This window comes from Trichomycterus rosablanca, chromosome 6 (assembly GCF_030014385.1).
Source record: "Trichomycterus rosablanca isolate fTriRos1 chromosome 6, fTriRos1.hap1, whole genome shotgun sequence".
NCBI classification, from domain to species: domain Eukaryota; kingdom Metazoa; phylum Chordata; class Actinopteri; order Siluriformes; family Trichomycteridae; genus Trichomycterus; species Trichomycterus rosablanca.
In genome coordinates, this window is record NC_085993.1 from 41487145 (window position 1) to 41631323 (window position 144179).

Genomic DNA, 144179 nt, shown 5'->3' on the forward strand with positions numbered 1-144179 from the left:
CATAGTATGTGTGAATAATGAAACATAGAGTCCAGGGTAGGGGGAGATCTTGAGTTATTGTAGGGGGGAGCTGGCTCATCAGTGTGAGGACAGCCTGTGTATTCTGCTATTGTTATGCAGTCTGATGGCAGTTGGCACAAAAGAACGTCTGAAGTGCTCCGTCTTGCTCTTTGGTGGAATTAGTCTACAGTATAACTGAATGAACTACCCAGCCGCCATAGTTCCTCATTGAGGGTGAGAAGGATTGTCCAGGATGGCCCTGATTTTGTCCTTTGTTCTCCTCTCACATACTACCTCCAGGCTGTCCAGCTGTAGACCCACAACAGAACTGGCTTTCCTGACCAGCTTATTTAGTTTATTGGCATCTCCAGCCTTGATGCCACCACCCCAGCACACCACAGCAAAATAGAGAGCGCTGGCAACCACAGACCGCAGTCTGTTGCACACATTGAAAGACCTCAGCCTCCTCAGAAAAAAACAGTCTACTCTGTCCCTTCCTATAGATGGCATCAGTGTTATGTGTCCAGTCCAGTTTGTTGTTTAAATGTACCCCAAGGTACTTGTAGGAGTCCACCCTCTCCACTTGTGCCCAGTGTTTCCCGTGGATCCAGACTTACCCTGAACAGGATAAAGTGGGTAATGAAAATCAAAAAGTAAATCAATGATTCGATTTTAACCAATTATGAAATACTGAAATTGCTTTAATAAAACCCCCCACATATTTTTAATAACTGCTTCATCCTAGCCAGGTTTACCACCTGAAAACACTGGATGAACTGGGTGCCAGTTCCTCGCAGAGTACCACACAGTTACACGTTCACCTAGGGCCAATTTAGAGTGACCAATCCACCTATTCCAATTTAAACTAAACCTGTGTTGCTGTGTGGCACCTACTACACCAGTGTGACACCATGCTGCCCCAGAAGTAAAATAATTAAAACTGTATTAAGCTAAATTATTAAGAACTTAATAAGAACTATAAAAGTTTATCTAAATTACAATTTAATTGTAAAATGGGGCCGCTCAGGTGGTGCAGCGGTAAAAACACACGCTGGAACCAGAGCTGGGATCTCCAATGCATCGTATCGAATCTCAGCTCTGCCTGCAGGCTAAGGCTGAGCGGCCACATGAACAACGATTGGCCTGTTGTTCAGATGGGCGGGAATAAGCCGGATGGGGTCTCTCTCTCATGACTGGTGCTGAGCTGCACTGCACTCATCAAAGTGTAGGTGATAAGATGCATACGGCATGCTGCCCACGTGTCGTAGGGGGCATGGGTTAGCTTCGGTCTCCTCAATCAAAGCAGGGATTGGCATTGGTGGAGAGGAAGCATGACGCAATCGGGTAATTGGACGCACTAAAAAGGGGAGAAAGTGCATAAAGAAAAAAAAAAAAAAAAAATTTAATGTAAAAATGATATAAAAAACTATTAACTCAGGTTTATTTAAAGAACAATATTACTGAACATTAAACACTAAATAAGAAATCCTAAAAATTAAAACTAATATAAATGAATGAAGCTATAACACTGACATTGCCTTATTTAGAGTATTCATACATAATAAAAAATTATATATATATATATATATATATATAATTTTATTTTTTTTACAATACTACAAACTAACATTCTAAAAGTTTAAACTAATAAAAAGTAAAATTAAAAAAACATTTAGAACTAAGCTCCACTATAAAGTTTAACACCCCTATCAAACTGAAACATGGTATAACCAGGAAGTCATGACGCGTGAGTATCAGCTGGGTCGGTAGATGGTGCTTTATAAATACACTAGTTCTTCCTTCACAAGTGCACTACACAGGTCTTAAAAATAACCCTTTATTCACACTAGCTAGTGCACTAAATACTTAAAAACACTAAATTGGGACTCGAGCTTATTTGTGTGTTTTTTATGGTCTAAATCACCAGGAGCGTAAACATAAGAGCGTTTCGAAGCTCGCTGCGTGTAAGCTGAATCGTGTTCATCAGTATATTAGAGGAACTATAAAGAATTAATACTGTAATAACATTATAGTAGTTTAATATCCCGTGTTTGCTTTCAAACATTAGCGACAGCGACATGTCGGACTTTGTTATTGTACCGCTGATCCTGGTGTTGGTGATCTGTCTGATCCTGACTGTGGTTGGATTTGTGTTTTATACTGGATTACTCTCGGATGTGGTGGTTAGGACCGGATCTCCTCCTGTAAAAAAGATCACAGTGGCTTATAAATTGAAGAAAGGATCTTATAAAGAAAGTGGAGCTGCATTCACTGAGAGCTGCAGTATTTCTCCTCCACTCTCCTCTATCGGACTTTATTATGATGATCCCAATCAGGCAAGTTCAGTTTCATATTCATATTCATGCACCTATAAGCTTTGCTTTCAGTTCATGATGACTCATGTTGGAAAACAGTTCATTTTTATTTGGCTCTAGTTGAGGAAAAACATCCAATTCAACCAAATGATTTTTAAATAAACATCCAGTGCATATTGCTACTTTATAGTTATTATTTTTAATCTTAACAAAAAGATATTTGAATAAAATATTGTCTTCAAATACATTGGGCCAAAGTCTGAGACCACTAGTGAAAAATGGTACGTTTTTTATTATACTTCAAATTCAGTGAATACTTTAACCTGTACAAAATCTACATACATTTTATAATTTCTTAGTATTAGGGCTTTTTTTGCATCAATGACAGTATGTACTCGAGCTGGCATTAACTTAACAAGTCCATCTGATGGTCCATGTTGTCCAAGAGCATCTGATGGTCCAATATTCCAAAGAGCATATAATGATATTACAAAATGCTTGGATTTCTCTCTCTTTTTTTTCTATTTTATGCATTTTCTCCCAATTTTCTACCAATCTGCTGTAGACCTCTACTTCTGACCCCCCCTCCAACACTTGTGCAGTACTTACCCACTCCCCCAACACACCTCTGTCTCATTGTTCGGGTGCCATCGAGCAGACAGCAGAGGCCACAATTGCAGCAGTTAAGAGGATTCCCTGTCCAGCCATTGTCCTGCCCTTTACAGACAAACAGCCAATCGTGTGTCTGTGTAGGCACCCGTCTGGCTGATAGCAGCGCACTGGTGGGCTAGCATATTTTACAACTGCCCCGCCCAAGTGTGGTGTTATTTACTTTGCCCCCATAAACTGATGTAAACTTGTTCTACAGCTTGGTGTGTTTTGAATCATATTCCTACTGTAGTACAGGTCCTTCTCAAAAAATTTGCATATTGTGATAAAGTTCATTATTTTCCATAATGTAATGATAAAAATTAAACTTTCATATATTTTAGATTCATTGCACACCAACTGAAATATTTCAGGTCTTTTATTGTTTTAATACTGATGATTTTGGCATACAGCTCATGAAAACCCAAAATTCCTATCTTAAAAAATTAGCATATCATGAAAAGGTTCTCTAAACGAGCTATTAACCTAATCATCTGAATCAACGAATTAACTCTAAACACCTGCAAAAGATTCCTGAGGCTTTTAAAAACTCCCAGCCTGGTTCATTACTCAAAACTGCAATCATGGGTAAGACTGCCGACCTGACTGCTGTCCAGAAGGCCATCATTGACACCCTCAAGAGGGTAAGACACAGAAAGAAATTTCTGAACGAATAGGCTGTTCCCAGAGTGCTGTATCAAGGCACCTCAGTGGGAAGTCTGTGAAGAGGAAAAAGTGTGGCAGAAAACGCTGCACAACGAGAAGAGGTGACCGGACCCTGAGGAAGATTGTGGAGAAGGGCCGATTCCAGACCTTGGGGGACCTGCGGAAGCAGTGGACTGAGTCTGGAGTAGAAACATCCAGAGCCACCGTGCACAGGCGTGTGCAGGAAATGGGCTACCGCATTCCCCAGGTCAAGCCACTTTTGAACCAGAAACAGCAGCACTGGACTGTTGCTCAGTGGTCCAAAGTACTGTTTTCGGATGAAAGCAAATTTTGCATGTCATTCGGAAATCAAGGTGCCAGAGTCTGGAGGAAGACTGGGGAGAAGGAAATGCCAAAATGCCTGAAGTCCAGTGTCAAGTACCCACAGTCAGTGATGGTCTGGGGTGCCATGTCAGCTGCTGGTGTTGGTCCACTGTGTTTTATCAAGGGCAGGGTCAATGCAGCTAGCTATCAGGAGATTTTGGAGCACTTCATGCTTCCATCTGCTGAAAAGCTTTATGGAGATGAAGATTTCATTTTTCAGCACGACCTGGCACCTGCTCACAGTGCCAAAACCACTGGTGAATGGTTTACTGACCATGGTATTACTGTGCTCAATTGGCCTGCCAACTCTCCTGACCTGAACCCCATAGAGAATCTGTGGGATATTGTGAAGAGAAAGTTGAGAGACACAAGACCCAACACTCTGGATGAGCTTAAGGCCGCTATCGAAGCATCCTGGGCCTCCATAACACCTCAGCAGTGCCACAGGCTGATTGCCTCCATGCCACGCCGCATTGAAGCAGTCATTTCTGCAAAAGGATTCCCGACCAAGTATTGAGTGCATAACTGAACACAATTATTTGAAGGTTGACTTTTTTTGTATTAAAAACACTTTTCTTTTATTGGTCGGATGAAATATGCTAATTTTTTGAGATAGGAATTTTGGGTTTTCATGAGCTGTATGCCAAAATCATCAGTATTAAAACAATAAAAGACCTGAAATATTTCAGTTGGTGTGCAATGAATCTAAAATATATGAAAGTTTAATTTTTATCATTACATTATGGAAAATAATGAACTTTATCACAATATGCTAATTTTTTTAGAAGGACCTGTATATATTCATCTCCACAAACATCCAAACCAGAGGGCATAACAGAACTTCTACAGGTGCCCAACTCAAGAGTAGACACAACATCACAATATTCACATCACCATTCTTCACTGTTGTATTTATACACGGAAGTATCAACGTCTTTCCTGTTCTTCTCCTTAAATAAACCTACTCTTCCTGCAATGAATCTCAGACTCAACTTTTCTATCAGTTTATCATTTACTGCGAAATGTTTCTCTGTCTTAGCCCATGCCGAGTGTTTTGCCTTGTTTACCTAACTAAGAATTGGTTTTGAGACTGTTATTTAAAGACCTCTACTTTGTGTCTCCATTAACTCTTGAGATTTATCTATTGAATTTGCTTGCTCATTATTATATACACTAAAAAAGGCACCTCTGACACATTCACCTAATTCTGATGCCAAATGTCACACTGCTACTTGAACTGTGAAGCATGGCCATATTATAGTAATATAACTGATCTGATATGCTGAAAGTTGGAAGTTGGTGGAGCCACAGTGTTTTTACATCGCAAAGTCTGGTTAATAGTGAGACAGGTAAGAAAGATAAACAGCTGTTACTCAGTTTGCTGTATCTAAAAGCAGCAACAGTCATAATCCCAATGATCCCCATTCCCACAACCCAGATAAAACCCAGAGCTGTGCAACTACCATTTGCAAACAAGCATTAAGAACAGAACAAAAAAAATCTCTGACAACATTAACATGTCATGTTTTCAGAAATAGCGTTGTGCATTTGATGTCCACATTAAAGCTGTTTTTGCTTATTCTTTTAATGCTTAGTTAAAAGTTATTTCATAAACTGTTCAATGCTAAATCCAGAATGTTAAATCCTTAATTTCTGCAATAATACTGGCTACATACAGGGGTTGGACAAAATAACTGAAACACCTGTCATTTTAGTGTGGGAGGTTTCATGGCTAAATTGGACCAGTCTGGTGGCCAATCTTCATTAATTGCACATTGCACCAGTAAGAGCAGAGTGTGAAGGTTCAATTAGCAGGGTAAGAGCACAGTTTTGCTCAAAATATTGCAATGCACACAACATTATGGGTGACATACCAGAGTTCAAAAGAGGACAAATTGTTGGTGCACGTCTTGCTGGCGCATCTGTGACCAAGACAGCAAGTCTTTGTGATGTATCAAGAGCCACGGTATCCAGGGTAATGTCAGCATACCACCAAGAAGGACAAACCACATCCAACAGGATTAACTGTGGACGCAAGAGGAAGCTGTCTGAAAGGGATGTTCCAAAAAACATAAAACCACGGCTGCCCAAATCACGGCAGAATTAAATGTGCACCTCAACTCTCCTGTTTCCACCAGAACTGTCCGTCGGGAGCTCCACAGGGTCAATATACACGGCCGGGATGCTATAGCCAAACCTTTGGTCACTCGTGCCAATGCCAAATGTCGGTTTTTAATGGTGCAAGGAGCGCAAATCTTGGGCTGTGGACAATGTGAAACATGTATTGTTCTCTGATGAGTCCACCTTTACTGTTTTCCCCACATCCGGGAGAGTTACGGTGTGGAGAAGCCCCAAAGAAGCGTACCACCCAGACTGTTGCATGCCCAGAGTGAAGCATGGGGTGGATCAGTGATGGTTTGGGCTGCCATATCATGGCATTCCCTTGGCCCAATACTTGTGATAGATGGGCGCGTCACTGCCAAGGACTACCGAACCATTCTTGAGGACCATGTGCATCCAATGGCGGCGCCGTGTATCAGGATGACGATGCACCAATACACACAGCAAGACTGGTGAAAGATTGGTTTGATGAACATGAAAGTGAAGTTGAACATCTCCCATGGCCTGCACAGTCACCAGATCTAAATATTATTGAGCCACTTTGGGGTGTTTTGGAGAAGCGAGTCAGGAAACGTTTTCCTCCACCAGCATCACGTAGTGACCTGGCCACTATCCTGCAAGAACAATGGCTTAAAATCCCTCTGACCACTGTGCAGGACTTGTATATGTCATTTCCAAGACGAATTGACGCTGTATTGGCCGCAAAAGGAGGCCCTACACCATACTAATAAATTATTGTGGTCTAAAACCAGGTGTTTCAGTTATTTTGTCCAACCCCTGTATGTGTCAAATTTTTTACCTCATTACAAGTTCAAATAGACATTGACTTTCCAACTGTTGCTGCTGCAATTGTGACATTTGCTGGCTAGTTGAGGCATCTACATAAGGGTTGGTTGATTTAAGGCTAGCAGTGTGTGACTTTCCATACAAGATACTGCTCTCTGTAAGACCCTGTTCCTGGCAAGTAAAAAGAAGCGGTTGGTGTGTGCGTGTTGGATGGGGAGTGTTGGAGTTGCAGCTCTCCCAGTTCAGGGTGGGGATCTGCAGCGGTGGACACAAGAAAACTGTTAAGGAAAAGGTATAAAACTAATAATTGAATGAAAATGTACTCTTACAAGCGTCCTAAAAGTATCTTCATGGCTTTGAGCTGGTTTTGAATTGAGTTTTCTAAATTTTAGGGTTTTAATCTTGTTGACATAAGAGAAATATGAGTTTTGATGATGAAATGGATCAAATAGAATTATAACATTTAAATATACATTTCAAACTGTTGCTGTTGAAGCAGGAAAATGTTTGCCCAAGTCTTATCACACATTTGTGAATCATTATTCATGACTTCAGACAAGAGAGAAGTTCAGTGCTGGTATGCTTTCCACCATTTGGACACATCAGATACTTCACGTTACACATGGTACGACTGCTCACTAGTGAAAACCTTATTGATGAAAAACAGCTCTTGTATGGACATTGCTTTGGTCGGCAAGTGCTTCCCAGATGCTTTTACATCAATAACAGCACTTAATGTTGATCATTGAAGTAAAGGAGGCAGTCTATGTCTTTGCAACATTCAAAAGCTCTTCAGTAAGAGCAGTTTTTCTGTTTATGTTTGTGTATTGAGCCATTTAACACCACAACATACTGGTGTCCTTAGTGTCTCAGTTTATTGTCAGAAAAAGGAAATTCCATTGTGTGTGTGTGTGTGTGTGTGTGTGTGAGAGAAAGAACCTCTTGCTATAAAGGGAGTGAGATACAAAGTTCCTCATACTTGCAAGTGACACAATAGAATAAAGTTTCTGTATTTAGCAAACAAGCCAAGCCCACATTACAGCCGAGTCTAGCAGGTAATCGGCTGTATCTATGGATACGTTATCTGACTGGGTTTTTGTTTGTTTGGAAAGGTTTAAATAATCCTGGTCAAATTTATTGTTTTGCTATTTTCCAATAGACCTCTATTTCCAGAAAAAGTTTGGACATGTAAAATGCCGAAAAACAAGAATCTGTGATTTGTTGATTCTTCTGAACTTTTAACTGAAAAACACTCACTCACTCACTCACTCACTCACTCACTCACTCACTCACTCACTTAACTGCTTATTCAATCATGGTCACGAGGGGTGCTGGAGCCTATCCCAGCTTTTCAATGGGCGCAAGGCACACAGTTACACCCTGGACAGGGCACCAGTCCATCACAGGGCAGACACACATACACACACACACGCACCCATTCACCTGTAGGGCAGTTCAGTGTCTCTAATTAACCTTACTGCATGTTTTTGGACTGTGGGAGGAAACCGGGGCTCCCAGAGAAGACCCACGCGGACACGGGGAGAACATGCAAACTCCACACAGAAAGGACCCGGTCCGCCCCGCCTGGGGATCGAACCCAGGACCTCTGACAAACATACAAAGAATTGAATTTTAAAGTGATGGCTGACCAGTTTAATTCTAATTTATAAATATAAGCAAATTTAGAACTCGATGCCTGTGTCACACTCAAAAAAGTTGGGACAGGAGGAAGGTAATAGCGATATAGGAAATAACAATGCAACTATTGGGTCAGATGTCGTAACCAGCATTGTTAAAATATTAACAATCATGGGCCGTAACTCTGACAGCATTGTTTTTGGTTTAGGTAAATGGTATCTAGAATGTTGTTTATTATGGTATGCTTATGTAAGCGTATATTATTTTATATGTTATGAACATTTATGAGTTTATATAATTGGTCATACATCTATACTGTTCTTATTCCTAGAATTATTGTGAAATCTTACTGGGTATATTGTTTAATTGTGGTTAGGCCATTGGACTAGTACCCTGACTAGTTTAAGCCCCACCATCACCACCACTACTGTTGGGTCCCTAAGCAGGACAGTGCAACTAGTTTGGTTATAACAACAAATTCATAGCCGAACTGCCTGTCAGTTAATTGTCTAGCATGAAACACTGTGTCTGCACAAAAACCCTCATGGTTTTGTGTTTACTAATCCTGTGGGTTCCATATTTAAGTGTCAGCTGTGTCATATTTTTTAAATGGTAGCATAGTTTCCATTGTTTTTTTTTCTAGTGACCTGTTGGAGGTCTCCTATGTACCAGTTCTTTATAAATGCTAGTTGTTTTCTTCTGCTTTCCTCTCTGATTTACCCACTGGCAGCATATTTAGCTGATACAGGACTTGTTTTAACTACAGCTTTTGCATCAGGGTTGAGATAATGTGTCAGGTCAGGTTAAAGATTAAAGTAAGTGTGATGTACTTTGTGCTGCAGTTAGGCAAAACAAACTAACAAATTAAAATTAAATTTTAATCAAATTCTATAATTTCCCTCATTTTATTTTCTTTTAATTATTTTTTTTTTCCTAAAACACATAAACTAACATGCTTGATGCAACAAAATGTTACTTACTTGTTTATTTTAGTTTCCTCATTTATATCCAGTTTGGACATATTCTTATTCCCAAGGCACTAGGGCTGGGCGGTATGACCAAAAATACGGTCATTTTTTAAGATACTGACGGTTTCACGGTATATCACGGTATGTTTTTAATTTTTTATTTTTTTATTATAATTTTTTTATTATTATTTTTTTATTATTATTTTTTTATTTTTTGTATGACTGGGACTTTTTATATGTCTGTGGCTTATTGTACTGCCATAGGTACATAGAATATAAAAAGTTTTAATTTGACAATGTATAGAATGAAGGTTTTGAGTACTTTAAGCTTTGCTTAGCCCCTCAAAATGACACAATATGTGATGGAATCAGTACGCGTGAAACAAGTGCAATATATATATATATATAAAATTTTTGTTGTTTATTTAATATTAAAGTATTGTACAATTACCCTTAGCTCTCCCTTTAACAAAAAAAACCATGTTTGCAAACTCCACTGTACAACTTGACCACAGGTCTATTGTACTGTAGAAAAGTGGACGACTTTAAATATCTCCGCTTTCAGTTCACTTATAACATTGGTTTAGCAACTGACCTGAAATACCTGGAATGCAGTGTTTTAATTTATTGCTCTGAAAGCTTCTTTCTCAACAGTCTATAGAGTATAGAGGAATCATGTCCTTGCATATGTGGCTTGTTATTGCGTTTGTAATGCTGTTGTTTGCAACATCCGTGGCTCGACAAACAGACTATATAGTGTTTTAGTCTGTTCTAAACTGCCCACACGCCTCATTTCTTTTCTTCCTCTCTTTATCCTCCATTTTTTGCATATAACTGTATGTACAGTACACTATATAAATAGAAGTATTTGTTCCCCCCTTTTCATTTTTAATTAATGTGTTTCAGCCACAGCAATGGTTAACAGGTGTAACAAATCAATTATATAAAGGAAATGTGCTTCCAACCTTGTAGCAACAGTTTTTGGAAAGCCCTTATGACTGTGTCACTGTGCACAAAGCAGGGTCTACAAAGACATGACGGAAAGCTTGGTTTACGGAAACTCCAGTGGCCTGTGCAGAGCCAAGACCTCAGCCCAAGTAAGGGCGGCACAGTGGCTAAGTGGGTAGCACTGTCGCCTCACAGCAAGAAGGTCCTAGGTTCGAACTCCAGGTGGGGCAGTCCGGGTCCCTTCTGTGTGGAGTTTGCATGTTCTCCCCGTGTCTGTGTGGGTTTCCTCCGGGTGCTCCGGTTTCCACCCACAGTCCAAAGACATGCAAGTGAGGTGAATTGGAGATACAAAATTGTCCATGACTGTGTTTGATATAACCTTGTGTACTGATGAACCTTGTGTAATGAGTAACTACCGTTTCCTGTCATGAATGTAACCAAAGTGTAAAACATGGTGTTAAAATCCTAATAAATAAACAAACAAGCAAACAGCCCAAGTAAACAACTTTGGAATGAACTGGAACCTCAATTAAGGCTTTTTTGACCAACATCAGTGCCAAGCCATACAAATGCTCTTTTGACTAAATGGGCTCAAAGTCCCCCAGATATATTTTAGTCTTATGAGGAGCCTTTTCGGAAGAGTTGTTATGGCTGTTGTAATAGCTGAAAAGGTCACTTACAGTAAAGTTCACTCAATTTTAATACTATTTGTTTTGGGTTTTTTTTTACATGGTATGTCCAACAAGCTCATGGTCAGGTGTCCAAATACATTTGGCCATATAGTCTATACTGGAAATGCATGTTTGCCTCTGATTTTCCTTTAAAATGACTTGTTGTCTTGCTCATGACTACAGCCCAGATCTTCTCATAGTTGGAAAATTATGACTTAAGTTTTGCTGGAAAGCCAAATAAAGAGACGTGGCATGGCAAAAATACGTGGGAGTCTGGCAAGGCGCATTTGAGTCATCTGCAGTTCAGCTTAGTTGGCACTGTTCACAAGTAGAACGTGGCAGGCAGTGTGCTGTGACGGTGATTATCCAGATTAGACACAAACTGCTGAATGTTAAACATTAGCTGGCAATGTGATGAAAATTGACTGACTGGAGATTTTCTCACCTTTTAGTGAAAAGAGCAATAAAATGGTGCCAAGTATGGTCGTGTTTTGAGCCATGTTTGGCTAATTTAAATATTAGATTAAAGTTATTTTTCCAGACCATTTATGAACAAAAGAGTGGAGACTGTTGGCAACACTTTCTGTATCATTCAGCAGGACTAGATCCAGTGTGGCATCATAAACCAGCAGGTGTCTGATTTGTCAGTTGGTTGTATTTTTGAGAAGATAAACAGACAGATACTGATGGACTTATTGATTCCACAAATAAGTGCAGTTTTACGTGATTACTGCAGCATAGAATTATAGAAATGTACAGTAAAGATAAGGCATTTGCATAATAATAATAATAATTAATAATAATGCGAGAAGTGTTCAGTTTGTGTTTGGGTTAATATTTATATGTGAGAATTACATAATGCTTTGCCTTGTAGCAAATCCTCGAGAAGTTATTTAGTGCATCGTGCTGTCCAGACAGCGTTGGGACTCGTGGTACAGTCTTACCACCGCTGATGGGAATGACCTGACATGCAGTGCAGGAGTATCAGTCTATTGCTAAATGTTTATTTCAGTAGAGCTGCAGTGTTATGTAGATGACAGGATTCTCCGATGAACATCTTTCCATCACTGTTTTTCAAGTGTCCAGTTCAAGTAACACAGAACTGGACTTTCTAATACAGAACCATAACTGATTCTCCTGCATAGAAATGTGCTCTAGCAGCGATCAACATGTTGAAGTGGTGATGGAATTGATCTGGTTTTGTTTGGTTTGGTTTAAAGCAAAAATACTGTATTTTTAATGCTCTGCTATCACTCAGCCATGTGATTTACATTTCTTGTTCCATTCATGTCTCATAGTGCGAATAAATGTCCTCGAATTCACATCTTGTTGTCCCTAGGTTCACAAGGTTCAGGCTGTCAGTGGGTGGCAGGTCACAGTGTGTTGCTGCCCTCCCTTTTTGGAACTTTTTACTTTCAACTGTTTGCTCATGTACTTCTCTTTCTAGCTTTAAAGCCCAGCTCAAAACCTACTTTCACATACTTATCACAACTCTTGATTAGATTCTATTCATTTTGTACATGAACCGTGGCTTTGTAAAATGCTCGTTACTTGTCTCACATTATCATCATTATTATTATTGTTTATAGTTATGGAACAGGGATTCTCAAACATGACTTACTTTATCTAATGGGCTATGCATTGACAAACTAGAAGTATAAAAATAGTGATGCAAAACAATATAAACACTGAACTTGTTCTTCTGTGTATTGTCTAAAAATGAAATGTAAGCTATTTGTGCTCACACAGCAGCCAAACAAGTACAGGCTTAGTGTGAACATCAGTTTTTTAATTTCTATTCACATATCTCATTCTAAACAACGTCCCCTAAACTAAAAATGTTTGAATCTTGTTGTTTTTTATATTATATTTATGTTATTTTCAGTGTATAAGTGTCAAAAACAACCACATTATTAAGCCTAAAATATATGCAGTTCCATGGGACCATTAGCAGGTTTCCCATACATTCTTACGGGCAAAAATACCTTGAAACTTAATTGGTTCTGGGAGTAGCATTGAGTTTAAAATGTTTTTTTGTTTTTTAATTAAATATTTTTTCCCCTCTTTTCCCCCCAATTTTTATCCCCCCAATTTTTATCCCCCAGTCTAGTCATGTCCAATTACCCTGATTGCGTCCTCTATACTGATTTGACCCTTCACCGCTGACTGAGGACGCCTCTCAACTGACATACATATATATATTGCATTATTCTGGTGGAAACACTAGATGGCACTGAAGACATTGAAGAAGTGTTAGAATCACTTTGGAAGCATAGTATGAGGGTTTTATGTGGGCTTACAATGCTTAAAACATACGTTTTATTAACCATAAATCATTATAAATAAATACAGATTTTAATATTTAAATGATGATAATTAAAAAGGCCCCCACACATTTAGTTTTGTTATTTATGCAAGAGGGCAGCACGGTGGCTCGGTGGGTAGCACTGTCGCCTCACAGCAAGAAGGTCCTGGGTTCGATCCCCAGGTGGGGCGGTCCGGGTCCCTTCTGTGTGGAGTTTTCATGTTCTCCTCGTGTCTGCGTGGGTTTTCTCCAGGAGCTCCGGTTTCCTCCCACAGTCGAGACGTGCAAGTAAGGTGAATTGGAGATACAAAATTGTCCAGGACTGTGTTTGATATAAACTTGTGAACTGATTAACCTTGTGTAATGAGTAACTACCATTTTTGTCATGAATGTAACCAAAGTGTAAAACATGACGTTAAAATCCAAATAAACAAACAAACATTTATTCAAGAGGTGGTAGATGGGGTTTGGGTTAGGATTTTCCAGTCCAAAGTTGGAAGACATTTAATTATACTTTTTTAGCATGACATTTACCAGATATGCGTAGCCAAGTTACTTCACAAAACTTTTCCTTCAGAATAAGAAGCACATTTACATTTGTGGCATTTATCGGACACTTTTATCTAAAGCGACTTACAATTATGACAGAATACAGTTTGACCAATTGTAGGATAAGGGCCTTGCTCTGGGACCTAACAGTAGCATCTTCAGTGGTGGGGCTTCAACCAGCAACTCTATGATCACTAGTCCAGGGCCTTAACTGCTGAGCTACCACGGCCACTGCCACATAATTCTTGTTCTTCACTGGTTCTAAAAACTTAAAGGCAGCATCTTTTTGATTTGTGCCTATTGGCCCATTTCCATTGCATGGTACCACATAATACAGTGCACTTTTAAATCTGTGATCCCACATTCAGTGGTTGTTTCAACTGCCAACTGATCTGCACTGTATCTAAGTTCCAGTGCTAAATTTAGTCAGCCTTCTTGACCAAGGACCAAACCTAACGAAGTGGGCTGTATGGTTGCAGCAAGAATTGGTGCACACCATTGGTTGGTCAGATGGAGTCATCACAGAACAGGCACTGGAGCGAGACAAAACAAGCAGTATATAAAACCCAACAGCAATAGATTTTATTAAAGAGATACTGTGGGGAAAAACATCAAAGACCACAACTGCAAAAGGGCTAATGGAAATGCCTTCTGTTATTGCTAGTGTCCTATTAATTACAGTTACCAGCGCATATGCTCTTAGCGTCTGGTAAAGAATGCCATTACAGCCTTTCCTTCGGCGAACTCCTTCTACACCTTGGACAATAACACATTTTGTACAGGAGGTACAGTTCTGGACTGTTCTGAATTTGGGTGTATATTGTAGGGTACAGTACAATAAAAAAGGCACATATGAGTAAGGTTTTGGTACTCAAGCTTGTTAAAATGTGTGAACCACTGCAGTAGTTTATCCAATATAATGTCGAGGGTAAACATGAACTGCACTTGGGAGTTTGATTGGCATCTTCACCTTTAGCCACTGTTCAGCCCCAACAGCCAATTAGCCAAAAACCACATTCTGATAGGTGCTTAGTGCTTCTCTGGGATCTCTGTCGATTTTAATTGGCTCAAGGCCATGCTCATTACTGTGGCAGACCCCAGGCGGTCAAACCATCCACCTCAGAAGGTCAGCTGCTGGTCTAGCCAGTCATTTAGGTGGACAGGAAAATGAAGCGTATTTACTCAAGGGAGACCAGATTAAACATTAATCACAGAATTTGCAATATGCATAGTTAAAGAGCTCTAAAGTTGAACGTTTCTTATTTAATTACCCTCCAAGATAATACAATCGATGATTCTCACTGCCCTTTAAATGTGAGATGTGAGTCATCGACTTCAGATACGGTGCAATGAAAACATTGTCAGCCCTTAAAATATTTTTGTGTTTTATCAGCTCAGATTGCATTTTTCAGGTGTTTTTACCCCTTGCTGTTATTGTACCAGATCAAAAGAAATACATTTCTTTTCTTTTAAATACATTTACAACAGCTAACATGGATTTGAACTGCAGATTTAAGTCTAACCCTTACACACCCTCAATGTGCACTCACCAGTGTACAGACTCATTCATAGAAAGAGCCGTGCCATTCTAATCCCAACAGAAACGTTTTTCATACATTTATATTATTGAAGGAGAGAAGTATTAAACGTTAAAACCACAAGAGTCTTGACTACATGTTAAACGCTGAACACGTGGCTGTGTAACATTATTTGTATTTATTTCTTTTATTTTTACAGAAATGATGTGTATATTTTGGATCATGTCTCAGTATAAAGTAAAACTCTATTTATCTTATAATAACCACACTAATACTGTCAGAAAGAGCTTTAAGGTATAGATCACATAGATCACATCTTTATTAATAATTATTAATATTAATAAACTGTTCACTAAGTCGGGGAACACATCTAAGAAAAGCATAAATCTAAAAAAGGATTCAAAACCATCTCAGATTGACCGAAGGTAGGCCAGAATTCAGCTTTCCGCTCTACGAGGATGTGAGGTAAAAGTGAATTTTTAGCCAAACTGCTTAGGTCTGGCAGTCCTTTAAACTGAAGTACAACTGTACTGCTAACTGAGCTTCAGAAGTCAGTGAATGCATCTACAAACCCCATTTCCAGAAAAGTCGGGACTCTTTCTAAAAGTGCAATAAAACTAAAACTGTAATTTATTAACTTATAAACATACACAAAAACATTTTCAGTGTTTTCAATATTTAAATATATGTAAAAAATAGAATCTGACACCTCCAACACACAAAAAAGTTGATACAGAGGCAAAATAAGACTAGGGTTATACAAATAGCATTGTTCTGGGAGGTCTTGGCAAGCAAGGATGAGTTGTGTTTCACCACTTTGTGCCAAACTTCATTAGAAAACTGCCAGTCAGTTCAAAGACAATGTTTCTCAGTGCAGGATTGCAAAGAATTTAGATCTTTCACCATCCACAGTTCAGAACATCATGAAAAGTTTCATGGAGTCAGGGAGAAATCTCGGTGCATAAAGGCCAAGGATGGAAAACCATCAAGCCCTCAGGTGGTATTGGTACCATGGTCAAACGGTACTGCTTCAGACTGTACATTTACGAAACTTTATCTTACCTGGACGTTTTTGTGCATTCATATGCCATATACATTACCTTGTGGTGACCCCTTCAAAAAATGCCCCTGAATGTTCATATTTGCATACTTCATTTTCTGGCTCATTAATTCCACTTGGATGTAGACAGTCAGACAGAAAGCGCTCGCTTCTGATTGAAAATGAAACTGATAGTGTGATGATTTACACTATCACTTTCAATCTTATCTGCTGTGTGTAGCTATTCACCACGTTATGAGCCTCCTGTTGAGGAGCCTAAAATTAGACAATTTAAAAGAACATTTCTCTAAATATCTTTATAGTGAGACGAATTAATTGACTCTCAAAACTCTAGAATAGTAAAACAGATTATTAAGCTGGTATTAGTTGGTTCTGTAAAATTTTTAAAGAGCTATAAAGCCAGTGAGTATTATATTATAGATATTCCCATTAGAAAGATTTTGACAAGAGTTTAAAGTGTGAGATTTTTCACTCACTTTATTAGTTTTTTTTTATTTTATGCACTGATGCTGGACAAAACGTTTGCAACCACATTCACAATTTATTTCTAATTTTTCATTCAATCTTAAGTTACTTAAGCACTTTGTAGTTTTACAATTACTGACTGTATTACATCTGTTTCTCTGCATGCTTTTTTAGCCTGCTTTCACCTTGTCCTTCAATGGTCAGGACCACCACAGAGCAGATATTATTTGGTGGTGGGTCATTCTCAGCACTGCAGTTGGTCATCTTCTAGACCTTCATCAGTGGTCATGGGACACTGCCCATGTTGGCTGGATGTTTTTGGTTGGTGAACTATTCTCAGTCAGATCCACTCGTACCAGCACAACACACACTTACACTCCACTAAGAATGATCCACCATCCAAAATAATACATACTCTGTAGTGGCCCTGGGAGAGTCCTGACCATTGAAGAACAGCATGAAAGGGGGCTAACAAAGCATGCAGATAAACTGATGGACTACAGTCAGTAATTGTAGAACTACAAAGTGCTTCTATATGGTAAGTGGAGCTGATAAAATAGACTGTGAGTGTAGAAACAAGGAGGTGGTTTTAACATGTTATGGCTACGGTACATGTTATGTTCATACTTAAAACCCATGTTAAAAGCAAATTTGAACTGTATCTACAATATGGCTACCACAATCCATAAGTGTGAACCAAGTGTTTTGGCTTTGGGCTCCAATAAAAGGATTAAGTGCATTGGATTATTTATGGGGTATTAAATGGCACAGCATTGCTCATTTTAGTTCATTCTGAGTGTGGCTGTTGCTGTTAGAAGAGCACCCACCTGTTTAATTTTCATGCGTTGCTTCAAGTTTAAGCTGAGCTAATTCCTTTTTTATAATTATGCAGATCTGATTACCTTGGGGGCTTCTCAGATTTGTACAGAGCTCTGCTATTTTTTGTACCACTACTAAGAAAAACTTGCACATGGCGATAAGTATGCAAGTGTATTCCAGCACATTCACCATAAATGATGGGATCAGGATCAATATAAGCCATTATTGACATTGCATTGTTCTTCAATGGTCAGGACCCCCACAGGACCACCACAGAGCAGGTATTATTTAGGTGGTGGATCATTCTCAGCACTGCAGTGACACTGACATGGTGGTGGTGTGTTAGTGTGTGTTGTGCTGGTATGAGTGGATCAGACACAGCAGCGCTGCTGGAGTTTTTTTTAATAGTGTCCACTCACTGTCCACTCTATGAGACACTCCTACCTAGTTGGTCCACCTTGTAGATGTAAAGTCAGAGACGATCGCTCATCTATTGCTGCTGTTTAAGTTGGTCATCTTCTAGACCTTCATCAGTGGTCACAGGACGCTGCCCACGGGGTGCTGTTGGCTGGATATTTTTGGTTGGTGGAAAAACGTGTGCATTATTGACATTACAGAAGTATTATTCCATGTGGAAAAGAAGTATGGGAAGGGATGAGAGGTGAAGAGTAAATTGTTATGTGTCTGCTAATATAGATTCACCCCAGCAAAGCCTGGTTTTATTTTGTAGTGGCGGCTTCATCTGTCAAAAGCGGACCTCGACGCTACCATAAATTTCATTTAGAATTGCTTTCAAGATGGAGGAAAGACGGAGAGAGCAGTGGAAGTGACAGTGCGCTTGGAGTCCATGGCCATCTTGCAATCCCAAGGGCTAAGTGTTCATTTGAAGATGTTCCTGCACAATATCAGTATATAATAATAAAAATAAAGAGATAAATCATAAAAATGTGCGGAAACTGTGCAATTTCATTTTCAGAAGAGCTATTTCAGTGAGCAGTGAGCGAGTGCTGCGAGTATGTTTGTGAAGTTGGTGGAATATTTGGTTTTACAACAGCTGATAAGGGCTGATGTGTTTACAACAGCTGATGTGGAGTTTGCATGTTCTCCCCGTGTCTGCGTGGGTTTCCTCCGGGTGCTCCGGTTTCCTCCCACAGTCAAAAGACATGCAGGTGAGGTGAATTGGAGACACTAAATTGTCCATGACTGTGTTTGATATAACCTTGTGAACTGATGAATCTTGTGTAACGAGTAACTACCGTTCCTGTCATGAATGTAACCAAAGTGTAAAACATGATGTTAAAATCCTAATAAACAAACAAACAACAGCTCATACAGCCAAAACATCGACATGTCAGCCAATTATGCTGAAAGAAAGTGGATGCCCTTCACTTTCAAAGCCAGCCAGATTGCTCAGTTTCAGATGTTTTAAATTGGAGATTTAACAAAATATTTCCAGTTTGGTAAAGGTACTGATCTAAAGGAAACATCAGGGAGAAGAATAGAGTTTGTGACGGCCTTTGTGCATGAAAAGCATAGTAATTATGCATAGTAAATTACAGGCTTTTTTTATGATAACTGTATTTATCAATACAAGACGACAAATAGCAGGATCTCTAAATATGATTATTACTACTTGGCTGAAATGATTAGACTGCTGTGCCACCTGACTGCCCATACTAAGATACACCGACAAGACATAACATTAAGGCATAACATCACTGAGAGGTGAAGTGAATAACACTGATTATCTCTTCATCACGGCAACTGTTACTGGGTGGGATATATTAGGCAGCAAGTGAACATTTTATCCTCAAAGTCGATGTGTTAGAAGCAGGAAAAATGGGCGAGTGTAAGGATTTGAGTAAGTTTGACAAGGGCCAAATTGTGATGGCTAGATGACTGGGTCAGAGCATCTCCAAAACTGCACCTCTTGTGGGGTGTTCCCAGTCTGCAGTGGTCAGTATCTATTAAAAGTGGTCCAAGGAAGGAACAGTGGTAAACCGGTGACAGGGTCATGGGCGGCCAAGGCTTATTGATGCACGTGGGGGGCTAAGGCTGGCCCGTGTGGTCCGATTCAACAGACGAGCTACTGTAGCTCAAATTGCTGAAGAAGTTAATGCTGGTTCTAATAGAAAGGTGTCAGAATACACAGAGCATCACAGCTTGTTGCGTATGGGGCTGCAAATGGGGGACCAACACAGTATTAGGAAAATAGTCCTAATGTAATGCCTGATCAGTGTATTGTATGTGTTCATGGTCTGCCATGGTCTGCACAGTGGCTAAGTGAGTAACACTGTCGCCTCACAGCAAGAAGGTCCTGGGTTCGATCCCTAGATGGGGCGGTCCGGGTCCTTTTTGTGTGGAGTTTTCATGTTCTCCTCGTGTCTGCGTTGGTTTCCTCCGGGTGCTCCGGTTTCCTCCCACAGTCTAAAGACATGCAGGTGAGGCGAATTGGAGACACTGAGTTGTCCATGACTGTGTTTGATGTAACCTTGTGAACTGATGAATCTTATGTAATGAGTAACAACCATTCCTGTCATGAATGTAACCAAAGAGTGTAAAACATGACATTAAAATCCTAATAAACAAACAAACAGACGAAGCACTTAAGCAGTTAGCATTTAAACTGAGATTCATTAGTCGGAGTAACATTTTAGAAGGGAGGCACGGTGGCTGTGTGGGTAGCACTGTCACCTGACAGTGAGAATGTTCTGGGTTTGATTCCCAGGTCCTTTCTTTGTATAGTTCGCAAGTTCTTTGTGAGTTTCCTCCGGGAGCTCTGCTTTCACAGTCAAAGGCGTGTAAGTGAGAGGAATTGAAGATACAAAATTACCTATGATGATAAACTTGAACTGATGAATCACGTATAATCTTTAACTACATGTCTTGTAACGAGTATATTGTAAAGTGTTTTATAAGTGTAAAACACAACCCTAAACTCCTAATAAACAAAAACAAGCAAATGTCAGAAAAAAAGCACAATAAACTGACTAACAATTCTATTATGAAGTTTGGCACAAAGTGGTGAAACAACTCATCCTTGCTGCAAAGACTGAGCTTTTGTTAGATGCCCCTTTTATTACCTGTTACCAGTTAAACTGCTAATTGTGGAACCTTCCAGAACAGTGTTACTTGTATAATGTTAATGTATGATGATGTCTAATTTTTTCTTTTATCCCAACTTTATGGGATAAAGTGTGTTGCATTTACAAAAGTACACAAAAGTGATAGTGTTATATTTACAAAATTCAATAGATTTGTCAGTAAAAACATTAAAAACATTTCTTTGTACTTATATCTGTAAAATGTTCAAGCAATTTAACAAATGACAGTTTTTAGTTTGTATTGCATTTTAGAAAGTGTCCCAACTTTTATAGAAATGTGGTCTGTAGGTTTGCCAACTTGGCACAGTTGATATGCACGTCACCTATGTGTGTGGGCGTCACCATCTGTATGGAAAATACACACAGCGTTACAAAAGCAAGGCATGCTCTGAGGATGTCCCTTTTTCTAACACTGGTCATTTACTCTCTATGTAATATTCATCAGAGGAGAAACACTGGCTTCACTGTTGTTGTTTATTCTGTGTACTGTGTAGGCAAAATGAAAATAGTGTTTTACATCTATATCTGGTAGGGATTGAGCATAACAAATCAAAACTCATTTGTAATTTGATTAATACTCATTTGGAAAATTGTAAAGGAACGCTAACCCCACAGAAGCAAAGGTAAAGAAGGTAATGAAAGATGAACATATGTGAAAGTGATTTGGGTTTCAGTAACTATTATTTTTAAAGCAATTAAACTTTTAAAAAATGTGTTTTTACCAAGCTTCCCTATGTGACATATTTGTTATTCGGTTTAACCAGACATATTCAATAACTGAGGCAATCATTAAGGGGGGTAATTACTTTTCAACACCACCAGTGCTTTCGACTATAGCTTTCTTTGGTCTCTAAGCACTGATGATATTTGTTTAGAATAGGCAGGGGTTCTGATCCTTTCTGTGTGGAGTTTGCATGTTCTCCTCGTGTCTACGTGGGTTTCCTCTGGGAGCATTCAAAGACTGTGTTTGACATTAAAAAACTTGTGAAATGATGAATCTTGTGTAATGAGTAACTACCGTTTTTGTCATGAATGTAACCAAAGAGTGTAAAACATGATGTTAAAATCCTAATAAATACATAATAGAATAGGCAGGGTGGTGAAACACCCCCTCATTTATTAAGTCTAACATTCAGTAAAAAATAGTTTGTGACCCTCTCCCTCTGTTTCTCTTTTTGTTTCTTAGACTGAAACGAACAGTTGTCGCTATGCAGTGGGAAGTATTCTGAGCGAGGATGATGAAACTCCTGATGAAGAGTTGCAGCGCCTATATGAGAAGTTTGGATTCAGGGTCACCTCTTTTCCAGAGGTTTCCTGTGCTGTGACCTCTACATTTCCTAACCGATGCTCACTGTCGCCATTCTGCGGAGCATACAGAGTCTTCCCTGAGCTAAATGCCTACATAACGGTAAGCCCTGCATGGCTGGATTGATGATCCTATTGATCCTTTAACCAAGTCACCATATACATTTGTATACAAATTACTTAGTTGGCTGTAATTAATAGATATAAAGTACAGCATTATAGGACCTATGAGCCTACTGACCATATGGGATCTTGAGGAAGGCCCTTTCAGTTCAAGCATGACTTGCCCCTGAGCTTAAATTAAGTCCATAAAAACATGGATGAATGGATGAAAAGTTTGCTGTGAAGACACTTCAGTGCTCTGCTTAGTGCCCGGCCCTCAACTTTGTGATGAATTGGAATTTTGATGGTGAGCCAGGTCTGACAACCTCACAAATGCTTTTTTGTATGAATAGGCAAAAATTCCCACTAAAACACTCTAACATGCTGTTAAAAGTTAAAACGTGGAGACTGTTATAGCCACAAAGGAAGGGCCAACTCCATATTTATGCCCTTGGTTTTGGAATAGCTTGTCCAGCAAGCTTATGGTTAGGTGTTTAGTGACCTTAAATAGGAAAAAGTGGCGGTAAAAGAGGCAGTGAATTTGGCCGCTCAGGTGGCACAGCGGTAAAACATGCTAGCACACCAGAGCTGACATTTTGAACTCGTTGGTTTGAAACTCAGCTCTGCCATCCGTCTGGGCTGGGCGACTACATGAACAACAATTGGCTTGTTGTTCATACAGGGTGGGAAAGCCGGATAGGGACCTCATAACTGATGCAATTACGACCTCTGCTGGCTGATTGATGGCGCCTGCACAGAGTCGAGGAATAATGCGTAGATCAGGGTGTGGCTCTCCGTACACAAAGGCTGATCCGCATATGAACTCGCCTTGTGCAAGTCACAAGATGCAGTCTGCTACTGCACACGTAGCATGTGCCAGTCTCGCTCTCCTCAATCGGTAAAGTGAAGAGGAAGCATAACGCAATTGGGTAAAAAATTGGGCTCGCAAAGAAACAGGAGTAAAAGGGGAGAAAATGCATTTAAAAAAACCCAATGAATTTTAAATGAATGTAAATAAATGTATTAACAGCAGGCTATTTCAAAGGTGTAGCTATATTAAAATAGCCTGCATATTAGGTGAGGCTAGCTTGGCACAGTTGGTATGCCTGTTGTTCTGTGTGTGGGTGCCAACATCTGTCTAAAAACACACAGTTAGAGCCTCAGTAAAGCCAGATATGCACTCTGACCAAATACTGTTTCTTAAACAGGCCGTTTATCGTCTGTGTGTTTATCAGACGAGGGAAACACCGATTTAAATGTCGACGTGCTTTGTCAGCTGAAAAAAATGGTGCTTTTAAATTCTTATTTTTTAATGGATGGAGCCTTGAACATCTATATTTTATGCCTCTGCTCATCAGTGGCCATTTGTAAAGAAACTAACCAGAGAGAAGCAGCAGCAGGCCTCTCTGTCCTGTTGCATAACAGTTCCCCTGACAGCAGCCTGTTCATATGATGTTCGCTGAAAACACAGTTTTACCTTCTAAATCACTTCATGTCCTTCTTCTGATAATTGCATCTACCAATATGCAGGGCTCTAGAGTGCGACCAATTTGGTCGCACATGCGACCTAATTTCTCAATGGTGCGACTAAAAAAAATCTCAGGTCGCACCGGTGCGACCAGGCGTCCGAGGGAAAAAAAAAACAACAGACACACATTAGGCCAATATCATGGTCTAAACCAATCAGAGATAGTGAAGGGCGGGACAATATTGTAGCGGTGATATGTAAGCGACATTCAGCTCAGCCAATCAGAATGCAGCACCAGGTTTATACACGTGCGTTCGGACGTTCTGCCGTAAGTTTAGTTTTGTATATGAGACTTGCCGGATGTTCCAGAATGGAAGTTCGGGTTCTGGAGCTCGGCGGTGGAAAGTGTTGTAACGCTCACTTAAGTCCTGACTAAACAGTTAAAGTGACTCTACCCTGTCGTGTGCCTTTATTCCCACACCTCCACCACCGCACAGCAAAAGACCCGCAGCATCCCCACCGGACAGCGGCTAGGTGAGCCGACCCTCTACAGTAGCAAGGGGCTAATGCTAGCGGTAAAGTGCCGCGATAGTGAAAGTAAAAACACGACAATATTTTCGTTAAGTAAAATATAAAAATAACTAAAAGACCAAAATATATTACAATACATGTAGTCAAAATACGCAGTGAGTGCACCGCAAGCGATTTTGGGAATCTGTGTAAAAGATTCAGTAAAGCCGATAATATAATGCACTGCATTTAAGATTACACTCTAACACACACACAAACATATACATATCATTTTAAATATACACACACATATAAATAGATATACACACATACATACACATTTACTCTATTATTTTTATAATTTTTATAAGTGTGCTATAATTAGTCTGTAATACTATAATTAACTGTAAAGAAGACAGTGGCCGGCAATAGTATATTTGTGACTGGTTCTAATACATTTTGAATTGAAAGGCTGAAAAAGCCCAATGCATCTATAAAACACATTACATGCCTCGATAAATGCACTGCCCAAGTGTCCCCTCTCCCCACTGCCTTTCAGCGGCAGGCAGCAGCAAACAGATCATCAGACGAAACCATGTTGACCAGATTGTTAGTTATTTACAAGTCAATATTGCCTGTATGGACAGTGATTAAAAAAAAAAAAAAAAAAGTGAACCTGTAAAACTGCGGTGTTAAATGCGATGCGGTCGAAAATTTGGGTGCACCTAACTTTTGTGCTGGTGCACCTAAGAAAAAAAGTTAGGTGCACCAGTGCAACCAGTGCAAAACGTTAGTCTAGAGCCCTGATACGTATTATTATTTTAAAACAAATATCTCACATGGGAGTAATTTGTATGCTTACTTGATATTTAGAACTGCTTATTATGGTCAATGCAATAGTCACAGGGCCACAGTAGGAAAAGAAAACATGTAATGAGTGTAGATATGCTGAGGATTTAGTGTGTGTGTGTGTGTGTGTGTGTGTGTGTGGATGTGGTAAGGATTCCCAGTGTTTATGTAATAATGTATTAAGAATTTCTGTGTAAGTGTGTATGTGTGTGTTTGAGTGAGATGAGGGTGTTAAGGATTTTGCCCTATGTTTTTAGGTTTTTTTTCTCACTAATCTAGTCGTATCCAAACACCCTGATTGCATTACTCTTCCCCTCTATGATACAACCCTTCACTGCTGACTGAGGAGCGTCGCAACTGACACGCGCCCCCTCCAACACATGTGCAGTGCCATAGATGTTTTTAGGTGTTGCAGAGTTTGCATGTGTAGACAAGTACAGTGGTACCTTGAAACTCATCGTCAGTTGGTTCTGGGAGTGGTAAAAGGTGTTGAGTTTCAAGGTATTTGTTTCCCTGTAAGGATGTATGGGAAATCTGATAATGCGTTCCATGGTCCCGTGGAACTGTATATATTTTAGGCAAATGTAATATAATGGGGCTGTTTTTGACACATATACACTAAAAATAACACAAATATAATATAAAAACACTGAAATATAAAATTAACAAAAAAAACCAATAAAACCTGCACTTTACCTTTCCCGTTATTTCCTATGGAGTGTGACGGTGTACAAAGCTTAACGTGACTTATTGTACTAAAACAACGCACGAGGAATTACATTAGTAAAGAGAACTTATGATCAGTAATAATTAAGAGAAGTTTAGTGTTCCTATATCGTTCTTAAATACATTAAGTCGACGTTAAGTTAACATTAAGCATTTTAGACCATTTCGGAAAAGCTGATCTCACAATTTCTCAGAACTCCGAGCTATAACACAAGTTTAAAAGTGAAACAGGAGGAAAATCCAGCTAAACACAGATACATGCGGAGCTTTCAGAGTGAGTTTGACAGTTATTCCACACAAATACAGATTCGTCTCATATTCGCACTTTGATGACATATTACCACACCGCTCAAGTCAAGCGCTGAGCATAGCGGCAGTTGCACACACATCAAGTTTAAGGTAAACGACGAGTTTAAGGATACACATTTCTCAATGAAAGGCGTTGAGTTTTAAAGATTTCGAGTTTAGGGGACGTCGCGTTACACTGGTTGTAAATGATGTCCTGTGTGTGTGGTAACAATCAGAATGATTCTTGTCCTCTTAGGCTGTGGAACATGATCTCTATAATTTCCAGAAATAATTGGAAGGGTGGACTTTTTCAGGCTTTCCAATTTGCTCCATAGCATCTTAGATAAACCTGTGCCATTTGTAGATGGGTTGTGTTAAAAATGGGTTTTTATGACTTTGACGGACCCAAGGTTTGAATCTCAGCGGTGTTATTAGCTGGTCGGACGTCTGCACGGTGATTGCATGATTGGCTAATGTCCGAGAGTGGGATGGCTAAAACAGTCTAGCCATTGGGAGGTGCCCTTGGGAGTGTCAGTCCCAAGACTGGATAGAATTAGGAGGGTTGTGTCAGAAAGGGCGACACGTAAATTCGAGAGCAGATGAAAGAAAAAAAATGCACTGTTATGTCTGTTAGGGGCTTGTACAGGAATTTTTAAGTCCTGGCATTTATCTGCTGGCGCAGTTGGCACCAGAAGATGCAGCTTTGATTCAGGGCTGTGGGTTAAATGTTTTATTGCCCTTACATCAAGCGCTCTTGTTCATCTTGCCGCCATTAGAGCATCCATCACTTTTTTCCTCTAATCTCTTGTTGTCTTGTGCATGGCTGTACCCAGGGGCATCACTCTTCATCCTGCTATCTCTGCAACCTTTTCCACTCCAAGAATTTCTGCTACATTTTCTCAATCTACCGAGTGACACATGCAATACAAGAGAGAAAACATAAGCCTGCTAGCATTTGGCAGATGAAAGGTTGGACTGGCTGGTGTAGTCTTATGAGAGCAGACTTTTTTCAATAAGAATAAAGTCTGGAGAATCTGACTGCAGATTTTTGTGCCTAAAGACTTATTAGAAAGGATGGTAGGTGGAACATAAAATTGCACACCTGCACAAATTGCACACCATCCAGCTCCCAAGAAAGGTTTGCCAGGTATTTATTTATTAGGATTTTAACATCATGTTTTACACACTTTGGTTACATTCATGACAGGACACGTAATTACTGGTTACACAAGATTCATCAGTTCAAGTCTTTAATGTCCAACAGTCATGGACTTTTTTTTTTCTATTTTCTATCATTTATGCTTTTTCTTCCAATTAATTTATTTATCTTTTTTTTTCCAATTTATTTATGTATTTTCTCCCAATTTATTTATTTATTCTATTTTATTTATGCATTTTCTCCTATTTTCTCCCAATTTATTTATTTATTTTTCTATTTTATTTATGCATTTTCTCCCAATTTATTTATTTAAAAATTCTTTCTATTTTTCTATTTTATTGTCCTAATTTATTTATTTATTTATCTGTTTTATTTATGCATTTTCTCCCATTTTCTCCCAATTTATTTATTAATTTATTTATTATTCTTTTTCTATTTTATTTTAGCATTTTCTCCTATTTTCTCCCAATTTATTTATTTATTTATTTATTCTATTTTATTTATGCATTTTTCTCCCATTTTCTCCCAATTTATTATTTTTTTTTTCTGTTTTATTTATGCATTTTTCTCCCATTTTCTCCCAAATTAGCGTAGTCAATTTGTCTTCCACTGCTGATTGATCCTCGATTGCAGTCGAGGTGTGTATGTTGCTGCTCACACCTCCTCCGACCTGCGTGCAGCCCTTAGCAGAACCCTTTTTCACCTATGCACTCTGCACAGGCGCCTCTCTATCTGCTAATCGGGGTCCTTACACAGCGTTTGAAGACCCCACCCACATAGTCCGGGCATCCTGCCCTAGCAGAAACATGTCTGCTGCAGGCACTGCCAATTATGCCTGCTAGATGGCACCCAGCCGACCGGTGGCAATGCCGAGTTTCGAACCGAGGAGTTCCACCTGGGAATCAAAACCGGGACCTTCTTGCTGTGAGGCGACACTGAGCCACCGTGCCAGCCCATTTGCCAAGTAAGCAAGAAAGGAAGGTTCTTGCTATATGTTGTGTTTGTGAAAAACCCAAAGTAACAAGGCATAACAAGGTTAGAACTCTTCACTGGATTGGTACTTCACTGTAGCTTTAGCAATGTGAGTAATGATGGACTAAAAGAAGTTGGGCGGGTGACACTTCTTTTCACCTGTTCAAGCCAATTTTTTCAATGACTTTCCCCAAACAGCAGGAGATGGTGACTGGTGCCCCAGCAGTGTCTGTTGGCAACCAGTCACACTCACCGAGTGATGTAGGTGTGGGTTTTTGCAGAAGCTTGGAATGTGTTTGTAAGAGAGATGAGCATGCAGGGACGTGGGCGTAAGTAACTAGACAGATTGCAGGTCATCGGGGGGCTGTTAAAGTCATCTGAAAAAACAGAATGGTGTGGAAGAAAGAAATGAAAGGATTATGGAAAGCCGAGCGGTATATCGGGGGGTTTAAAGACCATCATACTACACTTGGAGGGTTTGCAAACCATCTTCCCACTTACTTTTAAACTTCACTTTAAAACTCATTTAAAAACAGTTGTACCCCAATGTTCAATAATTCAATTCAGGTGATCCTACTAGCTCCTGTCAGTGTGGTTTCATGATTAGCTTGTACTGTTATTAAAAGCTTTTGTGGGGAACATATTTTGACTGCAAAAGAGAGCCATCAGTTTTTTTTAAATTAAAGTATTGAAGTATAAGTGACCTATTGGGGTACCCCATAAATATGGGTGGAATCACTGCAGAGGGTATCACTGCAGTAATACAAGCGAATCACTGCTGTAATACAGTAGTATTATTGCAGTAATATGGGGGGATCACTGCTGTAATACAGGGGGTATTGCTGCAATAATATGGGAGTATCACTGCAGTAGTATGGGGGTATTACTGCAATAATATGGGGGTGTTATTGCTGTAATACTGGCGGTATCACTGCTGTAGCATTGGGGGTATCACTGCTGTAATACAGGGGGTTTCACTGCAGTAATATGGGCAGTATCACTGCTGAATTACAGGGGGTCTCACTGCTGTAATACAGGGGGTATCTCTGCTGTAATACAGGGCGTATCACTGCAATAATATGTGGGAAATCACTGCTGTAATACAGGGGCTTTCACTGCAGTAATATGGGGTATCACTGCTGTAATACAGGGAGTATCACTGCTGTAATATAGGGGTATCACTGCTGTAATACAGTAATACAGGGTGTATCACTGCTGTAATATATGGGGTATCACTGCAATAATACAGGGGTTTCATTGCAATAATCTAGGGGTATCACTTCTGTAATACAGGGGTATCACTGCTGTAATATAGGGGTATCATAATACAGTTGGTATCACTGCTGTAATACAAGGGGTATCACTGCTGTAATACAGTAATACAGGGTGTATCACTGCTATAATATAGGGGGTATCACTGCAATAATACAGGGGTTTCATTGCAATAATCTAGCGGTATCACTTCTGTAATACAAGGGTATCACTTCTGTAATATAGGGGTATCACAATACAGTTGGTATCACTGCTGTAATACAGGGGGTATCACTGCTGTAATACAGTAATACAGGGTGTATCACTGCTATAATATAGGGGGTATCACTGCAATAATACAGGGGTATCACTGCTGTTATACGGGAGGTATCACTGCTGTAATACAGGGGTATCACTTCTGTAATACAGGTGGTATCACTGCAGTAAAGGGAGGGAGTAGTGGGGTGTAGTTAATTAATTATAAACTCCATCTGAACACAACAGTAATTTCTAATTAACTTAAACAATAAATCTGTAGTGTGATTTTTTTTTTTTGTGTTATGTTTTTATGTTACGAACACCAACACCCCTCTCTGTACTGTAAAAAACTTGAAGTACCTGGTTTTAGTCCCAATTTTAATTTTGACTCTACAAAAAGGTAAAAAGACTTTTGTTGTGACCTGATAGTGTATCTATTTTGTATAGCAAAGTAAAGTGTGGCAGTTTGATTGATGGTTTACACAGATCCTACTGTCAGTCTGCCACACGGAGAGAAGCGAACGAGAAATGATGGAGAGAGACTGAAATGCTTCTGGCATCCTGTCATGTTAAGGTCGAGTTTATATCAGTTAATATTCATACCACATCTTTGATACTGTGAAGTCCTGCCTGATAACTCTCTCTCTTTGTTGTGTCTCTCTCTCTTCAGTCTCGTTCCATCACACACTGGTACACACAACCCTCCTCTTACTCTTGCTAGTATTCATTTTGGCCATGGCGGTTATGACACATTAAAGGATTTTTAGATTGAAGGTCATGGCAGTTATGACACTAACGATGGGGACACTAGTTTGTGCTCAAGAGTAAGTCAATACTCTCATACCAGCACAACACAACAGCTGTGTTATATATTACCCTATTTTAGTGTCATTGGTCCTCAGAATGGTCCACCAGCCAAACATCATCTACAACCCCAAATCAGAAGAAGTTGGGACAGTATGGACAATGCAAATAAAATAAAAATGCAGTGTTTCTTACATTTACTTTGTGTTGTATTTGATTGCTGACAGGATGAGCCCAAGATATTTCATGTTTTGTCTGCTCAACTTAATTTCATTTGTTAATATACCTCCATTCCTGCATTTCAGGCCTGTAACACATTCCAAAAAAGTTGGGATGGGGGCAGTTTAGGGCTAGTAATGAGGTAAAAAAAACTAAATAATGATGTCATTACAAACAGGTGATGTCAACAGGTGATTGTAATCATGGCAACATGGTACAAAAGCAGCATCCAGGAAAGGCTGAGTCTTTGATGAGCAAAGATGATCAGAGGATCTCCAGTTTGTCAACAAATGCATGAGAAATTGATTGAAATGTTTAAAAACAATGTACCTCAAAGAAAGATTGGAAGGGATTTGCATATTTCACCCTCTGCAGTGCATAATATCATTAAACCATTCACGGAATCTGAAGGAATTTCAGTGTGTAAAGGCCAAGGGCGCAAGCTTAAGCTGAACGCCTGTGATCTTAGATCCCTCAGACGGCACTGCATCAAGAACCGCCACTCAACAATAGCTGATATAACCACATGGGTGAGGGATTACTTTGGAAAACCTTTGTCAAGCACTACAATACAGAGTTACATGCACAAATGCCACTTAACACTTTACTGTGCAAAAAAGAAGTCCAGAAGAGGCGTCGACTTCTCTGGGCTCTGAGGCATCTAGGATGGACCACCACACAGTGGAAACATGTATTGTGGTCAGATGAATCAGCATTCCAGGTCTTTTTTGGAAAAAATGGATGTCGTGTGCTCCAGACCAAAGACGAAAAGGACCATCCAGACTGTTATCAGCTAGTCCAAAAACCAGAGTCTGTCATGGGGTTGTAGTTAACTGGGGTTCTTTTGATTGATAAATGGTCCACAAAGTCAGTTCTCTATCTATCCATCCATCCATCCATCCATCCATCCATCACACAGACATATTGAAATTGGCCAATACAAAAAGCTGCTTATTTTGAATTACTTGACCTAATTTTACAACACATTTTGTCTATGTGATTGTTTTGGCGGCACAGTATTACACAGCTCCACTTAACTGGTTATTAGAAAGTAGAAAACACATAAAACGGCACCCTGCATTTGCCTTATTGTACGCTGGAGTTGGTCCACTGTTTAATTTGCTTCACGCTGTTGTGTGGGCACTTTGGTTTGCTTCATTTACTTCCTAATGCAGTTATTAAGCAGATGATTCATACTGTAATCAACATGCTGTGTCTAGAATTGAATTTTATTTTAGGTCATGCTGTATTTGATATGCTTAAAATACAGTAACATGCTTAGCCCAGATGTGGCCATGAAGATTTAATAACATACATATAGACATCATCGGTTCTGTAAAGCCATGCTGAGCAGTGGTTATAAAAAGCTAATTCTGCACTCATTCATGGCTCACTTATTTTGACCCCTGGGTCACAACTAATTGACTTTCCTTATTTAGCTCTAGCTACAAACAGAACCTCTTAGAACTCATTCTGAATCCTAATTGCTATGTGCTACAGCAGTTAAAAAGGCCATAGTGCCCTTAAGATTTGCGTGAGCACATGACGGATATAGCAAAGACCGTTCTCCAGGGAGACAGAACCGAATCAGCGCTTAGCGGTGCAGATGTAGAAACCACCACTGGGATTTGTCTGAGTTTTTAGACCATTTGAGGCCAAAGATCTCTTGGAATTTAATTATTTTAGTGTAGTGGTATGATGAATAGAAATGAAAGGAGATGTAACCTGACAGTATCCCAGTATGTGTAAAACTGAAGAATATAAAGAATAATTATATTAATAATTATAATAGCATGCCAATTCTGCCTATTCTGCTTTGGTCTTCAAAGCCTTGTAAGTACCCTGGTTAGCAGCTTGAAGTGCCTGTACACAAGACTGGCCTGACACGAATCTGCTAAAGCAGTGGTCCCCAACCTTTTTTGCACTACGGACCAGTTTCATATAAGATATAATTTCACAGACTAGCAGGGGCGTAGGGATTTTAAAAAGAATAACAATACTACTCACAAATGAGCTTTTTTTGCTGCAACGAGACAGTGCTCCCACCTAGTGGTGATTGGGGACAATAACACCACAAAAAAAGAGTAGTATTTTCATTGCTGATGTAGCGATCTCTAATTATTTATTCTTTCTGTGCGGCCCGGTAATAAATGACCCACGGACTGGTACCGGTCCGCGGCCTGGTGGTTGGGGACCACTGTGCTAAAGTATGGGTGAATAAGAAGGGGTCAGTGGACTTTGCTCGTGTCAGAGGGAGCCTGTTTCAGGCAAATATAACCTCCTCTGATGCGATCATGATCCCCAGCAGCGGAAGACTTATTGGCTGCGCTAAAAATTGGAGAAAATACATGAAGAAAATAGCAAAAAAAGGTATGATGTCCAGCTGTTAGAGGAAATTTGGAGGGTGATTGTACTGTCAAAAGCACTATTTCTTTTATATGTATGCAGACACCAGGCGCACGCGTGTGTGTGTGTGTGTGTGTACTCGTGCTGACTGAGTGAATGGTGTTGATTAAGTGACAGATAGCTGCTACTCCCACTCTTCCTGCTACTGTTCCCCATCAGCTGCTTTTGTTCTTTTCTCGTAAACACAGCACCCTGGGATAAAAGCACTTGTGTGCCTGTGAGAAGAATGAGTTACTATGCAAGTCTCATCTTGTACCTCTGATTGGGCGTACATACTATTTTGAGCACAATATGTAATATATGCATTGTTAGGAATGCGTTGTTTTAAACATGCGTGTATATTCTTTAATCCTGAAAGTTATTTTCGAGCCTAATTCCGAGTATGCCTCAATAAGGGTACAATGCCTAATTCACTGTAAACTCTTTTGGAAAGTGTTGCTGATTACAGAGGCGGGTGAACATGCCGAGATCTAATTCAATCACTCTGGGTACGGCAATCACAGTATGCTGGGAATAATGGGAACTCGTGCAGAGCGAAGGCAGGATCTCAAGGCTAAATTTGCTGCGTGCAACTTTTAGGCTGTCTGTCTGATCAGTGCTCATTAGAGCTGAATTCGATCTTTTAAACACTAGCTTAAACACCAACTTAACCCAAGAGTCATTAAAAACAGGTCTGCTATGAATAAGAAACAATAGGAAATCCGGTGTTGCTGTCCACAGTCAAGCAAGCTTTAAATCTCCATAGACTTAGATGCTGCCATGCAAGAAGCCATTGCTTCTACTTTTTTAGTCCATATAGAATAGAACGCCTTTGTCATTTATACATTTACATTTTCAGCATTTAGCAGACGCTTTTATCCAAAGCGACTTACACAGTGAGCGGAACACAATGAGCAATTGAGGGTTAAGGGCCTTGCTCAGGGACCCAACAGTGGTGGTGGCGGGGCTTGAACCGGCAACCTTCTGTTTACTAGTCCAGTACCTTAACCACTGAGCTATCACTTTATACATATACAGACGCACAGTACAATGAAATTCTGCTTGTTTGGAAGCTGGGGTCAGAGTGCAGGGTCAGCCATCATGCAGCGCCCCTGGAGCAGAGAGGGTTAAGGGCCCTGCTCAAGGCCCCAACAGTGGCTGCATGGCTGAGCTGGGATTCGAACTCTCAAACTTTCACTCGATAGCCCAAAGCTCTACCCACTAGGCTACCACTGTCCCCATATGATCAGCAAGAAACAACAGTCCAGCTTTAGGGGATTATTTAGGGAATGTTATTTTGAATTACCTGTACTGTTGACATGCTTAATTATCAGTACAGTTTGTTAACCAGTCATTTCTGAAATAATTTAGATATCATGCATTAAATAACACCGCAACACTGTAGCCACCTTGAACCCCTTAATACACCCATTTTTTCTGAATGTATGATTTCATTGCTATTATTGAAGGTTAAAGCAGCAGCATGGTGGCATCTCCAGTGTTCTGTCCATTTCTATAATATCATATCGGCTTCAAATACCACATTAGCATCTCCCATGGATCTCCTTTATTCTGTTTTTGCCCAGCTGGATCTCCCTTTCTTAGCAGAGTGCTTATATTACCATTTACTCTCTATGGATTCTACTAAAAATAAAAATAGAATTTTTTTCAGTGTAAAAGAGAGATGTTGCTTGCGTCTGCAAAATTTAAGCAATTTTGTGACATTAAGACCACCACCTCAAAATGTGCACAGCATTGCTTATACGGTCAGGGATCAATTAAATCTTCGGTTCATTGTAGTTTCATAGTTTGGTAGTGCACGTATTGAATGTGGCAGATATGGGCACAGTAAAAACCTGAGTGACTGGTTATGGCCAGATGACTGGGTTGCAGTGCCTGACAGTGGTCCAAAAACCAGCAAGCCATAAACAGTCAACAGTTTATTGGTCAGCTGAGACATATTAATGCCAGAGATCATGAAGGCCTATGCAGATTTTTATTATTGGTGATGAGGTAAACGTTTCACAACATGCTGAGGATCGAACCTTACTGTGTGTGAGGCCAGTAGGCCAAAGTTGCCATGCTAACTCCTGTTCACCATCAGAAGCACCTACAATAAACACACAGGCATCAGAACTGGACATTAAAGCAATGAAAGAAGGTCGACTGGTCTGACACATCCTATATTCTCTAAGATCATGTAGTTGGCCGAGCACATGTATATCACTTAACCAGGAAGGAGCTGGAACAAGATGGACTGTAGGAGGATCCACATTCAATAAGTCAAACATAAACAGCTTATTAATTGATTCCATGAATTGCCAAAAGGATCTTAAGTCTTGTGATTGATGGTATAGACATTAAGTTCGTTAAAACTAGGGGCATGATGCTTCTAACTGCTTTTCTACTTCTATCACCTGCCCCACTAATGGCTGCTGAATACTTAATACTTTACTGTAAATTTAGTGGGCACGGTGGCTCGGTGGGTAGCACTGTCGCCTCACAGCAAAAAGGTCCTGGGTTCGATCCCCAGGCGGGGCGGTCCGGGTCCTTTCTGTGCGGAGTTTGCATGTTCTCCCCGTGTCTGTGTGGGTTTCCTCCATGAGCTCTGGTTTCCTCCCACAGTCCAAAAACATGCAGTCAGGTTAATTGGAGACACTGAATTGCCCTATAAGTGAATGGGTGTGTGTATGTGTGTGTGTCTGCCCTGCGATGGACTGGCATCCCATCCAGAGTGTTACTCTGTGCTTTGCGCCCATTGAAAAGCTGGGATAGGCTCCAGCACCCCGCAAACCCCCCCCCCCCCCCCCGCGCGATAAGAAAATTAATGAATGAGTGAATGTAAATTTAGTTGTGATATGTTAGTTCTGCATTTTTTATTATTAATTGAGGGTTTTTAGGTTTCATTGTATTACCTGACATGGTTAAATATGAGGTGATTGTGTTCTTTTACTTATTTATAATTAAATAATGAAAACAGCCCGTTTGATTGCATTTGCACTGAATTGAGTCAGTGAGTCAAACAAAACAGCTTAATGATTGATTCCATGAATTGACAAGAGGATCTTAAGTCTTGGAATTGATGGTATGGACATGAAGTTCCTTAAATCCGGGGGCATGATGCTTCTACCTCTTTTCTACTTCAATCACCTGTCTCGCTCAAGGCTGCTGCTTGGCTCTGCTGCACATGCACAGCAAAACCTGAGTATAATTGGGTTATTAGTGAGCATGCAAATGCATCGAGAGGCTGTAAAGCACTGAAAGATGGAGAAAAGTAAAGGACGAAAGAACTCATTGTAATGCAGGATATAAGAAGCGAATTATGCTTTTTTCCCTCCTGTGTTTTTGAAAGTGTGTAGTTTTCAGAACCCAACATAAAAGCTCTCACCGTTCTTCAGCTCCTGTCTCATTAGTGAGTTACAGGCCAAGCTCAGGCAGCCAGATAGTACATATTTTTTTGCTCACTGTAATGGAAGCCGTGTTAATGCACAGCTTGTTTCATTCTGATGCCGGAAAAGCTGGACGGTGGCAGCGGGAGGTCAGTCAAACCAACATTGACCGTGTCTTCTCCTCTGATCTTTACTTCAGAGAGATCGGGGACATAAACCTGCCTCTATCGGCTCGCAAGCCTATAACAATCAGAAAATAATGACTCCAGTGTCCAGATTAATGTGTGGTGAAAAGAATGTCAAAATGTATTTTCACATGCTCTTACTGAAGGACAGAGAATCAATACTGATTATGTGGTGTAAATGAAACTAGCATAGCTCTTGGTTAGGTAAAATCAATGGGGTTTATGATGCTTTTTTATGAGGTTCTTTGTCGTGGTCATACAGCTGTTTAGTGCCAGGCTTACCTCCTGACTTCAACAACGTGGGAAATGTTTTATGAAAACTTTTATATGTCATACGTTTTCTTAATGGTCTGATATCCAGATCTTTAATAACCTTGTCATCCTGATCAAAGTTGTGGCCTGTCAGGAGTCTACCAATGACTACTGGCTGCCGGGCAAAAATACACCATAAACAGACTGCCAGTGCAGCAGAGGGTCATTCAAGGGATGTTCAAAAAGTTTCCTCACTTTTAAAATTTAGTTGGAAATGGTGAGGGTGGGAGGAGTAGTAATTGGTCATGTCTGAAAGATTGAGAGAGTTAATAGTCTGGATTTGGTTAATTCGCCCTTGTCACAGAGCCCGATGACGTATTTCCGGTTTCATTTAGCAGGGTAAACAAAGCGCCGCTGTAATGGAGTTCACTGCGTCTCTGCATAATTTGTTTGTTGAAATATTGAATTCTCTTATTTCTGTTTGAATTTTGCCTTAAAAAATTTACATAAACCAGCACTGAGAATATACAGTATTTAGACATTTGTTTGTAGTAATTTGTATTTGTTAGTTAAGTGCACAAAAAGAAACATTTTACCCTTAAATGCACTTCAAAAATAAACATGTTCACTGAGACAATATTAATATTGTGTTCTAAAGAATGCATTAGTTTTAATAACCGTAACTGAATTGACAAACAAACAAAAGGCACAGAGCAAAAGCAGGTTAAAATGTATTTGATTTATTATATTAGTAAATATTTATAAAAGTATGCAAACTTGAATTTCTTAAATTCATTAAAATGATCATCTTAATTCATGAAACATTTTTCCATATCCAGTGATGTTTCAACAGAAGCAACATCAACATACAAAAACATCCTCTAGACAATAACCATAACACCTGAACAACTAACGATAGAGAAACTTATTTTAAATAAGCAAAAAATATTTGCTTGAGGGAGAGTGGTTGAGAAAAGTGATGAAAAGGTTTAAGCATGTAAGCAGAATTTTGTACAAAGTAAATTAGAAAAAATACATGAATCTGAACTGAAATATTCTAGAACCTGAAAATGACTGTTATTGAATTGTTATTATTATTTAAATGATTCAGCTTAGGTTGGTCTGTCAGAAACAGAATCTGCTTTATTTCATTCTCCAGCTCCATGACCTTGTGCTCCAGCTCCTGTATCCTTGCAGATGCAGCACCCACTGCACCTGTGACAAAAGAAGGAACACATTACATTTCGATATTCTTTTACATTAAATATCTGAAATGAAGTCAAATTATGTGCTGGACATTCATTCAGGCTATATTCTAGACTCTTTAGACTTTTATTCAGGAAGTATTGCATCTTTACACTGTTATTCAGATAAATATAGTATCTTTAGACTGTTATATTGGTATATTTAGTTGTAATGTTACTCACCAGGAGACGGAGGATGCCAGTAATCGTGCTCCATAACATTAGCCATAGGCTCATTTAGCATCGCTCCCGGTTTTTGCTCGTCTCTTTCTCCCGTTGCGGCTTCAATGTTAAAACCGAGACGAGTACTTGCCCTCTTGTATGGTGCCTGACGATCCTTCCGACTCCCAAAATCATTCCAGGCAAATCGCGATGGAACCGATCCCTTTCTAAGTCTAACTCTGCTTCCTCCCTCTTTCACATACAACTCCTCAGGCTTGAAGTGCAGGCTACACACATACGTACTGCCACGCAGAATAGTACATTTCTCTCCTAATTGCAGTAATCCATTTAAGGCGTAAATGTTCATTTTTGGGGAAGTCGTGAAAACTTAAATGTGGATGTTTTCTTTTATTCTTAGAGCAAAAAGGTACGCTACAGCAGCACTTGCTATGCTGCTCCATTTTACCGGTACGGCTAAGCTGCACTGTTTACCCTGCTATTTTTTACTTCCGCGTTCCAAACCCGGAAATGTGAAAAGGGCCTATAGTCTGGATTTAGGATTTAGATCTGTTTTACACCTTTTTGGACGCTCAAAGAAGCTTTAAGGGGAAGAAGATTTTCATGTGATGATGTAAAAGCAGCAATGCATCAGTGGCTATGCGCTCAACCAGTGTGATGTAATTTGTTTTTTAAATTCTTAATAGTTACATACATACACATGTACTTACATACATACATACACTATATTGTCAAAAGTATTTGCTTGTGTGCCTTCACACACATATGTACTTGAGTGATATCCCATTCTTAATCCATAGGGTTTAATATGATGTCGGCCCACTCTTTGCAGCTATAACAGCTTCAACTCTTCCCATAAACACACTCCTAAACCTTGTGGAAAACCTTCACAGAATTTTTGACCATTCTTCCAGAAGCGCATTTGTGAGGTCAGACACTGATGTTGGATGAGAAGGCCTGGCTCGCAGTCTCAGCTCTAATTCGTCCCAAAGGTGTTCTATCGGGTTGAGGTGCAGGCGAGTCAAAGCCAGTCAAGTTCTTCCACACCAAACTCACTTACCCATGTCTTTATGGACCTTGTTGTTGGAACAGGAAGGTGCCCATCCCCAAACTGTTCCCACAAAGTTGGGAGCATGAAATTGTCCAAAATCTCTTGGTATGCTGAAGCAGTAAGAGTTCCTTTCACTGGAACTAAGTGCCAGTAAGCCCAGCTCCTGAAAAATAAGCCCACACCATAATCCCCCTCCACCAAACTTTACACTTTGCACAATCCAGTCAGACAAGTACCGTTCTCCTGGCAACCGCCAAACCCAGACTCATCCATCGGATTGCCAGACAGAGAAGCGGGATTTGTCACTCCAGAGAACACGTCTCCACTGCTCTAGAGTCCAGTGGCCGTGTGCTTTACACCACTGCATCCGCTTTGCATTGCGCTTGGTGATGTAAGGCTTGGATGCAGCTGCTCGGCCATGGTAACCCATTCCATAAAGCTCTCTACACACTGTTCTTGAGCTAATCTGAAGGCCACATGAAGTTTGGAGGTCTGTAGTGATCGACTGCAGAAAGTCGGCGACCTCTGCACACTATTCGCCTCAGCATCCGCTGACCCCGCTCTGTCATTTTACATAACCTAACACTTTGTGGCTGTCGTTCCCAATTGCTTTTACTTTGTTATAATACCACTGACAGTTGACTGAGGAATATTTTGTAGTAAGGAAATGTCACAGGTGTGTTGCACAGGTGGCATCCTATCACGGTACCACGCTGGAATTCACTGAGCTACTGAGAGCGACCCGTTATTTCACAAATGTTTGTAGAAGCAGTCTGCATGCCTAAGTGCTTGATTTTATACACCTGTGGCCATGGAAGTGATTGGAACACCTGAATTCAATGATTTGGATGTGTGAGTGAATACTTTTGGCAATATAGTGTATGTCATACATACACACATACAAACATGCATCATACATACATACATATGTAATACATACACACATCATACACATACATACTGTACATACATCATATATACATACATCATATATACATGTCATAAGTACATACCAACATACATACTTGCATATATACATTGTACATACACACATACAAACATGTCATACATACACACATCATAAATACACACATACATACATACATCATATATACAGGGGTTGGACAAAATAACTGAAACACCTGTCATTTTAGTGTGGGAGGTTTCATGGCTAAATTGGACCAGTCTGGTGGCCAATCTTCATTAATTGCACATTGCACCAGTAAGAGCAGAGTGTGAAGGTTCAATTAGCAGGGTAAGAGCACAGTTTTGCTCAAAATATTGCAATGCACACAACATTATGGGTGACATACCAGAGTTCAAAAGAGGACAAATTGTTGGTGCACGTCTTGTTGGCGCATCTGTGACCAAGACAGCAAGTCTTTGTGATGTATCAAGAGCCACGGTATCCAGGGTAATGTCAGCATACCACCAAGAAGGACAAACCACATCCAACAGGATTAACTGTGGACGCAAGAGGAAGCTGTCTGAAAGGGATGTTCGGGTGCTAACCCGGATTGTATCCAAAAAACATAAAACCACGGCTGCCCAAATCACGGCAGAATTAAATGTGCACCTCAACTCTCCTGTTTCCACCAGAACTGTCCGTCGGGAGCTCCACAGGGTCAATATACACGGCCGGGCTGCTATAGCCAAACCTTTGGTCACTCGTGCCAATGCCAAACGTCGGTTTCAATGGTGCAAGGAGCGCAAATCTTGGGCTGTGGACAATGTGAAACATGTATTGTTCTCTGATGAGTCCACCTTTACTGTTTTCCCCACATCCGGGAGAGTTACGGTGTGGAGAAGCCCCAAAGAAGCATACCACCCAGACTGTTGCATGCCCAGAGTGAAGCATGGGGGTGGATCAGTGATGGTTTGGGCTGCCATATCATGGCATTCCCTTGGCCCAATACTTGTGCTAGATGGGCGCGTCACTGCCAAGGACTACTGAACCATTCTGGAGGACCATGTGCATCCAATGGCGGTGCCGTGTATCAGGATGACAATGCACCAATACACACAGCAAGACTGGTGAAAGATTGGTTTGATGAACATGAAAGTGAAGTTGAACATCTCCCATGGCCTGCACAGTCACCAGATCTAAATATTATTGAGCCACTTTGGGGTGTTTTGGAGAAGCAAGTCAGGAAACGTTTTCCTCCACCAGCATCACGTAGTGACCTGGCCACTATCCTGCAAGAAGAATGGCTTAAAATCCCTCTGACCACTGTGCAGGACTTGTATATGTCATTTCCAAGACGAATTGACGCTGTATTGGCCGCAAAAGGAGGCCCTACACCATACTAATAAATTATTGTGGTCTAAAACCAGGTGTTTCAGTTATTTTGTCCAACCCCTGTACATACGTCATATATACATGTCATAAGTACATACCAACATACTTGCAGACATACATACGTCATACATACTTACAGTATGTCATACATACTTATACATACATATATACATACATCATACATACAAACATACAAACATGTCATACATCCACACATAAATACACACATACATACATACATACATCATATATACATACATCATATATATGTCATAAGTACATACCAACATACTTGCAGGCATACATACATTATACATACATACGTCATACATACTTATACATACATATAGGGCTGGGCGATATGGATCAAAAATAATATCTCGATATTTTTTCGCTGAACGGCGATATACGATATATATCTCGATATTTTTTTTTTATCCCATAAGGTAATAACAAAAAGACACTTGTGAGACAAAGCTACATGTTCCAAATTTTTTACAGGCACTTTTATTAAAATTCATGCTATTTTTACTTAAACAAAAAAAAAAAGAGCTATTCTAAGAAAAAGAAAGTTGTTTCTAAGGTATCTCCTGTCGCGTAATGTAAAAGTTTTTTCAAAAATCCACCCAAACGTTTTCTCAAAAATCCACCCAAACGTTTTCTCAACAGTTGAGGGAATTTTTGGGTAGATTGTTGGGAATGGTTGGGTGAATTGTTGAGGGAACATTTGGGTGGATTGTTAAGGGAACGTTTGGGTGAATTGTTGAGGGAACATTTGGGTGGATTGTTAAGGGAACGTTTGGGTGAATTGTTGAGGGAACATTTGGGTGAATTGTTGAGGGAACGTTTGGGTGAATTGTTGAGGGAACGTTTGGGTGAATTGTTGATCCACCCAACCATTACCTCAACAATTCACCCAACCAATCCCAACAATCTACCCAAACGTTCCCTCAACGTTCCCCCGCCTCACGTTCCCCCTCACGTTCTTTCAACGTTTCCCCCCGAACGTTCTCCCCAAACGTTCCCCCAACGTTCTCCCCCGAATGTTCCCACAACGTTCCTTCACGAACGTTCCCACAACGTTCCTTCACGAACGTTCCCCCAACGTTCCTTCACGAACGTTCCCCCAACGTTCCTTCACGAACGTTCCCCCAACGTTTCCCCACGAACGTTCCCCCAACGTTTCCCCACGAACGTTCCCCCAACGTTCCTTCACGAACGTTCCCCCAACGTTCCTTCACGAACGTTCCCCCAACGTTTCCACACGAACGTGTCCCCAATGTTCCCCCTCAACGTTTCCTCAATGTTCATTCACGAATGTTCCCGAACGTTCCCCCCGAACGTTCCCCCAACGTTCCTTCATGAATGTTTCCCCCCGAACGTTTCCTCAACGTTCCTTCACGAACGTTCCCCCAACGTTCCTTCACGAACGTTCCCCCAACGTTCCCCCACGAATGTTCCCCAACGTTCCTTCACGAACGTTTCCCCAACGTTCCCCCATGAACGTTCCCTCAACATTCCTTCACGAACGTTAAGTGCACTATAGGGCGCAGGGAGCGAGTGTGTAGGGAAGGTGTCGGAATTTATCATTTCCGTCTGTGCTCGTGTTCTTCTGTTGTTTTGCACTGAGCTTGTGTAACATTAAATATAGCGTTCTCGTTAAACCCCCCTCACATGTTTGGACTTTATACATTATTATATATATGTCGCCATAACATTTACATTAATATTTTTTTACCGTATAGAACTCAGTTCTGTAATACAGGCAGAACTAATCGTTAATGTTACTGTGTAACTATTACAACATTTCATGCATTTTAATCAGCGTTCTGCTTCATGCACTTTATTATTATTTAACAGCTTTGTTTGTTGTTTAATTGCTGTTTGCTTCTTGTTTACTGCAGAGTTAGTTCATGCAGTTTTATTAATTTTTGGTTGTTTATTGGCCAAGAACAAGAAATACTATAATAGAAGATAAATAAATAAATGAGTCTCGGACGTCGGGCGATCATCCAGTATAAACTAACACGACCACGTACAACATCCAGTACAGAAATCACTCCCCATAATGTTTTTTACAGCTATAGCAAATATCTATACATGCACATCACATATACAAACACAAGAGTCAGAACAACAGGAGATGCACCGTTACGTTATTATTACTGTTTATAACACTTGTGCTTGATTTACACTGTTTAAATATGAAGTAAATACATGCATGTCAGCGCGTGCATGCGCTTGTATGTATTTCCATTTTCTAATATTGGTTTTTGAAACGAATAACGACTCGATTTGAAGTGAAAAACGAATGACCAAAGGTACACGGAGCTGGAACCTTCTGTCTGGACTTGTTTTCGGCGTTCTCTACAGAATACATTATTCTGCTGTTCATCTGACACTTTGAATCCGAACCATCTCCAAATAATTGAGCCATTATTATTCTTTTTACTAAGCAGCTCCTCCACCGTCTCTATGCTATCATGGGAGTTTTACTTGTGTGTTTGAAATGTGTTCTGAGGGCAGAAAGGATTGGCGGTGGGGAGGGGCGAGTTGTGTTTAGTGAGGGAGAGAGGCGGGGCAGGTGAACATGCGCAGAGACTAACTGGGAGAAGAGAAAGACGAACTGTCGGATCTAATTGGAACGCAACATCTATATCGATATAGACGATCTTATATCGCGTATGAAAATATATCGATATTTTATAAAATCTCGATATATCGCCCAGCCCTACATACATATATACAGTGTATCACAAAAGTGAGTACACCCCTAACATTTCTTCAAATATTTCATTATATCTTTTCATGGGACAACACTATAGACATGAAACTTGGATATAACTTAGAGTAGTCAGTGTACAGCTTGTATAGCAGTGTAGATTTACTGTCTTCTGAAAATAACTCAACATACAGCCATTAATGTCTAAATAGCTGGCAACATAAGTGAGTACACCCCACAGTGAACATGTCCAAATTGTGCCCAAATGTGTCGTTGTCCCTCCCTGGTGTCATGTGTCAAGGTCCCAGGTGTAAATGGGGAGCAGGGCTGTTAAATTTGGTGTTTTGGGTACAATTCTCTCATACTGGCCACTGGATATTCAACATGGCACCTCATGGCAAAGAACTCTCTGAGGATGTGAGAAATAGAATTGTTGCTCTCCACAAAGATGGCCTGGGCTATAAGAAGATTGCTAACACCCTGAAACTGAGCTACAGCATGGTGGCCAAGGTCATACAGCGGTTTTCCAGGACAGGTTCCACTCGGAACAGGCTTCGCCAGGGTCGACCAAAGAGGTTGAGTCCACGTGTTCGGCGTCATATCCAGAGGTTGGCTTTAAAAAATAGACACATGAGTGCTGCCAGCATTGCTGCAGAGGTTGAAGACGTGGGAGGTCAGCCTGTCAGGGCTCAGACCATACGCCGCACACTGCATCAACTCGGTCTGCATGGTCGTCATCCCAGAAGGAAGCTGACGCACAAGAAAGCCAGCAAACAGTTTGCTGAAGACAAGCAGTCCAAGAACATGGATTACTGGAATGCCCTGTGGTCTGACGAGACCAAGATAAACTTGTTTGGCTCAGATGGTGTCCATTATGTGTGGCGGCGCCCTGGTGAGAAGTACCAAGACAACTGTATCTTGCCTACAGTCAAGCATGGTGGTGGTAGCATCATGGTCTTGGGCTGCATGAGTGTTGCTGGCACTGGGGAGCTGCAGTTCATTGAGGGAAACATTAATTCCAACATGTACTGTGACATTCTGAAACAGAGCATGATCCCCTCCCTTCGAAAACTGGGCCTCATGGCAGTTTTCCAACAGGATAACGACCCCAAACACAACCTCCAAGATGACAACTGCCTTGCTGAGGAAGCTGAAGGTAAAGGTAATGGACTAAACCCAATTGAGCACCTGTGGCGCATCCTCAAGTGGAAGGTGGAGGAGTTCAAGGTGTCTAACATCCACCAGCTCCGTGATGTTATCATGGAGGAGTGGAAGAGGATTCCAGTAGCAACCTGTGCAGCTCTGGTGAATTCCATGACCAGGAGGGTTAAGGCAGTGATAATAATGGTGGTCACACAAAATATTGACATTTTGGGCACAATTTGGACATGTTCACTGTGGGGTGTACTCACTTATGTTGCCAGCCATTTAGACATTAATGGCTGTGTGTTGAGTTATTTTCAGAAGACAGTAAATCTACACTGCTATACAAGTTGTACACTGACTACTCTAAGTTATATCCAAGTTTCATGTCTATAGTGTCGTCCCATGAAAAGATATAATAAAATATTTGCAGAAATGTGAGGGGTGTACTCACTTTTGTGATACACTGTACATACATGTCATACATACATACATACATACATACTTCTGTCATACATACATACCTACGTCATATATACATACATCATACATTCATACATACATACATACGTCGTATGAACATACTTACATATATACTTACATATGTCATACATACATACATATATACATACATACTTATACATACATACTTACTTACTTACATACCTAAGAGCCTGTGAGCAAGGAAGTAGGTGAACAAAGTTCAAGCATGTTGGAATTAATAAAGGGAGCAGGTGTGAGGGCTAGTTTATAAACAGGGGGTGTAAAAGTGTCTGCAAAGTTTAGATCAGGTGTAAAACATGAAGCATCACATGTCTGTCAATTTATCTTACTGACTCATCCAGCCTGTCAGACTCCTGCTCGTCTATCAAACATGATTGAAAAGCTGAGTCTGGAACTCCTACCAGCCTCTGCTCGTACATAAACATGCTGAAAAACAGCAGCAGTCATTTACATGTGTCTGATATCTGTCATTCACAAGTGGAATAGTGTCACTCGATGAAAAAGATACACTGAATCGTATCAGCTCGGTCAGACCAGTCTGTTTAGCTCTTTAGCAGTTTTATCACACAGTACCATTTGAGGATGGGTTTGCTTTATGACGAATTGCCCAGCGTAGATAAAGCAGTAAAAGCTAAGTAAAGAAATGCTAAAACAGAAAACTCTGCCACATGGGTCTGTTCAGAAAGATAGAGCTCAGAAAAAAAGCAGTACAGAGAATTTTACTAATTCTGCTTTATGATCGGAAGCCACCAGTAAACTATTCATCTTGTTATTGCACAGAGATGAAGAGTTGTCTGTTCTCCAAGTGTACATACTGCTCCTAAAATGTAAGACTGGTCTGCATGTGTTTGAATGATGATAAGGGCTGGATGGTGATCCTAGACAGAATTGTTTTATCATCTGTAGCACAAGACACATACAGTTTTACCACTGATTTATCATGGTCCGGGTCACAGTGGGTCAGATTCATTGGACAAAAGGCTGGAAACATTCAGCAGACAAAATTGTTCACTAGTCTGCTGAGTGAAAAAAGTCTTGGACGCTGTGTAGGGACCCTGGTTAGTAGCCTGAGGCACCTATATAGAAGTGGAGGAATATGGAAATCAGTGCGTGAATCCACCGAAGTATGGGGAGGGGGGTCTGTGGACTGTGCACGCATTGGAGGGAGTGTGTCTCAGGCAAATATACCCTCCTCGTACACGATCGGGGTCCCCACCAGCGGAAGACTAATTGGCTACGCTGAATTGGGAGAAAAAAGGGAGAAAATAAATAGCAAAATAATGATGTCTTAATCTAAGGAACACCAAATGGAAATGTTAATAAATTTAGCAGGTAAATATCGTCTTACTTGAGCAGTCTGTTACTGTCAAAGTGGGACAAATAAAAAGCTTTTATTATAGTAAAATATTCAAAGAAATGTATATTTATTCTGCACATAGATCACTCATTACAACCCCCATCTGTCTGTCTATCTATCTATCTATCTATCTATCTATCTATCTATCTATCTATCTATCTATCTATCTATCTATCTATCTATCTATCTATCTATATCTGTCTGCCTGTCTGTCTGTTTGTCTATCTATATATCTATCTATTTACTTGTCTCTGTTTATATAGCTATATGTCTGTCTATCTATCTATCTATCTATCTATCTATCTATCTATCTATCTTTCTATCTATCTATCTATCTATCTATCTATCTATCTATCTATCTATCTATCTAACCATCTACCTGTCTGTCTGTCTATCTGTCTGTCTATCTATCTGTCTGTCAGAAAAATAGAAAGATGGATCTATAAGTACTAAAACAGTACATCCTTTATGTACATCATATAGCTTTTATTTCTTAAAACATTTACTTATATTTTACTATTTCAGCAATATTTTTTTTACTTTACTAAATCATCATGTATACATTTTATAGTTAAAGCGACAATAAAACAATAAATAAAATAGAAACAGATGTTGTGCATTCACCGAGTTCTATAATACATGATGATGAATCAGAAATAATTAATATCATAAATAGTACTGCCTGAAGGTATTCCTTTCTTTTTGTGTACATGAATGCCCTTCCTCTCACCTGTTTGTTCTCTGTCAATCATTCGGCATATCAAAGTATTCCATCTCTGTGGAAACGGGAAAGGATGCTTAGCGGAGACAGTTGCCCTGGCAACAAGCCCTGGTCTGAACACAACAAGCCTCATTTAGTCTACACCTTAGTGTCTCCTACACCGTGTTTCCACCCTCCTGCCTTGATCAAATTTCAGTTAATAGAGCAGGAATACTTTTAAATGTAGTGTAGCGTGATGAATGTCTGAGGTATCAAAGTGGCACTTTAAACACACTGAGCAGGTGCCATTAATGTCAGTCCTATACAAACACTTGTCATGGCAGCACTGGGATTTTATATTATGTTATGATCATATATTGGTCATGATCCTTATAACTGTGTCTTTCTGTTACGAAATATGGAAATGTGTGTGACTTTCCGAATCCACCGAAGTATGGGTGATTAAGAGGGGGTCTGTAGACTGCAAGAATGTAAATTTTTTTGGTGTATTTTACCACATGTCCTGACCTTCTTATTACCCATCTAAATTGGGATAGTTTGGCTACCGCAATTTAGAAAGAAATTGTGGGCACAGTGGGCAAAACAGTTTCTGTTTCAACAAAGTAAATTGTCATCTCATACTAGAAAAACATTTGTTTAAATTGTTAGACATAATCCAAGAACCACCAAAACAACCCCCAGTTCTGCCTTAAATCAGAAGCAGTTGGAACACAGGGGACAATGTCTGTAGTCAAGCAAGCTTTGTGCAAGCAAGCAGCATGAGCTTAAAAGCTGCCATGCAAGTAATAAGCATTTGCTCTTCCATTTTTTCAGTTGGGCTAGAAAGTGCCAATTTTGTAGCCAGGGTTGATGTAAAGCTTGCTGGACTGTGATCAGTGTGACCTGTGTTCCAGCTGCTTACAGTCGATGGCATACCTTCTTGGTGGTTTCATTATCACATTACATATTACATTTAAGAATCTGGAAAAATTCTTCTCATCTCAGTGTGACAAGATTCAGCACTGATGATGGAGGGAACAAGCTTGGCTTGCAATGATGTTGATGTTTTTGGGGTTACGGTCGGGTCAGTTTCATTTCTTTACACCAAGCTTACACCATATACTACATTACTACATTACACCATGTAGTTATGGACCCTGCTTTATTCACAGGAGCTCGGTCTTGCTTGACCAAAGTAGGGCTCTCCCCAAGTGGTGCAATCAGGTTTAACATAGTTGATTTTATACACTTGTTAGTAGGGCTGCCACCGATCCAATACTCTGTATCGGTATCGGTCCGATATTGACCCAAATCACTGGATCGGATATCGGGAGGAAAAAACGTGCAATCCGATCCGATACTGTTGCTTAATGTAAATAACACTTAATATAAGTAACACAATGTAAATAAGGCCATTGTTTGTGTGTAAAGCAAATAACACATGAAGATACGTTCCAACAGAGTGCCGTTTATTGCCAGCTCACTCGGCTACTGCCGTAACAAGGTGCATCTTGATGACATCATTAACATGTGCCACTGATCTACAACTCATCTGCAACAGCCATTCAGAAATTAAAACACACTGATCTACTTAAACTTTTAGCATTTTAAAAAATCATCTACTACTGCCACAACTAAAAACACTGTTTAAACACAATAAAAATCACTTTATAAATGATAAATCGCTCACCTGAGATAAAGAAAACCTATCTTGTCCCGGCTTGGAGATATCTCACATCCTCAAAGATGAATCCATTAGTGTTATGAAATAAAACAAACTACACCGTGTTCCGTTTAGCCACAGGCGTCCTCTTCAAAATCCAGCAGGGTTTAATAATCTAAAAACGTGACAGAACTTTAACGCAAAATCTTAACTCTGCATCATTTCTAAATGGTCCATCGCGTTTGATCGACATCCACATCTTCCAATTGTAGACACTTTGGACGACACGCCGTAAAGCGAGATGTGTCACGTGAACAACAGCCAAAATGAAAAATGCTGCTAAATGTTCTGTGTGTAAAAGTAAAAATAAAAACAGCAGTTCTGTATAAGTGTGATGTTGTAGGTTCTGTATTTATTCCTTTAGAATATTTGTGTCACAGTTTGAGCATTGTTATTTAGATTAAAGCAAAAAGCCACGAGAGACCGTGCGTTACTGCGATTTTATCACGGGGAAGGATGTTTTGGCATGACGCGAAGCGGAGTGCCCAAAACGTCTTTCCCGTGATAAAATCATAGCAGTAACGCACGGTCTCTCGTGGCTTATTGCTTTTATAAAACGGCGGTCAACATAAAATATAATAAAATACAACAATGTTCAATTTATAAATGTTTTTATTTACAAAAACACTTACAAAAAGCATTCTTCCGCAAAATCAGGTAGTCCGTTAACAGTGTTGCTAGGCAACATGAGGGCGAACATAACATTCTCAATAAACATTCCTCCATAAACACTATTACACTATTTCTTGGACTAATGATTAGGATTACTGTTTATATTAATCTGGAAATTTATAAATTTATTTTAAAATAGTGTTCAACCAAGTTTGTACTTTTTCTTTTCAGTGGCGTATTAATATGGAATGATGTGAGGTGGTCATAGGTGTGCGTTTATCGGGGATTTTACAACGGCTTTGAACGCGGCTCAGCCAATCAGATTTTAGGACCGGAACTATCCGTTTTATAAAGCTACTTTAACCATGGTGTATTGAGACATGTATTATTACTGCTTTGTTGTTTGAGAGGAGAAATGACGGTATCGTATTGGTATCGGTATCGGCAGATACTCAATTTGCAGTATCAGTATCGGACATTAAAAAAGTGGTTTCGAGCCAGCCCTACTTGTTAGCAATGGGTCTGGTTGAAATACTTGATATAAATTTAATCAGTTGGAGGTGTGTCATTAAAAAGGTAATCGTGTTGACATGATAATATTCGATTGTCTTCAAATATTTGTAATTTTTGCTTCTCTGTGCATTTTTTTTTGTTTGATTTATATTGTATTTTGTATTTCCCAGAGAGTTAAAGGACAGTGAGAGTGTTGGGAAGTGTGCTTTCAGCTGCCTCTGGCTATGAAACATTATAATTATTTTATAACTTTCTCCACTTTGTTTGCCTTTTCACTAGGTTGCACTAATTCTCATTAAAAAATAGAGTTAAGAAAAGTTGTCTTTTGTTTTGATCAGCACACTCTACCCTCCTCTTCTTTGCTGACAAAGCTTTCTATATTCTCAACAGGGAGCTCCAAAACCAATTAGTAATTTTTTACCTTGTCAAAAACTTTATGTATGGAAAAGAGGCCAAGTCGTGTAGCTCTAAGAGAACACAGAAATGCTAACACAACACAGGAGTAGCAGCAGCGGGTAATACGCTATTGCTCCTTCTTTCTGGAAGTTAATGAGTCAGCACTAAAAAGTTAACTGTGTAGAGATTAGGGCTGCCACTAATGACTATTTTTCTATTGATTAATCTATAGACTACTTTATCAATTAGTTGATTAATTGAAATGATCAATTTTTCTTTAAATAATGTAATTTTTTTTAACAACAAACTGTATGGCATAATAATATGGCACAAAACTAAATGTAAACAGGGTTTATGTCCATATTATCAAATTCTCCAGTGCTCAATATTACACAAAGTACAACATGTGTTTATGGCATCCCGTACACAAAGCAAAGTGCTTAAACTTATAGCAGAAATAAAATAGTTAGTTCAGATATGGGCGGGACTAAGCCGGATGGGGTCTCTCTCTCATGACTGGTGCAATTACGACCTCTGCTGGCTGATTGATGGCACCTGCACAGAGATGAGAAAAGAGTGCTCTCAGGGTGTGTCTCTCCGTACACAACGCTGAGCTGCACTGCACTCGTCAAAGTGTAGGTGATAAGATGCATATGGCATGCTGCCCACGTGTCGGAGGGGGCGTGGGTTAGCTTTGTTCTCCTCAATCAGAGCAGGGATCGGCATTGGTGGAGAGGAAGCATGACGCAATCGGGCAATTGGATGCGCTAAAAAGGGAGAAAAAGGGGAGAAAATGCATAAAGAAAAATATATAAATTAAAAAAAAGAAAGAAATGAAATCCTTAATGAAAGTCCTTAAAGCTGTGGTGCAGCTGAGTTTCATTAATTTGTATTAAAAACTAGGAATGCTAAAATTTTACCAAAGAAGCCAAATAATGGGATTCGAAAACACTGCCCATGCATACTTTGGACCATGACTCGGGGCACCTGCATTTGCCAGTTTTTTTTTTTTTCACATCGTTAAATAAGATTAGCGTCAATTTACTTAGCCATCTTTAAATGAACCAGTTTATTTTACAACTGGTTTAGTTGACATGAAATGAAGAAGTCTTTGCACTGCAGCAAAATGAATTGATTACTTTTCTGTTCTGTTTCTTCTTCTTCTTTTCCAGTGCTCCCATTAGGGGTCACCAATGCAGATCATTTTGTCTCCATCTTGCCTTGTTGTGAACATCCTATTGTTCACCCCAACCACCCGTATGTCCTCCTGCAGTTTCATAAAATCCCTGCTTTGCACTTAGGGACTGATTAGGACTGATTATGGATGCAAATTCTGCTAATTTCTTAAACCAATAATTGTCCTGTAATAAGTCGACAGTATAACCAATTAGCTTATAGTGTCCTATCAAAATATATAACACACATGCTTTATTCATTAGAAAACAGTGTAACAGTAAACGTGGCAGGAATGTCGGAACAATAAGATGAACCTGAACACTGAGCAAACAATTCAGCATAATTAATATAGATTTTTAAGTCATTAAATTTCATTACAAAGTCATGATGTGCTAAACATGCTAATCATAATGCAGTCTAGAGGTGGAAAGTAACGAATTACATTTACTCGCGTTACTGTAATTGAGTAGTTTTTTTGTGTACTTGTACTTTTTAAAGTAGATTTTACAACCTGTAATTTTACTTTTACTTAAGTATGTTTTGTATTAAGAATTGTAATTCGCTACATTTTAAATATCGTAACATCCGTTACAGAGTAAAAAAAAAAAAAAGAAAACAATAAAAAACTCGACATAAACCGGCCAGTCAGGCTGTTTGATCCGGCCCGCTGAGCATTTACGAAATTGTTCTTTAGAGTAGGGCTTGCGAACTGAATCACTGAGTTAACCAGTCAGAAATGACTCACTCTGTTTCATTATGATGTTGTGCATAAACAACTCCATGAATCGGTTCATTTGGTAATGAGATTCAGATGTATAAACCAATCAGAGCTTCAGAATTCAGATTCTGGGCGGAATTTCAATCTCTTTCTTTATTGGTTGTTGTATAAATAACAGTTTAGTGAACGAATCACCAAGCTTTTTACCGGGAAAGCCGAGAGAATAAATATAGTTTTTATTAGTTAGGTGGATAAAACAGTTGGGTATGGATTTATATATTCTGTAAACATACAAGATGGTCTTATATAAAGTGGATTATATCCCTAATGGAACAACACATGTATATAGTTCAGGTAAGCAGATAAGTGGTTATGATTTTCTGTTGCTGTGTGACTGATCTGGGTCACGGTTCTGCTGTTTACGGTTGGCTTTCATTTTGCAATGATAGCAAAGCATTATGAAATATTGTGATTTTTTATGTTCATTTATTTGAGTATTTATTTGAAGTAAAACGGACAGCATAAATTTGATTGTGAGATTCTGTTGGTTTGTTTTTTATTTTGATCATGTACTTATGACTGTGAAAGACCCGTTATATTTTTTATAGGTGCAACCCTAACCTCCTAACCCATTTATTGAGGATAAACAGAAATAATGTTGTTTTGAATTGATAACAGCAGTTGCAGTCTGTTAGTGACTGCTAATATGCTGCATGGCTGCTGAGCTGTGTGTAGTCTGCTGTATCATTCATCTATCAACTTTTGTTGGAAAGTGATGTCCCTCCTTCTGTTAAAAAAGTAACTAAGTAATGTTTACTCTGAGTACTACATTTTAAATGAGTTACTTTTTACTTGAAGAGATTTTTAGACTAGTAATTTTACTCGTACTTAAGTAAAAAATCATCAAAGTAATAGTACTTTTACTTTACAATATTTTAGTACTCTTTCCACCTCTGATGCAGTCAGTATATTAAAGCTCTTCCTGAAAACATTGGTGTAGATATTGTAAGATGATAAGCAGAGTTTTATCTTTATACTGGAGCATGATGCAAAATATCCACATCATTTTGTAAAAAATGAAACAAAACAAACGTTACACACAGATCCACATGTGTAGAGTTTACCATGCATTCGGACTCCATACTGACACAAACTGTTTGTGATTTTAATGTGTGATAGTTCTGCCATACAATACATAATTTTTCATTATGATTAAGTGCAGTGTGTAAACAGAGCTGGCACATGCTCACTGGAGGTGGGTATGAGTGAGTTTTAAATTGTGGAATCTGTTGGAAATGAGTTTAAATTACATTATATATAATATGCCGATCCCCGCTCCGATTGAGGAAAATGAAACACACGTGTGCAGTAGCCGACTGCCTCTTTTCACCTACACGAAACGAGTTAATATATATCAGCTTTGTGTATGGAGAGTCACACCCTGATCAACGCATCATTCCTCGACTCTGTGCAGCGCCATCAATCAGGCATCAGAGGTCGTAATTGCATCAGCCATGAGAGAGTCCCTATCCGGCTTCCCACCCTGTATGAACAACTAGCCAATCATTGTTCATGTCGGCGCCCAGCCGGATGGCAGAGCTGAGTTTTGAACCGACAAATTCGAAATGTCAGCTCTGGTGTGCTATTGTGTTTTAGCGCTGCGCAGTATTAGTCCTTGTCAGTTATCGGTTAACGTGTTAATCATTGTCATCCCTAATCCTGATAAATGTGTGTAATCACTCTGAATACATCTAGTATTTTAACACTATTTACTTCTAAACATTTTGTATTAAACACACTATGTTGTAGACGATGTATTTTAGTGGCGGGAAGGGGGTATATTCCAGGCTACAAACAATTAATTTTAATCTGTCTGCTGCTGTAATTTTGTATTATTGCACTATATATTTAATCATGATTTGGAAGATTAATGATTTTTTTCCCATGGTGAGGTGTGGGGAAAGGACACACCAACACTGGCAAATTTAAAAATGCATCTTTTTCCAGTCTTGCCTTTTCAGTTTTTAGTAAATGCTGACAAATTAGTTTTTCAATTCATTATGTTTATTTCAAACCCTGATCTTAAATAAATATTTAGGAACTGTGATATACACTGATCAGCCATAACATTACCTCCTTGTTTCTACACACATTGTCCATTTTATCAGCTCCACTTACCAAATAGCACTGTGTAGCTCTACAGTTACTGACTGTAGTCCATCTGTTTCCCTGCATGCTTTGTTAGCCCACTTTCATGCTGTTCTTCAATGTTCAGGACTCTCCCAGGACCACTACAGAGCAGGTATTATTTGGGTGGTGGGTCATTCTCAGCACTGCAGTGACACTGACATGGTGGTGGTGTGTTAGTGTGTATTGTGCTGTTATGAGTGGATAAGACACAGCAGCGCTGCTGGAGTTTTTAAACACCTCACTGTTACTGCTGGACTGAGAATAGTCCACCAACCAAAAAATATCCAGCCAACAGCACCCTGTGGGCAGCGTCCTTTGACCACTGCTGAAGGTCTAGAAGATGACCAACTCAAACAGCAGCAATAGATGAGCGATCGTCTCTGACTTTACATCTACAAGGTGGACCAACTAGGTAGGAGTGTCCAATAGAGTGGACAGTGAGTGGAGACAGTATTTAAAAACTCCAGCAGCGCTGCTTTGTCTGATCCACTCACACCAGCACAACACACCACCACCACCATGTCAGTGTCACTGCAGGCTAAAAAGGTATGTAGAGAAATAGCTGGACTACAGTCAGTAATTGTAGAACTACAAAGTGCTTCTATATGGTAAGTGGAGCTGATAAAATGGACAGTGATTGTAGAAACAAGGGGGTGGTTTTAATGTTGTGGCTGATCAGTGTAGATAATGTGTAAAAACATGAACTTATCTTTTACTTGATGCCAGTCAGTAGCACAAATCAAACAAATCAAATAATTGACGTATTCATATTGATTACATATTACACTATGAAGAAGTCTAGAAGCCAGTATGTTGTTCCCTATGTAGTGCACAGAAGTAGAGGATAATAAAATATTGAGAATCATTTTTTACTCAATTGGTTGTGCTGTTAATTTTATTCAGTCCTAAAAGAATATAAGCACAATTGAAGCATTTTCACTAGTGGTCTCAAACCCCGGCCTTATTAGAGGCTAAACACGTCTGCATTCTCTTGAAGACTGAACACTCATACTGTTGATTTATCACAGTTTTTGTGTTTAGGAATAGTTTTAGGGAATAGGAGTAAAATCTGGACACACAGACCCAGTTTACATAAGAGTTTGTCTTTTTTGGCTTCCTTCGTCCTCCTCTATTTGTTGCTCGGATCTTAGAGAGCGTGTGTTTTCCTCTCCCAAAATCACAGTCATTAGTGTGGAAGCAGTGCTGTGCAGAGCTTATAAGAAGGCTGATCATTCTAAAGGACACTAAGTACAGACCGGTGGTTTGGCTCTCTTGTTCCACTTGGATTCAGCAATTGATAGTCAAGCTTAAAATACGGCCAAGTTACAGAGGACATTTCAGGCAAAGACCTTAGATCTGAATCAGTGCCATTTTTATAAAAGTCCACAGTGTACGGTTCCAAATTTAAATTTTTTTTTTTTTTTACATTATGGGACCAAAAGTGTATAGACATCTTCTAATTATTGTATTTTAACCACGTCCATTACTAATAGGTGGAGAAATGATGACCCAAAGCATTAGAACTATCCAAAAATGTGTATGACAATTAGTATTACATGACAGTTGTGTATGTCACTCTATGATTGTAGTTACTCGTTGTACTGTTGTGTTTTGAATGCAGCAGATCAAAACTTGATACCATGACTTATAACATTATAACATTTGTTTACATTTATGGCATTTAGGAGACACTTGTATCCAAAGTGACTTACAACTGTGACCAAGCAATTAGGGCTTAAGAGCCACACTGGCATTGGTGCGGCTTGAACCACCTCCTGATCACTAGCCCAGTACTATAACCACTGAGCTTCCACTGTCCTTATGAATGAATGACTATCTATATTAGAAATAGTTACACTAACGGTGTCAGCGGCGGCCAGAATAAAATCAGCACAGCGGGCGCAACTTGCCATAAACGTTAAAAGTGTTAACAAAGACGTCCCATTTACAGGGGAGATTTTATTGGTTAATTTTACAGTGATCTGAAATTGCTCTCTCTTGAGAGTTCGAATTTTAGCTATCAGCTGGATGGGTGATTACACAGACACACAATTGGCTGTTTGTCTGTAAGGGGCAGGACAATGGCTGAACTATGCTGGCCAATTGATGGGGACTGCACAGAGACAGGGAATAATGGAGATCAGTGCGTGACTCCCTGTGGTCGAAACAGATCCCTAAATGCACTCACCTTGGGCCGTTTGACAGTTGCAATTCTCCTTGGTCAGGAGTCGAGGTCTGCAGCAGTCGAGACGAATGACCATCAGGTAACTGGATATGACTAGATTGGGTAAAAATTTAGAGAAAAGAGCCACTCAGGTGGCGTAGCGGTAAAACACACGCTAGCACACCGGAGCTGGGATCTTGAATACATGTATCGAATCTCAGCTCTGCCTCCGGATGCAACTACGACCTCTGCTGGCCGATTGATGGCGCCTGCACAGGGGCGGGGAAGGAGTGCATTGATTAGGGTTTGTCTCTCCGTACACAGGGCTGATCCGCATTAACACTCGCCTAGTGCAGGTGAAAAAATGCATACGGCTGCTTCCCATGTGTCGCAGGGGGCGTGGGTTAGTTTCGTTATCCTCAATCAGAGCGGGGATCGGCATTAGTGGAGAGAAAGCGTGATGCAATTGGACGCGCTAAAATTTTTTGGAGAAAACTGCATAAACAAAAATTGTAAAATACATTTTTTTATGTACAAATTTTTAAAGAATATCTGAGGCCCTTTTTTGATGACGTAAAGCACCATGACAATTAATCAAACATTTAAAACAAACGTAAAAAAGACCAATACAAGCTCATAATTTGTCAACCCTGAACAGCACATTGTTTTAATGTGATTCTGAATGTAATAGTGTATGTTATATGTTTTATTCAGAATGCAAAGCAGCAGCAATAATAAAAAAAAAAGCTTTTTGATTTCTTTTGGGAACGAATAAAATATGCGAATGTGTCAATAGAAACGACAGCCTGGTAGGTGAATTCTCATCAGCTGTCTGTCTTAGCACAGCAAGTCGATGTAAATTCAGAAGTTACTGCATACCCACCGTTACTGTTCGTTAGCAGCTCATTACTGTGCATTGATCAGTACAGACATGAACAAACCCACGTCCACATCCCCCCTCACCCACATGCATTGACCTGCTCACACGCGCCTCCCTTTCTTCACTCCTGTAATTGGTCCAATCCAATTTATAGCACATGTCTCCTGGTAAGAGATCGGCCCTCCGGGAGGTCTGCCTGCGGTTCGGACATGCTTGTACGGACACGGACTGAGAATAAAGGTGCGATGATGAAAGCTAAAAATGCATCACTCTTCTGTGGCAAATGACAGCGAGGGACAGTCGCAATTGAACACCCTCGGAAGTGAGAAATGGAGTTTGCTGCTGTTCTCACAGATCTCGGGGGTTGTGTGTGTGTGTGTGTGTGTGTGTTGTGCAGAGAGTGGCATATGGGAGTAAATGGGCTGGGGAGAAAAGGCTTGAGGGACTGTCAGTAACTGTCACTGTGAGGTGTGCGTGTATTAATTCCAGTGTCCCTGTCTATCCTGGGGATTCTTGTGAAAAATAACCAGGCTAAGAATAGGCAGCTGTGTCATTGTAGTCAATGGCAATGTGTAGAAATGAGGATGAATAGATCTTTGCTGAGGCTGGAGGGTAAAGGATTTCCACTTGTGCTTAACTTGTTCCTGAAGATATTGCTGTCATCTAAGGAGATACCACAGCAACTTGCCAAAATGCCTTTCATTGTGGTTATACCCCTCTCATGTTCTTTTTCTTTCTCTTTCTTTTCTGTACTTTCTCTGTCCACAAAGAGGTGACTTTAATGTTATGGCTGATCGGTGTGTGTGTGTATGTGTGTGGATGTGTATATAATATATATATATATATATATATATATATATATATATATATATATATATATATATATATATATGCTCACTGTCCATTTCATCAGCTCCACCTACCATATAGAAGCACTTTGTAGTTCTATAATTACTGACTGCAGTCCATCTGTTTCTCTACATACTTTTTTTGCCTGCTTTCCCCCTGTTCTTCAATGGTCAGGACTCTCCCAGGACCACTACAGAGCAGGTATTATTTAGGTGGTGGATCATTCTCATCACTGCAGTGACTCTGACATGGTGGTGGTGTGTTAGTGTGTGTTGTGCTGGTATGAGTGGATCAGACACAGCAGCGCTGCTGAAGTTTTTAAATACTGTGTCCACTCACTGTCCACTCTATTAGACACTCCTCTGTAGTTGGTTCATCTTGTAGATGTAAAGTCAGAGGCGATCGGTCATCTATTGCTGCTGTTTGAGTTGGTCATCTTCTAGACTTTCATCAGTGGTCACAGGACGCTGCCTATGGGGTGCTGTTGGCTGGATATTTTTGGTTGGTGAACTATTCTCAGTCCAGCAGTGACAGTGAGGTGTTTAAAAACTCCAGCAGCGCTGCTGTGTCTTATCCACTCATATCAGCACAACACACACTAACACACCACCACCATGTCAGTGTCACTGCCGTGCTGAGAATTACCCAACCACCCAAATAATACCTACTCTGTAGTGGTCCTGGGTGAGTCCTGACCATTGATGAACAGCATGAAAGGGGCTAACAAGGCATGCAGAGAAACAGATGGACTACAGTTAGTAATTGTAGAACTACAAAGTGCTTCTATATGGTAAGTGGAGCTGATAAAATGGACCGTGCGTGTAGAAACAAGGAGGTGGTTTTAATGGTATGGCTGATCGGTGTATATACTGTGTATGTTTGTATCTAATCTATGTATTCGTGTGTATTTATATATGCATATACATATGTGTGTAAATGTGGCTGTGTGCAAAGCATATATGTGCATATACCATTAGGGCGGCAAGGTAGTGGGTAGGTGGGTAGCACTTGGGTTCAATCCCTGAGTTTGCATGTTCTCCCCGTGTCTGTGTGGGTTTTCTCAGAGGGCTCCGGTTTTCTCCCACAGTCCAAATACATGCAAGTGAGGTGATTTTGAGATACAAAATTGTCCATGACTGTTTGACATTAAACTTGTTTAACATGTTTTAAGGTTGTAACTTATATAATTTATGTTATTAATCTACCACTGGTACCTTAATGGTTCATGGTTAGGGTACTGGACTAGTAATGGGAAGGTCATTGGTTCAAACCCCACTACAGCTAGGTTACCTATCTGGCTCTTGAGCAAGGCCCCTAACCCTAAAATGCTTGCATTTTAATCAATCACAATTGTAAGTTGTTTTGGATAAAGCATCTAAATGTCATACATGTAAATATATACTAGATATTTAACTACATTAAATAACAGAAAAGCTTTATGAATAACTTATGCATAAGTTTACTGTATAATGGGTGTACTGACATGCACTATGCTACACTTACTTTAAGTATAAGTTTTTTTTTGCTCGCTGGCTGGCTTGACCGTGTATGCACTAGCCCACTACTGTGTAGACCTGAATCTCATTGGTGCCACCACCCTGAATAGGAGCTTGATGGACACAAGGAGCAGGTCTAATGGAAAAACACCTCCTTGCTGCTGTAATAGCATGTTTTAGGTTGAAGGTGAAGGAATACAAGGTGAATAGTGTGATCATCTGTACTTGTTAGTGTTTTATGTAAAAATCTGCCACTGATCAATATAAAGAAGCAGATGCAAGCTTTGCTCATCAAATTAGAAATGCCAATGACAGGGAGTATCAGGGGAATTGATACATTTAAAAAAATAGGGAAAACACATATAACCTTTTCTTTTTTAAATATAAAGTTATAAGAAGTATGTGTAAACAAACTGGAAAATGACAACCAAGCATGTTGATTTGTGGCCTCTCAGAAGCCGTACCAAGGGTTTGATTGTCAGACGTGAATTTCAGGCAGCTGCTGTACCAGCTGTTTTTGGCCAGTTTAGTCATTCTCTGTTTATGATTGACATCTCCATCTCTAAATGTAACAGAACCTTTTGTTTTCTTTTCCACACACTATATGTAAAATATAATAAAAGAAAACTTAGAGTTTTGTCAGTTTATTATAACTTATTTCTTTGACAATACTTGATTGTATTTTCTAACTATAAATAAAGATTTTATTAAATTTCTTGAGACACTTGCAAAGCAAAGATAGGCTGTGGCTCACTACTTTGTAAGGGGATTGTTAGGCAGTCAAACAAAGACACAAGATTGACATTATTGTAGGTCTTTCACCATCTTCTGTACATAATATTGTAAAAAGATTCAGGGAGACAAGAGAAATCTTAGTCCATGTATGGCACTCGTTGAATGTCCATGAACTTAAAACCCTCAGACAGCATAACATGAAAAACCGTCATGATAAATATAACCACATGGGCTCGGGAGTACTTCAGAAATCTGTTGTTACTTAACACAGTCTACCATTGCATCAAGAATTACACGAAGAGTGGAATTGTTAGGTTTGTGCAGAAATGTCAACAAATTCTCAGGGCTCAGGCTCATCTCAGATGGACCCAAAGACAGTGGTCAGATAGGTCCATGATTCAGCTTGGATCATCCAGACTGTTATTAGTGAAATATGCAAAAGCAAACATCTGTCATGGTATGGGGTGCATCAGTTCTCACTACATGGGTGACTTGCATTTATACTGCATTTATAAGATTTTAGAGAGACAAATGCCGTCGTTAAGGTGAAGTCGATGGTTATTTTAGCAACACAGTGCCAAACCTCATTCTGATTGGGCTAACCGATGTATAGACTGTTGAGCGGCTGAAATCTTGTACGAAGCAAGAATGGGCAAAGATTTTAATAGCAAAACTGCAACAATTAACTAAAACTGTAACTAATTAGAAATGTGATGTCCGTGTGTTGCTGGCATCAGATTGTAAATGCAGTAACAGGCAGGTGTTCATTGGTGAATGACATTCAGTTCTTAGTTCGGTTGGTCATAATTAAGGACCTATTAAATTCAAATCTAAAATTAAAATCTATTAAAATCGCGTCACAACCCGCAAAATGAGCTTTTTCCCATGGAAACGTAAAATTCAAGGTTTGTGTTCAGTGATTTAACATTATTCAATTGCGTAGCGTTCAAGTGCCTCATGTTTACTGGTTATTCTGCACTATGAGGCGGTCCTAGCAATCCTACAGCAATTCAGTTAGCAATTGGTGAGTCAAAATGTCCAAGGTGTTGAAGTGTAAAGCAGCTAAAAACACGACTCGGGTAACTGAGTTTGAAAAACTCCCAACCGATTCTGTGGACACAGAGGGGGCAAAACACGGTTGAAAATTTTCGATTTTGAGATCTTCCCTTGATGTTCTAGATTTGTATTCAACCATTAAGGTAGCTGTACTGTGCATTGTAGCTTCCATTTATTCTGTCATTCAATTTATGTTATTTAACGACTGCTGTGTAATGTGGCCCTAGTCATAATCATTTAAACAAGCTAAGTTAAAGTGGATTATGTAAAATGTGCTGCTGTGAGATATTACCTGGCTTGCTCTTTTGCTGTTTAGTGTGGAAGACACATGTGAGGAGCAGCTGCCAGAGAGAACACAGTCACGACATGTCCCATGAGGCCTTTCTTTCTGCTTCTGTCTCACTTTCTCTTTCTCGTATTCCCCCTTCTCTGAGCATCTGAGCATCTTTGTCTTTCTTTCTAACTATACAGTGTTTCTGCTTGATGTTTTAATCTCTCACCTGTCTGTCTTTTCTTTTTCTTTGTATTGAGTTTCTCAGACTTATTGTCTCACCCTTCACTCTTGCTCACCATGGAGGATACAAATGATTTGTTGTCTGAGCGTTTTGCCAAACTCGACTCTCTGCATGTGCAACAATAATTAACTTTGTAATTATCCAAATTGGACATGACTAACTTCACTCTGTTGTGTTTAGCATCCTGGAGGGAAATCCAATTAAACTTCCTCAGAAAGTTGTTCGTTTATAAATAGCAGTTAGTTTAGGCTCATTCTCTTTTGTCTGTCTGTTGTTTTTCTTTCTCTTGCTCCTTTTTTATTGATTTGATTTGGGATTTACAGTTCAATATAAAAAATCCATTCTATAGCTGGAGCATGGGGTTTTATGTTACTGGTTATTGTTTCAGTACTGGGTGTTGTAATTGCAATTGGAAATGTGCTGTCACAGTGGAATACACTACTTACCTGGTCAGTTATTAACCTTTCATTTTCTTCACTGTTCATCCCAGCCTAGCTATCCAAGCAAACCTTGACCTGACCATAATCCACTTATTTTTTGCTCAGTCTCACCTCAAAATATGAGTCTGATTTGATGTAAGCCAGGGTGGATTCCTTTCTTTTCTTTTAAAATGTAATTGCTTGGGAAATCTGAGAAACACTTGATCCTAATTAGAATTTAAAAATAATAGCGGCTATTTAACCAGGATTTTTCATTTTAGATATTTAGCAGCAGATGTTGAAAAACAGCCCACATTTTTAGCTGTTTTTGCTTGATGTGTGCTCAATCCTTTCAGTCTGTTTTGTTTCAGTGAAGCACACACATTGTAACAGGCCTGAGTTGGAGATTATAATATTTAGCAATCTTTGAGACATCAAAACCATCTAGTGAGTAGGTTTTGGTAAATGCTTGTATACTCCTTCTCTTGCTATTTGGCTGGCAGTGCCAACAATGTTGTTTATTATTATTATTATGTTCTGTCAGCTCAATTTGGACTCCTAGCAACCATATGGGTAGCTCGGTGGTTAGCACTGTCGCCTCACAGCAAGAAGGACCTGGGTTCGATTCCCAGGCGGGGCGGTCCAGGTCCTTTCTGTGCGGAGTTTGCATGTTCTCCCCGTGTCTGCGTGGGTTTACTCCGGGAGCTTCGGTTTCCTCCCACAGTCCAAAAACATGCAATCAGGTTAATTGGAGACACTAAATTGACCTATAGGCGAATGGGTGTGTGTATGCCTTACAACGAACTGGCAACCATCACTGGAACTCAGAAGACTAAAATTAGCATTGCAATATACAGTCAGAACTAGGGCTGGGCGATATATTGAGATTTTATAAAATATCGATATATTTTCAAACGCGATATAAGATAAGACAATATCGTCTATATCGATATACAGTAGATGTTGCGTTCCAATTAGATCCGACAGTTCATCTTTCTCTTCTCCCTGTTTGCCTCTGCGCATGTTCACCTGCCCCGCCTCTCTCCCTCACTGAACACAACTCGCCCCGCCCCACCGCCAATCCTTTCTGCCCTCAGAACACATTTCTGTAAGTAAAACTCCCATGATAGCATGGAGACGGTGGAGGAGCTGCTTAGTAAAAAGAATAATAATGGCTCAATTATTTGGAGATGGTTCGGATTCAAAGTGTCAGATGAGCAGCAGAATAATGTATTCTGTAGAGAAAGCCGAAAACAAGTCCAGACAGAAGGTTCCAGCTCCGTGTACCTTTGGTCATTTGTTTTTCACTTCAAATCCCAAAGTTGAAAAACAAGAAAACTAGTCGTTATTCGTTTCAAAAACCAATATTGGAAAACGGAAATACATACAAGCGCGTGCACGCGCTGACATGCATGTATTTACTTCATATTTAAACAGTGTAAATCAAGCACAAGTGTTATAAACAGTAATAATAACGTAACGGTGCATCTCCTGTTGTTCTGACTCTTGTGTTTGTATATGTGATGTGCATGTATAGATATTTGCTATAGCTGTAAAAAACATTATGGGGAGTGATTTCTGTACTGGATGTTGTACGTGGTCGTGTTAGTTTATACTGGATGATCGCCCAACGTCCGAGACTCATTTATTTATTTATCTTCTATTATAGTATTTCTTGTTCTTGGCCAATAAACAACCAAAAATTTATAAAACTGCATGAACTAACTCTGCAGTAAACAAGAAGCAAACAGCAATTAAACAACAAACAAAGCTGTTAAATAATAATAAAGTGCATGAAGCAGAACGCTGATTAAAATGCATGAAATGTTGTAATAGTTACACAGTAACATTAACGATTAGTTCTGCCTGTATTACAGAACTGAGTTCTATACGGTAAAAAAAATTTATGTAAATGTTGTGGCGACATATACGTACATAATAATGTATAAAGTCCAAACATGTGAGGGGGGTTTAACAAGAACGCTATATTTAATGTTACACAAGCTCAGTGCAAAACAACAGAAGAACACGAGCACAGACGGAAACGATAAATTCCGACACCTTCCCTACACACTCGCTCCCTGCGCCCTATAGTGCACTTAACATTCTTAAAGGGCCAGACAATATATTTGTAATTGCTATCCGGTATGTACCAGCATGCCTCTGAACGTTGAGGGAACGTTTGGGGGGGGAGACGTTGAGGGAACGTTCGGGGGGAACATTGAGGGAACGTTTGTGTGAAAACGTTTGTGAAGGAACATTGAGGGAACGTTCGTGGGGGAACGTTGAGGGAACGTTTGTGAAGGAACGTTGAGGGGGAACGTTCGGGGGGAACATTGAGGGAACGTTTGTGTAGAAACGTTTGTGAAGGAACATTGAGGGAACGTTCGTGGGGGAACATGGGGGAACGTTCGTGAAGGAACGTTGAGGGGGAACGTTGAGGGAACGTTTGTGTGGAAACGTTGGGATAATGTTTGGGGGGGGAACGTTGAGGGAACGTTTGTGAAGGAACGTTGAGGGAATGTTTGTGGGGGAACGTTGGGGGAACGTTCGTGAAAGAACGTTAAGGGAACGGTCGTGGGGGACCGTTGGGGGAACGTTCGTGGGGAAACGTTGAGGGAACATTTGGGGGGGAACGTTGGAAGAATGTTCGTAGGGAAACGTTGAGGGAACGTTTGGGGGGGAACGTTGGGGGAAGGTTCGTGTGGAAACGTTAAGGGAACGGTCGTGGGGGACCGTTGGGGGAACGTTCGTGGGGAAACGTTGAGGGAACATTTGGGGGGGAACGTTGGAAGAATGTTCGTAGGGAAACGTTGAGGGAACGTTTGGGGGGGAACGTTGGGGGAAGGTTCGTGTGGAAACGTTGGGGGAACGTTTGTGAAGGAACGTTAGGGGAACATTCGCCTGGAACGTTGGGGGAACATTCGTGAAGGAACGTTGAGGGAACGTTCGTGTTGAAACATTGGGGGAACGTTCGTGAAGGAGCGTTGAGGGAACGTTCGGGGGGGGAACGTTGAGGGAACGTTTGGGTAGATTGTTGGGAATGGTTGGGTGAATTGTTGAGGTAATGGTTGGGTGGATCGTTCAGAAAACGTTTGGGTTTTCAACAATTCACCCAAACATTCCCTTAACAATCCACCCAAATGTTCCCTCAACAATTCACCCAACCATTCCCTTAACAATCCACCCAAATGTTCCCTCAACAATTCACCCAAACGTTCCCTTAACAATCCACCCAAATGTTCCCTCAACAATTCACCCAAACGTTCCCTTAACAATCCACCCAAATGTTCCCTCAACAATTCACCCAAACGTTCCCTCAACAATCCACCCAAATGTTCCCTCAACAATCCACCCAAATGTTCCCTCAACAATCCACCCAAATGTTCCCTCAACAATTCACCCAAACGTTCCCTTAACAATCCACCCAAATGTTCCCTCAACAATTCACCCAAACGTTCCCTTAACAATCCACCCAAATGTTCCCTCAACAATTCACCCAAACGTTCCCTCAACAATCCACCCAAATGTTCCCTCAACAATCCACCCAAATGTTCCCTTAACAATCCACCCAAATGTTCCCTTAACAATCCACCCAAATGTTCCCTCAACAATCCACCCAAATGTTCCCTCAACAATTCACCCAAACTTTCCCTCAACAATCCACCCAAATGTTCCCTCAACAATTCACCCAAATGTTTCCTCAACAATTCACCCAACCATTCCCAACAATCTACCCAAAAATTCCCTCAACAATTCACCCAACCATTCCCAACAATCTACCCAAAAATTCCCTCAACTGTTGAGAAAACGTTTGGGTGGATTTTTGTGAAAACGTTTGGGTGGATTTTTGAAAAAACGTTTACATTACGCGACAGGAGATACCTTAGAAACAACTTTCTTTTTCTTAGAATAGCTCTTTTTTTTTTTAAGTAAAAATAGTTCTTGTGTGAAGCTTCCCCAGCATGAATTTTAATAAAAGTGCCTGTAAAAAATTTGGAGCATGTAGCTTTGTCTCAGAAGTGTCTTTTTGTTATTACCTTATGGGATAAAAAAAATATCGAAATATATATCGTATATCGCCGTTCAGCGAAAAAATATAGAGATATTATTTTTGATACGTATCGCCCAGCCCTAGTCAGAACCATGAGTATCCCAAGAAACCCAGTAAATAGAACCATACACCCACCACTTCCTCCAACTCGATACAACAGACAAAATAAAATACAACCATTTGGGACTCGACTCAAACCATATCTTGAGAACTTAAAGCTGAATTCAAATATAATGGCCCAGAGCCCCAACAATACCATACCTCCGTGGGAAATCAGAAAACCAATCATCATATTTGACCTTGCCGAAAAGAAGAAAGGAACTACACACCCAAACATATACATCAATGATTTCCTTAAAATTAAAGAAAAATACCCACTCCACCTTGCAATCTATACAGATGGATCCAAAACTACTGACCAGACAACAGCAGCCATATATGCAAAAGGATATACAAAGACAAACTACCCCAACAATACTCAATCTACAGTGCAGGAGCCCACGCCATACTTATGGCATTAAAATATGCAGAAAAAGAACAAAAGCACAAAATACTAATTTGCACAGATTCTAAATCATGCCTCAAAGCACTACAATCATACACATCAGACCATCCTATCATTAGTAACATACAATGGACAATCGGCATTTTAACAGAGCAAGAATATGACATACAACTATGCTGGGTACCAGGACACAGTGGAATTACAGGAAATGAAAAAGCAGACCAAGTAGCTAGAGGAAAAACAAGACAAAATACAACGAACATCAAAATCCCATCAACCGACTTAAAAGCATCAATAAATCTCTACATCAAAGGAAAATGGCAAAATGAATGGAATACCCAGCTCACCAATAAACTATATGAAATACACCCAAACGTTAATGCCAAGCCAAGAATTCACCAGGGACGACGCATAGACCAGGTCATATACACGAGGTGTCGAATCGGCCACTCCAGAGTAACCCACCAACACCTGATAAAAGGACAAAACCCCCCAACTTGTGAAACCTGCCAAACACCTATATCAATGAAACACATCTTGATATCAAAGAGATAGTTTATAGAGATATCAAAAAATAAAAATGAACGTATAATATGGACCAAAATATGAAAACACATACATAATACCTATTACTGCCATTAAATGACACCAATGTGGTAAACATGGCGTTAAAACTTAAATAAATAAATAAATACAACGAACTGGCACCCCACCCAGGGTGTTACTGTGTGCCTTGCACCCATTGAAAAGCTGGGACAGGCGAATCCCCCCGGCGACGACCCTAACTGGATAAGTGGTTAAGAAAGTGAGTAAGTGAGCAACCATATGGACAGTGTTTCTCCAAAACATCCTGTCTTTAGTTTGGGTCTTTAGGCTACTTAATGGCTAGATATTATTTATATAAAACTTTAATTTCCTTCTGGATCAATAAAGTGTCTGTCTGTCTGTCTCTCTGTCTGTCTCTCTGTCTGTCTATCTATTTATCTATCTGTCTATCTATCTAAGTCTTGCTGCTTGCCGTCTTCTTTCTCATTTACCTTCAACTCTTCTAAGCATGTCTTGTTTTTTAATGAATAGGTTCTTCTCATAACGTGTCCAAAATAAGAAAGCTTCAGATGGGTTATCTGGGCTTTGAGTGATAAGTTGGGTTTAATTTGACTGAGGATCCATCTGTTTGTCTTTTATGCCGTCCAAGCTGCTCTCAAGAGTCTTTGCCAGCACTAAAGCTCAAACACACTGATATTCTTCCTGTACTGTTTTTACTGTCCTATTGTCAAGATTTCACATCCATAAAAAAACACAAACAGGATCATAGTCTGGACGATTCTGATATTTGTTTGAAGACGAATTATTACATCTAAAGATTGTTTTCCAGTTTCATCATTCTTGTTCTGCCAACTGCTAGTCTGTCATGTTTCATGACTGCAGGGTTGTTTGCAGTTAATAATAATTCTATAAGTATATAAGTATTCAAAGGCTGTCCACCATTTTGACATGTTCTACATCAAGGGTACAGTTAATTGTCTTTCCTTTGTCATAACTTGTGGTTTTTAATATTGAGCTAATGTTCCTTTTCACTCTTTTCCTTAATTTTCAGAGAACATCTACAATCTCTTTATAGGCGCAGTTATAGAATGACCGTTGTTTTTTCTCAGTAGAAAACAGAAGTGGTTTACCATCGCCTTCTTTCACGTAGCTGAATTGATGTCATTGCTGTTGTCACCTTTGTGATCTTCTTCTTCTGATATTGTCCTGTATTGCTGCTGCCCAATATAGGTGGTAGGATTAGTCTGGCACCTCTGCTAAGATCTTTCTGCCATGAGAGACCCTGACAGGAGGAATCTCCAGGCTGCATAGCTCCCCGCTTCCCTGATGCACGCAAGCCCTCACACCTCGACGAGACAGCACAGCTAGTTTTACCAGTATTAAAATTTGATACATGAAAGTGATGGTGGCAAAGTTGTCGGCTTTGTGAAATAGTTAAAAAACTAAACATTTTACTTTTGAAAATTGTGCAATATATAATTTTTGTTTAGTTAGATTGTAAATCTTGATGCATGCTCAGACTGAAGAAGTCACTTGGATGAGTGATGATGGGGCAGCTGTAGCCTAGTGGTTAAGGTACTGGTCCAGTAATCAAAAGGTTGTTGGTTCAAGCCTTATCACTCATCACAGATTGCCACTGTTGGGCCCTTGAGCAAGGCTCTTAACCCTCAATTGCTTAGATTGTATACTGTCACAACTGTAAGTAGCTTTGGATAAAAGTGTCTGCTAAATGCAGAAAATGTAAATGTAAATGATGAAACATACCAAACTTCGTGTCCAGATGAACTGATTCAACTTTGTGGGTTTAGTTTGTAAACTTGTTGCATTCTGCTAATATTTTAACATCGGGTACTACGGATGCACATTTCACCCTATAGCTTTATGATTCCTGGCTGACTACCTGCAGTTTTAATAAATAAGCTTTATTTAAATCAGAATGCTACAGCTTGTATCCTTTTTGGTAAAAAAAAAAAGGTCCAATTATTGTTGTAAATAACTTTAGGATATTTTAATTATTCAGTTTAAGCCAGCCTTCTGTCATGTATTTTTTTGTTTTTTTTCAAGAAACTGAAAATTAGTAAAATGTTTTAAACAAGAGATGGACAGAGCTAACTTGGCTAAGCTTTGCATTTCATTCTTGGTCAGTAAAGTGTCAAGTGAAGTCAAATTTATTTACATAGCGCTTTTTACAATGGACATTGTCTCAAAGCAACTTTACAGAATCCAGGACCAACAGACAAAAAACCCCTATTGAGCAAGTCGAGGGTGACAGTGGCAAGGAAAAACTCCCTTAAAATTACAGGAAGAAGCCTTGAGAGGAACCAGACTCAGCAGGGACCCATCCTCTTTTAGCGCTTTTCCACCAAAAGAATCCTGGTTCTTGAACCGGTTCTGTTCAGGGTTTTGCACTTCACTTTCACCATGACCCTCGACGTAAATATCCAATTCATCTGTGTGAAATAACCATCAAATCCAGTATAAAAGCTCAACATGTATCTGTGTTTAACTGGATTTACTTCAAATGTGGTGTTTATGCAGCTCGAGGTTCTGAATCCGCAAAAAGCTTCAACTAAATAAAGCGTAATGTGGCTTAATGTACTAAAAGTACCACACAGAAACACTCAATTTCTCTTTGTTATTACTGGTTATAAGTGCTCTGTACTGCCCAAATTCATCCCTCAGTGTTTCCACCTTACGCTTTATTTTTTACGTTAAGCTGTGTTTTTACTGTCCGGGTCACTTTTACCACGCTATAACACAGTTCATCGCTTTGAAAATATCAGCGAATATCAGCGGCAGACTGGCTCAAAATTTTATCAGTTGAACTTTAAAAGATGAAAGTGGTTTAAATTCTATGAAATGTTATAATATTTCATGTGAAAACGTCCACTCCGAACCTCGACACTGTGACACGCCCCCCGATGACGTCACGGTTCGCGCTGAAAAACCAAGTATTCTGTGGTGCCAGATTAGAATGCATGTTTGCTGTCTGGAACCTCTTTTTTTTGGTGGAAACACGATTTCGGTTTAAACCAGTTCAAAATCAAGTTCGGGAACCGGAACAGAACCGGAACCGCATCGGTGGAAAAGGGGTATTTGAGTGGCCTGAAGGAAATAGGGCTCTATGGGCTCAAAGTGTTCTATGACCGGAGGTAGTTTCACTTGTGAAGGAAATTTAGAGTTATCTGTAACTTTGTCTAATATTTTTACTTAAATGTTTGTTGGTGTTGGCATTTTGGCATGTGCTAGTCTGGGGTTCTCCTCAGCCAGCATGGATGTCATTCATGAGGTTGAGTTAAACAGTGCAATGGAAGTGTTGGACATGTCTAAATTATTCAGTAGAGGAAAATAATTTTTAAAGTGTATAAAACTAAAAAAGTAACTACAGGCAAAGGACAGTGTGGATTTGTTATGAACTACTATATAAATGCATTTCTTTATTCACAAAATGTTTGAAAAGTATACTGCCTTTAAAAAATAATGAACTGACTACAAAGTGGTTTTAAATACTAAATACAGACATTCAGTTTCTGAGCCTTGGTTAAGTGTGTCAGACACGTACTGGTGAATAAGCTATTACTATTAAATGATAAATGAATAAACAAATTCATATACAAATTTAATTTCCTTTGCAATTGCCACTACTTATCATTGTTCTGTTACAGAAAAGGAAACTTCATAAATGTTTAATGAAATACAGTTTATATACATTTTATCAGCTTCACTTACCATATGGAAGCACATTGTAGTTCTACAGTTACTGACTGTAGTCCATCTGTTTCTCTGCATGCTTTGTTAGCCCCCTTTCATGCTGTTCTTCAATGGTCAGGACCCCTACAGAGCAGGTATTATTTAGGTAGTGGATCATTCTCAGCACTGCAGTGACACTGACATGGTGGTGGTGTGTTAGTGTGTGTTGTGCTGGTATGAGTGGATCACACACAGAAATGCTGATGGAGTTTTTAAACACCTCACTGTCACTGCTGGACTGAGAATAGTCCACCAACCAAAGATATCCAGCCAACAGCGCCCAGTGGGCAGCGTCCTGTGACCACTGATGAAGGTCTAGAAGATGACCAACTCAAACAGCAGCAATAGATGAGCGATCGTCTCTGACTTTACATCTACAAGGTAGACCAACTAGGTAGGAGTGTCTAATAGAGTGGACAGTGAGTGGACACGGTATTTAAAAACTCCAGCAGCGCTGCTGTGTCTGATCCACTCATACCAGCACAACACGCACTAACACACCACCACCATGTCAGTGTCACTGCAGTGCTGAGAATCATCCACCACCCAAATAATACCTGCTCTGTGGTTGTCCTGTGGGGGTCCTGACCATTGAAGAACAGAGTGAAAGCAGGCTAAAAAGATATGTAGAGAAACTAATGGACTACAGTTAGTAATTGTAGAACTACAAAGTGCTTCTATATGGTAAGTGGAGCTGAGAAAATGGACAGTGAGTGTAGAAACAAGGAGGTGGTTAGGTGTTATGGCTGATCGGTGTATGTTGAAACATTAAGTTATTATTAATCCCTTGTTCAACAATGTAGCACTAGTTGAATTGTAAAGTAGCATTTTCATTAGTAATACTAGTTAAAACATGTTTTTTTCATGTAGGATGATTCTACATCTGCAAAGTATTGAGGGCATTTAGGTTAATTAGTCCCTCTAATAGAGAAATTGCTTTCTGATTTTAATGTGTGTAATCAAATGCAAATTGAGGTGGCTTAATGTTGTCCAACTGTAATTACATTAGTATGTGGGTCATAATGCATGATGTTATGTAACTTATTTATTATATTTTGGGTGGCATGTTGGCTAAGTGGGTAGCACTGTCACCTCACAGCAAGAAGGTCCTGGGTTCGATCCCCAGGTGGGGCGGTCCAGGTCTTTTCTGTGTGGAGTTTGCATGTTCTCCACGTGTCTGCGTGGGTTTCCTCCCACAGTCCAAAAACATGCAAGTGAGGTGAACTGGAGATACTAAATTGTCCATGACTGTGTTCGATGTTAACTTGTGAACTGATAAATCTTGTGTAACAAGTAACTACCATTTCTGTCATGAATGTAACCAAAGAGTGTAAAACATGACGTTAAAATCCTAATAAAACAAACATGTAGTTATATTTTACAGCTTATTTTTTAAATCTACTGCAGTTTTTTATTACCGTTTTTTTTCCCCAAAACATGATCATAACTAATGAAGCTGTACATCTGGCTAACATGCTGACAGAACATGTAGTATAATACCAAAATCTTACTTGTGTCTACATGGTATATATAAGCGCTAATATCCTTTATTAGTAAAGCGTGAGGACATGGGAGGATTTATAAACTGTAAAGCATGTTTCAGCTTCCTGTCAGATCTTTAATCTGAAAATGTTGCTTGCCTCAGCCTTCAAATGTCCTGCACTTTTACAAGACATTATATAACACTGCACGTAACAGCAGTAAATTAGCTCTGTAGACATTTTTTACAATTAGGGATAAAGCTGATAGTCAGTCATGCTATTGCATGTAAGTTGGTTCAAAGCTTATTAATTAAATGTGAGAGAATCTGAATAGAAATGATGCTGACAGAGGCGTATGCAAAAGATTTCATTTACACATTTAAGTTTAGTCTAATAGAAACAATGCTGATGCAACTGGGTATTTCTACTTTAATAACTCTAGTGATGCACACACACAGATTTGCATCAATAGTTATTACATTTATTATAATTGAAGCACTGCTGAGAGTGTAAGGTGGTAAAGAATGATAATAAATAATGAATAAACAAAGTTTCATTTATCGTAACATGATCTATTGTTCCTGCTTATTATGTACTGAATGGAAAGATCCGAGTTTTGATTTGTAATTAAGCTTAAGCTTAGTACGTGTGTGGCTTAAGTGGGACAGTGGTAGCCTAGTGGGTAGAGTTTTTGGCTATCAATCGGGAGATTCTGGGTTCGAATTCCAGCTCTGCAATGCAGCCTTTGTTGGACCCCTAACCCGGTCTGCTCCAGAGGCGCTGTACAATGGCTGACCCTTCCATTACATAACATTACAACCACCTCCTTGTTTTTACACTCACTGTCCATTTTATCAGTTCCACTTGCCATATAGAAGCACTTTGTAGTTCTACAATTACTGACTGTAGTCCATCTGTTTCTCTGCATGCCTTGTTAGCCCCCTTTCATGCTGTTCTTCAATGGTCAGGACTCTCCCAGGACCACTACAGAGCAGGTATTATTTGGGTGGTGGATCACTCACAGCAGTGCAGTGACACTGACATGGTGGTGGTGTGTTAGTGTGTGTTGTGCTGGTATGAGTGGATAAGACACAGCAATACTGATGGAGTTTTTAAACACCTCACTGTCACTGCTGGGCTGAGAATAGTCCACCAACCAGAAATATCCAGCCAACAGCGTCCTGTGACCACTGATGAAGGTCTAGAAGATGACCAACTCAAACAGCAGCAATAGATGAGCGATCGTTTTTGACTTTACATCTACAAGCTACAACAAACTCCAGCAGCACTGCTGTGTCTGATCCACTTATACCAGCACAACCCACACTAACACACCACCACCATGTCATTGTCACTGCAGTGCTGAGAATCCTCCTGGATAATACCTGCTCTGTGGGGATCCTGACCATTGAAGAATAGGGTGAAAGCAGGCTAAAAAAAAAGTATGCAGAGAAACAAATGGACTACAGTCAGTAATGGTAGTAATTGTAGAACACTTTGTGCTCCTCTATGGTAAGTGGAGCTGATGAATTGGACAGTGAGTGTAAAAACAAGGAGGTGGTTTTAATGTTATGGCTGATTAGTGTATGTATATATGACAAGTAAAGGCATTCTAAATATGTTCAGTTTAGTACTTTTGGAACTTGTGTTTGATTCAGAGATTATGAGGATGGAATATTTTATTCTGTTTGTATGTGATTAATATCTGATTAATTAGTATGCAACGTTTTCGGTTCGATGACTGTGACTTGAGTGTGTGTAATTGAGTTTGTGATGCGTATGTTTGAGTCAGTGCGCGCGTGTGACTTTAATATGATCGATTTAGTAATTAAATTTCTTTAGTGAATTAGATTTTGTAACTATTTTTGGTTTAGTCAGGGACTTGCTTGATATCCTTAATGGCAATTTATTTCATTTACACAATATACCTAAACACTGGTGTAGTCTAACTTGTAATCCAACAAAAGATGTTAATCTGTTTCAGAAGGGTCAAATTATAGGCATGCATCAAGCAGAGAAAAAATCTAAGGAGATTGCTGAAACTGCTAAAATCGGGTTAAGAACCGTCCAACGCATTATTAAAAAGTGGAAGGACAGTGGGGAAACATCATCTTCAAGAAAGGAATGTGGTCAGAAAAAAATCTTGAATGATCGTGATCGGCGATCACTTAAACGTTTGGTGAAATCAAATGGTAGAAAAACTCCTGTAGAACTCAGTGATATGTTTAATAGTGAAAGTAAGAGCATTTCCACACGCACAATGCGAAGGGAACTCAAGGAATTGGGACTAAACAGCTGTGTAGCCTTAATAAAACCACTTGTCAGTGAGGCTAACCGGCAAAAACGGCTTCAATTTGCTAGGGAGCATAAAGACTGGACTCTGGAGCAATGGAGGAAGGTCATGTGGTCTGATGAGTCCAGATTTACCCTGTTCCAGAGTGACGGGTGCATCAAGGTAAGAAGAGAGGCGGCTGAAGTGATGCACCCATCATGCCTAGTGCCTACCGTACAAGCCTGTGGGTGCAGTGCTCTGATCTGGGGTTGCTGCAGTCGGTCAGGTCTAGGTTCAGCAATGTTATGTGCCCAAAGAATGAGGTCAGCTGACTACCTGAATATACTGAACGACCAGGTTATTCCATCAATGGATTTTTTCTTCCCTGATGGCACGGGCATATTCCAAGATGACAGTGCCAGGATTCATCGGGCTCAAATTGTGAAAGTGCTTCAGGGAGCATGAGACATCATTTCCATACATGGATTGGCCACCACAGAGTCCAGACCTGAACCCCATTGAGAATCTTTGGGACGTGCTGGAGAAGACTTTGCGCAGTGGTCCAAATCTCCCATCATCAGTACAAGATCTTGGGAAAAATTAATGCAACTCTGGACAGAAATAAATGTTGTGACATTGCAGAAGCTTGTGGAAATGATGCCACAACGAATGCGTTCCGTAATCAAAGCTAAAGGCGGTCAAACAAAATATTAGTAAGTTGCGCGGTGGGGCCTCCATGGATCTGACTTGTTTGTCCAGCACATCCCACAGATGCTCGATTGGATTGAGATCTGGGGAATTTGGAGGCCAAGTCAACACCTCAAACTCATTGTGCTCCTCAAACCATTCCTGAAGCATTTTTGCTTTGTGGCAGGGCGCATTATCCTGCTGCAAGAGACCATAGCCATCAGAGAATACTGTTTTCATAAAAGGGTGTACATGCTCTGCAACAATGCTTAGGTTGTTGGTACGTGTCAAAGTAACATCCACATGGATGGCAGGACCCAAGCAGAACATTGCTCAAAGCAATTTGAGCTACAGTAGCTCGTCTGTTGGATCGGACCACACGGGCCAGCCTTCGCTCCCCACGTGCATCAGTGAGCCTTGACCACCCATGACCCTGCTGGTTTACCACTGTTCCTTCCTTTTACCACTTTTGATAGATACTGACCACTGCAGACCGGGAACACCCCACAAGAGCTGCAGTTTTGGAGATGCTCTGACCCAGTCGTCTAGCCAACACAATTTGGCTGTTGTCAAACTCAAATCCTTACGCATTTTTCCTGCTTCTAACACATCAACTTTGAGGATAAAATGTTCACTTGCTGCCTAATATATCCCACCCACTAACAGGTATTATATATTAATATATATATTATCAGTTAATAAAAGACAATAACAGACTGTGGGTCGGTCATTTTTGGACACCTTTTTCAGTGCAGACATAAATGTAAGATGTGTTGTCTTCTCAATTCTCCTCACTCTCTCAACTTATTATTTCTTTTGCTCAGAAAAGACATTCTCTCATTTGCATAAGGGTCCCCAGGGATCACAGTCCTTACCTGCATCAGATGATTCATGCTGCCTGCTACATAGCTCCTTGACAGAGCATTAAATTAAAACCCATCAGTCAGCCAAAACCGGCGACAGATTAAAAGAGAGATGATTATGTGTAACACTGTGCCAGGTTTTTATTCATTTTTTTAACTTTACCCCCTCTCTTCCATTTTTTTATATTGCAGCAGTGTTTTTTGTTATCTGACTCATTCTTTTGTTATTTAAACTCCCTGTTCCTTAAGCTGCCTTTTACTTTTCTTCTTTTTTTCTTTCAGAAAGCACTTATTCATTTCACTTTATCACTATTTTTTATTGGCAATGTCCTGTTGTTTGAAATTGCAAATAGAAATTCTCATATTGAAAATACAGCTTATTAACATAAAATATCACCATACTTTACAAAGTGAAAAACATGTGGAATATGTCTCCCAGATTTCTACAAACCCTTGCCAAATCCCTTCTTGCTTTTGACTTAACTCTTTGAGTCCAAGAGACTAACAACTGCTAATCTCAGGCATCTGTGAGCTCATTTGTACATAAAAGGGGGTTCAATTAGTAACCTAATCCAAAATGTGCAATTCAAAAAGAGACTGGCTGTACATTGCCTTACAAGAAGGCTGTTTGCCTACATTCTCCCATTTAGTTGGGGCGGGTGTTGTAAATGGGTCTGAATTAGCAAACCTAAATTAGGGTGAAATAAAACTTATTAATGTCTGTTGGTTTAAATATAAATCCTTTCAGTTTAGTTCATACTTTAATAAGATCCATTGTCCGGGGTAGATGATGTGAAGGATACTTGGAGTAACTGCAGTTTTAAAATCACATCCCTATGCACACATCCCTATTAAAGTGATTTTGTTTTCACAGCAGGTTGGGAGAAGCTTTGTACTTGCACTGCTTCCTTATGTTTTTGTGCTGCATGGTCCTAAGCTTAACAAGGACGCTTTGTTTGAGTCGGTGTAATTGGTAAAAACTCTCACTGTGGAGTTGTTATAAGAACATTACTTTTGATCGCTAAACTGTAAAGGAAAACGTAATAGCTTAGGGACGGAGTAAAGGTCTTTACTGAGCCTGTAGGGGCTGATTCACTGCCACTTTAATTCATCTCCTTCTTCTAATACTCTGGATTTTTGCATCTTATTCATTGAATACTCTACACAGGGTGCTGATCCAACACAGGGCTTTAGCCACTTAAAGTCCCAGCCTGGATCGAACCCGGATCGCAGTGATAGTGGGCCAGCATAAGCTTTCCATGAAGTTCTTGGTTGTTAATGATCTTAATATTGCCATTAGGTCATCTGACCTGTTAATATTTTCATAGGTCATCTGACCTCTTAATACTGCCATAGGTCATCTGACCTCTTAATACTGCCATAGGTCATCTGACCTCTGAATGACATGTTGGGCTTTCTCTCACAGCCAAGCAGGTTTGATGCTGCACCAGAAGATTAAAACTTCCATGTAACACCCACAATAGTGTCTCTAGAGCTGTTTAAGGTCTTGGTAGTCTTTTTTTTTTTTATACCTGTTGCCATTCTGGTGCAATGAAACAATCTCTCAGCTTTTGTGACGGCTCCTTAGTTTTCACCATGGATGCAACACATCTTGAACTCTTGAATGTTTGGTTGTGTTTATCTAACATATCACAGCCAAAGCAAATTAAGTGTGGTTATTGAGTCCCAATGGTTTAACATTGTTGTAACCCAACTTTAGGTCATACAGACTAGCAGTAGGTTCAGTAAAATCAGCATTACTCTGTAGGGGTTTAATAATTGTGACATAAGAGTATTAACAAATATCCTGCTACTCTAAAATAATACATTATTAATTTTCTTTGTTTATTTGCTGCATCATTCAGCTGATGAAGACTTCATTTAAAGCATCTTTAATTAAATTTATCAGGATCAGAGTTATTGGCCAAGTATGTGGATACACACAAGGAATTTGGTTCCTGCTGATAGTATCTCTCTAGTATAAATCCAGTATACAGGCAAGTTACAGACAATGCACAAAAACATTAAACATTGCATACAAAAATATACAAACTATAAGACTATACTGGCAATATACAGTATAGAAAATGTATGGACATGTGCATGTATGTATCACAGTATTCAGTGACCAATGTATGTATATACACAGTATATGGTAACATACAGATGGTAATATACAGTAATATACAGATAATGTAAGCTAGCAGCGTGTGGAATATTTAAAAAATAACAGTAAAGTGCACAGCATATAGGATGAGTACTACAATATTTAGTCAATTGGCAGCAGGTGAATATTGTCATGCTCAAGTCTGTATTGTCAGTCATTTATTTATTTAGGAGGAAGATGGTTTGTGGGAAGAAACTGCTCCTGAATCTGGAAGTTTTAGTGTGGATGGACCTATAGCACCTGCCAGATGGGAAGGGGCTGAATGAAGTTATGGCCAGGGTGTGAAAAGTCAGTAATAATTTTCTCTGCCCGTTTCTTGGTTCTTAAAGAATACAAGTCCAGGAGGGAGGCAGAGGAGCACCAATGATTTTCTCAGACAGTCAAATCTGAAAAATAAAAAAGGTTAACAAACCCCTTCCCCAAAGAACTGTTTAATAAACATTAATTTTGCAAATAGAAATCCAGCAATTTGTAGCCAAACTTTTATTGTGCAGTCTGCTGTCCTTTGCTGTTGTTTAGTTAAGAACCTCCTTGTAAATAACATGACACTAGTGTGTGTCACTTATTCCACTGTTGTGTGTCTGGGTTAATTGTTTCTTGCACACTACAGGCAGGTTCATGTAGTACTATTTCTGGAAATTTGGTAGAAGAGTTTAACCCTCTCTCAATCTCTCCTTCAGGAAAGAGGCTTGTCTGCATACCCCTACATAGAGATCTGCAGGGGTGATCTGATCCACTACATGTGTCCACTGGAGAACCAGGAAAGCTTTTTTGTACCCGAGCTCCTCGAGAAGCAAACCGAAAATGAGGGGGAAATGAGAGATGACAAAGACAGTGATGTCACAAACACAGGTATGACATTGTGATTTCACAGGGCAAGACAAGAACAGCGCTACGGCATTACAGAGTTACAGGCCTGGATTTATGTCACAAACGCTAGTATGATTTTACTGGGAAAGACAGATAGGGAGTTGTGATGACTTTCACGTTCAGTGCTATGACATCATAATGCCGCTCTGACACAGTGAAGAGACAAGTAAGCCTGCAGTGTGCTGTAAACGTTTATGACACATGCATAAGTCACACAGTGATATTGAAAGGCTTTAGCAGGATTGTTTTAACAAAGTTAGCCTGGTTCTTTCTGCTTTCATTTCTTTCTTGTTCTGTCAGGCAACCAGGCTATGTATACACAGATCAGGCATAACATTATGACCACCTTCCTAATATTGTGTTGGTCCCGCTTTGCAGCCCTTATACACAACAAACTGCGATGCACAGTGTATTTTGACACCTTTCTATCAGAACCAGCATTAACTTTTTTAAAGTCATTTTAAAGTAATTTGAGCTACAGCAGCTCGTCTGTTGTAGCTCGTCTGTTGGATCGGACCACACGGTCCTTCGGACCACACAGCCTTCGCTCCCCACGTGCATCAATGAGCCTTGGCCGCCCATGACCCTGTCGCCGGTTTGCCACTATTCCTTCCTTGGACCACTTTTGATAGATACAGACCACTGCAGACGAGGAACACCCCACAAGAGCTGCAGTTTTGGAGATGCTCTTACCCAGTCATCTAGCCATCACAATTTGGCCCTTGTCAAACTTAATCAAATCCTCACGCATTTTTCCTGCTTCTAACACATTGACTTTGAGGATAAAATGTTCACTTGCTGCCTAATATATCCCACCCAGTAACAGGTGCCGTGATGAAGAGATAATCAGTGTTATTCACTTCACCTCTCAGTGGTTATAATGTTATGTCCGATCGGTGTATATGTGACCCCAATTGATTTTAATTAAATTGGGGGTTTTTTTCTCTGGGGGCCAGGGGAGGTCAAAAGATAGGGTCTGTTGGGTCAGTTGTTTTTTCTTTTTGTTTTGTGCTTTGTAGTATGCTGTATTTTTACACTCAACTAAGCTGATTTTGTATACGTCCACAAATTAAACCAATTAAACGAAACACATTATGACAAAAACTTCACATTTCACAGTCATGATCTCGTTTGTACAGAGAGTTTGGAATGCAGCCAGACAATGTGTCAGAAAAGGCATGACGCTTTTGGTGGTTTACTAATTTGGTTTAGTATTAAATACACTAATTAGGCATAACATTATGACCACCTGTTACTGGGTGGGATATATTAGGCAGCAAGTGAACATTTTATCCTCAAAGTTGATGTGTTAGAAGCAGGAAAAATGGGCAAGCGTAAGGATTTGATTAAGTTTGACAAGGGCCAAATTGTGATGGCTAGACGACTGGGTCAGAGCATCTCCAAAACTGCAGCTCTTGTGGGGTGTTCCCAGTCTGCAGTGGTCAGTATCTATCAAAAGTGGTCCAAAGAAGGAACAGTGATAAACCGGCGACAGGGTCATGAGCAGCCAAGGCTCATTGACTCACATGGGGAGTGAAGGTTGGCCCGTGTGGTCCGATCCAACAGATGAGCTACTGTAGCTCAAATAGCTACAGACCAGTCATTTAGGAAGGTGGTCATAATGTTAATCTGATTGGTGTATATTAGAATAGTGATTTGTAATGGAACCAGGGTGTTTATGTTCTGCTTAGAAGAATGAGGCTGTGTGTTTATTACTATAGTGAGAAAATGTATTTTTAATGTATTTTCTTGTTGTTCAGTCTTCTGTCCAACATGGAATGTAAAGAATGGGTTTAATTGGTTGACGCATTTCTTCAAATCTCTGGTAGGCAAAAGTAAAAATGCTGTTTACACCATGAGCTCATCCATGTGAGTGCGTGTGTTCGCGTGCACAGATATGTCAGTGTGAATCTGTGTATGTGTGCAGCTTTCTTAATTAGAGGCTGATCAATCATGGCTGCCTAGCTGGATCTGACAAGTGGGGTGAGTGTTTTATCTCAGACACCCCACCCCCTCCAGTTATCTCTGTGGAAACTTTAACTGCAGAACATTTGATTTGCCCATTAACCCTTAAAATAGTAACACAAAGACGACAGTACATGTGGCTGATTCATGTGTCTGACGTATCATTATTCTTATAAATGATTTTATCTGATTTCAATTTTATCCTGGTCAGAGTTGTGGCAGGTCCGGTTTCACAAGGGAACACTGGGCGCAAGGCAGAAATACCCTGGACAGGGTGACAATCCATTGCAGGGTTTCTGCCACCCTTCCTCCCTTCCTTAGACCTAGCTGTATAATGAAATAATGTCAGTAAAAAGAATAGATGTGTGAGGGTACTTTTTTAAAAAGACCAGACAGACTTTTATTATTATTCAGAGTCTAATTCAGAGGAATGCTTTATTTCATGAGAAGATATTGCAGACTTTTAAAAGATCTGTGGTTCACAAGATCACTCACATAGAGTTTAATTTAACTTTTCAGAAGAAAGCCCACACTAACTCTGTTGATAAAATCAAAGCAATGTTCCAGACTTTCTCATCTAAAACCAAGTTGGCACTTTATAGATTAAAAACACCAACACAACAGAGTGTATAGTGAGCTAGGTCTTTGTGGTTCTCTTTAATATTGAAGCACTGAAAAGAAACGTTGTGTAATATATTCAGCCGTAAAGAAAGCTGCTGCTTTGGCAAAAATGTGTAAGTGAAAAGGGGGTTTCCAGCATGGATAGTGATTGTCAGCACAGTGCCAGAGCAAAGGCACTTACAGAACAGAAAGCTGAATGTGTCACAGTGGCCCGGTGAATGGCTTGACCTTAATCTAAATGAAATTTTGTGAAGGGACTTGAAAAGCCTGGGTTCCCTGGAGTCCGGATCCAGATTCCATGAGCCCAAACAGCTTTAAAAAAAATACATATACATAAAAAAATCAAAAGTTTTTCACAGTGGGCAGTGAGTGTAGAAACTGGTCATAATGTTATGCCTGATTGGTGTATGTATTTATATATACACTGATCAGCCATAACATTAAAACCACCTCCTTGTTTCTTCACTCACTGTCAATTTTATTAGCTCCACTTACCATATAGGAGCACTTTATAGTTCTACAATTACTGACTGTAGTTCATCTGTTTCTCTACATACTTTTTTAAGTCTTCTTTCACCCTGTTCTTCAATGGTCAGGACCACCACAGAGCAGGTATTACTTGGGTGCTGGATGATTCTCATCACTGCAGTGACCCTGACATGGTGGTGGTGTGTTAGTGTGTGTTGTGCAGGTATGAGTGGATCAGACACAGCAGCATTCCTGGAGTTTTTAAATACTGTGTCAACTCACTGTCCACTAGACACTCCTACCTAGTTGGTCCACCTTGTAGATGTAAAGTCAGAGACGATCGCTTATCTGTTGCTGCTGTTTGAGTTGGTCATCTTCTAGACCTTCATCAGTGGTCACAGGACGCTGCCCATGGGGCGCTGTTGGCTGGATATTTTTGGTTGGTGGGCTATTCTCAGTCCAGCAGTGACAGTGAGGTGTTTAAAAACATTATCAGCGCTGCTGTGTGTTATCCACTCATACCAGCACAACACACACTAACACACCACCACCATGTCAGTGTCACTGCAGAGCTTAGAATGATTCACCACCCAAATAATACCTGCTCTGTGGTGGTCCTGACCATTGAAGAACAGCATGAAAGGGGGCTAACAAAGCATGCAGAGAAACAGATGGACTACAGTCAGTAATTGTAGAACTACAAAGTGCTTCTTTATGGTAAGTGGAGCTGATAAAATGGACAGTGAGTGTAGAAACAAGGAGGTGGTTTTAATGTTATGGCTGATCGAGTATGTTGTTAATGGTATCACAGCAGAGTTGCATCTTCCAATCAGGCGATTTTTGCTGGCCAAATTCGATGAAGATGGGCTACAGCTCTGTTGCTACAGCGTCAACCCACACTCGATTAGAAGTCTATTTGGAGTGAAGTATTAGGCAGACTAGGCTTTCCATTCCCTGGTGTCCCTCTCTCTGAATACTGTAGCTAAGGCACGTCGGGAGCTGTCCGGTGCTGAACCTGATAATGAGAACGACAATGAGCTTTTAAGATTAGAAAAGTGATTAGGCGAACTTAACAAAGCTGTTGATCTTGAGATACCCTTACAGCAACACACCCTTTTCCCTTTTGCACATGTTATAACGATATTTTGGGGCTGTCGGCCAGGCTGTGAACAAAGCTATTTCCTGTCTAAGGTTTCTCAAGAGGATTAGAATTATGGAACAAGTTTGGGCAGTACACAGGGGCTAAAAACAGCCTAATTTAAACTCATGTAACTGGTTAATAGGTTTCTCACAAACTTTAAATGAACTGATACTTTTTAAACAAAGGCAAAGTTTTTAGTAATAAACGTGTGTAAAGTATTAGGGAAAGTTAGGTAAGCGTGGTTAGAGTTATCTAATTAACAGTGGGCTTGTCCTTGAAACTATATCATATTGAAAAGTTCTAGTCTTCTTTCTTTATGACTCTTATTTCCTAATCTTTGATTTTTCTCACCTCTTGCCATTAGCACAGATTTATTACTGCCACAGGTCATTTATTCAGGGCGCTTCATGACAATTCATTGCATGGAAATTGGCATTTATGCCAGATAGTAGGAAGATGAAAGGTATGCCTTGGCGCTTTTCTTAATCAGTTTTGAAAAGGTCTTACCATGGCTGTGCCTGTTCTCTTCTCCATAGTCTGCACAATCAAAAGCGAGCTTTGGTTTAATTCACATGCCATAACTGATTTGTTGAGAGAAGCAGAAAGAGTGAGGGTCAGGAATCAGTTCTGTCCTTCTTAAATGACACTGACAGGAAGAAGCAAGAGGCCAAAACTGTATTAGATAAAGATATAGATGTTAAGTTTGGGGTGTCGCTTTGTTTCTGTTTTTTTCTTTCTTTCTCTCTATGTTTCATCTTTTTTTTAAACACACTCATAATTATTTTGGTGAAAATTTTCTGTAAAAATGTGCCAAATATATAGATAATATTAGTTTGAGTACATTTATATACTCTTTATATTATTTCTGAAGTGTTACAGCATTGTACATTGTTATGGCTCTTTGCTCCTGTGGCGCCTTAAAATGTAATTGTACTGTACATGTGTATATGTATATTCTCTCTCTGTGTAGATATTTATATACATCCAGGTTTTCTGTATATAGGCATATATACATCAGTATTTACTCTGGGTATAGTGTAAATAGGTCTTCTTCAGAAAAACAACAAGCACTGATGTTCTGCACTTTGCTTTGGTCAGATTTAGTGTTCTTAGGCTAATACGATCCATCCCTGAGTTTAGTACAGTACTTCTGTTATTTACAGTAATTACTGATGGTAGATGCAGTCTTCGTGCTTTTAGCGCAGGTAAATTAAGACTATTATCTGTGCCGTCTCTATGATCTGTATTCGTGCTTTCCATGCTGTATTGGAACAGGTGATGATGCACTATATGCCATTTTGCTAAAAGCTACTAGGTGTGATTCAGATCGCCCCTAGGTGTAAGTAAATGTGTATATTTGCTTAACATGCTGTGTTATGACAGGTAGTGATGATTCACTGGATACTTTTTTGCTAGAGGCTCCAAAGTGCAATATTATTGCTGTAATGTGCAGCCCAGGCCCAACAAAAAGAAAGCACATCTATTCTTTCTACTATGTGTTTGTTTGTTTTGGGCTGGTGAATTTTAAGCAATGCTGCATCCCAAATTGTTTCATACAGTCTACATCAGTGCACTACATTGAATACAACAACACACCTCAGGTAATGCCTAAACCTCTGGCTTAATTAAAACAATTCTTAGCAATTAGAGCTTCTACTTGGTGGATTATATAACAGCAGTCTTTTCTATAGTTGTCATTATTAGATGATTAGAATATTTACAGCTGAATAGTTGAACATCAAAAGCATTGAGGATTTTAGAACTTACACTTGGCAAATTGTCTGTAGTAAATCAAATTTAACCCTAACTGAATAAAAAGAAGAGGCAGCAGTGTTGGGTAGCTAGTAATAGTGGTGCCTTGCAGAATTTAAGGTTCAAGAGCTGATACTTATTTCTGATTGCTGTTTCTATGGAGATGTTGTGCTTATTTAAATTGTTGGCTACCAAGATGTAACAAGAATTCCATTCAATTTAGTTTTGCTAATAAATATACTTTCAGTTCATATATCTTCTTGTACACATGTACACACACAGTTGAGTTTTAATAATATTATAATATAGAACAATATCAGGCCATTGTTCTAAAAATTTCCAAATCCAATCACTCAACACTTTTAATCAATTTAAAAAGTATTTTAACCATGTAACCATATATGTACTTGATTTTCTTTCTCCAAGACACCTCTTCTACTACACTTCATTAAAATGCATGTGGCCCAGAATGCATTACTGACCACTGACCACCTTGAGACCAAACCTTCTATGCATAAAAGTGCATTAAAGCAGCACTGATCATTTGTGTAAAACAACCAAATAAATAACACAACTTTTTTACATGCATATTTCTAATCACTCCTTAAGTAGTCATGTGATGCTCCCAGTGGTATAATTACTCCCTTTCCAATTGTCTATATTCTCGTATTGTCTATTATACTCATAGACTGGTTAAGATGCAAATGCAGGCCTAATTCACAGTACCAAGCAAAGAGTCCAAAAGAACACAATCCAAACACTCGCAGTCAGAAACAGTCTAAGGTCAATCGATCTGTGAACAGGCTGCAGCAGACTTAAAGGATGAGTCAAAATACAAAATGCTATGCTCAGAATAACAAAATGTTATTCTCTAACACGCAGAGCTCACACAGGCTTGAGTTCTGCTCTGATACCTCGCACAGAAGGGTTTGAGAAGACAAAGCAAACTCACAACAGATGCAACATATCAGGGTTTGTTTGTTTATTAGGATTTTAACGTCATGTTTTACACTTTTGGTTACATTCATGACAGGAACGGTAGTTACTCATTACACAAGGTTCTTCACTTCACACAAGGTTATATCGAACACAGTCCTGGACAATTTTGTATCTCCAATTCACCTCACTTGCATGTATTCGGACTGTGGGAGGAAACCGGAGCTCCCGGAGGAAACCCACGCAGACACAGGGAGAACATGCAAACTCCACACAGAAGACCCGGACCGCCCCACCTGGGGATAGAACCCAGGACCTTCTCAACATATCAGGGTAATTAGCCAAACTCAAAACAGGTGGGAATGGCTGCTCAGGTGGCGCAGCGGTAAAAACACACGCTGGAACCAGAGCTGGGATCTCGAATACATCATATCAAACTCAGCTCTGCCTTGCCGGCTGAGGCTGAGCGGCCACATGAACAACGATTGGCCTGTTGTTCATATGGGCGGGACTAAGCCGGATAGGGTCTCTCTCTTATGACCGGTGCAATTACGACCTCTGCCGGCTGATTGATGGCGCCTGCACAGAGATGAGAAAAGAGTGCTCTTAGGGTGTGTCCCTCCGTACACACAGCTAGGCTGCACTGCACTCGTCAAAGTGTAGGGGATAAGATGCATACGGCATGCTGCCCACGTGTCGGAGGGGATGTGGGTTAGCTTCATTCTCCTCAATCAGAGCAGAGATCGGCATTGGTGGAGAGGAAGCATGACGCAATTGGACGCGCTAAAAGGGGGAGAAAAAGGGGAGAAAATGCTTAAAGACAATATATTACAAAAAAAAACTGGTGGGAAAACAGCAAACACTGGAGAATAAAAATGGGTGGAAAACAAAAAAGGGCTAAGACCAGTGATAAGTATTAACAGGTGCATATTTGTCACACTGAATTGTTTTAGGCTAATAAACAAAACCTGATATTCCCAATGATAACTCTGGGTTGTGTCACATTTCTTTAATAAAATATACACATGACCCCATTGGCTACTCAGTCAGCCAGTTGATCAACTTAAATTTGTAAACCAGTTTGGCCAGCCCTGTAAAAATTAGATAGCTCTAATCTTGAACCTTACTATTAAATTTAAGCAGTAGCCTTAATGTTTCTACAGGAACACTTTAAATTAAATATACTCTAATGAAATGTAATGATCTGGTAATTAAACAGAATACTTTATGACCACCTTCCTAATATTGTGTTGGTCACCCTTTTGCTGCCAAAACAGTCCTGACCCGTTGAATCATGGAGTCAGACACCTTTCTATCAGAACCAGCATTAAGTTCTTCAGCAGTTTGAGCTACAGTAGCTCGTCTGTTGATCGGACAACACGGGCCAGCCTTCGCTCCCCACATGAGTCAATTAGCCTTGGCTGCCCATGACCCTGTTGCTGGTTTAACACTGTCACCTCTTTAGATGACTTTTGATAGATACTGACTACTGCAGACTGGGAACACCCCACAAGAGCTGCAGTTTTGGAGATGCTCTAATCAAGTCGTCTAGTCAGCACAATTTAGTACCTGTCAAACTCGCTCAAATGCTTACGCTTGTACATTTTTCCTGCTTCTAACATCAACTTTGAGGATAAAATGTTCACTTGCTGCCTAATATATCCCACCCACTAACAGGTGCCGTGATGAAGAGATAATCAGTGTTATTCACTTCACCTGTCAGTGGTCATAATGTTATGCCTTGTGTTTTAGACACTTGTTAGAATACTTGTATGTTGCTATTTTTGATTGGGAATCGTGACCTATAAGCAACACATACGTTGGCTACCTATTGTTAATTTGTTAGACTTTCTAACCCAAGTGTTTGACCTTTTATTAGGTGCAGAATGCAAGTCTGAGAGCAGTAGAGCTCAGATGGAGACAGATGCTAACAGCAGAGAGATGGCGGAAACCTTCCCTGTGGTGCAGCAGAGTCCACAGCAGGATGAGGAGGATGCACAAACTGAAGAGGGGGACAAGGGGTCCAAGGGCTCTAGTGAGTCTCTAGGCAGTGGTTCATCATTTGAAGAGCTGGACATGGATATAGAGGAAGAGGATAAGGAGCAGATGGATGACAAGAAGGACCATGTGGAGGAAAATACAGCGTGATAAAGTGGAAAGAAATGATGGATGAAGGATGTAAGAAATGATGCACAAGTGTAAGAAGAAGCTAGTAAAAATATTGAGTTCTTTAATGGCAGGGGGATGGGGGAATGTGACTATTAATGAAGTACCTTTTGGAATGTAAGTTCCTTTAAAATACATCATATCAATAATATGTGTTCTTGTTTCTGATGTGATTATTACCTTACTTACTATTCAAAAAGATACATACATTGATCAGCCATAACATTAAAACCACCTCCTTGTTTCTACACTCACTGTCTATTTTATCAGCTCAACTTACCATATAGGAGCACTTTGTAGTTCTACAATTACTGACTGTAGTCTATCTGTTTCTCTGCATGATTTGTTAGCCCCCTTTCATGCTGTTCTTCAGTGATCAGGACTCTCCCAGGACCACTACAGAGCAGGTATTATTTGGGTGGTGGATCATTCTCAGCACTGCAGTGACACTGATTGGTGTGTTAGTGTGTGTTGTGCTGGTATGAGTGGATCAGACACAGCAGCGCTGCTGGAGTTTTTAAACACCTCACTGTCACTGCTGGACTGAGAATAGCCCACCAACCAAAAATATATCCAGCCAACAGCGTCCTGTGATTACTGATGAAGGTCTAGAAGATGGCCAACTCAAACAGCAGTAATAGATGAGCGATCATCTCTGACTTTACATCTACCAGGTTGGACCAACTAGGTAGGAGTGTCTAATAGAGTGGACAGTGAGTGCACACGGTATTTAAAAACTCCATCAGTGCTGCTGTGTCTGATCCACTCATACCAGCACAACACACACTAACACACCACCACCATGTCAGTGTCACTGCAGTGCTGAGAATGATCCACCACCTAAATAATACCTGCTCTGTAGTGGTCCTGGGAGAGTCCTGACCATTGAAGAACAGCATGAAAGGGGGATAACAAAGCATGCAGAGAAACAGATGGACTACAGAAAGTAATTGTAGAACTACAAAGTGCTTCTGTATGGTAAGTGGAGCTGATAAAATGGACAGTGAGTGTAGAAACAAGGAGGTGGTTTTAATGTTATGGCTGATCAGTGTATATTTCCTTTGCAAATTGACGTATAGGTAAAGTCACCATGCCCAGTAGAAAAGAATTCAGTTTTTTTAGGTATAGATATACTTCAAGAAGTGGTTTTACGGTTTAACAAGCCAGCTGTTGGCCAAGTTTAAAGTACTGGAAAAAAAATGTCCAGGTTTGTGTACGCCACTGTACTCCTAACATACATACATACTTCCTACATGTTAAGACATGGAATCACTAATTATCATTACAGTTCAACACAAATTCTGCAGCGTGCAGATATAAAGGTCAAAGTAATCAGTTTGCATTGCACATGATGTCTCTGTCTAGCTAGGATTTCAAGACACATTAGTTCATGATGTCCCATAATAATATTTTGTAATGATGCTTTCATTAAATGAGCTCTAGAGGGTCAATATTACAGTTTTTGTAATAAAATTGTGTAGACTTCAATTGTGTAGACTCTCCCATTTGAAACAAGAACCAGTTATCAAGAGCAAATCAGCTTTCATCTTTACAGACATTCATTAATAAAAGATGAGCCGCTCAGGTGGTGCAGCTGTAAAATACGCTAGCACACCAGAGCTGGGATTTCGAATACATCGCATCGAATCTCAGCTCTGCCATCCGGCTGGGCTGGGCTGGGCTGGACGGCTATATGAACAACGTTTGGCTGTTGTTTATCCAAGGAAGGGAGCCGGATAGGGACCTCATAACTGATGCAATTACGACCTCTGCTGGCTGATTGATGGCGTCTGCACAGAGAGAGGAATAATGTTGATCAGGGTGTGGCTCTCTGTGCACAAGACGTGTGTCAGTTGCTGTCCTTAATCGGGGCAGAGGTCAGCACCAGTAGAGAGGAAGCATGACGCAACTAGGTAAAAATTGGATGCGATAAAAATCTGGAGAAAAAGGGAGAAAATGCATTAATTAATAAATGTGTATTATACATATGTACACAGATACTTAGGTCAAAGTCCTAAAATATTATTTAAATACCCCAAAATAAATCAAATGAGACATTTTAGCAGTGTTATGGAAAACATCATAGAACCGCTGCACTGCTGGTCATGTAAACATATTGTTACCTTCTACTCTAGCTTTCTTTCCATGTATTGCACATTTAAAGTCACATTTTCAAAAGATTTAATCAAAGACCCAAAGTAATTACTTCATTTCACTTTGTATCATAGTTTTAAGAGAAGTGGTATTAACATTTTTTGGTACCCATACATGTGGTCGACTTCCATAATGTTGATCACATAAGGCCTCTCTCCCACAAAGTACCACTGACCAGTTGTCTTTATTTTGTCTTGAGTGCTGTTATTTGTTGCACATTAAACTATTATCAGCTAGGCTAGTTGCACAAATAATAGTTGGCACATCTGCTTTTAATCACTTGTTGTCTCTGTTTGGAGCATTGTACCCATGTGTACTCACTTGCCACTTTATTTAAAACACCTGTACATCAGCTCATCCATAATTTCATTAGGCATGAACCAGAATCTCAAAGGTATGTTTGGAACACTTTGTAGAATCCATTGCACTCTCTATAAATATGGTGTTTCTTATAAAATGGTCAAATCAGTGTAGTCTAAAATGCAGGAATAATTGTGCATAATCCTGTTTTGTGTAGCAGGTTCCACAGCTGGCTGTGAGTAAAGCATACATTAGAAAGTTTCCCTACACTTCCTAAGGGAGCCTGTCCCACAGTTTGTATCTCACTCACCAATGATGTATTCCATGTATGTGCTGCTTTTCTTTTATTTACATCTTGTTACTGAAATAAATAGCAAAAATAATATCTAAAATATTTAACCAATCAATATTGAAATCTATATTAAAAAAAACCCTGTGTTGTGTAAACACTTGACAAATATTAAATTACTTGTTGATAAATTAACTTAATGATGTTGGTTAACTGCTCACACTGTATAGCAACCAATCAGTATGTGGTATAGTTACATACATACTGTTATTGATTCAAGTTAAACTTAGCATAGTAGCAGTGGCTAAACTTTATTGGCCTTTATGCACATTGTAAATATAAACAAACAATGAAAAACATTAACCAGTAATGCCATTTAGGTAGTTTGTCATGGAATTATACCAGTTAGGCAGTGGTAGCTTAGTGGTTAAGGAACTGAAATATTAATCCAGTGGTTACTGGTTTAGGCCTGACCACTGTCGAGTTACCACTGCTGGGCCCCTGAGCAAGGCGCCTTAAATCCCAACTGCTTGTATTGTATTCTGGTTGTATGTTGTGCATTTTTAGTTGTGTGATAGTAACTCGCTTTTGGAAAAAAAAGCATCTACTAAATAAAGTAAATGTAACTCAAAGATACTCCTAACACAGACAAAAAATTAGCTATTTTATTATGGTCTATCCTCAAATTGCTAATATATGCCTATGTATGATATCTAACTAGAATCTGAGCTTCAAACTCGATTAAAATCTAAACTGTTTGCTAGTCCAGAAAATGATTTAAATATTTATATTAACACAGATAATTGCATCTACTATTATTTATTTATCAGTTATCTCTTAATTAGCTGGTCATTAAAATCTTCATTTATTATTTCCAAATGCATGTTTGTCTTCGTCTTGTTTTATAACAGAGGGGTAATAAGGGTTAACAGTGCGAGTGATGTGAATGTTAATGATGAAATCATAAATGTAATGATACCTGTGTATAAGTAGGATCTTTTGCATGTGTTTATTGTGATTGTTGTTAACATCCTCTGGACTAAAGGATTAAAATAACAGTGTAGTATCATAATTTAAATGTATCATTTCTTTATATTTGTAATGACTGTACTATCCTTAGACAGGAGGGACAATATATTCCAGAACTTTCTATATTTGCTGAACTATCATTTACAAATAAAAGGTTTCGTTATTCATTAACTTAAATCTATGCTTATGAAGTCTTTTTTTCTCAGTGCACAACTCAGTAGTATATTCATGTATTTATTAGGATTATAACATCATGTTTTACACTTTGATTGCATTCGTAACAGGACAGGTAACTACAGGTTACACATGATTTATCAGTTCAAGTCCAACACCATCACAGGGCAATTATGTATCTTCAATTTACCTAACATACATGTATTTGGACTGTGGGAGAAAACTCATGCAGACAAGAAGAGAACATGCAAACCCCACACAGAAAGGACCTGGAGTGCTCCACCTGGAACTCAAACCCAGGATCTTCTTTATGTAAGGCAAAAGTACTACCCACCGAGCCACTGTGCTGCCCTTAACTTATTTAAATGTTAAAATCTAATTTATCTAAAATCTAGAATCTAGTTTAAAGAGAATTTCATTCATTATTTGGGGTAGAATGCCTACCATGAGATGACCAGTGTCTTTAATGTAAAACTGTAGGTATAAATCTCACTCACTCATTCACTCACTCACTCTCTTAACCACTTATACAATTAGGGTGCTGGAGCCTATCCCAGCTTTTCAATGGGCGCAAGGCACACAGTAACACCCTGGGCGGGCATTGCAGGGCAGACTCACATATACACACACACACACCCATTCACCTATAGGACAATTCAGTGTCTCCAATTAACTTGACTGCATGTTTTTGGACTGTGGGAGGAAACCGGAGCTCCCAGAGGAAACCCACGCAGACACGGAGAACATGCAAACTCTACACAGAAAGGACCCGGACCACACCACCTTGGGATCGTACCCAGGACCTTCTTGCTGTGAGGCGATAGTGCTCCCCACCGAGCCACCGTGCCGCCCAGGTATAAATCTGTAAAACTAATTGAAATAAAACTGTTTGGTGGTGAAAATGCTATTATAGTTTTAATGTTCTTATAATTTTTTGTATTTATTTGGATACAGATTCTTATCAGCTATTCTAATGTCTATTTGTATTTTTAAAAAATTATTAAAAAAATTTTTCTCCTTTTATTTTTTAATTTATACCCTTAGTTTTGATGACAGACAAATTAAGTTTGTCTTTGTTTGTACATGGGTTCTTCAAAAAGTTTCCACACTTATTAAAACTCTATTTATTAAGAATTTTAAAAAACAAATTACATCACATTTCTGCATAGTAACGTTACGATGCATTTTTCCCAGCGTTGTACCAATTTTTTATGCCATCAGCAAAACATGTTTTAGGTTGAGTGCGTAGCCTCTGATGCACCGCTGCTTTCACATCATCATCACATGAACATCTTCTTCTCCTTGAAGCTTCCTTGAGCATCCAAAAAGGTGGAAATCAGATGCACTAAATCTGGACTATAAGCTCTCTCTCAGTATCTCAGACATGAGCCATTACCAACCAAAATATAAAAGTGCGGAAACATTTTAGATCCCTCGTATATATACTTACTGTAATCCTGTGTCAGGAACACCTGTACACCTGCTCATTTGTGTAATTATTTAATCAGCCGGTCATGTGACAGCAGCAAATCGGAAGGCTAAGGTAACTCTAATAAATACTCTTCACAACTATGGGGAGCAAAAAAGCATCTTAGACTGTACAACATGTCATACCCTAAGACTATTAAGCTACAACAGCAGAAGATCACTTCAGACTTCACTCTTTCAGGTTTACGCCACATTCTGGACCCTACCATCAGCTCGCTTCAGCGGAAATTAAGGTTAATCAGAGCATGCAATGTTCTCTTCGTGTTCATGATGGTTCATGTGGCCTTTTGCTGATAGAGTGCATTTACCTCATGGTTCAAGGGACTATTGTGAGGTTATAAAATGGTTATTATTCTCGCCAAAGCCTTCCTGTCAGTTTAAACCAGTTTGGCTATTGTTTCCTGACCTCTCCTATCAACAAATTAATTCCATTTTTAGAATTGTCGCTGCCTCACTCTCCATGTTAACAACAGATGGTGCAATCTTGGACATATTGCTGTTAAGGAGGGTTTCTGTAGCCTGGACAAATAGTGCTGGCAGTGGGCTTGCGCGCACATACTATTTGCTAAGGGAATTCCCATATGGCCTTGTTCTTATTGTTTACATTCCCTTCCGCCACACTGGACGCAGCCCGTCATTCACTCTGCCATCTCTAGACTACAAACTCAATGCCCTAATGCATTCCTGGCTATATCATGGGACTTTAATCATGTTTCTCTTTTATCTACTTTGCCTAGATTTCATTAGTTCGTCAATAGCTCCACCAGAGAGAACAAGACACTGGACTTACTCTATGCAGATGTTAAAATGCATACAAATCCACTGCTATTCCTCCCCTGGACAGACCAGGTTATAATTTGGTCCTGCTTAGTTAATGCTGCAAACCAGTACTCATCCAGCAACCAGTACTCACAAGAAAAGTAAGAAAATAGACACATGAAGTGGTGGAGACTTTAAAAGAATGTCTGGAGTGCACACAGAATGAAGTGCGTTGAGGACATCAACAACAGACCTCTGTGTTAAAAACACTATTCCCACCAGAAAAGTATGCTGCTTTCCTAATAATGAACCCTGAATCACCAGCGATCTGAGGATATGTCTGTACAAAAAGACAAGTGCCTTCAGAGCTGGGGATGAAAAGGAATTGGAGCAGATACAGAGAGAACTAAATGTGGAGATAAGAGAGAGCAATGGCTCTTACAAGAAGAAACTGGAGAGGAAACTGCAGCAGAATAATTCCAGGAATGTACGGAGTGGCATTAAACAGATAACTGGCAGCTACCTGTCATCAGAAGGGGTTATGGAATGGGCCAATAAGCTACACCAGTTTAGCACAGGGCCTATGACAGTGCCACACATAATCATTGCAACATTCACAGCTGGCCTTCTAATTCCCCCCTTACTTCCAATCCTGTTATTAACACCAGAGGACCAGTAGTTCTTCCTCCCCACCCACAGTGACCTAGTCGCTTCTGGCATCCAGCGTTTACTCTAATACCACATCACAAATCCACTACAGACAGGAAAACACAACAAATAGAAAGGGATTCGAAGGTCACCGTGGCCACTCTGGTCTGACTGTCACATTGAACCAGGTAGGGAAGGGGTTCTGAGTGTTCTTAGTACCTTTGCCAATCAACTTTGTAAAGTTCTTCAATACCTGTGCAATCAAAGCCTGATGAAAGAAGGGGTACCTACACTGGAAAACATCTTGTATATTTCCAGTACCCAAGAAGGTAGAACAACAGCTCAGAGTGACTAGATAAGTGGCCCTAACGTCTTATAAGATGAAGATCTTAGAAAGGCTGGTTCTAGTCCACCTTAAATCCATTGTGAAGTCATCATTATATCCACTGCATTTTGCCTATCGATGCAATGTTGGTGTGGATGATGCTGTCATCTACTTACTGCAAAGGGCCCATTCACCTGTTTTGACTTTTCTGGTGCTTTTAACACAAAAAAACCTTTTAATTAGATGAAAGACTACAGGTAGACACCACTACTATCACCTGAATCATGGATTACCATTATGGATTATTGCCATCCAGGACCCAGTTTGTGTGTCTGCACTACTGTCTGTCAGATAAAGTGTTAAGCAGCAATGGAGCTCCACAAGGCATTCTACAGACATTTTCTGATGACTCTCCTGTTGGTTGGGTGTGTACAGAATAGACAGGATCTGGAGTACAGGATTGTGATTAAGTGGTGTGTTAAGAACAATCTCCTGCTCAACATATCCAAAGCCAAGAAGATGGCAGTAAACCTTAGGACATCTAAATTCTCATTGATCCCCTGTTACTATTACCATTACTATTACCGGGAGAGGAGGTGGAGGTGGTGAGGACGTACAGGTCTTGGGGTGCACCTGGACAACAACATGGATTAGATGTGCAACATTGAGGCATTTTACAGAAAAGGTCAGAGTAGACTCTACTTTCTGAGAAAGCTCTGTCCTTCAATGTGTGGTCGCAAGTGCCATTTTAGGCAGTGGTCCAGCAGACTCAACAAACTTATTAAAAATGCAGTTCAGGTCATTAAGAGTAATCTGGACTCACTGGAGCTGGTAACTCAGGGGAGAACTCCTGCACATCCTGGACAATGCCCTTTAGTTCCCAGCTGAAACATCTACCAGGTCATTCATTCCTGCTGCTATAAGACATTATTACTTTTCCACCACATGTCGTACCATTCTTTGAGGACAATGACATCACACTGTTTTATTTTTATGTCCCAATAAATAATTTCTTTTCTAAACCTACAACCTTAATTAAACCTTATTAAATTGTTGTTTTCCTATAAAGAAGTTATATGCCTGTATGCTGCTGCACCAAAATCATTCTCGCATGGACCAATAAAGTATATCTGTTTGTCTGCCTGTCCATCTGTCTGTCCATCTATCCCCTCATCTGTCTAGCTATCTATCTGTCTGTCTTTCCTTCTTTCTGGCTAAACTAAGATATACACAAAAATATTCAGAGGTTCTTAATATCACATCACAACAAAGGACTTCATGGCCAGATTCCATGACGCATGTCACGTGTGACCGAGAAGCATAGGAAAGGTGGACTGGAATATGTCAAAGGGAATTAACATAGGCCTGCAGAGCTCCATGGAGAGACGAATTCAAATGGGAACTGTTTGTCCATATGGATAAGTGGTGTGTCCGAAGCAAGAAAGAAGAGGCTTATGATCAGAAGAACACTATCCCCGTGGTCAAGCATAGAGGTGGGTCAGTGATGATGTAGGGTGTTTTTTTTTTTTTTTTTTTTTTTTTTTGCTGCAGGAACTGCCGGTCTTAAATGTGTGACTGGCATCATGGATTCACAGAAATACCAGAACATTTTGAGGAGGAATGTTTTGCCTTCTGTGGTGTAATTGAACCTTCATCAAGACAATAATCCTAACACATGTCCAAATCAACTAAAGCTTGGTTAAGGAATCAGTCCTGGAGTATTAAGAAATGTTCTCCAGGTTTAAATCCCACAGACAATCCCAGAAAGCAGTTCTTTAGAAAATGCTTATTAGAGGTTATAAAGGCAAAATTATGTTTTACCAAGTACTGAGACTATGGGTTGAATAATAGGTCACATGGAGATTTGTCAAGGGAACTTGATGTTTTCAATTTAGGCTTAAAATTATTTCGACATATCAAAAGACTTATGTATCAACTAATATTCTCTATCTCTTTACTGAGACTTCTATATTTTACAATACCCTTGTTTGCTGTGGATATGCTTTACTATCCCCACACCTACAGTTCCAATCAAAATGATCCAATCCCCATTGCAACAGGAACAATTTTGTTAGCTCAACACAACTAATATAACAAGTAATTTCTCCCAATTCATCATACAATGCCACTTGTAATGACTACTGCAGTCTCAGAATTATTCACCCCCTAAATAGAATCCTTAATAGGAGCACACATTTGCAAACTAGGTGCTGTCTATTTATTTATTTATTTATTCATTTTTCTTAAAAAAAGGATGTGAATATGTCAGTTAAAAATGGGTCAGTTTTAAGTTTTATGTGAGAGGCAATTGGAGCTGGAACTGCGCAAATTGTCTTTCGTTTTTCTTAAACACTTTTAAAGAATTTGTTATTGATTTCTATTAGCCATACACTAGTAGCAAACAGGAAGGCCATTAACTGAACTGCTGTTGCTCAATGTGAGATCAGATAGCTCTGTGCCCCCTACTGCAAATTTCTAGCACTTAGAAGCAGCAGTTCACCCTAAACTTTCTAGTAAATGACACAAGCACTGATTTTCAATGTCAATCAATATTTATACCATTTCACAACAACCTGCCACAATGGGGCTCGTACTTAATGTGTAATCAGGCATTTCTTGTAGCCTGTGTATAAAAAGCACAGGCTTGTAATGACCTGGTGTTTGTGTCAGCAGGGGTTCCTTGCTTTTAAAGTGCTCGGCTTTGTGAACAAGCTCACATTTCACTGTAGTTACTCAGGGTTTCACAAAATAATGAAAGCTTGACATGAGTTGTACTGAAGGCGTTAGTAACAGGTTATACAAAAATGCATAGATTGTCTCAGACATAGGAGAACTCATTAATATTTCTATATAACATTCAGTGGATTAAGTTTAATTGCCTAGGCTATTTTTTCACTACTAGCTATGAATAGCTAGCTTGCTAATCAGATGAGTGCTGGTGCAAGGTAAGTTGTTGAAGCAGTGACTTCAAACTTACTCTCAAACAAACTTCTCTTAGTTAACGCTTTTATCAAAAAAACATAGCTGTGAGGTGGGATGATGTAGTTTAACATTTTAAATGTAAAAAAATGAATTACCTAATTTATCGTGTCCAGTCTCACCTTTTGGTTGGGTTGTAGGTGCAGGGCTCCATGTGGCACCTCTGTAGTAAGCCTCTGTGACCGGCTTTATTACAGGATATTATTTAAAAGAATGTTTACTTTTACATGTACATTTGCATAGATCTAATTCTTTTTTCAGGAATACAATAGAAAAAGCTTGGCACAACTGTAAACATGCCAGAACTGGGCATCTGTGCAAAAAGGGTCCTGGTCAGGGAGGTAAGGAAGTACCCAACAATCACTCTAAAATGCTCCAAAGGTTCTGGGCAGAGATAAACAGATGGACAGACAACCATCTCTGCAGCACAGAGTGGTCATAAAGGAAGACAGACGACACTATTGAGAAAAGGCATGTGACAGCCCACTTGGAGTTTGCTGAAGGACTTTGGCAACATGAGAAAAATATTCTGTAGTCTATGAGGCAAAAACCGGCACCTCATATCACTTGGCTAATACCATCCCCATGGTTAAACATGATGGTGCCGGCATTATGCTGTGGATGCTTTGGGGCATATAAATGCAGCCAAATACAGACACATCTCCGACCCAAATATTGCAACCACAACCATACTTAAAAGTATCTGAATGACTCTTAGTCGCCCAGACAAAGCCCAGACTTATTGTATCAAACATCTTAGAGAGACCTAAAGGTAGCAGTTCACAGATGCACAGATGCTTGCCATCCAATCTGAGCTTGAGAGGATCTGCCATAAAAAACTGGAATAAACTGGCCAAATCCAAGTGTGCTAAGCTTGTATAGACTTATCATAAGAGGCTTATACAAAGTATTGAATAAAGGGTATGAATATGTTTGTAATAAGTATTTCATTTCTGATATTTAATTAATTAATGACGGTAACAAGTAACACCAAATCTCTTACAAACTTACTATCATTTTGATACTGCCAGAACACAGCAATTAGCATTAAGCTTTTTATCTCATTGTAAAAACTTATAATCAACAGATTTACACCGATCAGGCATAACATTAAAACCACCTCCTTGTTTCTACACTCACTGTCAATTTTATCAGCTCCACTTACCATATAGAAGCACTTTGTAGTTCTACAATTACTGACTGTAGCCATCTATTTCTCTGCATGCTTTGTTAGCCCCCTTTCATGCTGTTCTTCAATGGTCATGACTCTACCAGGATCACTACAGAGCAGATATTATTGGGGTAGTGGATCATTCTCAGCACTGCAGTGAAACTGTCATGGTGGTGGTGTGTTAGTGTGTGTTGTGCTGATATGAGTGGATCAGACACAGCAATGATGATGGAGTTTTTAAACACCTCACTGTCACTGCTGAACTGAGAATAGTCCACCATCCAAAAATATATCCAGCCAACAGCACCCTGTGGGCAGCGTCCTGTGACCACTGATAAAGGTCTAGAAGATGACCAACTCAAACGGCAGCAATAGATGAGCGATCGTCTCTGACTTTACATCTACAAGGTGGACCAACTAGGTAGGAGTGTCTAATAGAGTGGACACGGTATTTAAAAACTCCAGCAGTGCTGCTGTGTCTGATCCACTCATACCAGCACAACACACACTAACACACCACCACCATGTCATTGTCACTGCAGTGCTAAGAATCATTATCCACCACCTAAATAATGCCTGCTCTGTGGTGGTCCTGTGGGGGGTCCTGACCATTGAAGAACAGGGTGAAAGCAGGCTAAAAAGTATGCAGAGAAATAGATGGACTGCAGTCAGTAATTGTAGAACTATAAAGTGCTTCTATATGGTAAGTGGAGCTGATAAAATGGACAGTGAGTGTAAAACAAGGGGGTGGTTTTAATGTTATGGCTGATCTGCGTATACTGTTCTCTTAATAGTTCTGCCAAGACTGAAATCTGGCAACCCAAGTCTAAAGTACTTTGCATAATGCCTTGTACTTTACATAATGTAAAGTTTCTATTTACTTCATGTTCCTCAATGGCATTTTTTTTTCGTTTTATTCGTGATAAATCCACCCTCCCCTTTCTCCAGGCTGAGGTCAGAACATGCTTTATGTTCCTCTGTCCTCTCGGGAAATTGAGCCCTCCTTTACAACTTCACCCGCGCCAAGTCCAAACTTGTCCTCTGTCTCGGAGTGTGGCAAGATCGATTTCGAAGAAAATACCTCACCAACCAGCATCGGTGAGCTGCTGGTATGGATCTGTACATGTGTAGCTAACAAAACCAACGTGCTCTGTACTACCCGGGTGCATTTGTTCTCCTGACTGACTGTGAGAGGAGGATCAGAGGAGAGGAGCGAGCGCAGCCAGAACAGAAAGCGCATCAGGAGAGACAGAGCGCGGGCTTTCAGAGCTTCCATTTCACTATTTTAACTTTGCAGGCAGGTAGATATTAGGTAAACAAAAGAACACCCTATTACCAGGGTAGCTTACTTTCCCTGTGCTGTTGATATACAGGGTGTTTAGTTTTGGGGGAGTCATGCGTGTGAGTCATGCAATCTCTTCTGCGCGCGTAAACATGCGTTTCTGCTCCAGGGACATTTATACAAATTAGGCATTTGTTATTTATCTTTTCCCCCTTAAACTCATCCTGTTAACTAGTATAGCTCCTTGAAGTTCGTTATACACCTGTTTAACTGCGAAAGATCAATCTGCGCTTGATTGAAGTAGGAGGATTCCGTAGTCCAGTAAGTGAATTGTGAAGGTTGTGGGTTTCAGCACCGCGGACAGCTCTCAGCTCCGAGCGCGCATTCAGTCCCAACTTCCCCGCCTGACCAGGGTCCATGCGCCCCAGCGGACGTGCAGAAGACCATCACGACGGGTTAATTGGAACCGTTTCTACCTGGAGATTCTCCCATGTGACAGCACAGCTTAGGTAAGCCTATACTTTTCATTCTGTATTTATTTATCTGTAGTGATGTGCATTATACTGATAGGTGATGCTCCGAGTCCGCGACCAGACAAGAGAAACAACAGGGCTATTGCAATTTTTCACTGAGCAGTATCAAATCCATTTCTGTTTATTTCTGGGTGTGCCATTGAGTAAATGAATCAAAAACTAAGACACATCTGTAATTTCCCCCTTCCTTCTTTTTATTTTTTATCAAGAAGGGTCATGAAAAGTGTGTATTACCAGTCTCATTCAAACAGTCATAATAGCTCTAAACAGAATTTTAAACCAAGTCTTTTCAAAAACTGTAATCCTGAATTTTCTCAGAATGCAAATATACTGTCATTTACATATACAGCTTTACTCCATACTGGCTTTTCATTTAAACATATTTTAAGTGCATCAGAATCTGACATTTTGTGCACCCCAAAAAACCATCAGGTGGTGTGACAATCCAACCATATATGCACATAAAATAAACAATTAACAAGGATCATTTCAGTTCTTAAATTCAGGGTTTGAAGGCATACTTTTACCCTCAAAACTAATTGTGATGTTGTAAAATAGGACAACTTAGACATAATAAAACTGTAATTTCATACATGAAAATCACATCCAAATGACTAACTGAAGAGTGGGCAGGGCAATAAATTATAAACTGAAGTGACTTCATGTCATGCATTGGCAAAGTCAGCAGTCCTTCTACTAATTTTTATATTATTATTATTAAATCATGGTTAACATGTTTTTTTATTTTATTTTGCAATGTTCATTCAGTGTTTTCTCCAGTCCATTCAGTTTTGTCTCATATTCAAAAAATACATACAGTAGGTGAATTGTACTGTAAGTTTCCCATTGGTGTGAGTGATAATAAGTGAGTTATTGTGTCATTTCCTGGGATGGACTGCCACCCCATTTAGTGTATTGTGTCCAGTCTTTTAGTGATAGCCCAGAGGAGCACAAAGCACTTAACCCACATCTGTACGTATGAATGTATTCATGTGTAAGTTATGTATAGTGAAGAAGAATTCCGCTAAATTTGTCAATTTGTTACCTACATGTTTTCAATTATTGACCAATAATTTACATAATTACATATAATACACTTGTTTTGCAACGTAGATTTTTTAGATTTTGTAAAATGATTAGTTAATCTTTCTATTATTTAACAAATGTGTAATTTATGTAAATTAAAATACTTGGCCTTATTTTTGTTTGTTTGTTTATTAGGATTTAACGTCATGTTTTAAACTTTTGGTTACATTCATGACAGGAACGGTAGTTACTCATTACACAAGATTCATCAGTTCACAAGGTTATATCAAACAGTCTTGGACAATTTAGTGTCTCTAATTCACCTCACTTCTTTGGACTGTGGGAGGAAACCCACGTGGACACGGGGAGAACATGACCCTATGTAATATTTCATTTTCGTAGGTTTTTGTGCTAAGTAGTTTTTTTTCATTTTATTATACAACAAATGCATCATAAGCCACACAGTTCGTCCACAATGAGAAAAGTATGACAAAGAAAAAGTGACAGAACTGATATTTTAAATAATTTTAATCTAATAATTAACCTTTTGCATTAATTCTGGGTGGTCCTGATATTATTTCTGAGTCTTTGTTACTAGGTCTCGTGTTTTTCTACAACAATATATAAACCTATTATATTGTTTTTATACAGTCGTAAAATGTGCAAAACTAAAGTGAGAAACAGCTTAAGATATGTAAACATTTCTTGCTGTAAAAACAATGCATCAGTAATCTTGATCATGTAAAATCTTAGCTAGCTATCAAACATCCTTATAAAAATAAGCTATAGCAAACTATTTAAAGAAATTTGGAAGATTTGTTTAAAATCTGTTTAGTATTAATAAGTTTTGCACATTTCTTTTACCTTTCTTATTTCAGTATAAAACAATTTAATATACCACAAAGGTGCAGGTAGAATATTGAACACAAAAATGGTTTGTGATGGACATGTATACTAACCCACACTGCACATGTTCAGTTTAAATGTACACAAAATGCTTAAAAGTTTGAAAGCTGAGAATTTAATGTAAAGAACTCATATTTATACTGTTTAGTACTTACATTTTATGACCATTAGGACTTTATTTTTGTGTATGATAGCATAGAAGAAATATATATCAGGAAAAACACCACAAAGACTACTCATGCTCTAGCTGTTTGCATCCATCATTAATAATGCAACCTATAAGGGCCTGTGTGGTGGTTAATAATACAGAACATAGACTTTTGCAAAGTGTAATATTTCATGTACTTAACATTGCAGCATAGTTAACTGGCATCCCTGTAAACCCGCAAAATAGGCATTTACATTCACAGCATGCAAGGGGCCCATATTAGAAGCCCAGCAGTGACAGCTTGGCAGTAGTGGGAATTGAACAGGTAACCTTCTGATTACTAGTCTAGTACCTTACCCACTGAGCTACCACAGCTTGTTGTAACAGCACTATTGGCACCTGTATAAATATAATAGCTAAAACCAAATGAAACTATATAAGAAGCAGTAGCAAAAAAGCTTAAATGTAAATAATTTATGATTTTCTAAAACCCCAGCACTTTCTTTTCTCTAGTGGTGAAGTACCAAACCCTTTAGTCCTAATAGACATCACTTCACCTGTATGTCAGCCACTTAGTGCAGGGAACCAGGCACAGCAGAATGTGTGTGTCTATGTGTGTGTTTGTGTGTATGTGTGTCTGCAGCAGGGTGGTATTCTTTCATTTAAGCTTAAGCTGGGTATAAACCCATCCATTTGTGGTCATGGTGTGTTATTACAAGCTGCCTGTAAGAAGGTCTTCTTATCGAAGAAAGAGATGAACATGGCCATTCTGAGAAACTGAACCCGAGGCATAATACAGATGAGTGATTTCCATTAGTAGAAGGTTTGATGATTGTGAAAAACAGCTCTTGTGGCCTGTCAACAGTCTCTTGACAGAGGACACAAATCTTAAACCACAGAGTCTTAAAGAGAAAGATAAAGGAATTAGTTTAAGGTGCTTTGTGGTGGGATAAGATTAACCTGCTAGTAAGATTAGTCAGCAGTCAAGAGTAAGTGATAAGTTACACATCTGTAATCAGTGTTTCCTAAATATGTACTACACACTTAGTTGCAATAGTTTACAATTGTCCTGTACATTTATTTATTTAATGTTGATGCTATTTCTACTTTCAGGCTTTGCAACAGGTTATTTATTGTTGTTTTGTAAAAATCACAATTATACTTAAACGGGTACGGACTTCAAACTGTTGTCATCAACTGTTCAAGTATAATTGTGCCCCTGTGCACAAACTGAGATCTTTAAAGAATTGGTTTGATGCGTTTAATGTGGAGGAACAGCAGTAACTACACTGATCAGCCATAACATTAAAACCCCCTCCTTGTTTCTACACTTACTGTTCATTTTATCAGTTCCTCTTACCATATAGATGCACTTTGTAGTTCTACAATTGCTGACTGTAGTCCATCTGTTTCTCTGCATGCTTTGTTAGCCCCCTTTCATGCTGTTCCTCAATGGTCAGGACCCCCACAGGACCACCACAGAGTAGGTATTATTTGGGAGGTGGATCATTCTCAGCACTGCGGTGACACTGACATGGTGGTGGTGTGTTAGTGTGTGTTGTGCTGGTATGAGTGGATAAGACACAGCAATGCTGAAAAACTTCAGCAGTGCTGCTGTGTCTGATCCACTCATACCAGCACAACACACACTAACACTAACTAAAACAATGGGGTTGTTTTTGACACTTACACACTTTTTTAATATTAAAACACTGAAATAAAAAGCTGATTTCTACAATTTCTCAGAACCCCTAGCTGTAACACAAGTTTAAAAGTGAAACACCAAGGCAAATCCAGCTAAACACAGATACATGTGGACGCTTTCAGAGTGAATCTGACGGTTATTCTACACAAATGCAGTTTTGTCTCATTTGCACACTTTGATGACGTATTACCACACCGCTCAAGCCGAGCGTTGAACAAGCGTGGTTCATTGTTAATTTGAAAAGTAAATTTTTGAAAAACAAACTGAACACATTGAGTTTAAGGGAAATGTTGAGTTTAAGGGTACAAATTTCTCAACAAAGGGCATGAGTTTCAAAAAATTTTTGTTTAGAGGATGTTGAGTTACAAGGTACCACTGTATATACAAACAAGCAAAGCTATTATCTCACCATTGCATAATTCACTGCTAAAGATCAGAGGTGGGAAGCGTAGCAAATAAATGCTACTTGGGTGTGTGATGAAGCACCCACATGACAACATCGTAGGCACTGTTATGACAAGAGGAAGACCAAGAATAAGCTGGCCTGTCAACATCATGATGTGGATTACATTACATTTACATTTTCAGCATATAGCAGACGCTTTTATCCAAAGTGACTTACAGTATAATCAATTGAGGATTAAGGGCCTTGCTTAAGGGCCCAACAGTGACAACCTGGCAGTGGTGGGGTTTAAACCAGCAACCTTCTACTTACAAATCCAGTACCATAACGGCAAGGTTACAACTGCCCATTTTATATATATATATATATATATATATATATATATATATATATATATATATATATATATATATATATATATAAAACATTATTAGGGGCTAGTCTGCTACAGGCAAAATGGCAAAATGAGACAGAGGGCAGTGGAGAAAGCTGACCCACCTGTGCAGCCAACCATCACAAAGCGATGACAGTTTAGTGCCTTGGTGAAAGTGATATTTATAAAAACAGTTACTCAAGCAAAAACTGTAATGAAAATCACTTAAACGGAGGTAATAAAATTATCGAGTGGAAAACATATTAAAGCAGCATATTAGATGTTTCACAGGATAGAATCCAAAACCTTTGCATGATGTTAAAAGAACATACAAGGCGCCCTAACATACCTAATGTTAGTGATTAATGTTATTACAGACTAGACTATCACAGGCTGATGGTGTTAAATGATACTTAATATTTATTTTATTATTTACATGCATTACAGTGTATTATTATACTTGTCCTCATAGAAAAAGTCAATTTCACTGTAATAAATACAATAATTTAAAAAAGAGACGCAACCCTTTACTATTATAGCATGACAATTCCTTAATACACAAAGCAAAGTTCAAAAATGGTTTAATTAGTTCATTCATTATGTGTGGAACAGGTTCCAGGACCTCACTAATGAATTTGTGGCTAAATAAAAGAGAAACCATACATTAATGTAGTAAACATCTAGTAAACATCCTAACCAGAGGAGCTGTGGTTTCAGGAAAGGGGGACCAACTTATGGTTGCGAGCCTTAAAGACTTGGACCAACCGTCACCTCCACAGCTTCTTTCCACAGGCCATCACCATACTTAATAAGGACTATTCCCACATTCCTCCGCTTTAATAATCGCACAAAGACTTCATCAAACATGCTGCACATCACACGTGCCTTCCACATTCTTTCGTACGCACATTTGCACCTTTTTACTTGAAATATCTATTGCAAAATTTTTTTATACTTGAAGTCTGGCAGTGTACTGTACTACACATCTGTATTGCACACATCATTGGATGCTATGCTGTTGTTGTTGCTGTTATATTTTATTATTCTATGTTTATATATAGTACAACTTTCTATTATTTAATTAAATGTTTATATGTTGACACCTGCACCAAAAGAAATTCCTTGTACACCTGGTACTTGGCAAAAAGTCTGATTCTGATCAGGTCATATGTATATGTGTATGTTCACAATGATAATATAATTGCTTTTCTTTTTATTTTAGTGCACTCTAGATACAGGTTACAAGATAAATATTTCAATTCTATTGTGTGTAAACATTTCTCCTAAATATATAAAATAGTTAGTAAATTGGGTATTATCCTCTAAATCTGTTCTGTGACCACACCAGGCTGTTTAAAATGTAGAAGGCGAACATGCATTGACAGTTCAGGGACAGTTCAGGAAATGCAGGCTGCTAAAAGATGCAGCCAATTTTCACTAGGCACCAGAGAATCCCCACTGGACCACACTCCTGTGTTCATTGACCAGATTGGCCTTCTCATCCTCTGCTCAACCATCTTTCTCTCCCCCTACTTACACCCTCCCCCTTTTTGTCCAGAGAAGTTTCCATGGAAACAAAGAGTAGGGAGAAGACCCTAATGAATGTGTGGATGGGTCTCACAAAGATGAACATGTTCAGTACATCGTATATATCTTACTCTTAGTATTTCTGACACGCACATCAGAATCTATCGGACTGCACTAATGTCTATGTGGTGTGCTGTTATTCGGTTATTACGTTTGGCTGGTTGAGTGGAGTTTAAGTGTGCATTTAAATATTCTTTCAGTGAACTTTCCAATTTGGTTTCTCAGTATCCTGGTAACTATTTGTGGCAGCACATTTAGCAAGGAAATAACAGCGTAAATAAGTCACGTGAGTTTTTATCATGAATTGTTAACAATTGCGCAACACTAAATTTAATTTATTGCTTAAATGACCATAAAGCAACAACAACAACAACAAACATTCACATTAATCTTTTATAAAGCAGCTTTGCAGCTTGTATGGCTCTTCAGTCCAAAATGATACCTTCTGTTTAGCTTAGTATAACACACAAAGAAACACAAGAAGAAAAACACTATGCCCAAATAGGTGATTAACCCTCATTTATTCATTAATGTATTCATTAATTTATTTATGTATTTTTCATCAATTCCTTTATTCTGGTCAGAACTGCCGATATTGATACCGATACTTTTTAATAATTAAGGTAGATGCATCATCAAATTGCTAAATCTGAATGAAGTTTTGTGTATTATTGTAATACATACATTACAAGTAGCTGCTCTCTGTAGGGTTGTAAATAAATGCAGTTGTTTAAAGGGGTCCGATTTCTTGTTTCTGGTGCTTTACCTTCTCACATCGTAATCATCACGGCGTATCACCACAAAGCGGCTAACGCATAGTTGTGTTTGCTGGGTGAATACATTTGTACAGGTACTACATTTAATAGTGACCAAATACAGTGTATCACAAAAGTGAGTACACCCCTCACATTTCTGCAAATATTTTATTATATCTTTTCATGGGACAACACTATAGAAATAAAACTTGGATATAAGTTAGAGTAGTCAGTGTACAACTTGTATAGCAGTGTAGATTTACTGTCTTCTGAAAACAACTCAACACACAGCCATTAATGTCTAAATGGCTGGCAACATAAGTGAGTACACCCCACAGTGAACATGTCCAAATTGTGCCCAAAGTGTCAATATTTTGTGTGACCACCATTATTATCCAGCACTGCCTTAACCCTCCTGGGCATGGAATTCACCAGAGCTGCACAGGTTGCTACTGGAATCCTCTTCCACTCCTCCATGATGACATCACGGAGCTGGTGGATGTTAGACACCTTGAACTCCTCCACCTTCCACTTGAGGATGCGCCACAGGTGCTCAATTGGGTTTAGTCCATCACCTTTACCTTCAGCTTCCTCAGCAAGGCAGTTGTCATCTTGGAGGTTGTGTTTGGGGTCGTTATCCTGTTGGAAAACTGCCATGAGGCCCAATAATAGAGAATTAATTTCAATTTGTGCATGATTTACAGTTGTATAGCAGCTAGGGTCATGGTGGGTGCTGGAGCCTATCCCAGTTTTTTAATGGGCGCAAGGCACACAGTAACACCCTGGACGGGGTGCCAGTCCATGTCCGCACACATACAGTGTATCACAAAAGTGAGTACACCCCTCACATTTCTGCAGATATTTAAGTATATCTTTTCATGGGACAACACTGACAAAATGACACTTTCACACAATGAAAAGTAGTCTGTGTGCAGCTTATATAACAGTGTAAATTTATTCTTCCCTCAAAATAACTCAATATACAGCCATTAATGTCTAAACCACCGGCAACAAAAGTGAGTACACCCCTAAGAGACTACACCCCTAAATGTCCAAATTGAGCACTGCTTGTCATTTTCCCTCCAAAATGTCATGTGATTTGTTAGTGTTACTAGGTCTCAGGTGTGCATAGGGAGCAGGTGTGTTCAATTTAGTAGTCTCACACTCTCTCATACTGGTCACTGAAAGTTCCAACATGGCACCTCATGGCAAAGAACTCTCTGAGGATCTTAAAAGACGAATTGTTGCGCTACATGAAGATGGCCAAGGCTACAAGAAGATTGCCAACACCCTGAAACTGAGCTGCAGCACAGTGGCCAAGATCATCCAGCGTTTTAAAAGAGCAGGGTCCACTCAGAACAGACCTCGCGTTGGTCGTCCAAAGAAGCTGAGTGCACGTGCTCAGCGTCACATCCAACTGCTGTCTTTGAAAGATAGGCGCAGGAGTGCGGTCAGCATTGCTGCAGAGATTGAAAAGGTGGGGGGTCAGCCTGTCAGTGCTCAGACCATACGCCGCACACTACATCAAATTGGTCTGCATGGCTGTCACCCCAGAAGGAAGCCTTTTCTGAAGTGTCTACACAAGAAAGCCCGCAAACAGTTTGCTGAAGACATGTCAACAAAGGACATGGATTACCGGAACCATGTCCTATGGTCTGATGAGACCAAGATTAATTTGTTTGGTTCAGATGGTCTCAAGCATGTGTGGCGGCAATCAGGTGAGGAGTACAAAGAAAAGTGTGTCATGCCTACAGTCAAGCATGGTGGTGGGAATGCCATGGTCTGGGGCTGCATGAGTGCAGCAGGTGTTGGGGAGTTACATTTCATTGAGGGACACATGAACTCCAATATGTACTGTGAAATACTGAAGCAGAGCATGATCCCCTCCCTCCGGAAACTGGGTCGCAGGGCAGTGTTCCAGCATGATAATGACCCCAAACACACCTCTAAGATGACCACTGCTTTATTGAAGAGGCTGAGGGTAAAGGTGATGGACTGGCCAAGCATGTCTCCAGACCTAAACCCAATAGAACATCTTTGGGGCATCCTCAAGCGGAAGGTGGAGGAGCGCAAAGTCTCGAATATCCGCCAGCTCCGTGATGTCGTCATGGAGGAGTGGAAAAGCATTCCAGTGGCAACCTGTGAAGCTCTGGTAAACTCCATGCCCAGGAGAGTTAAGGCAGTTCTGGAAAATAATGGTGGCCACACAAAATATTGACACTTCAGGAACTTTCACTAAGGGGTGTACTCACTTTTGTTGCCGGTGGTTTAGACATTAATGGCTGTATATTGAGTTATTTTGAGGGAAGAATAAATGTACACTGTTATATAAGCTGCACACAGACTACTTTTCATTGTGTGAAAGTGTCATTTTGTCAGTGTTGTCCCATGAAAAGATATACTTAAATATCTGCAGAAATGTGAGGGGTGTACTCACTTTTGTGATACACTGTACATACACACATACACCCATTCACCTATAGGGCAATTCAGTGTCTCCAATTAACCAGACTGCATGTTTTTGGACTGTGGGAGGAAACTGGAGCTCCCGGAGGAAACCCACACAGACATGGGGAGAACATGCAAACTCCACACAGAAAGGACCCGGACCGCCCCACCTGGGGGTCAAACCCAGGACCTTCTTGCTGTGAGGCGACAGTGCTACCCACCGAGCCACCGTGCCGCCCTATGAGCATATTTATTCATTTTAAAAAAGCAGGGCTCCAAGAACTCTCCTCATCACCTTTGGTTATTGCCTGTGTGGGATGTGATATATTCTTTTTGTGTCTCTTTTATCAACTGCAGTTTTTGTTTATCCTTATAAACATGACAGTAGGTCAATTGTCTACACTAGATATGCCATTACATTTATGACATTTATCAGACCAGCAACTTACAATTATGACAATACAATTCAAGCAAGTGATGGTTAAGGACCTTGCCCATGGGCCCAACAGTAGCAACTTGACATTGGTGGGGCTTGAACTTTAAACCTTCTGATTACTAGTCCAGTACATTAATCACTGAGCTACCACTGTATGCATGTGTAATGCTTTCAAAAGATCTGGTGTCAATTTTACAATGTATGTACACATTCTGCTTAGTATTCCTAGAATAGGCTTTGGACAACTGTGATCCAAACCAGGATAAAACCTTTACTAAAAATACACAATTTTATCTTATTACATAAAGTATTCTTAAAGTAAAACTAATCCTAAGTAGCAAAATGATATTACTCAGGGTAAGTTTAATCTAGAGGCTGCTCTGGGAACAGTGGGTAGCATAACTTTTGGTATTTGTATCAAATCCCTTACTACCACTTTTACCAATTTTAACTTTTTTACCTCCATTTTCCACTGTGTCTTTATTGCCAGGTTAATAAATGTCCACAGGGCTTTAGCATTTCAGAAGTTAACAATAAAAGACAGCAGTTTGAAGACCAAAACTGAAAATCCATTTTTAAAATCAATTTATCCATGGTCAAACCGCGTATCTACTTGAAGAAGAAGCATAATTGAAATTTTGTGTAAATCTGAGCTATCATTGTTTTGGGTATTGGCTGCTTATTTTAAGAGAACACGTTTAAGAGAATGCGTTAAAATAGATTTTCAATTACAGTATTCCAGTCAGGGTTCAAGATGGATCCACTGCCATCAGTCAAAACAGGACAGAAGTCACACTTACTCACAAATGTATTTACTCACACCCAGGGGCAATTAAGAGTAGCTAGTTTCTAGCACCTTCTACGTGTTTTAAGAGGTGGGCGAAAACCTAAGCACATGTAAGAATACAAATAAAGAACATGCAGACGTGATCCTCCTAGGCAATGACCAGAGGTGAGGATGAAACACAGATCCCCCAGTACCATCTTTACAAGCTTCATCATCATGTCATATGTGACCGTCATGTCACTTAGACAACACTCTAGGCCTGAACCCTAAATACAGTTCCATAACAACTAAAACATCACTGTTAACGTCCAGTCATAATAACCAACAAACTCACCGTCTATAAAATAATCACACACAACCTTTCACTTTCAGTGAGTTATGTAGAACACATTGATTAATAGGGATATAACGATGCACCACAAGACAGTTGAAAATCGATTCACATGTGTAACAGTTCAAATTGGTTTACATGTATAATGAATCAATGTTCACTTTAAACAGCAGAGGGCACTGGCGCTGTTCACCTTGGTTGACGTCACTACAGGGTTGCCAGGTTCGGAATTTTCCAGCCAAATTTATTTATGATACTTTCTTTATTTGTATTATTCATTTATTTATTTAATGTGGGATTTGTTTTTAAATTTATTTATTTTTTTTTTTACACAAAAAGGGAAATGTGCAGCATTGTTTTGCATAGTTTGTGCCTACCTCAGAAATAAAAGGGCATTCATTATTTAGATAAATAAAATATAAGCACAATATAAAGAGAAATAATAAAAGGAAACTTTGTCATATATTGTCTTTGATTTATTGTGAACCCAGTATCATGAATCGCATGTGTATTGTTACATCCCTATTAATTGGGACAGTGGAAGAATTTCATTGTACTGTACACCTGTATATGTATATATGACAAATAAAGTATATCTTCTATTAATCACTTACTGTCCATGTTGGAGAAAAAATAATTGTATATAGTAAATGGAAAAAAGCACCTTGATTTTGAGCATGTTTCTCATTTTCTTCCAATCTAATCATATCCACTACCCAGTTGTGTCTTTTTTCCACTGCTGCAGACCTCTACAATGCAGGTCGTACTTAACACTCGTCCCCTTCAACACACGCAGTCATGAACCGCTTATTTTTACCTGCCAGAGATGGGTTCACACAGAGAGCAGTATGGTGGATGGATAATTCCATTCTGGTCATCACTAGTGTCAAGGCTATTTGGAGTTCAGCATAATTTACAAACTGTCACTCTGTTTAATGACTAAAAACTTGGATGAATCATAAAGCATTCCACACTCACACATGAAGACATTTTAAAATATCCAATCTACCTACTGTATTTGGATCTAATCCAGGTCTCCAGGACTTATATTGTTTTATTATTATTATTATAATTATTCCTATTCTTATTTTTTTAAATGTACTTCTATATACATATATTATGCATTTTTCTCCAAAAATGTTCTCCCAATATAGCGTAGTCAATTAGATTTTTTTGCAGTTGTAGAGGGTATATCGCTGCTCAAGCCTCCACTGACTCACGCGACACCCTTAACAGAACCATTTTCCACCTATGCACTCTGCACAGGCGCCTCTATCCGCCAATCAGGGTCCTTACACAGCGTTTTGAAGACCCCACCCACATATTCCGGGTATCCCTCCCTGCAGGCACTGCCAGTTATGCCTGCTAGATGGTGCCTGTTATATCGGCAGTACGTCCGTTAGTACTGGATATACGATAAATAATCAGAAAGAGACCGAGATGTGCTGTTAGCTCAACAGGAGCATGTTTACTAGCGTTTTCCACAGTTTACAACCACCGATGAGGAAGAGAACAACATATCCCAGCATTCAGTGCATTACCACAACTACGGTATAACATAAAGGTCAATGCTCACAAAATATCACAGTGCCCAGCGGCAATGCCGAGTTTCGAAATCCAGGGCAAAAATGGGCATTCACACCACAATAGGCACACAGTCTCTAGGGGTGCAAACCCAGACACTCAAACCTATACACGTGTATTTGACAACCACAATATGACTCACACAGAACAGGCTAGAAGCCTTGGGGAGAGATACCTTGGGAATGCTGAATTCTGACAATGCAAAAACCAAGGCACTTCTGATTTGTAAAGTTTCAGGATAAAGTACAAGATTACTACTTAATATCCTTTATGCTGTATCCAATATTTATGTTCAGTGTTTAGGAATTGATATTGTTTCATATACAGCCCCTCCATAAGGATTGTCCCCCTGATAAAGATGAGTAAACAGGGTTATAAGAAATTCACCTTAAAAAATGGAGTAAAAGTAAATTTATTTCGAATTCCTCATCAATAATAAACACAGTTATTGACATCCCTGCATTTAATACTTTGCACAACCTCCCTGTGCGAACAGCACATAGTCTTCTCCTTTAGCATCTTATAAGGTTGGACAATACAGAGCAGGGATTGCTTGAAGGTCCAATAACAATGCATTTTTAGTTTCTTGGCAGAGACAAACTGATTTTAATTTTAAATGTGCTAGTATTTAATGGCCCTGTGATAGACTGGCAACCTGTCCGGTGTGTTTCTTGTCTTTCGCCCAATGAATCAGACCCACCATGACCCTGATCAGAATAAAGTGGTGGGCAAATAGACAAAGATTGAATGAATGGTATTTCATGGAGTCCATGATGTCATGTACCCTAACAGGCTTTCCAGGGCCCTACATCATACCTAACAGTGAGCATCAGGTTCTTTTCAGAGTAGTTATCCTGATTGCATTATGCTTTCTCTCTACTGATGTTGACCTCCATTCTGACTAAGCAGAGCCGTGACTAACACACACCCCCTCTGACACGTGTGCAGTAGCCAACTGCATCTTTTTCACCTGCACAAGGCGAGTTCATATGTGGATCAGCTTTGTGTACGGAGAGACACACCCTGATCACGTAATCCCTCGACTCTGTGCAGGCACCATCAATCAGCCAGCAGAGGTCATAATTGCATCAATTAGAAGGGAATCCCCTTCCGACACTCCCACTTGAGCAACAAGCCAATAGTTGTTTGTGTGGGTGCCCAGCCTGCCGGTAGCAGAGCTGAGATTTTAGCTCTGGTGTGCTAGCATGTTTTACCACTGTGCCACCTGAGCACTTTATAACCACAGTTACTTTTATGATTTGTTAATAATTCAAATGTTGACAACTGTGGTTTCGATTCCTAGGTGGAGCGGTCTGGGTACTTTCCGTGTGGAGCTCCCCTGTATGCCTGGGTTTCCTCTGGGTGCTCCAGTTTTCTCCCACAGTCCAAAGTCAAGCAGCCAGGTTCATTGGAGATATTAAAATTGCCCTAGGTGTGTGTGTGTTTGCTCTGTGATGGACTGGCAACCTGTCCATGGTGTTTCCTGCTTTTAGTCTAGTGAATCAGACCCACCACGACTCTGAATAAGATAAAGCTGTGGTAAAACAAACAATAAATCAATGAATGTTCATGGTACAATCAAACCATCCACTGCAACGTATCACCCAATTCAGCAACTTTACTTTTTTTCATAGCAAATGTGATAACATTTTGCCAGAGTAATGTTCTTCTTCTCTTCCTTTATCTTGTCATCTCACTTTCCTGGCGACTTGCTACTTTAAATCATCTTAAACTTTTAATTCAAACAAAAATGCCTCACACAATTAAAGCCTAGAAATATCCTACACGTTTAGTCAAGCCATGTTTCTCTGTTTGCTTCTCAGGTACTGCTCTACACAATCTCACTGAACTGAGGATGATGCTAATGCTGGAGCTAACTTGTGTCTGACCACAAGCACAACATCTACACCACCTTCCCACATATCCCAACACTGTTTCTCTTGCTCCTCCTCTCTAATCTCTAAAAAGATTAGAGTGGACAACACAAAGAAAAGTAGATTTCACTGAGTCCTGCCGTGTCTCTGGCCACAATGGCTGGGAGGTTACTTTACATCCGAGCTCACAGACTCTCCTGGCCTCTTCATTTCCTCCTTCTGCTCCTGCTCATGGCCAGGAGTCCCCAGGCTTTTGCTGTGACTGGTTACAGCTCTGATCCCTCCAAGAAGGAGATTATAATTGAGGGGGACCTAGTAATCGGAGGCCTTTTCCCAGTGCATCACAAAGGAGATGGAGCAGAGGACTGTGGTCGCATCAATGCCCAGAGAGGCATACAGAGACTGGAGGCCATGCTGCTAGCACTGGATGAGATTAATAAGAATGACCAGATCTTGCCCGGTATCGTGCTGGGCGCTCATATACTGGACACATGTTCAAAGGACACCTATGCACTGGAGCAGTCGCTGGAGTTTGTCCGAGCTTCTTTAACCAAAGTGGACGACAGTGAGTACACATGCCCAGACGGATCCTATGCTATTCATGACGATGCCCCCCTTGCCATCTCTGGAGTGATTGGTGGGTCCTATAGTGATGTGTCCATACAGGTACCAGTTTCCTTTAATCTCCCATTAAAGAAGTACAGGTTTTACACATAACACATACTTGATAATACATTTAAATAGTTGAATATAGTGGTGTTGATCACAATGTTTATATAATTCTGATAAGAAAAAGCCAATCTGCTATGATACATTTTTATAGCAACCATGCTGACTCATTGCAAGCAAGTTGTAAACAAAGTCATGATGGTGGTGGCTTAACGGCAGGTCTTTGTGTTTATGTGAATGATCTGAATCATGACATTTAAAATCATATAGATTTATAGCAAAAATATGTCCATTCCAATACTGATCCTTGGTATCAGATTAGTTAAAACATCTAGAATTGCTAATTTTGGTTATAAACTGTAAAGTGATTTTTGGTGCAAAAGTAACAGTTTAACCTTAAAACTGAGACAAATTCTGACACAGACAGGGCCAAAAATGTAACGTCAAGAATAACAATACTATCTTAGCACCACGGTTATTTATTTCTTTGTATTTTCCCCAATTTTCCCTCCAATTTTTACATATCCAATTACCTGATTGCATTTTGCTTCCTCTCTACTGCTGAGACCTCCACTTCTGAGCGTAGAGAGCATTGACTAACACACGCCCCCTCCGACACTTGTGTAGTAGCTGATTGCTTTTTTTCACCTGCATGACACGAGTTCATATAGGGCTTAGTCTCTATTATCCCTCGTCTCTGTGCAGGTGCCATCAATCAGCCAGCAAAGGTCGTGATTGCATCAGTTATTAGGAATCCTCTCCGGGATCCAACCCAACAGACAAGCCAATCATTGTCTGTGTAGGCACCCAGACTGTCGGTAGCAGAACTGAGATTCAAACTCATGAGAATTCAGATTTAAAATTTTTATTTTATCCTAGTCAGGTTTGCAGTGGTCCAGTTCTACTGGGAAACACTGGGTGTAGGACAGGAATACCCTGGACCACATCAGGTCAAATTCATTTGTATAGTGCTTTTTACAACAGACATTGTCTAAAAGCAGTTTTACAAATTCCAGGACCAAAAGTCCTTGAAAAAAGATGACGGGCCAATAGCACTGCTGAACACAGATCTCAGTGGTGGTGGGCTAGCCTAATAGACTGCTGCACCTCCCAAGTGTCAACTGTGAATCAATTACAGCCTATATTTGGATTTTTATTAAAGAATTATGAGGTCCAAAAACTCTCTAGATAATTTAAAAGTAAATAAAGTAAAGGGGCTGTGTGTCTTGCACCCATTGAAAAGCTGGGATAGACTCCATCACCCCCCCCCCGCGACCCTAATTGGATAAGCGATTAAGACAGTGAGTGAGAGAGGATGGTCAAGACATGAATGAAGAAAAGTGCCTTATTGACCAGTTTTACACAAATAAGATGTTACTTATTTTGTGACTGAAATGTCAGCGTGACAGTGATTTATGATGATCTACATTGCCTGTATATCTTCTCTGTCCACAGAATTGAAACATTAATTCTTCAGCATGGAAAAATGTTATTTTAATCTCTGTTGAAAACATTTGTGAAAATTTACAGAAACAACCAACCAACTTCCAGTAGCTAAATTGATATTTTAACCAGAGAAGTCAATTTAATTTTCTGTGCTGCAATTAATCATTGATAAACAATCTGACACAAGTCCTAATAGACAGCTCGCCTGCTATCCAAAACATCCATTCACTGATCTGCATAAACTAACATGATAATATTTATAGTCGGAGACACATAATAGGCTGCACATGGCAGGAAGTAGTAATAATTAAAGCTAGAATAGAATAGAATACACAATGAAGGTCTAACACATTTATTGGATTGCCAGCGCTAATAGAGAAAATGCTAATAAGATAAAACTATGTGTGATGGAATGTGGTTTCCTCCTCTCCATATGCTCAAGCCTTCTAATTTATTGCCAACCATTTGGTGAGCCTATATCGTCTCTAACAACTTCTTGTGATGAGGGCTGTCTGGAACAGACATACTGCAGATGTTAACTCTAAAAGAAAGATGACAGGATAAATAGTGACACCTTGATTACGCCCAGCTGTGATGAAAATGAAGTAGTCAGAAAAGCATGCAGTACTAATTAGGTGAGTATTCAGTATATTGTATTAAGTGCAAAATTCTCATCAAAACAATGTTTTATAAAGACTAATTTACAAACTGGGGTGCAAAAACCCCAATGTGTACACCTAATCATAATTAAGAGTTTGCATTTATTTTATTAATAAAAACACACATCCACAAACTATTTACTTTGTCCACTTTTTTATAAATCTGAGTGTAAGCTCTAACATCTCAAACAACAAGCCTGCAAGCTTGGTATACTGGCTTTTGAGCAAAGCTGAATTAATAGGTCTGCAATGCCCTTGATTACATTTTTGAATTACATTTTGTTTGCATGTGTTGTGGACTTAATTTTCTAGCGTTGAGATGGGTCTTAGGAGCATGTGGGTGTAGTTGGCATACTACCTGTACTTTAGCACTGTATAAAGCCCTTGTTTAATCACATTGCAAAACTTTCATTTCATTTTTTTAATTTCATTTTCACTTGATCCTGGGCAGGGGCACAACTAGTCCAGTTACACCAAAAACACCTTGGACAGGGCACCGTAATAAAGAATAACAAGTTTGGGTATGAAAAAGGATAATTGTGCAATTACATAACACAGAGCCATTTACCCTAGCGTCTGCATTCATGGCTCTGGAGCAGCTGCATGTTTTGGGAGGTAAAAGAAAACCTTGGTATACAAAGAATTAAACAGATATGGGAAAGACATGCAAATGACTAGAACTCAGTTACCAGGCGCTCAGGTGGCACAGCAGTAAAACACGCCAGCACACCAGAGCTGACATCTCAAACTCATCGGCTCGAAACTCATCTCTGCCCTCTGGCAGGCTGGACGCCTACACATAAAATGATTGGCTGTTGCCATGATTGGGGTTCCCGGAGGGGCCCTCATAACTGCTGCAATTCTGACCTCTGCTGACTGATTGATGGTGCCTGAACAGAGACGAGGGAAAATAAGGATCAGAGTGTGGCTCTCCGTACACAAAGCTGATCCGCATTTGAACCTGCCTTGTGCAGGCAAAAAGATGCAGTCGGCTACTGCACACATGTCAGAAAGGGCGTGTGTTATTCACGGCTCTCCTCAGTCAGGAGTGGAGGTCAACAACAGTAGACAGGAAGCGTAATGAAGTAGGATAATTAGATACGACGAGATTGGGAGGAAAATTGGGGGGAAAAAAAACTCAGTTCCCAGGAAAAAAGAGTGGCTCCTGATCACAAAGTCAAAACAATTGAATAAAGGTCAAGAGTTAAGGCCAACCACTACCAAAAAGCTGCCGTTGTGGCCCTTGTGTAAAGTCCTAAATCCTAAATTGCCTAAAAGGAGTAATGTATTAAATCTAGTTCAGTATGCATAAATTAATTGGCTATACATGCTTGCACCACCATGCTTCATAATCAAACCAATAGTGTTTTTTTATTAATGCCAAAAAAGAGAGACACATGTTTTACTTAAAAAAATAAAATGAATCTCTGTGTGATTAATTCTGAGTGTGTGTGTGTGTGTGTGTTTACACCGAAAGATCCACAGCATCTTAATTACTGCAGAGCCTGAACATAAATGCAGGGATGCATTAATAATGCAGAGGAAGACAGATATCTAGTAAGGGCAGACAGGCGAGCGTTAACCATTACAAACATTTCCCAAGTCCATTTTTATCTTTAAACCTTTTTGAAAATTATTTTTCCTTTGGGCATATACTGTACAATTCCTCTTCCGATCATTTCCATATTGGCCATCTCATCATCTGAGGGGAGAATAACTGTATAGAAAGACATGCTAATGGCTAATTAGGGTTCCTATAGCCCATTCTGAAATTACTGCTTTATTTATGGCTGAATAAAACATGGCAGGGTTTCAGAAATATTTAGAAAGCCCATAAGGGATGAAGAAGCTTTCAAGACGCTAGTGCAAAAGCGGCTTGATAATTAAGACATATAACTTATAAAAGCTATATGTTCTTGTTTGGCAGACCTTATGTGGAATTTAAAGCTTTGACTTCAATCAATCATTAATTATCAACAATCAACAATCATAACTAATTCATTATCAGAGTCGTGGTGCATCTGGATCAACCTGCATCCAATAAACCCAAGACAGAAAAACACCCTAGAAAGATCAATCACACCCTTTCACACTCACGACTCACCTCAGACTGTGACTGAAGGCGAAAATTAAACCTAGGTCCTCAGTACCTTTAATAATGTGCTGCAATATTTAAAATATTAAAGATGCCGTGTCGTTATTGCTATGGTAACTGGATAGTACTCAGACTACCCTGTTATTGGCTGTGCATAGCCAATCAGTCTGCTCTGGAGGACTTGTAAGTTGTAATGCAGAGGCTTATCTATCTATGTTGTTTACATGTGTAGGGAAACAGATCCAGATGTGAAATGGTCTTCTCCTAAAGAAAAGCTTTTGCACTTCCCTTCAGCTAAGACATAGACTGATCAGCCATAACATTAAAACCACCTCCTTGTTTCTACACTTGCTCCACTTACCATATAGACGCACTTTGTTGTTCTACAATTACTGACTGTAGTCCATCTGTTTCTCTGCATGCTTTGTTAGCCCCCTTTTATGCTGTTCTTCAATGGTCAGGACTCACCCAGGACCACTACAGAGCAGGTATTATTTGGGTGTTGGATCATTCTCAGCACTGCAGTGACACTGACATGGTGGTGGTGTGTTAGTGTGTGTTGTGCTGGTATGAGAAAATAAGACACAGCAGCGCTGCTGGAGTTTTTAAACACCTCACTGTCACTGCTTGACTGAGAATAGTCCACCAACCAAAAATATCCAGCCAACAGCGCCCCATGGGCAGCGTCCTGTGACCACTGATGAAAGTCTAGAAGATGACCAACTCAAACAGCAGCAATAGATGAACGATCATCTCTGACTTTACATCTACAAGGTGGACCAACCAGGTAGGAGTGTCTAATAGAGTGGACAGTGAGTGGACACAGTATTTAAAAACTCCAGCAGCGCTGCTGTGTCTGATCCACTCATACCAGCACAACACACACTAACACACCACCACCATGTCAGTGTCACTGCAGTGCTGAGAATGATCCACCACCTAAATAATACCTGCTCTGTGGGGGTCCTGACCACTGAAGAACAGGGTGAAAGCAGGCCAAAAAAGTATGTAGAGAAAGAGATGGACTACAGTCAGTAATTGTAGAACTACAAAGTGCTCCTATATGGTAAGTTGAGCTGATAAAATGGACAGTGAGTGTAGAAACAAGGAGGTGGTTTTAATGTTATGGCTGATCAGTGTATTTCTGATAAGTAATACGATAAGTAAATAATTTGTAATTTACATTTTTAAGGTGTATATGAAACAGAGGATTGGGAGGTACTAGTTTACAGTGAATTCAAAAAGTATTCAAACTCTGTGACTTTTTCACTGTATTGTGTTGTGGATTTGAGTCTGAATGTATAAAACTGAAAATGTTACCCATTAATCTTCTCTTCTTTATATATATATATATATATATATACAGTATATATATATATATATATACATTCTATTTTATTTATGCATTTTCTCCCATTTTCTCCCAATTTAGCTTAGTCAGTTTGTCTTTCGCTGCTGGGCGATCCCTGATTGCAGTCGAGGTGGGTATATTGCTGCTCACGCCTCCTCCGACCCGCGTGCAGCCCTTAGCGGAACCCTTTTTCACTCATGCACTCTGCACAGGCGCCTCTCTATCTGCCAATAAGGGTCCTTACACAGCGTTTGAAGACCCCACCCACAGAGTCCGGTCACCTTGCCCTAGCAGAAACGTGTCTTTTGCAGGCTCTGCCAATTATGCCCACTAGATGATGCCCAGCTGACCGGTGGCAACGCCGATTTTTGAACCAGGCAGTTCGGTGTGCTAGCGGAATATCCCGCTGCGCCACCTGGGCGCCGGAATGAATGTATATTAACAAATGTAATTATAAATTTGGGTTCATACTGTCTGCAATTAAATAAAGGTCAAAGTTGATTTTTAATTACAATTTTCCATACTGTCTTAATTTTCTTGTGTTTTGGGTTGTAAATGCAATATTAAAAACCACAAACATATTTAGAGTACAGCATAGAACAGCATTTGGAATACAAGTTCTTTTGTTTTTAGGGACCTGAAACTGTTTTCATGTGGTGGGAGGTAAAAATGGTGAAGAAAAAAATTATAATAATAAATAAATGTAGAAGTAAATAAATGAGGACAGGGACACTTTGTTTTTCATTTGTCACTTGTTATATAGAAGCTCCATGTCAGAGTGAAGACAAGATAGGGAACAGTGGGGGAAAGAAGCTGTTACCAGGCAGCTAAACTCATCCTGCCCCACTGTGGTGAATCCTGGATCACTGATCAGACCTGTTACTTGCATTGGCATTGAAGAAAAAAGCCTTTTCTGGGGGTTCAGTGCCACTTTTTGCTGTTTCCATATGCCCCATTTTCTTATTATCTCTGGAGCCTCATTATAATCATAATAATCCACATACAGTCATCATTATTGCTCCCATGCTTTGTGTTGTTATGTCTTTCATCTTGAGTATGATGCTATTTTAGAGGGTTTAGGCTTTATGTGCATGTGAGTGTATGTGATTTTTGTTATACCCAACTCTCCCAAAAGAATACTAAGCTACTGCAATAAAAGAAACAGATCAGCCCACAGGGATGAGGAGAGGAGATGGGCTTTTCTTGTTATGAAAACCCTGTAGAAATACAAATTTCACAGCACAATCTGTCTCATTTTCCCCTCTGTATTAATTTCCCTTCCCTTACTTCCTTTATACTGTTTTACATTCCTCATCATTGCATACCACATCTATCTATATATCTATATACACTGTAAGTTTAAAAGGGACCTCTGTACCTTTGCCCATAACCTTAGCAAATGTTGCAGCGTTAGATTACAATGAATATTTCAGACTGGCTAGGTCCAGTTTCCACAGGATTGTGGTGTTGACCAATTGGTCTGTTTATCATTTTGGCCGATCACCAGTTGAACTTCTGGTACACTCGCTTTTTGGTCGGCTGCTTTGCTTTCATCTTTTATAGCTACCAGTTTCACAGATCTTTTGTAAAAAAAAAAAATGTAATATATGATATTCATATATACAGTATGTAAACTACCATGGCCCTGAACCAAATGTCCAGTGGTTGGCATTTGTCATATCTTTTATACATATAAATATATTATGTGTTTTTCTCCCATTTTCCCCCAATTTAGTGTAGTCAATTTGTCTTCCGCTGCTGGGGATCCAAGATTTTTTGCAGTTGAGGAGAGTAAATTGATGCTCACGCCTCCTCCGACCCACGTGTAGCCCTTGACGGAACCCTTTTCCACCAATGCACTCTGCACAGGCGCCTCAATCAGGGTACTTACACAGCATTGAAGAACCTGCCCACATATTCCGCTAGATGGCACCCAGCTGACCGGTGGCAATGCCGAGTTTCGAACCCGAGGAGTTCAGAATCTCAGTGCTGGTGTGCTAGGGGAATATTCACCTGGGTGCAGATAAAAATATCTGTAATATAAATAATATATAATATAAAAAATCAGTCAATTTTATTGGTCTTTTCTTTGTCAATTTTCCAACATCTTGATAAAGTACGAAGGATTTTCAAAAAGTTTCCGCACTTTTATATTTTGGTTGAAATTGATAAGGGTGGGAGGAGTAGTGATTGGTCGTGTCTAAAAGACTGAGAAATGCTTATAGTCCGGATTTAGTGCCATCTGATTTCCACCATTTTGGACACTCAAAGAAGCTTTAAGGGAAGATTTTCATGTGATGATGATGTGAAAACAGCTGTGTATCAGTGCCTACATGCTCAACCAAAAACATTTTTTGCTGATGGCATTAAAACGTTGGTACAACAGTGGGAAAAATGCATCGGAAAATGACTATGTAGAAAAGTGATGTAATTTGTTTTTAAAATTCTTAATTAATAGAGTTTAAAAGGTGTGGAAACTTTCTGAGGAACCCTCATATTTGTTTTTAACCCAACCACTTTTACCTATTTTGCTTGTTATGGATTGCACCAGTGGTCACACACACAAAAAAAACAAGAATATATCAGGCACACCAACCCAAAGCCTTAATCACATGCCAGAATGGAATACTTTTATACTTTACTTTAAAGTTCTTTCTGTTTTTTTTTTTTTTTTTACAGGTGGCCAATCTTTTGCGACTCTTCCAGATTCCTCAGATCAGCTATGCCTCAACGAGTGCCAAGCTCAGCGATAAGTCCCGCTATGACTACTTTGCCCGGACAGTGCCTCCAGACTTTTATCAAGCCAAGGCAATGGCTGAGATTCTGCGCTACTTTAACTGGACCTACGTCTCCACTGTAGCCTCGGAGGGTGACTATGGAGAAACTGGCATTGATGCCTTTCAGCAAGAGGCCAGAGCCTTGCAAATCTGCATTGCTACATCTGCCAAGGTTAGCCGATCGATGGACCGCTATGGTTATGATGGGGTGATCAGGTCACTGTTACAGAAGACCAATGCTAAAGTTGTGGTTCTCTTCACCAGAAGTGAGGATGCCAGGGAACTACTAGTTTCTGCAAACCGTATGAATGTCTCCTTCATCTGGGTGGCCAGTGATGGCTGGGGCGCACAGGAGAGTGTGGTAAGAGGGAGTGAATCAGTAGCAGATGGAGCTTTCACAATTGAACTTGCTTCATACCCGGTCCAGAAATTTTCTGAGTACTTTACCATTTTACACCCTTATAACAACACTCGCAATCCCTGGTTTCGAGAGTTTTGGGAGGAACAATTTCAGTGCAGCCTGCACGATATTAGCTGTGGAAAACATTCACTTCAAGATGGCAAGTTTGAGCAGGAATCCAAGATCATGTTCGTATTGAATGCTGTGTATGCAATGGCCCACGCATTGCACACCATGAGACAATCATTGTGTCCAAACACCACCAAACTCTGCAGTGCCATGAAACCAGTAAATGGAAAGAAGCTATACAAGGACTTTATCCTAAAAACAAAGCTTGAAGGTGAGTGTACAAAATGATTAAATTAACTTTTTTTTCGTTTTTCCAGTCATTTAGCTGAAATGAACATTATTACCATGTGTGACTATTAGGCTTGGCCAGTAATTTAATATATGTACTTAGAATATGTATTTTTAGTATGCAAATAAAAACATGATATGCAGTGGACAGGGATAGTCAAATCTTTATAGCATTCCAAATCTTTCATTTCATTTTTTTATTTAATTTTCATCAACTGCTTGATCCTAAGCAGGGGCATGAAGGGTCCAGTTACACCAAAAACACTGGGCACAAGTCAGGAACATCATTGACAGAGTGCTAATCCACTGCAGGATCCCCTTCCCCCCAAGACATAGTCAATAACAACTCTAGTCAATGATTCCCTTGGGCCGACTCCTACCACCACTAAGATTTGAACCAGGATTTTATTGCTTTTTGGATATTCTACTAGCACACCAGCGCTGGGATTCTGAACTCTTCGAGTTTAAATCTCAGCTCTGGTACCGGTCAGCTGGGCTCCCCCTAGAAGGCACATACAGTGTATCACAAAAGTGAGTACACCCCTCACATTTCTGCAGATATTTAAGTATATCTTTTCATGGGACAACACTGACAAAATTACACTTTGACACAATGAAAAGTAGTCTGTGTGCAGCTTATATAACAGTGTAAATTTATTCTTCCCTCAAAATAACTCAATATACAGCCATTAATGTCTAAACCACCGGCAACAAAAGTGAGTACACCCCTAAGAGACTACACCCCTAAATGTCCAAATTGAGCACTGCTTGTCATTTTCCCTCCAAAATGTCATGTGATTTGTTAGTGTTACTAGGTCTCAGGTGTGCATAGGGAGCAGGTGTGTTCAATTTAGTAGTACAGCTCTCACACTCTCTCATACTGGTCACTGAAAGTTCCAACATGGCACCTCATGGCAAAGAACTCTCTGAGGATCTTAAAAGACGAATTGTTGCGCTACATGAAGATGGCCAAGGCTACAATAAGATTGCCAACACCCTGAAACTGAGCTGCAGCACAGTGGCCAAGATCATCCAGCGTTTTTAAAGAGCAGGGTCCACTCAGAACAGACCTCGCATTGGTCATCCAAAGAAGCTGAGTGCACGTGCTCAGCGTCACATCCAACTGCTGTCTTTGAAAGATAGGCGCAGGAGTGCTGTCAGCATTGCTGCAGAGATTGAAAAGGTGGGGGGTCAGCCTGTCAGTGCTCAGACCATACGCCGCACACTACATCAAATTGGTCTGCATGGCTGTCACCCCAGAAGGAAGCTTCTTCTGAAGTTTCTACACAAGAAAGCCCGCAAACAGTTTGCTGAAGACATGTCAACAAAGGACATGGATTACTGGAACCATGTCCTATGGTCTGATGAGACCAAGATTAATTTGTTTGGTTCAGATGGTCTCAAGCATGTGTGGCGGCAATCAGGTGAGGAGTACAAAGATAAGTGTGTCATGCCTACAGTCAAGCATGGTGCTGGGAATGCCATGGTCTGGGGCTGCATGGGTGCAGCAGGTGTTGGGGAGTTACATTTCATTGAGGGACACATGAACTCCAATATGTACTGTGAAATACTGAAGCAGAGCATGATCCCCTCCCTCCGGAAACTGGGTCGCAGGGCAGTGTTCCAGCATGATAATGACCCCAAACACACCTCTAAGACGACCACTGCTTTATTGAAGAGGCTGAGGGTAAAGGTGATGGACTGGCCAAGCATGTCTCCAGACCTAAACCCAATAGAACATCTTTGGGGCATCCTTAAGCGGAAGTTGGAGGAGCGCAAAGTCTCGAATATCAACCAGCTCCGTGATGTCGTCATGGAGGAGTGGAAAAGCATTCCAGTGGCAACTTGTGAAGCTCTGGTAAACTCCATGCCCAGGAGAGTTAAGGCAGTTCTGGGAAATAATGGTGGCCACACAAAATATTGACACTTCAGGAACTTTCACTAAGGGGTGTACTCACTTTTGTTGCCGGTGGTTTAGACATTAATGGCTGTATATTGAGTTATTTTGAGGGAAGAATAAATTTACACTGATATATAAGCTGCACACAGACTACTTTTCCTTGTGTCAAAGTGTCATTTTGTCAGTGTTGTCCCATGAAAAGATATACTTAAATATCTGCAGAAATGTGAGGGGTGTACTCACTTTTGTGATACACTGTAGGTCAGATGTTAAGGGTTCTAAAGTAGGCACAAAGGTCAGATGCTAAGGGCTCCAAAAGTGCAACCATAAAAATAACCACAAAATGTTACAGGCACATATTTGACATATGCACAACAAAAAATATGCATTGCTCAATACATTTACATTTATACATTTTTGGCATTTAGCAGACACTTTTATCCAAAGTGACTTACAGTACTGTGACAGTAAATTGTCTAAGCAGTTCAAGGTCAAGGACCTTGCTCAAGGACCCAACAGTGGCAACCTGGCAGTGCTGGGGCTCGAACCAGTGACCTTTTGATTACTAGTCCAGTACCTTCACCACTAGGCTACAACTGCCCTGATTGACAAAACTTAAATTTGAAACAGAGACCTGCTGTTTAAAAATGATTGTCATCCGTTTCAAGGTTGATGCACAAAGCTACACAACAACAGCATGGCGAAGGTGTGTCCTCCTTAAGTACATCGTAAATAGAAAAAAAACACAAAGCCAAACGTATGAATACAGCTGTCAGCACAATTGGCTGGAGATTACGGAGGTAGACATATGCAACGAAAAGTTTATTATTCATATTTATTAATGTTCTCTCAGACAAATGTAATGGGAAAACAACTGTACCACAATTATTTGCATTCCTATCCCTCCAACAAATAAGCACAGATTGTGTCCAGAGTTTGCATACAAGCATTTGGCAATAATTCAACTCATAATGTTCAGAGAAAAAAAAACTGCATGTATGATTCTTACAACACCATACCCTCAGTGAAGTATAGAGGTGGAAACAATGATATGGAGCTGCTTTTGTGTAATGCATACAGGGGCATTAGATAAAGATAAAAAACATGAATAAATGAAGGTACTGTGACATATTTGATAAAGTGTAAATAAGTCTTAATAAATGAAAGAGTGTGTGATGCCTTGTGAAGGACTGGCATCCTGTCCAAGGTGTTACTGCATTCTGACCAGTGATTCTGGGGAAACCTGACCCACACCTACAACATGGGGTAAAATGAGAATGAATAATAGTAATTATAATTATAATAATAAACTATTTTGAACTATAAAACATAAAATTTAAAATGAATTCATTACAAGTCAAATGTATTAAAGTATAATAATATTTACAATTACATTTTAGGCATTTAGCAGACACTTTTATCCAAAGCGACTTCTGTGAGAGTATATTGTCCAAGCAATTGAGGGTTAAGGGCTTTGCTCAAGGGCCCAACAGTGGCAACCTGGCAGTAGTGGGGCTTGAACTAGCAACTCCTTGATTACTGGTCTAGTACCTTAACCGCTGAGGGTACAACTGCCCTACACTAATATACATAAAATATATATAATATAATAGACTGGCACTCATTGGCTTGGAATCCACAGCAACTATTACTCAAATTAAGCGATTACCAAGAACTGAATAAAATATGTGCGCCAGAGCTACTAAATATTGTTTTGATGTGTTTTATTTAGTGTTTATACTTTTAAGTTTTGGGTCAAATCCAGTGTTAATTTACTGACAGTTCAAAGCTTGATTTATACATTAGGAGGCGTTTAGGGATCTGCTTTTATTGAACCGTATTGATGCTTTAAGAGCTTCTGTCTATATAAGAGAGTGCTTCAAATCTGCTGGTTAAAACAGCCTAATCAAAAGGATCAATAGACCCCTGTAGCCATTTCCCTTTGGCAAAACAGTTATTCAAAATAATGAAAGGCATTAATCCTGTCCACTGACATGGGAATTGTTTTGATTGTGTGTCACTTATTAGTCTAAATGAGATTTGTTTTAATTAAAAATACAAACATTACATGGGCAAACTGGAAACCAGTACTATATGTGCACATAAAGTCAACAGGACTCCAGAGGAAACACTTGTGTCTTTCATTTCATTTTAGTCCAACATTCCTTCCCATCTAAAGTAATTTATATTTGATGTTCTTGCAATAACTGTGAAACCACATAAAAAACATGGCAGCCTTGTGAGTCCACCTCCTGGCCTCAATTATGTAAATGTGCTGTTTGCACCTGTGTCCAGATCCTTTATAGGCTGTTGAGACTGAGTGTAGCGGCTTCTTATTACATCAGAAATCTCGAGTCAGTTCATGAGAAGAATTCTATTAGAGAATTTTAATGAGATGAAGTGTATATGATACATTCTATATCCTGCTGTTTTATTGACATTCTGTTATTTATTTAAACTATAATAATATTAATCTAAAGTATATTAAAATAATTTACTTTAAGACAATGATTCCTAATAATAATAGTATACTTTCATATAAAATAATTAGAAATATACACTGATCATCCATAATATTAAAACGACCTCCTTGTTTCTACTCACACTGTCCATTTTATCAGATCCACTTACCATACAGAAGCACTTTGTAGTTCTACAGTTACTGACTGTAGTCAGTCTGTTTTTATGCATGCTTTTATGCTGTTCTTCAATGGTCAGGACCCCCACAGGACCACTACAGAGTAGGTATTATTTGGGTGGTGGGTCATTCTCAGCACTGCAGTGACACTGACATGGTGGTGGTGTGTTAGTGTGTGTTGTGCTAGTATGAGTGGATGAGACACAGAAATGCTGATGGAGTTTTTAAACACCTCACCGTCACCGCTGGACTGAGAATAGTCCACCAACCAAAAATATCCAGCCAACAGCGCCCCTTGGGCAGCGTCCTGTGACCACTGATGAAGGTCTAGAAGATGACCAACTCAAACAGCAATAGATGAGCGATCATCTCTGACTTTACATCTACAAGGTGGACCAACTAGGTATAGAGTGGACAGTGAGTGGACATGGTATTTAAGAACTCCAGCAGCGCTGCTGTGTCTGATCCACTCATACCAGCACAACACACACTAACACACCACCACCATGTCAGTGTCACTGCAGTGCTGAGAATGATCCAACACCTAAATAATACCTGCTCTGTGGGGGTCCTGACCATTGAAGAACAGGGTAAAAGCAGGCTAAAAAAGTATGCAGAGAAACAGATGAACTACAGTCAGTAATTGTAGAACTACAGTACTTGTATATGGTAAGTGGAGCTGATAAAATGGACAGTGAGTGTAGAAACAAGGAGGTGGTTTTAATGTTATGGCTGATCAGTGTAAAATTACATAATCTTATTATTATTATAATAGTATTATTTTATATTTGTATTTTAGTTTTTTTCTTTTTTTTCTGTATTATTGTCCTCTTATTTTAAGATTGATCAAGGTTTCAGTTTTTAGCCTGTTACAGCAAATACACACATAACACTAACATCTAACACCTTTTATAAAACTCTATTTTTTTCTTTCTGCAGCTCCTTTTCGTCCAGCTAACACAGACAACATCATCCTCTTCGATGCTTACGGAGACAGCCTGGGCCGTTACAACATCTTCCGCTATCACAAAGAGAACGGAACATATGTTTATAGACAAGTGGGCTATTGGGCACAGTCTTTAAGCCTGAATACAGATCTAATCCCTTGGGAAAGCCAAATGGTACCTGTCTCTCAGTGCAGCGATCCCTGTAAGAAGAACGAAATTAAGAGCATGCAGCCTGGAGATGTCTGTTGTTGGATCTGCATCCCATGTCAACCCTACCAGTACCTCCATGATGAATTCACTTGTGCGGACTGCAGCTTCGGACAGTGGCCTCTGGCCAACCTGACAGGCTGCTATGACTTACCTGAGGAATACATTCACTGGGAAGATGCCTGGGCCATTGGGCCAGTCACAATTGCTTGTCTAGGAATCCTCTGCACACTCTTTGTAATTGGTCTCTTCCTGAAGAACAACGAGACGCCAGTAGTAAAAGCTAGCGGACGTGAACTTTCCTACATTTTACTCCTGGGTGTGCTCCTCTGTTACAGCATAACTTTCATCTACATTGCTAAACCATCCTCAATAGTATGTACATTACGTCGTATTGGGCTGGGTACCTCTTTCGCAGTTTGCTACTCAGCACTTCTGACCAAGACCAACCGCATTGCCAGAATCTTCAGTGGTGTCAAGGATGGTGCTCAAAGGCCAAGATTTATTAGTCCTGCTTCACAAGTAGCTATTTGTGCTGGACTCATTTCCTGTCAGCTCTTAGTGGTGACAATCTGGCTCTTAGTGGAGACACCAGGAGTGAGGAAAGAGGTCAGTCCCGAGAGAAGAGACGTGGTTAAACTGAAGTGCAACAGCAAGGACTCCAGCATGCTGATGTCTTTGACCTATAATTGTGTCCTCATTATCCTCTGCACCTTCTATGCATTCAAGACCAGGAAGTGCCCAGAGAACTTCAACGAGGCAAAATTTATTGGCTTCACTATGTACACCACCTGCATCATCTGGCTGGCATTTCAACCCATCTTTTATGTAACAGCCAGTGACTACCGGGTAAGCAGATTAAATTCATTTAATTAATTCACAAAAAGAGATCTTATTTTCAAAAGCATAATAAATAATAAGCTTTGTTTTGCTAGCACACCAGTGCTGGGATTCTGAGTTTGAATCTCAGCTCTGCTAGCATTGGCAAGAAGTCTGCTGTGTGGAAAAAGACTGGACTAATAAGAGGGTGGGGTCTTCGACACTGTGTAAGGACCTTGGATAGTAGCCCGATGCGCCTGTACAAAAGTGGAGGTTGAGAGGATCATTTCAAACTCGTCGGTTTGAAACTTAGCTCTGCCATCCAGCAGACTGGGTGCCTACACGAACAACGATTGGCTGTTGTTCGGGAAGGGGGGGGGGGTGACGGAGGGGACCTCATAACTGATGCAATTACGACCTCTGCTGGCTGATTGATGGCGCCTGCACAGAGACGAGGGATAATACGTTCATCAGGGTGTGGCTCTCCATACACAAAGCTGATCTGCATATGAACTCGCCTCGTGCAGGTGAAAAGATGCAGTCGGCTACTGCACACGTGTCGGAGGGGACGTGTGTCAGTCTCGGCTCTTCTCAATCAGCATCAGTAGAGAGGAAGTGTAATGCAATTGGGTAATTGGATACGACTAAATTAGGAGGAAAATTGGGAAAAATGCAAAAAAAAAAAATTTCTTTTAAGATAGTGGCACAAGTCATAAATCTTTCATGGCAGTTGTGATATGCTGTCATAGAAATACTACCAGAAATTGCGAACACCAATTATTCTAGTTGTGAAAGTGGATTTTTTTCCCATCCATGCTTGATATAACTCTTCGGGTGCTCAACCTTTTGGGAACTCCACTGTCATATTTTGCAGTTCATCATGTACCACACGTTTCAATGGGAGACAGGTGTTGACTGCAGCCAGGCACATCTGGCACCTGCATTCTCCTACCATGGGGCTATGCTGTTGTAAATTCAAAATGTGGCTCAGAACTGCCAAGCTGAATCAAGCACTGGTGTCCATGAAACATCTAGATAGGAGCATATATGTACCCCTCAGCAAACAATGACATACGCTGACTTTTGACCTTTTTGCCCAAAACAATCGAGCTGGTCCTTTTTCTCTTTAGCATCAAACGAGGAATTATTGCATATTTACAAAAATAAAATTGGTTAAAAACATTAAATATTTATTTGGTGTGCTGTTTTAAATGAATTTAACTTATGTTATCTGCATTTTATCTACTGTTCCAACTTTTTTGGACATGGGTTTATCGGCATAGTTTGTCCTGGCTGTTGTTGATGTTTTAACATGTTAATCAGCACCCAACAGGAGCTGCACCTGTGTATGTGTCATATTTATTTCTGTAAAATGTATAAACGTGAGAGTCAGTTGTTGACTTTTATTTATGGTCCACAATATTGTAAGACATAAAATTAGTTTTCCCCTGCTTTTTTTAAAAACCTTTAAGATTTCAAATACATGGTATCGAATCTCAGCTCTGCCTTTCCGACTGGGCTGGGAGGCTGCATGAACAACGATTGGCTGTTGTTCATAGGAGTAAAAAGTTGGACCATAGGGCCTCATAACTGGTGCAACTGCGGCCCCTGCTGGCTGACTGATGGTGCCTGCACAGGGATGAGGAATAATGCTGATGGGGGTGTGGCCCTCCGTACACAGTGCCCGTCAGTGTATGAACTCGACTGGTGCAGGTGAAAAATGCAGTCTGTACTGACTGTACGTGCCGGAGGGGGCGTATGTCAGTTGAGAGGCGTCCTCAGTCAGCGGTGAAGGGTCGAATCAGTATAGAGGACACAATCAGGGTAATTGGACACGAATAGATTAGGGGAGAAAATTGGGGGGAAAAAGTGGGGGGGGAAAAAAAAAAAAAAAAAAAAAAAAAAAAAAATATATATATATATATATAACAAAAAGACTAACTACATATAACAAAAAAAAACTAATAACAATGATGCAGAATACTTACTGTATGTAACTACTTAACCAATCATAAACATTTAAACATTAAAATCTTAATAAGAAAACAAGGAAAAAAGCCCTTTCTATTACATGTATTTATTAATTGTTATTATCATTATTCTTAGGCATTTTAATGCTTGGCTTCCGTCTGCACTGCCTGAGAGAAAGCTCAGTCTTGTTAAAATGTCAAAATGGCACACAGCATCAAGATTCCTCAGTATTAGGTGAACTGTGAAATGACAGTGTGGATGCTCAGGGTAAGGACATGTTCCAGGCTCTGCTGAAAGGAGGAATAATTGGCCAAAAAAATAATTAGGATAAGAAAAGCTCAGTCAGACAGAATTTCACAACTCCACTGTGAGCCGCTGCTTTGTTTACTGAGACTCCTGTCTGACACAGCCTATAGACTTTTTTTGTATCCACATCCTGCATTGCCTTTCATAGTTCATTGCTTAGTATGGTTTGTGGGGTAAAAAGTGGTTCACTTTCATCTGTAGCTACATTATTGGTTATATGTGGCTTTCCTTTGAGCCCAGTGGGACAGAGAAAAAGAAGTGCATTAAAACAGAACGAGACAGAGAGGGACTCCCTGTGTCTAACGGAATAATATTCTGCTTAGATTGCGAGAAAGAAGGATTTTTACAATTTTACATTTCTTACAGTTCTGGGGGAACATTTCTAAGAGTTGCCTATAGTTCCACTTTTCATGTAAGCAGGATGCAGGTCTTGATTTTTTATCATGTATAGAGCCATGCTTTTAATTCAACAGCCAATGAAACATATAGTTTGTACATATTTTATGGTAACATATTAAACATATGTACGAGGAAATACATATTTTTGCTTGTTATTGTATTTGCCAGTTTATTATCCCAATTTCCATTCAACTCTGGAAAACATGCTTCAATCAACTGAATTATTTCCATTGAAAAATGACACAAAAACAATTGCTTCTTATTTGTTTGTATTTTCTATTTATTTGTCTATGCTGACTGTGATTCTGCCCTTTACTCTTAAGTATAATATTACATGGCCGCTCAGGTGGCGCAGAGGTAAAATACGCTAGCACACCAGAGCTGGGATTTCAAATACATCATATCGAATCTCAGCTCTGCCATCCGGCTGGGCTCGGCGGTTACATGAACAACGTTTGGCTGTTGTTCATTCAGGGAGGGAGCCGGATAGGGACCTCATAACTGATGCAATTACGACCTCTGCCGGTTGATTGATGGCGTCTGCACAGAGTAGCGGAATAATGCTAATTTGGGTGTGGCTCTCCATGCACAAAGCTGATCCGCATATAAACTCTCCTCGTGGGGGTGAAAAGCTGCAGTCGGCTACTGCACACGTGTCAGAGGGGGCGTGTGTCAGTTCGCTCTCCTCAATTGGGGCAGGGGTCAGCACCAGTGGAAAGGAAGCATAACACAATTGAGTAAAAATTGGACGTGCTACTAATCGGGAGTAAAAGGGAGAAAATGCATTAAAAAAACATACATACGAGGAAGTACACAGTTTTACTTGTTATTGTTTTTGCCAGTTTATTATCCAAATTCCCAATGAATTATTTCCAATGCAAAATTACATGCAAAAACAATTTCTTCTTATTTGTTTGCATTTTGTACTTATTTGACAATGCTGATTGTGATTCTTTCCTTCACTCTTAAGTATAATATTACATAGAATTTGTTTTTGTCATTTCAGGTACAGACCACTACCATGTGCATCTCTGTGAGTCTGAGTGGATCAGTGGTCCTGGGCTGCCTTTTCGCGCCAAAGATCCACATCATCCTGTTCCAGCCACAGAAGAACGTTACTACCACACTCAGAGTGGCAACCACCCGTTTTAGTGTAACCACAGGTCCTGGTTCCAGCTACTCTCAAGGTACAACGGCACCAACAGCAGTCAAACTAAATAATCTTAAATGTATAGGGTCCTAGCATATCTGATTATTTAATCACACTGTTGGGCGGGTAGCACCATCGCCTCACAGCACGAAGGTCCTGGGTTCGATCCCCAGGTGGGGTGGTCCAGGTCCTTTCTGTGTGGAGTTTGCATGGTCTCCCCGTGTCTGTGTGGGTTTCCTCCGGGAGCGCCACAGTCCAGAAACATGCAGTCAGGTGAATTGGAGATACAAAATTGTCCATGACTGTGTTTGACATTAAACTTGTGAACTGATGAATCTTGTGTAACGACTAACAACCGTTTCTGTCATGATCGTAACCAAAGTGTGTAAAACATGATGTTAAATAAATAAATAATAACACTGTTTCAGTAATTTCAGTCATTTATTTTTGATAAGCAGGCTTTTTAGGACTTATCTCAGAACAAGACTTTTATTACAAATAAAACTAATCAAATAAAGTTTATCAGAAGTGTACAGCAGAAATTTGAACCCAGCTATAAGACAGAATAGTTTTTAAATTGTGTTTCTTTTACTGTTTTCCTGCCATAACCTTTAGCATCCAGCATCGTGCCAACAGTGTGTAATGGAAGAGAAGTAGTCGACTCTACATCAGCTCTCTAAAAGACAAACTATCCATCTGCTGAATGTGGTATACAGATTAAATATATCACCTGTCAATAAAACGTGTTTGCTGATATTAAGCAGGCCATTCTCAGTAGAGTGCCAATTATATTGTTCTCAACGTGCTGTGGGTACAAGCTCTCTCTCTCTTTCTCTCTCTCTCTCTCGCTCTGTCTGCCCTTTTTTCTCCCTTATTTACTCTTTTTCCTTTCTAAGACTAGTTAGATGGGATGCCAGCTCAAACTTTGTATAACCTTTTTATAGAACATAAGGTAATGCATAAATTGGTACAGTTATAGACAATTTGTTCTATGTATTATGTACAGAACGTTTTTATTGTAGATATTCTGTGATTTAGGTATGTGCTTCCTTGTAATTTATGTAAATAAAATGTGTTTTATATAAATACTGAAATTTGTGTTGTTTTATTTTTAAAATGAATAAATCTCAGTCGGGACCATATTTTATTTTGTATGTATTTTGTTTTATGCATTTTCTCCCCTTTTTCTCCCAACTTTTTTTTGCCCAACTACCCGATTGCATCATGCTTCCTCTCCACTAATGCAGATCCCCGCTCTGTTTGAGGAGAACGAAGCTAACCCACGCCCCCTCTGACATGTGGGCAGCAGCCGTATGCATTTTTAATACAGATCAGCCCTGTGTACGGAGAGAAACACCCTGATCAACGCACTCCTTCCCCACCCGTGCAGGCGCCATCAGAGATCAGCCAGCAGAGGTTGTAGTTGCATCAGTTACGAGGAGACCCTATCCGGCTTACTACTACCACACCCCTATATGAACAACAGGCCAATTATTGTTCATGTGGCTGGATGACAGAGACGAGATTCGATACAACGTATTCGAGATCCCAGCTCCGGTGTGCTGGCATGTGTTTTACCGCAGCGCCACCTGAGAGGCCGGGACCATCTTTATTAACTGATATTTTCCAGTTTATTTAATTTTAAATTGCATACCAACTTTATGATTAATAAAGAATTGCTGCAGTTATGTGACTTCTCAGTACATAAATAACTAAAATGCAGCTGTGGCTCACACATAAGGATATGCTAAAAAATATTGAAAAAAATTGTTGCTATTTGTAACACTCACTGCTAAAGATTCACCACAAGTTTCTCTGTTTATAATGGCTCTCACTGTGGTTTGCTGGAGCCCCAGATACTTAGCAATAGATTTGTATTCAGTTCCAGACTGGCAGACTTCAATTACATTGTTTTGCATTTGTAAATTTGAATGTTTAAAATAATTTTAGAACATGCTGCATTTTGAGACATTCTTGCCTGCTTTACACTACCAGGCAGGTTCTATTTAAGGACAATGTTTAGATTCAACAGGTCTGGCAGAAATCATGCCTAAGTATGGCTAGTAAAATTGAAACCAATTGTGAATTAAGGGCCTAAGGGGGCAATTACATTTCCACATAGGGCGAGGTAGGACTGATTAGCAGTTTTCCTTTAATAAATTAAAATGATTATTTATTAAAAGCATCTTGTGTTTACTTGGGTTATCTTTGTCTAATGTTAAAAGTAGTTTGATAATCTGAAACATGAAAGAGTGTGTCAAATGTGCAAAAATAGATGACATTGGGAAGTGGCAAACATTTTTTAACGGAACTGTGTGTCAGGACTGTAATAGCAAACATTGAAAAGAATATTAATTATCTTGATTAAGGACCATGAAGAAATAGTTTGTGTTGAAGTGTTGTGTTGAAAAACTTGACAGGTCTGCACAGCAACATCCAAAATCTTTGATGCATGCTTGAATGCCAATTGCAAGCTGTCCATCGTTGTGGATGTGACATTCTGGTGTCCATATACATATGGCAACATTATTTATCACAAGTAGTAGTAGTACTACAGCCTTTAAGATAGATATTTAAGCTTTTTAGAGGAGTGTGGGTTTACTATGAGCCCCAAGAGGACTCCACTACTCATTCATTCCATAACTCTGTAATTGTAATGGAAAGATGTAACAGCAATCTTCTCAAAGATCTTTTCTCAGTTGGGGTTTGATTTTGGTGGCTGAGAGCACTGTTTACCTCACTGGTTCAATTTTAGTGCAGCTTGCCCTGTTAATTGGAAAACTGTAATCTTGAAAAAGACTACTTCAATCAGGATAACAATTTGTAGGGTGATTATGCTGAATAACTTTGTTTTGATGCTCGGCGAACCTTATTGCAAACATAATTTGACATACACTATATTGCCAAAAGTATTTGCTTGTGTGCCTTCACACGCATATGAACTTGAGTGATATCCCATTCTTAATCCATAGGGTTTAATATGATGTCGGGCTACCCTTTGCAGCTATAACAGCTTCAACTCTTCTGGGAAAGATTTCCACAAAGTTAAGGAGTGTGTTTATGGGAATTTTTTACTATTCTTCCAGAAGAGCATTCATGAGGTCAGACACTGATGTTGGACAAGAAGGCTTGGCTCGCAGTCTCCGCTCTAATTCGTCCCAAAGGTGTTCTATCGGGTTGAGGTCAGGACTCGGGTTGTGCAGGCCAGTCAAGTTCTTCCACACCAAACTCGCTCATCCATGTCTTTATGGACCTTGCTTTGTGCACTGGTTCCCACAAAGTTGGGAGCATGAAATTGTCCAAAATCTTTTGGTATGCTGAAGCATTAAGAGTTTCTTTCACTGGAACTAAGGGGCTGAGCCCAACTCCTGAAAAACAACCCCACACCATAATCCCCCCTTTACCAAACTTTACACTTGGCACGATGCAGTCAGACAAGTACCGTTCTCCTGGCAACCGCCAAACCCAAACTCGTCCATCGGATTGCCAGACGGAGAAGCGTGATTCATCACTCCAGAGAACACGTCTCCACTGCTCTAGAGTCCAGTGGTGGTGTGCTTTACACCACTGCATTCGATGCTTTGCATTGTGCTTGGTGATGTAAGACTTGGATGCAGCTGCTCAGCCATGGAAACCCATTCCATAAAGCTCTCTATGCACTGTTCTTGAGCTAATCTGAAGGCCACATGAAGTTTGGAGGTCTGTAGTGATCGACTCTGCAGAAAGTTGGTGACCTCTACACACTATGCGCCTCAGCATCCGCTGACCCCAGTCATTTTTTTTACGTGGCCACCACTTCATGGCTGAGTTGCTGTTGTTCCCAGTCACTTCCATTTTGTTATAATACCACTGACAGTTGACTGTGGAATAATTAGTAGCGAGGAAATTTCACGACTGGACTTGTTGCACAGGTGGCATCCAATCACGGTACCACGGTACCACATCTGTATGCCTAGGTGCTTGGTTTTATACACCTGTGGCCATGGAAGTGATCGGAACACCTGAATTTAATGATTTGGATGGGTGAGTAAATACTTTTGGCAATATAGTGTACCTCTTGCCAGCAAAATGCCTTCACAGCAAAGCCACCACATTTACTTACAGTGAAGGTTTAGGTCTAAACATTCACACCATTCTAGAGAGAACTCAATTTCTGAAAAAATGAAATAACCTCTCTCTCTCTCTCTCTCTCTCTCTCTCTCTCTCTCTCTCTCTCTCTCTCTCTCTCTCTCTCAGTTCAGTTCAGTTCAGTTCAGTTCAGTGGTGCTTTATTGGCATGAATGTAATTAGATACACTATTGCCAAAGCGGTAAACAATAAACAGTAAATAGAAATGAGAAAATAAGATACATATATATATAAAAACAATAATAATAAAAAAATAACTAATAAAACAGATTAAAAATACAACTCTAGAATTAAAGTTATTTACAGGATTATTAGTGATCAATAAAGAAGGTCAAAGAAAAATTAATAAAATAAATAAAAATAAAAACCATGTAATATCAGTAAAAATCAATAATAATTTGTGCTCGGCCTCACTGGTTGTCCCTCAGATTGTGACACGCTGCTACAAATTGTGCAGCGTGTGTGATCAGTCCTCTCTTCTCTCCCAGTATGTAGGGCAGTTTGTGTGTGTTACTGCAGTGTAGGAACTCAGGGGAGATGCTGCTGATCTTCCCATAGTATAAACTCCTGATAGAGCTGTACTTGGGGCACTCTGTTAGGAAGTGCAGCTCTGTCTCCACCACTGCCAGCTCACAGTGAGAGCACAGCCTGGCCTCTCTGGGTGTCCAGCTCTGTCTGCGCCGCCCGGTCTCGATGGCCAGGCTGTGCTCACTGAGTCTGTACATCGTCAAAACCTTCCTCAGTTTTTTCTCTTTCATTTCTGTCAGGTAAGCCGCCAGAGAGTAATCTCGGTTCAGGGCTGAGTAGCACTGGAGTCTGTGTTGTTGTTGAATTGTCTCAGTCCAGTATTTAATGTAATTTTCTTTTTGTTTGGTTATAATTTGGTTGGGTCTAATGTTTTGGGCGAGTGTGTGGTGAGGCTGATTGGTGTGTGTGATGTTAGTGTGTTTTAGGTCACTGAGACTCAGGACCAGCTGGGTTAGGGAACTCCTTTCCATGTTCAGCTCTTGGCATGTCAGCGCTTTATAATGGAGTGAGTGGGGGTCACTGGATTTGATATGTTTCCAGAAGTTTAGAGCTCTTTTCTGAATGCAGAATATTAGTGGGTATTGTCCCAATTCTGCCCTGCAGGCCGTGTTGGGGGTCTTCCTCTGCACACTGAGAAGATTTCTGCAGAACTCTGTGTGCAGAGTTTCAATTGGGTGCTTGTCCCAGTTAGAAAAATCATTTTGGGTTAGGGGCCCCCACACCTCGCTACCATACAGTGCAATGGGTTCGATTACAGATTTAAATATTTTAAGCCAAATTGTAATGGGTATTTCAAACTGAATTGATTTCTTAATGGCAAAAAGAGCTCTCCTTGCTTTTTCTTTAAGTTCCTTCACAGCCAAGCCAAAACTTCCAGTGGAGCTGATTGTTATGCCCAAATAAGTGTATGCTTTTGTATGTTCTATTTGTGTGTTATTAATTGTAAAAATATAATTCCCCTGACTTTTACACCTTTTTTGGAAGACCATAATTTTGGTTTTTTGGTGGTTTATTTTCAAAGCCCATGTCTCACAGAAATTCTCCAACAGTTCTAGACTTAGTTTTAGTCCCTCTCTTGTAGGTAAGAGTAAGACGAGGTCATCTGCATAGAGGAGACATTTAATGCTGGTGTCACCTAAAGTGAGACCAGGTATGTTACTGGATTGATCCAGTTTTTCAGCAAATTCATTAATATATAAATTAAACAGAGTGGGGCTCAGGCTACAGCCTTGTCTTACTCCTCGTGACTGGTGAAAGAAATCAGTTCTAAGCATTCCGATTTTTACTGCACATTTGCTCTGTGAATACATTGATTTTATGACGTCATACATTTTACCCCCCACACCATTCTCAATAAGTTTATAAAATAATCCATTATGCCAAATTGAATCAAAAGCTTTATGAAAATCCACAAAGCAGGTAAAGATTTTGCTCTTATTTTGGTTTACATATTTATTAATGAGTGTGTGGAGAGTGAAAATGTGGTCTGATGTTCTGTGATTTTGTAAAAAGCCAATCTGAGTTTTGTTTAGAATATGATGATCTGTTAGAAATTGCGTAACTCTGGTGTTCAGGATGCTGCAGAACACCTTTCCCAGGTTACTGCTTACACAGATTCCTCTGTAATTGTTTGGATCAAATTTGTCGCCAGATTTAAAAATAGGAGTTATGAGTCCTTCATTCCAGACTCTTGGGAAGTGACCAACATTTAAAATAAAATTGAATAGTTTTAGAATAGCCAATTTGAATGTATAGCTTGTGTTTTGTAACATTTCATTTAAAATACCATCTGCGCCACAGGCTTTCCTGGATTGCAGTTTTTTTAGTTTGTCCTCTAAATCTTCTTCTGTAATTGGGAAGTCCAGGGGGTTTTGGTAATTCTTAATTATTGTTTCAAATGTTTGTAGTTTTTCAGATGTATTTAATTGTTTCACATTCATTGATGGATTACTGTATAATTTTTCAA

The 144179-nt window shown here is 39.7% G+C and overlaps 2 protein-coding genes across 2 annotated transcripts; both read left to right on the forward strand.

Annotated features, from left to right (window-relative positions):
- Positions 1–1919: 1919 nt before the first annotated feature.
- Positions 1920–90100, forward strand: tex264a (testis expressed 264, ER-phagy receptor a). Its single transcript, XM_062996976.1, has 4 exons — positions 1920–2336; positions 22151–22372; positions 80734–80905; positions 89686–90100. The coding sequence occupies exons 1-4, from the start codon at positions 2079–2081 to the stop codon at positions 89952–89954; spliced, it is 921 nt and encodes a 306-aa protein (XP_062853046.1). The 5' UTR covers positions 1920–2078; the 3' UTR covers positions 89955–90100.
- A 27522-nt stretch (positions 90101–117622) lies between these two features.
- On the forward strand, positions 117623–138590 carry grm2a (glutamate receptor, metabotropic 2a). Its single transcript, XM_062996977.1, has 5 exons — positions 117623–118132; positions 126366–127203; positions 132698–133761; positions 137414–137594; positions 138173–138590. The coding sequence occupies exons 1-5, from the start codon at positions 117623–117625 to the stop codon at positions 138235–138237; spliced, it is 2658 nt and encodes an 885-aa protein (XP_062853047.1). The 3' UTR covers positions 138238–138590.
- The last annotated feature ends 5589 nt before the right edge of the window (positions 138591–144179 follow it).

Coding starts and splice junctions, on each gene's coding strand:
- tex264a (XM_062996976.1), top strand. CDS start 2,079: ATGTCGGACTTTGTTATTGTACCGCTGATCCTGGTGTTGGTGATCTGT. Junction 2,337..22,150: donor ATTATGATGATCCCAATCAG/GCAAGTTCAGTT, acceptor TTTGTTTCTTAG/ACTGAAACGAACAGTTGTCG. Junction 80,906..89,685: donor CAGTGATGTCACAAACACAG/GTATGACATTGT, acceptor ACCTTTTATTAG/GTGCAGAATGCAAGTCTGAG.
- grm2a (XM_062996977.1), top strand. CDS start 117,623: ATGGCTGGGAGGTTACTTTACATCCGAGCTCACAGACTCTCCTGGCCT. Junction 118,133..126,365: donor ATAGTGATGTGTCCATACAG/GTACCAGTTTCC, acceptor TTTTTTTTACAG/GTGGCCAATCTTTTGCGACT. Junction 137,595..138,172: donor TGGTTCCAGCTACTCTCAAG/GTACAACGGCAC, acceptor CATAACCTTTAG/CATCCAGCATCGTGCCAACA.